A 107,568-nucleotide genomic window follows, 5' to 3' on the forward strand; every position below is an offset into this window, starting at 1 on the left:
GACTGGCAGGCAGCACAACGCAGTATTGCAGACCTTATCCTGCTCTGGGGCTGGACATGCCAGGCACTGTTTTGAGCCAGGCACTGCAGAAATGCAAGGAGCTGGTGCTGTGACTGCAGGTCAGGTCAACTGATTCTTGTAGCAGACAGTAAAGCTTGACATGTTTGCATACACAATGTTTTATTCTTTTTTTCATTATTTTCAGAGGCTATACATGGACTGGTTTATCTCCATAGTCTTTCTCCATGGTAAACAAGGATATCATATGTGCAACAGGAAAAAAATCATCTCCATTTATATTCTGAATAGATCCCACAGCGATGCAGGAATTTTAAATCTCTCAGCTGGAAGTTTGGCGCCCTCACTGAAAACTGCAGGCAATACAGATGAGTTAAATCACGTATGTTCTTTTATTAAGACGTGTAACAGAATAAATAAGACAAACATAGGAAAACTATACTCTGAGCACAACTTCACATATGAATCACATACATGTCTTCTTGCCTTACTGCGAATGTATACAAGGCTCAAATTTTGGAGTGCTGATTCAATCACTCTTACCACTCCTCCTCAGTCTTATGTTAAATCACATCAGTAAAATGAGAGCTGTGAGTATACTCAGGTCTTTCACATTTACCCTGTTGAGGTTTGGATTCACAGACTGCCCATGCACACACCTTGAGGACACCTGGACACCCTGCACCACCATTCAGCTTTGATGTTAACCCATTCCTGCAGTATGTAATAGTAGAGAATTACTTGAAGGTGAGGAAAATGTTGCTTTTTCTGATGACTAAAGCAAGAGAGAGCCCATGAAATAGAGGCCTTTAAACAACACATTGTACATCTTAGAGTACAACGAATAAGATAGCTTGGAATCAATTAAAAATATACAGTAAGCAAGTATGGAAAAAACAGATTTGAGTCAAGCCATCATTTACAGATGAACACCGCAAAAGCTCTTCAACTTAATTTGTTCCCATACAGAACCTTTGAATATTGGAAATAAAACAGAAAAACAAACAAATGTCTTAGCCACAAGGAACTTCTACGTTATGTGATTTTCCACTGCACTACAACTTAATACAAAACTATAAAAATAAGAAACATTATTTACAAACCATATTCATTTATTTACAAAACTACTGGTTAATTCAAGTTTTAAGTTACATGATAAATTATATAGCTCAGTCACACTTTACAAACAGTTAAAAGACAAACCTATTCTGAATACAAAGTAATATCCTCATGCTCTGGCTATGCCAATTCATAATACTTCCCAGTGTTTGGATCAAAGTAACAGTTCAGACATGGATCATACAAAAGAGTCAAGACTTCCTCATCTTCTTCAGCATTGAAGTCATCTTCACCTACGTGAAGTGTGAAAAGTAAGAATAAATCACTCTTTTATTCTCATAGACAATAACACAGAAGTACCTTTCTGTCAGATGTGACAGAATTTCTCTTTCAAGTGTATAATATTTCAACTTTTGAATTATTACCTTCAAAGATAACAGCAATTCACATTTTTATTATATTTCTGAAGACTTGTATTTAGTTGAAGTGAAATTATGGCATTCAGTGTTTGCTTAACAACTGGGTTTTACAGATTCCAGTGGAACAACAGTTCACTAGAAGCACTTTTACTGATAACAGATCAAAGTATTCCTAATGGATATTTTTCTCAATGAACTGCTTAAACGATAATGTTTTAACATGAACACAGAAAGACAATCAATCTGTTCTTAACGTCTGTAAAAATGAAACTGCATATTATCAAAACATTCTATGTAGAAAATCATAAAATTAAGCACAGCACAAAAATTTTTATTTGAAGACTTCTTGCTTATCATGTTAGTCTCACATCAATTGCATTCATGCTTGGTAGCTTACTGTGTAGTAACTACTGTGTAGTTTTTATAACATTTTCATTATTACAAGTCATATAGCAATATGACTATACTACAACTTCTTGATTCTTAGGTATTCCATTATTTTTGAACCATTGATGAAAATTTTACAATCTGCAGGTCTCTCATTAACTATTTTTTAACATAGGAGAATAGTTCAGAACTGGGTCTACCTCTATTTTACCTGCATACAAAAGTGACAAAACCAAGTGTCTGGTTCTTTTAATAAAACATTCCTGTTACTCTCAAACACTGCCATTTATCTATTTCTTGACAGTCAGTTTGTAAATTAACTCTAACATACACAATTTTAATGTCTGAAACCCAATATGTCACCTAAATGTCCAATATAGGTAAATCTGTACAAAAGAGCTTTAAATATCAACGAGGGAACAAGATTCTATCAGACAATAAATAATTCTAAATCTAGTTTGTCTAAAGTCATGTAAAATGCAAGAATGTTTTCAGGTTGCAGAAACCAATTCTTAGCCTAAAATACACCAATAAAGCCAGATGGGTTCGTATTGCTGATGCTTTATACACTGAAGCCCCTTTTTTAAACCTGTCTTTCATATAAGCTGAATGTAAGTTATATAATACATAACTTTTTGATAGGAAATAACTCACGATTGAACACGATTTGTATCTTGCATTTCATCATAAATGTTTATCCTGTTCTCAGACTGCTAATACAAACTGAACGCGTCCTATGCTCTACCACTTCATCATAAGTAATGGCCTATTATGCTAAAAGCAGCAGTTTCACAACTCTCCAAATCTATTTACAGTTAGGATGACACAACAATATATAGGTTACATTATCTAGAGACCAGAAAGTAGGTTGGTGTATTTAATACATACAGAAGAAGTGTGCACCTTATCAAATACATACAGAAGTGTGCACCTTATCGTTTCAGAAGAGAATTCATTTTTGTTTCATCAGTCGTATTAACAAATGCAGTCAGAAAGAAACCATCTCTTAATGTAATCAACAGTAAAATGATAAAGCCAAATTGCTGCCCTCCTTGCTGTTTGTATTTCATCAGGCCTGGTAAGCTAACTAAGGTTAACTCAAATATTTTAAGGGGATAGCTCCTAGGAAAATTAATGAAGTACAGAAAGAAGGGGTAGAACTGAATGTCTTTTTCTACACTTCAGCAAATCACAGCAGATAAGTAAATGGTATTCATGCCCCATTCCCTCACACAGCCTTACATTTTCATCTGAAACCATTCTGTTATTTCCATTGAATTCTTTCTTTTTCATTATTTTTGCTCTATTGTCTATGCTTCTCTTCTCAATCTTACTTTATTCCATTTTCTTCCCTAAGCTTAAATCTCCTTCCCTCTCTGCCTCAGCACTGGCCTCTCAATATATTCCTTGGCTTAATTTAAGAATAAGAAATTCTTCAAACTCATTAGGGGTCTATCTGTTTCCCTGTATATCTTGAATTCATACCAAATAGAACAGATCGCATCCAGGACTAGCTGGATTTACACCTTTACAGTAGTAACTCCCTGCATGTAGTTTCAGGTGAACAGGAAGAGAACTTAACCTTCTAGCCATATCTTTTTAAAGCTAGGCTTCTTCTTGTAGCATCTCAAAATACTCCAGAATGCCTTTCAAGGCATTTCCAGATGCTGCCACAGATTTCCAATGGTAGCACAGAGTATTTAGTTTTAAAGGGATTAAAAAAAACCTATTTTGTCAAATTCCCATGTGAAAACTCCACTTCTGTATTATTGCCTCCTAAAAGCAACCATTAATTAAATTATGAAACCTCTTTTATAAGATTCAATTAATGTATAATAGCTGTGTAAGAGAACATCCTTCTACTTTCAGATTGTATTCTGCATGCAACCTGGCCATATATAGGAGTTAGGTTTCCGTGGCAGAAGTAACTGATAAACAAGTCTCTTTCTAAGGAAATTTCTAGAGCTGTTTATGCTGCCTCCGTCCATTCTTTGGGATTGAAGCTGCTCAGGATTGCATCAAGAAATTATGGAAAAATAAAGAAAAAAAATGTGCCCTTTGGCAGTTTAATTTGAATATCATGGTGAAAGCAAAATCAAAACTTTTGTTCTTAAAATCACTGTAAAATTAAATAATATCTTTTTGTAATTGCTAAGGCTGGAACATAACTTGATTTTAAATAAAAGCTATGCCCAAGTCTGTGATACACATTATAGAGGGATAAGTATTTTTTCTTCTACTGATCTGAAAGGGACTGAAGGTAGTTAGTACCTCTGAATATCTGCCATATTAAAGGAAATGCTGTCCCACTGAAATTGGGGGAGCTACAGTTTTTATGGAGGAAGGATTTTGTTCTTCATGTCTTAAATTGGATATCAAAGAATGGAGTCGCATAGCAACTTTTTTGAACTCTTAAATAAATGTGTTATTTGGATCATGTTAACACTAAATGTTTGCACAGTTATCACAGTCTGTAGAACTGAAATAAATAGGCTCCCTTTTCACAGAAACATATTTTCACTGTATTCTAGGTTTTAATATTAGAAAATGGCTCGTGGTGAATCTCATCGTAAGATATATGGGTCATATTCTGACCCTGATAAAAGTGGATTCAGCTGCACTGGATCAGCTGTTGGCAGAAAGCACACTGAAAAGAACATTGCTAGTACTCTCTTCGATATGACCCTTGAACATGGAACTACGATGCTCAAATCTATACTGTAATGATGTGCTGCAGGGTTACCATATGAATATTGTCCATAGCTGTAGTCCAAGGAAGAGGACTATTCAGCTTTGCGATTCTTAGAACACTGCCTTAACTTAAAACAATGTTATACTATAAGGTAAGCTCCAGAGAATTTATGATTGTGCATTTGTCATTTACTGCGGAAACTTTTTTTGTATGAAAGCTGCCATGTAAAATGTAATTGTCTACAGATCAGAAATATTAATGCCCAATGGGGGAAAAAATCTGTTAAAAAAATTACCCTATTTATTGGCCCAAATTTTGGTTTTGATTACCTTTGTGAACCATGTTGAATATAAGACTACTTCTCATTACACCTCCTCATTTAATGATGTATTATGGAAGGTGCAAATGTTAAGAAAGGAACTAGAAAGTAAAATGGGCACTAGTTTTCTAAGAAAATAATCACATTTGTATTCTCAAAGTTATGACCCAAATTAAAGATTTTTTTCAAATATAAAAATTAAATGTATTTCCTAAGTATACTAATGTTATACTATCTATTTTTCTCTACGGATACTTCCAGATGAAATGGTTATTCTGAAAACATTTTAACTCACTGCAGAGTTTCACTAGGGGCAATATGCTTTTATTATCCTGTGATGCTTGGTATACTGCATAGGAAGAAGGACTTGTGACACTTAGTCTCTTCCCAGCATGAGAAATAACTCATTTTCTAATGTGATACTTAAAAATGGTAAATTGGGCAGCAGAATTTCCTGGTATGTATTTGACCATTCAATCAGTTGATCGCTCTGGAATTTAAGAGTAAGTGATAACACATTTCTTTTGTCACACAAACATAACTAACCTCAGTGAAGTGATTAAGAAAAAAAACATTCCATGGTTATTCTGAAGTGCGAGAGACATATCATAGAATAAGACCTTTTTTTAGCATCTCTTTCAAAAAATAATACTGTGAAACATTTAGTTACCATTCACACATAGTTCTCCAAGATTTTTTTTAATCCAGGAGCTCTAGAAAAATTAATATAGTTTAAGGTGGATGGGCACAATCTAATCTAGTATGCATATTACAGGGCACTGCCTTTTCCCAAACCTCTGTTTTAAGTCTAAAGATTTGTGTTTGAATAAAGTGTACCTTTTAAAATACGTGAGCAAACCATGCCAGTTTTGTGTGCCTAGCTCAAGGACATTATTTTTCAAGGACTGTAAATAATCAGAAAGGGAGGCTTGGAGTTGCTTGAGGATGCTGTAAATTGTACAGATAAGCCACTTTGCCAATCATGCCTCCCCTTCCCAGGGCTGCTAAGATTACTGTGATCTTCTCCCTGCTATTTTAATAGGAAAGGGTGTCTAGTAGTTTGGAAAAAACCCAAGCAGTGTGCTGTACGTGGAGGGAAGGCTGTGTGACTGCTCTGCTGTTCTCTCTCATTTTCTTCAACTTCTTGGGGTAATGAAGCTTGGTCATGTCAAGCAGCATGGCAGTTTTTGGAGATAAAACAAAAGAGGATCTTAAGAGTTTCTCTAGAAAGTTAACAAAATTACAAATATCATATATATACATGAGTCAGAATTTAGTGTGATTCAAGAAAAGTGCAAGAACAAAAAGCCAAAATAAAAAGCTATAGTAATTAGAGACTTTTTGTTCTCCACACGTGTTACAGATACATCATGTAAAATATTTCATCATAAAGGAAAATGAGTTTAAGAACTATTCACAAAACAGCTTGGAAATTCTAATATGACTAATTGGAGAAATCCAGCAAATTGCCAAGTACGCTTCTTGTTAGCTTTTTAGAGATAATCATCCAACTTTTAAATTTACAGAAATTCTAGCTTTCCTGCAGCAAGCCTTAGATTTCATAATACTAACACGAAAACATTCTCAGAGATCTATCACAAATTTATATCCAATATGCCTTTAACTCAAGGATTACTGTCCAATTTGCTTTGGCTCACTTAGGATGCTTAACACAACATATTGTTTGATTCTTTAAAGCAAGGTCCCTCCTGACAGCAGAATTCTATTTTGCTGTCATAAACAATTACAAATATACATCTATGAAAAGATTTCCAATTTGAGGGGCATAATCTATTTTAGACAGTAAATCACTGAGACATCTTCATCCCTTGGGCAGCCAACATACACAGGTCAGATTTATGAGGTTTCACATTGAATGCCCTGGACTTGAAGAAAAAAGTAGGTATCTACCTTATTTCCTAACATAGAAGATGAGAAAAAAGGGCCTTTGTAGAAAACAAGGTATTTGTTTTATTCTGCTGTTGCCGTTTCCAGTTTCAGCTACGTTCTTTGCCATTCTCTAAGCAATTACCTTAATAAACAAAAACTTAGAATGCTTTTGGTGGTGACTCAACAATCTAATCAGGAAATGATGAGATTTCATTAAAGGCTAAATCTGAAATTTTTCTTTATAAGAGGAGTTCCACTTAAATAAATGAAATTGTTCTGAACAGGAATCAGTTCATGAATACAGTCTTTCTTTCATAGGTTTGCCATCCCCACTACCCTCAATTCCTCATTTTAAACAAATAAGATGCATTTTTTAAGAATTTAATCCATATTGAACCAGAATGTCAGGAAACCACCACTGTGTAAGTTATCCTTCTATCAGGATGGAAAACTCTGCTAGCATGAACTGAGAATAATAAATAAGAGAACCTTGCCATCAAAATGTAAAAGTGCAGAAAACAACTACAAGGCAGCACCAGCACTACAGAAACAGCACTTAAAGACGTCTCAATACACTTTCTACATAGATTCTCATCTTCATAAATTCCTACCTGGAATACTCTGATTTGCTGAAGATTGTTCTTCTAGCTGTTGGCTTGCAGGAATGATGGGGGGACTGAACACATTCAACCAGTCTCTGAAAAACACAAATCAAAATATGGTGGTTTTAACTTGCCACATCGGGCCATGGCTGTCACAGCTGACACAAGAACTTCATGCAGGCGAACTTGTGCTACGGGTCAGAAAGATTAGTCAGAGCTGTGAAAGTAATTTCAGTATCCATGGATTCCTCTAGAAAGGATGAATTTTCCCAAAGCATGGAAGATTAATTAACTTGATTTCTTTACATTGCCAGACTGTATGAAGTACAGCTTGAAGTACAGCTTACTTTCAGCATGAAGCAGGTAACATACTTCTACTTTCTGAAAAGCCTTATGATCCCATAAAAGATTTTTTTCTGACTGAGAAACCTGGCAAGGCTAAGTCATGTGCTATAACTGCTAAAATATGCCTTTTACCTTTTCTGCTAGTTTTTCTGCTGTTGGCAGATTTGTTATTGATTCCACATAATCTGCTGCTGGTATGTACACAGAATCTGGGGTGAATCAGGGGACACCCACCTATCTGTTTTCAGTCAAAATGGAAAAAACTAATTTTCTGCCTCAGGAAACAGAGCTGCTGGTGTAGAAATTCAGCAAGTAGTATAGCAGATTTAAAGGGAGAAATATTGAATTTTCCATCATTTCAATATATAAAAAACATACTTCAAAATTTTTTTGAAGTACCATCATAGTATTTTCGCATATACGGCCAACATCAACCTTACTGCTCTTCAGCTAGCGCCAGTGAGAACTGGAACAACTGATCCACACAGCAGTATGCTTGCCCAGATATTTCATTATTAGCTCCTCCTGTCACTTGGTGCATTTGCGTTCCCTGAAGACAGCGAAAGACTCTGTTTACACCAAAGCTTCAAAAGTTTTAAAGAATAACAGCTAGGTATGTGCATTATGATACCAAGTGGCATGGTAGAATACATTTCCATTCCTGCCACTTGCACATGGTTTGTGCTGCCTCACGATCAGCCAACATGAAGCCAAACACTAGTGTCTGAATGGGCTCATAGCCTGTGACTGTTGTCCCTTACCCAATTCCCTACAATTGCATGGGAACACAGTGTCAACACAGGCAACCTCTTGGAGAAACTCTGGGGCAATTTTAAAGAAGGTAAGGCAGAACTTTGTTAGAGCATTGGTGTCAATCTGCAGCTCCCCTTCCCAAGCCACCCTTTGCTTCAAATCCACTACAACTTTTTTTAAAGAATAGTGATGCTTGAGAACCAGAGAAGAATGAGAATGTTTCTACTAGGAGAACTGCTACAGCTACAGTGATGCAAGTCCAAAGGAAAGACAGTGCTTGCTGGTAGAGAGAATTACCTTAATCAGACCAACAAACATAGTTAGAAAAAGTAAAGAGGCTTTAGAGTACATATGCCATTCTGCACATTTGACACAAAAAAGAAGAGTTTATAGATATGTGTTTTTCATATAAAATATATATCAGATCATTTCTAAAAGAAAAGGTGGTTGACACCTGGAGAGCAGAGAGAATGTTAATAAGATGGAAAGAAAGATAATAAGGTGATTATCTCCTATGGAAAAGAGAGAGACAAGTAATTTATAGAACATGGAGGGAGGGAGGTAATCATGTGCCATTAGACCAATATCTCTATTGAATTCATGGTTCTTATTACTCTCGAAATTTATGAATTTTAGTTTCCAGTCCTGTCTCTGGAAGGTATTCCTGAAAGATCAATTCTGAGAAATCAGAGATGGGATGATCTGTGAGTAGCTGGGTGATTTTGTCCTTTTATTTTGTCCTTCAACTCTTGGAGTCAACTCTAGTGTTGAGGAGTTGTTAGGTTTCATCCTTATAGTTATTTTGAGGCACCTGGTTCACAGGATGAATTATATTTTATTCTAGTAGACGCGAGTGTAAGATTCAGGGACTTCGATGGTTCTAATGGGAGGCAGAAGAGTGTGTATTTATGACAGAGGCAGTAGAAATGTGTTTGCACTTTTAATTTTTCATATTAAACACAGTCTAGATTCAGTTCATGCTCTTTGTCTCAATGTCCAAGAAAAACTAGTAGCTTTGCTCTTCAAAATCCTCCCACCAAAAAAGTAATAGAAACAATACTAGGTGTTCATTATTGACTAAATATTACTTCTTAAAGTTGAAAAATTTTACACAGTGTATATTAAAAACCAGTCTAGCACTTCCACATGTTAGTTAGCAATGTCTAAATCAACCTTTCTCAAAATCTCGAGAACAAACCTTATGTGTGCTGAAATCTTCCTAGCCAAATTGCATCAGAGAATAAATATTTGCAGTTGATTAACAACCCTTTGAAAAGTGACTTTACAACGATAATGCTGAGAGATGGTTTACTCTAGCAGTCAAGACACTTTTGGCATAACAAAATTTGCAGTCTGCTTTTAGGAAGCACCTAAGATGGCATGTGTGTGTGAGACAGGAGAGCGTAAGTTAATTAAAAAAATTTCTAAAAAATTTTTAGACCTTGCCTGAAAGTACAGAGCCCAGCATGGAGGCAACTAGCTATTAACCTGCTGAGAAACACAAACTGTGGTCTGTGTTCCAATTTAATGTGTTCTTATGTTGATTGAAGAAAGTATTTTCGGACTGAGCTTCTTAAAGAAGCTAGTTTATCTCCTCAAAACAGAAAAACTAATCAAGCATTTTGATTAATTAAAGACACTATTTATGCTATTGAGGCCTCAAGCTGTAATCAATATAATCAACCTGCAAGAAATTATCTAGAGCTTTCCTGATAACAACGCTGAATGCTAAGTATTCTCTTTGACATTGTGAGTTGCACTGTATGAAGGCTCAGAATGGACAGTTTCCACACACATTTGAAGCAGGCTTTATCTTTAATGCTTGCACTGAAATTCTTAATTATTCTGCAAGCTCTTCTCCATACCAAGATACAATAAAGCATATGTGATACAATCTTGTCATATCACTGTCTTTTTTTAAAAATTAGTTTCAGGAAATAATTGCTGTATGTTGAAAGACCACATGACAGCAGAACTGTGGTGGAAAATAAAAGCAGTGTTTCAGAGTCCTGAAAACAGGTAGTTTTTAGTTTTATGGCAGTATGTTAAATTTTGCAGAAAATGGCACCCATAATAAAAAGTGTGTGAGAAAACTAGTGATGCTTTATTAACTAGCACATTAACAAACAGTACTCTATCAAAACTATTACCACAAGGAATAATTAACACCATCAACAGAAATCTGAAGGATCAGAGGGTCCTGATTTAAATATTATGTTTGATACTCTTATTTTTTAACAGATATTTAAGCTTTTTAGGCTATCCTACTGGCTGGAATGTGAAAATAGCAAATGACATTGTACAAAGATTTTTAAACATTTCTGTGAATTGAGACAGCTTTTTTTTTTTTTGGTCAGGTTTAATTTGTATAGCTTAAATCAGTGGGATTATTTGATCCATATTGTTAAAAAAATAAAATGCTTAGAAGCTTTAGTAGAAAAATTTTGTCTGATGTTCTATACAGAACTTAACAGGAACTTTAAAATTATTAGGTCAGCCTGGTAATATGCTTAAAAAATGCTACATTACATTGAATCAGGGAATGAAAAAATAACATGAATTTTGTACTACTAAGCGCACGTCAGATTGACAGAATATTAAGTATTTGAAGAGTACAATCAATGAAGAACACATAACATCACATTTAACTGCTTAAAATACTTCGTAAGCTTCTGTAAATACTAGGGAGAACTAGCTCATGGCTGAGTGATAATAAAAGGAGTGCATTTGCTGAATTATTTTTTACAATGAATAATGTGACCCTGTGGTGGGTCAGAGAATGTCAATGTACAAATCAAGAGTATAAAAATATTTTAAAGAAAAAATGACCAATTCTTTATAACTTTTGTTATGACCAGCAAACATCTTGGCACATACCTCTGTTGTATTAATAATATCTAATACTATGTGAACCAAATTCTACTGCAAACCCTGAAAATGAGTAAGTAATACCTTATTATGATCCACTGATTGCAAAGTACTAACTCATATCAATAATATGGCCTAGTATAGCCTAAATATTCAATTCAGGTATGATGAAGATCTATTTTTTCCCCACTTTGTTTGAATTTTTAAATATATCTGTTCAAGAAAGGTTGTCAAAGACAACTCAGTACTTAATAGATCAATACAAAGTGACCTAGCTTTTTAACACCTCTCATCCATCCTCTGCTACACACACTTTGGAGGCTGCATTACTTGTTAGGCTCTATAGATTAGCAGATCTGATTTTTCAATTATTTATGTATCTGCTAAACTTTATACATACGTGTAATTTCATTGCCTTAAGTCTGATTACCTATAAAAATCTATTTGGGTTTTGCTTTGCAATATATTATGTCTATGTACATAATATATTAGTTTTAGTAGTCAAGAGAGGACTTCTGAAGTCTATTAACAATAATACGTCTGTGTTATGTACAGAATGCGATCACAGTCTTCAAAAAAAAGCTGAAATAAAATTTCAGGTCCTACCACTATATCTGTCTGTAATAACTGTGAAGTCATCTTAGACTTAAATTGTCCATTATTGCATCTAAAACATTTTAAACAATTTTTTTATACAAATGTCATAAACTAAGAAATATTTCATATTAATTTATAAATCAGTAACTATTCAGTACTATTCAGGTCTGAAAAAAAATATTTCTATAATGGAAAATTGAGTGAGTATACAGAAGAATAGTAAGACGTTACCAAAAGAATATAGGGTATATTTATACATACAAATGAAGGATTTCCAAGTGCATATTTTAATAAAAATCTTGAAAAATAACATAAATATACATCTCTGGATGACTTTGCATGAATTGAAAGCTGTATTTTAAAAAGAAATATCAGAAGTATTTAAGGTCAATCTGGCAATACATTAATGATTAAAAAAATGCAAGGCATCAGCTACATTGTATTATTCTCCTAGAGTGTTATTGTAGTTTCAAAATATCATTAAATCAGCACAAACCAACACTTATCATTTCCTCCACATTTTTCACAGTGAGCTGCATTCTGACTATGAGTAATCTGTTAATCTGTTCTTTGCCTCACAATCCGTCAAAGTGACAGATTCATTCCATCCCTAATACATAATATCTTCATTTACAGTATGCCTTACTGGAACTTTCTTTTTTTGCTAGCACTGAGATTTAGAAAGTCACAAATATATTTACAGAATACCTTCTTCCTTGCTCCATACCACTTCAGCAAGTCCAGCCTACAAAATATCATACTTCTAATGGAGGCAAAGAGACTTCTTTTAAAACTAAATAATTTAATTTTTAATGAATTAATAACTAAAAAAAGATCATTAAAAGTACAAGTAAAACTGTGCAAGAAAGACTTGAGTCTGCTCCTCTTAAAGTATTACATCTGTAAATGAACTGTCTTATATGAGTGCTGGATCAGGTCCAAAGACAATAAAGGAAATTTGAATTCTACTTATTAAACTAGATGTTTAGATACTACAAACTGCTGGATTACAATTATGTACAGGATAATCAAGCTGACCAGTATAAGCTGAAAGCCTGGCCTATAAATGCTATACCATTTTTCTTTCAATATCAGAGTTCAAATGATAGTTTTTTGCAGATTATTAAAAAAATACACAGTCATCTACATCAGTCTAAAAATAAGTATGTCCTCAATTTGGAGGGTTAACAGCTTAGTAATTAGCATACTGTGCTATTTGGTCAACATTTCTTAGTTAAATACATGAAGCTTCCATCATAGCTTCTGTTAAACAGCAGTTACATTGCAATTTACTTAAAGACAAACCTCTACTTAATTAGAATGTTGACTTGTTGGCTAGATTACAGTCCTGATGCTACAATGACACTAGTAGAGAAGAACAGTGTTTTACCATCTAATTTAAGTAAAATATTAGCCCTTTCTTCTTTGCTAGCTTTGATTAATCTGTGTATCAGAATACCAGCTATATAAATTGGAAGTAATGAGTTTGCAAAGGTGGTCTACTGCGTATTAAAATTCCTGCATATTAATCTATTCTTAATCAAGTAAATTCTAATAAAGTACAGCAGATATTCATTGATCAGTGAATCAATTGATCTGGATTCCCACATTTAATAAAGTGTCCATTAGGTAAGGTTTGCCTCACTTTTTTTATATATAACAATTAAGCAAACCATTCATTTTAAGAATTATATTTTAATGCTTCAGCAATTCAGAAAACACCTGAAGCTAGAACCTAATGAGTCTTAGTCTAATTAAAATAAATTCTTTTCTCTACAGTCAGCCCCCAACAGCATTTTACTGTTCTGGACATCCTGGATGTAGATTGCATCCCATTTAACTTTTAACGGATGACAAGAAGCCAGAGGGCTTTCAAAAATCAATGGAGAGAACGTGACTTAACAGAACACTAACTTTAATATTATCCACCTGTTAAAGGTGTTGCTGCTGAATGTTCTTACTCCCTGAAAATTACCTTTATTTTTTCTCAGGAAAGTTAAAAAAAAAAAAAAAAAAAGCCAGAAAGCTCTGACCTTTCTCTATATTAATGCAGTGAACACTACAGCATGAAGCTGGAAACTTAATCATGACCACAAAATAAGAACTATACTACCTCAGTTTAATTCTTTAAAAATACCAAGCTTTCTCAACAACACTAAAATAACATCAAGGAATCAAAAACAATACTCTGTATGATAGATTCAAAGCAATTGCACAAATTATACTGGAATAGCAAGGAAGGGAGGTGTGGACATCTGTGCCCTTAGAAGCCCAGGTAATTTTACTCTGCAAGAAAATGTTGTATGTGTACGTGGTATCAGTCAAGAGGCCTGATTTGTCTGTATTATTCTGATTCAGAAGGAGGATAGAGGACTAAACATAAATTTCTAAAGATGGGGGGATTTGTTAGTGGTAGTAAGCTGTTTCTCTTCAGAAAAGCGAGCAATACAAATGATACAAACCTACTTGGAAGCTTGCCTGTCTTGGGAACTACCCAAACCCCCCAAGGCTCTGAGACACGTAAGAACCAGCTGGACCTTACACGCTGGCTTGTGGCTAAAGTGTCTTGTCATCCCTAAACACTAGAGACCCCCTGGAAGAAGAAACGCTGGCAAGGACCATAGCAGCAGTTCAACTGAGTATTAATGGGAAGACTGCAAAACCCTGTGACCTGGGAATCCCGGACTTGTATCATGATACCATCTATCTCTTACTCTCAATCTAAAAGATGTCAGAACCATATAAAAGCTCTTGCCATTTCATTCACACCTTGGAAGATCTCTTTCAGATGTCCTGCCAGGAACAAGGGATGACCCGTCAATATGTGATCAGTCAACATGCCTTAAATTCTGGGAAAGGCTAAAACACTTGACTCTGAAGGTTGGTCAATAGACTATTCCTAGGAGGAGTGTTATACAAACACAGGATTCTGCAGATATGAACCAGTACTTTGCTTTCTATGGGCAGGAATAAATATAAAATCTTGTTTCTCACCTTAAACAGGCCTTTCTTCAGGGAAAAAAGGCTATGAAATTTGCCTAGCAGAAGAATGGTATGGGGTTTGTCATAGGTTCTCTTAATAGCCTCATGCAACAAAGCATCATGAAGATGCAATGGACATTGGCCTGAGCAAATGCTTTTGGTAATAAAGAATGTGGCACTGGCAGCACCCTACTATTCTGTACTGAAATTTATGTTGCAGACAGACGTTTCTGGACAAATCCCTGGGGCAGTGTTCTTACACAAATTAGAGCACTCCTCATCATTAAGTACTGAGTAGCCCCACCCGCTTATTTCAAGAACAAAAATACAGCTAGATCCCTTTTCTTTTGCCACGGACAGAGGACAGTGGAAGCTCTAAAACATACCTGCTTGATGCTAATTTTGTTGCTGCAACAGATCATGTCCATTAACATGGCTGAAGACCATGTGAGACATGAACCAAGACTTCCCTGATGCATACAGCACTGGAATTTCCTGTATTTTATTCCACGCTGGTCTTGAGGCAGACAGAAATGCACATTCCTTTTCTTGAGAAAAGAAGGGCCTGTCATAACTGAAGAGCATCTCTAACTCCACTTTTTGAAGGGGGATGGAAAAGTGGGATTGGGGGATGTAACGGCATATAGTAAAGAGATGCTGACCTTACTCATGAGACTATATGCGCTTACAGGGAATATGCTAAGGGCACTGACTCTCAGCTTTTGAAATGTAATGAGGTTTTGAGGCCACTAGGAAGACAGAGGGCTAGATGCATGTTTATCAGAGAGTCTCTAAAGAAGTTAAAGAGACTGTTACACTAGGAATGCTAACAGGCATTGCTATTTGATTCTTTTTTCTTGTTCTTTGGGTGATGTTTTCTTTCTCTTGTTCTTCTGGACACAGACTGATCAAGACATTTTTGCACCAAAATGGCTGCAACACATTATCCTGAGTGCAGGAGACAACATGGACACCTGGAGCCTGGAGTTCCTCCTATCACAGACAACCACAGAATCCCACTCATAAGCTAGAGACTTACATTAAAACAAGAGGCTTTCAACACTTATCATTCTAGAAATTGTCCTAGAGCTCACCTCCTCTTCATATTTTACCTGCTTTCCAACAGTAGAAGTGCCTGTTGCATGTTGTGAATTATAAAATTATTCCACATATAATCCTTTTTGAAGAGTCTGGATATTACAAAGGGAAGAAATGAGGATCCTAATCCCACTGCTTTTCCTATGCAGATGACTATCCCATTCCCCAGTATAGCTGTTGTGAAGTCAGAATGTGAGTTACTATTTTGCTTATACCAGAGAAGGTAGGAACAACAGCAGGACATAGTTGACTTTTGCTGGCTTATTCTCCATCTCTGCACATAAGCATGGACTGACAACTCAGTTCTCAGGGTGGAACCAACACAAAATATTCTCACTAACTTCTGAAACTACAAAAAAAAGATAAAATATATGCAACAGCATGTCCAGAAACATTTGACTTGTTTTATATTCAAACCCTTACTGTCTGTATATGCTGCCACTTTTTCATGTTCTCAGATTCTCATACAAAGGAAAGCCATTTTTGTGTGGATTATTTTAACAAGTTTTTTGTGTGTTAGCCACTCGGTTCTCAAAAATCTTCCTGCAGCTAAGCTTTTTACCATCATGATTAAAAAATTAAACCTTTTCAATTAAATGTTTCCTGTGCCATTTGCTTCTTTTGTCAAGTTCTTTTTCATGCATATTATAGTCTGACAAATGCAGCAGAATTTCACTAATTCAGATTAACGATTAGCACACCCATTGCAAATTACTGTATTTTGCAGATGAGTAAAGTAACTGAACACGTACAATGAAAAAGCAAAGTACATTTTGTGATACATTGTCCTTGTTCACTTATTTTGACAACTGTTGTGTAATTTTATAATACTTCATAATGTAATATTGTCTGTTTTGCAGAAGTGATGGAGTTATATGACTTTGATCTTGTAACAAATCATAAAAATAAATATGCTTCTTTGATTGCAGAACTCAATCTTTTAATTTCCATTTTCAGCTTTGAGCTATTCTGGTATTTAAGCCCTTTCCTGGATCCATTGGAGACAAAGATGTTTTGTGTCTGAATTTTACAGCATGCACATTAGGGAAATTCCGCTGTAGTGCAAATAAATGTTATAACTATAATCCTTCTTTCACTGCACTGCTTTATAGGTGACTTTAATCTTACTGAATCTCTCAACAGTACAATAACACATGCATCAGCTACTGGCATGTTTAGTTTTCACTTGGGATGAATGAGGGTGCTTAAATGGTAGCCCCAAGACTGAACATAACTTTAAGATTTATATTTGAGAGTATACAGGGGTTTGGGTTCTTGTGCTGGAACTACTGAAAATTTTATGCAAATTTCAGGTGCTGTGATAATGGCAGTATTGAATACTTATGGCAAAGATGGGTTCTGTAAAAAACTTCTGCACCAGAAACTTTAAAAAAAAGTGAAAGAATCCATTTGCTTACTAAAATCAATAAAGAGTGGTCAGAGTTATACATAGCAATAATTGTTAGCTATGTTCAACTAGTTAACCAGAATTTTACCAGCAATGAACTCTGAAAAGAAGTTAAAATGTATTTATCTACAGAAACATGCTTCTCCATTTCACAATTCGTTATCTGAATCACTGTGGACACATATCATTACAAAAATAAGAACATCATATTGTATGATAAAGTAGTAATTAAGGATATAGGTGGGGGTTTTTTGAGACAAAACCCACAACTTTTCCCTAAAATTTTGGAGTTATTGTCCTCTTCAAACATGTTAATCTGCAAATCAATGAAACACTTCTTTTGCGATGCTCAGTCTCAGATCTGTAATATTTATCTTAACATCAAACAATTGAATTTGATTACAAAAGGCAACCATTGCTCAGTAATTTTTTGTTATATGTACTGTTTCTATTGGAGAGATGACTTTATCAAAAAAGGTGAAAAAAAAATTTTTTAAGATTGTAAATGAAAGAAGAGTGATGACATCCCGATCAGTTTAATGTAGCACGTGTAGGTTACAATGACAAGACAGCATGTTTTAGTCAGCCTGTACCAAGCCAATGTGAAGTGAGGTCAGTGACTATTAATCATTTGTCAAAGACTGCAGGCCCTTATCAGCCAATTATAGATACAAGGAAGTTTATATCACATCCACAAGTGGCAAAGCTGCAGAAGATTTAAACCATAATACAGTGGTGACACTTTTTATAGATAAAATATAAATCTTGACAAAACGCTAGCTTGAACTGCATCACCTATTTCCATTTAGCTATTTCAGTAAACATTTTGTAATATCATTGGTTTTCCTTAAAATTAAGGATCTAGAACGTTCCTTAGTTTTCAGAGGTTTCTTTTTTTACTCATAACAAAACCATTGACGGAATCTAATTTAAACACAAAAAATGCCATTAAAGAAGTAACTGACTTGTGGGTACCGAGCAGATAAATTTTGCTTATTTAACAAGTCAGCTGCTGGGTGGGCTTGAGGATGGTATCAAATCCTATAATTTCAGAGCTATCATAACACTCACGTTTCATAATAAAGCTTCTTTGAGATAACCATCTGCATGAACACAGGTTTGAGGGCCATGGAGAAGGACAAGACACTGAGAAGGGGAGATGGGATCCTGGTAAATGACATCAGATTGCTTTTTCAGATTCTTGCTGGAATTTTGGGGGTGACAATCTACATCATCACCTACAGCTGCACCCTCAGTGTCAATAAGAAGGCTTAAGACTTCCCTCCTTCTTCCCCTCCCCATGCTAGGTCATGATCATCCATCAGGTCTTATGGTGGGGCCAATCCCAACACACAGGGCTGAATAGGTAGGGTATGCTATATCCTAACAGGCATGCACACTTCCACATGCCAGCAAGGCAAGCGTGAGCTTCCCACACCACAGAAGAAAAACAGAGATGGAGCTACCAAAGGACTACACTCTTCTTTACTCCTGGTAACCCTGACCATGCCCACAGCAGAGGCAGGGACAGTCCTTCAAAATATCATCTTCATTATATGAACTCCAGGCATCCTAGGAAAAGCTGTTGCTGGTGAGAAAGACTTCAGGTGGGCTATGAGCCTTCCTAACTCTCAGTTTTACTAGGATTATAAAAAGCAGATGTGAGCTTGTGTGTTTTGTCTGCATAGGGGAGTGGTGATTGCTATTTGAATAGCAGTTGTTTGAGAAATGTAACTCTAACTCCTAAATTCTTGGCTTTCTACCACACTTGCTTGTGAATTGTTGTTTCTTGCTTTCTTAAGAGAACAGACATCACACTTAAGAGTTGGTAAGATATGAAACCACCCAGCTACTAAGAGGGACAACATCAGTTTAATAAATATCTTCATTTGGGAATGGAACATAACTTAATCACTCATGCTTTGGCCTGAGACCACTGACTAACAGACTTTCCCATAAACTGAAGCTTTTATTTTGTATGCTGATCTTATATTCCTGGCCATAATCCAAATCAGGCAGACATTTACTGTCATCAAATATCTGTGCCCACAATTCGCTCAGGGAATACATATTTTTTAATGTGTAGAATCAAATATCTGGTTAACACCTAACTGAAAATTTGTCTGTGTATGTTTTGTATGAAATTACTGAAGGAAAATATACTTCTTGTGACAGGATATCCAATGAAGTGCTGAAATATTTATGTCCTACCTTAGCGCAGTTTCTGCGGAACAGCTGTTTGAACTTCAGAGAAACACATTTTATTTGGTAGGTTGGGAAGAGTCAAGAGTGATGCCAACTGAGGATCTGGCGAGGCAATGCTTATAAAGATAGATTTCATCTTTAAAAAAAACTCTCTAAGATGGAAAATGAGCTTTTATCAGAAATAAATTTTCTGAAGAGCATCTGTAGAAGTTCAGAAAATCTATACATATAACTAGGCTCAAAAGGTATTTTTCAGAGAGCAGCTCTACATTTTGCAGTCCAGTATGGCTAGAATTCCTCTAGAATCCTTCTTTGCTTTAGCATTTCCTTTAAAGAAACTTCCAAACCTTCTATGACACATAATATGTCAGAGGATAATCCTGCTAAAGTACTAAGTAGATGCAGGGTACATAGCAGTTTCCAACACCTGCACTGGAGGGAGCAGTACCACAGAAAAGTAAAACCGAACTATTTGTACAGAAGAGAGCAATTCTGAAATTCAGCTGGAACAGCAAGCCTGTCTGTGGAAACTGCAGAGCTTGAAATTTTGCACGTCTTGCTCATCTGGCTCTATAGACTCTACAGTCAGCCCATCTCCTTTCATTAACTGGTTCTACGCCTTGCAAAGCAGCACGTTGTAGTCGATTTGTATGGCAGTAGCAATATTCTGTGGCAGACTTATGACCATTACCCAGTGGAACTAAGGGAAAATGAGTCTTGCTAGGTCTTTTTATTGACTGCATTTCCATTATCTTCACAGGTGCTTTCTTTTCTGGCTTGTTCTTTTATCTTATTATGGACAGAAGTTACATTTTCTGGACAATAGCTGTCACACTGCTCTCTTCATTTCCCAGAAAATACCAGTACTACACTTTTTTTTTTCTAAGTTACTTGATACCTGCCAAATTCTCTATCACTCTTCACAACAAATAATCTGTTGTTTCAGTAACTGTATTATCTAATTGCCTGCACGCCATAGTATTTACATCCATTGATCTACAATACGATGTATAGATTTTTCAAATATTCCCCTCTGCTTTTCTCTACGTAGCTACTGTAGGCTTACAAAGATTTAGACATTTTCCAGTTGTCCATTTATTACTAGTTAAAATTGGCTTTAAAGAACAGTTCAGGAACTAAGTTACAGAATTACCATTAATTCCATCTCCCTCTCACCAGGTACATACCCTCTGTGAAAAACAATAAGCAGTTTTCCTTTTTAAATGAAATGTAATGATGTGAATCGCAGTATTCGAGTCACATCTTCTCCAGTTTAATATCATGATGCAAACTGACCTCATAATTTTGTCACCTTCTCTATTTACAGCCCAATAATGCTCTTCTGGCAGTTCACAAGGGCTACTGAATTTATGAGGTACTTGCAAGCCAGGTATTTTACGAATACTTTGATTGCCTGCATTTCTCGAAAATGATTTCTACAGAGGTTTAAGTCTACTGTGTGTACTGGATTGAAATAGCATAAGAACTAAGTAGTAATTTATAATATTTTGTTTTAAATTTTATTATATGGAAATATAAGTTTTTACCGTTGATCATATTAACTTAAGTTGATATGCTGAAATGTTTTATTTTTACAGATAACAGTGTTTATTCTGTTTTGCAGTACATAAAACGTACTGAGTACCAAATTGTTTTAGCACACGCACAAAAATAATGTAATAAAACCTGACTCAGCCAAACTACGGGCAAAAAGAAGACAAACAATGTAGCTTGCACTAAAATATTGGCAGCTCTAACACCATGAGAATAACAAAATCAATTATGAAATAGGGTCCTCACCAAAACATGTCGGTCACAAGATACTGGATGTCTTAATCTGTGGACTATAGTCAAGTGTCTCTGTCCACTTCATCCACTGTAACAATTCATAAGGTTAGAGATAGTTCCTTTGATAACCTGCACCAAGGTACAGAGGGTCCTTCTAGACCAACATTAGCACTTTGATATACGTGCGAAAGGGAACAGGAATCCAGGACTGCACTTTAACTCCAGTAATATACTGCCTGCACTAAGAAACACAGGGCTGAATGTTGCAATAACTGATGCATCTGGGTGAACTTCCACAGCAAGTTTCATAGTGTTCACTTCATAAAATCTAACAAGAAGATAATAAAAGTGTAGAAGGCAACACTGAAACAAGTGACTGAAAACATCTCTATAAGGAAAAATGAATATTATGCTGTACAATCAACTGGCACTACACTATCATAAAACATTTCAGATTGTTGATATCCTGAAAAGAAATCAAGCAAACTCTCTAAATAACTCAGTCATGTCTGAAGTATCCTCTCTTCCTAACCCTCCCAACACATACATTGTCTGTGGACAAGCAAAATCCATGTTAATTAGACCTACTGAAAGTGAAACAAAACATTTTTTTAAATAAGCACACCTCCTGTTCAGACTGTAAAAAAAATTGGCAAGGTGATGTTAGGGTTTTACAGGTACAAGTCAGTTCTGAAACTGAGCAATTAATTTTGATTGCCTCAACTTTGATTACTTCTCCCCAGCCACCTTCTCCACCTGCCCCCAAATCTCCAACTTACCTCACATTAAAGTCACAGGGATTTTGTTGCTGATTCCAAATAAAACAGATTCAGCTAAAAAAATAATAGTCAAAATATGTTGCAGACAGGATCCCTTTGACCTATCCCTCAGTGTTATAATACAATACTTTCTCCTGCTTGTGCTCTCTATTGAAAAGTCCTGTCTAACTAGGTAACATTAATATAATTTGTAAAGACTGGATCCCCTGACATCTGGAGTCACCTACAGAATTTTAGTTCCAAGCCTTCAAAGCAAAGAGAGAGAGAGACAGAGAGAGAGAGACAGAGAGAGAGAAAGAGGTGAGAGTGTGTGCACGTGTGGCAGATGAGGAAGACATACTGAATCGTACACCGAAGCAGGTGTAGGATCAAGGCCTATGTCAGTTACTTTAAATATATAACAGTAAATTCAAAACATGCAGAATTCTGCCCTGCATTCTGGGACAACACAGACATACTACAACGTGTAGACAATGAATAAAAAGAGCAATAGTAAAGCTCTCGGAGAGGAGGCTGCAATTGAAAAGAGATTTGAGATTAAATCAAAGAATGTCACATTTAATATTCAGAACATTTTAACTGAATTCTTATTGCCTGGGCTATAAATGGAATCTTACCGTGGGTTGGAATGAGAAAGTGGGCTCATTTCTTTCTGATAGTGATGCTCTTGACTGACAGGCTATGAGAAACAAAAAAATAATAGTGAGAATAACTCTGCAAATATTCTTTCAGAACGTTTAAAAGTCTGTAAGAGATCCTTTTGAGGATACACATTTGCAGCTTTTGATACTAGAATTTTATGGTCTGTCTTCTTATGTGTGAAATTTAAAAAGGATATTCAGATCCTAACTGTGCAAAAGTATAACGTAACGGAAGATTCTCTTCTAGGTGGAAGTACATATGAACTGAGGAGTTGACCATCTGGTTATTTTTCTATTGTCTGATATAAAAAAAAAATCCTGATTATATGTACCTAGCAAGCATGGTGCAGGGACACTTAGTTGGATCTGTGCAGAACAACCTCACTTAAGGCTAGTCAACACTGACCTACAGCTGATAGGGCTGGCAGGCATGGTTCTCCTTTTTAGAAGCACCGTTAAGAGAAATCTTAGTGGTCCCAAATGAAGTCAGCCGAAACATGCATGCTTCTCTATGACACTGCTAATTTGAAACTTGGATTAAGCTGTTCATGGGTAAGTGAGAGTGGACTGTATGAATATTCATACAAAATATAATCACTTTCCACAAAAATTCTTCAAATCCTACCTACCCATATAAGAATATGCCTCAAAGGTTTTAAATTATATTATTTGGCTTATTAAAAACAGTTATTTGCAAGAAACAGATACAAACTGCTATAAAAATTCAAGAATTCCAAAATTCAGAAATATTTTTAGTCTCAGTATATATTCACTTCTTCCAGAGAATAACTCCTACCCATTACCACAAACATCAAAACCAGTTCTAAGCATATCACTCAAGCAAATGGAGAAACAAGTGAAAATATAAGCATACACAAAACATTATCTATATGTGCACAATTTAGTACATGAAATGCTAAAAATAGATACTAAGAATTATGAAAAGGATTGGGACTTATACAGAAATCAATATAAAAAATGAGTATATTCACATGCTTTCAGGAAGTGGGGATGGATGTGGTAAAATGTCTGTTCAGGATGCATGACATCCTAATTACTGCCAAACATGAGTCACTGCCTAGGTGGTGGATGGTGCAATTCCCAAGTGATGGCTAGTCGAAGACAGAGGACAAGAGAGAAAGTGAGTTAGTCAGTCTATGAACCAGAATATCTGTCTCAAAAATTTTTAGTCTCATTTCATAGTAAAGAGTAGTGTGCCTCAGTTTTGCAGTTTGGCTTGATGTGAATAGATCCCTCCAGGGGTGGTCAAACTGAGCTCTCAGTCGGAATAATTGTGGGTTTAAATATCACTCTTCTTGTCTGTCAGGCTTCAAATCTGCCAGACCATTTTTGCATCATGTGGCTCTTTTTTGTGAATCATCACAATGGAGGCCAGACAACCTTCCACAAATTAGGTATGAACCTGGAAGCACTCTTTCAAGTACTTTTCAGATCAAAGGCCTATTTGATTGAATTTATATTTAGAAGGAAGATGCTTGTGGAACAAGTAACCTCACTCCTCTGCAAGTACTTCTGACTTGCAAGACAGGTGAGAATATTTTGGAGTCCAATGATGGAGCATTACACCACTGTGAGCTTCCAGGATTCCTCAATGAACAATCTAGGAGAATCTTCATTCTCCCCTCTATTTCTCACTGAGAATCAGGGAGCATATGCAAGAAAACATTCTGAATTTCTCTTATTTATCATCTTGCTCCAAAATGTTTGTGTTATATGCATGTCATATAACACAAACTGAATCATAACACATCACTGAAGTTGTCTGGAACCAGCTAGCTGAAAAGCTGAAAGGGCCAATTCTCTGACAGGGGCAGGAAGGTCTTTCCGGCTCTCTAGAACAGGCACGAGAACAGAAACATTTCGTAAGCTGTAAAAACATTCCTTGAGTAATGTGTGGGGTGTACAACTTCACATGATCCTCCACAGTATATAAAATTGTGTCTTTCATATTATAACTAGTTCTTGCAAAGCTAATGTGGAACTTCATCTAGATCTTGACATGTAAGAGAACATTGGGGTAAAACACAGGTAAATATTTTCTTTTTAAATATGCAGTTCTACATATACATATTACTGAATTGGAACTTTACCCTATGCTCCACACACATTTTATAAAGCTTTACAATTCACCTTCAAAATAAAATACTTGAATATAATTTTTTTTTTAATAGCTAATAGCTATGCTGGGTAATGTATAGTACTCAAAGCTATTTTATTCCTTTTTGGCTATGATCGTTTACAACAGCTGCTAAACAACTTACATTTCAACAATTTCTCCTGAGAGTATATATTTAGTTCTTGGTAAACTATCACTGGCTATAAAATAGTTTTGAGTATATCACTTTTATAGTTGTTTAAGGGCATCTGTTCATCTGTTCTAATGGCAACTTAGCAATAAGATCTATATGCCCTTCATTCAGAAGGATTTCTGAACCTCATTAGAGTCAGTAATAGGTAAGAATTTTCAATGAATCTAGAAATCAGACTAAAAAAGGTAAGTCATGGAAAATTTAAACTCACTAGAAATGTGTTTCATATATAAAATATTACTTTGATAAATAAGTTCATTATCTAACACAATTATATCCTGCACTGCCTTACAAAATATCGTATCTATTCCAAAGATGAAAGATGCTCAAAAATCTGCCTTCTGGTGGTGCTGTTGCCACAGATTCTACCAAGGGACAGAAAGGTTATATAAAATGAATGAATATTTAGAATAAAAATACTCCTTACTTATCTTTGAAGGACATAATAGAAAGGAATAGATATTATTGATTTAAATAATCAAAAAGTTATTACCTGGAAATACAAATAAACATGAAAAGTTAATTATGACAGGAATTTTCATCTGTCCTTAATTTTTCAAACTACAAACTACACATTATTTCTATTTCTTTTCATACACTGTACAGCTAAAATCATTTGCTAAATACAACTGAAAGATGGCTACAGATACATAAAAAAATTTCTGCAATTTGCAAGAGGGACTGCAGTGGGGGTTGATCATTTGCAAATTCGCTTGAATCAACTGGAATGGCAGTGATTGTCACTACCGAATATCAGTTGACATAAAATAAATTTCCTTTTATTATACATATATAAAATATGTATATGGAATTTATATAAGGAATAAGTATATATAAGGAATAATTCTGAGTAAAAACTGGAAGCTGAAGAAATTATGACTTTACTCATTTTAGGTCTTATAGCAGGACTGTGCACGGCAGAAGACTGAAATTCAGAAGGAGCAACTTTCGAACATGCTTTAATCACTCCAAATATGCTGAATTCTGAGCTCTGTTTTGTAGACTAGCTATGTGTACAGCAACACATTTATTGCACATGTGAGACTGCTAAATGTGGGGATTCACAGAAAATAGCTATATGCAATTATTTGAAAGATTTATAGATTTGAAAGCCAGAGAGAAAATTGAATCAACTAGAATGACCATATGTATATCACAGGCCATTAAACTTTAGATCACCGATAAAAACATTGAACATCAGATCTAGAACTGATCGAATGATGGAGCCCTGCTGAGTATACTCCAGTCACAGATAATTCCCTGCTGACTGCTTTTGATATGTCAGTTGGCCCGTTCTAAATTCATTTAAAGTGCGTTTTATTGATATTGTATGCTGCTCATTTTTCAAACAGAAAGTCACAAGGTAAACAAATACTTACAACGATCTCAGCATATTACATCTAAGCAGTTACCTTTATCAAAGTTGCAATTTTATCAATGAAACGGGATCTGTTAAACAAGACATATTTTATATAAAATTACCTTGGCTATTATTAAATGTTACTATCCTTTGAATCTCTGTTAACTGAATCCCATGTCAGTTTTTTCACTGTTTTGAAAATGATGTCAGACTAACCGGCCTACACTAACTCGGTCATTTCAGCTGTCTGTTTGAATATTGGCACAGCATCACTACTCTTAGAGTCTTCTGAAATGTTGTAAGAATATCAAAATATACTAAAATTTAATATCAGCACACCAGAAATGTCCTCTACCTACTCTTTTAAGACTCTTCTGTGTTAAATAACTTGGAGTCTTAATTAAATAATCACCCTTTCTAATAAATCTGTTTATAAACTTCTTAGAGATTAAAGGACTAGAAAATGAATCATCACCCTCATATGATTATTCTGCTTTTTCCCAAATATTTGAACAGAATTACAACAAGCAGTGGTAAACACAGCTCCATATTTCAAAAACTAGTATCAGCATTAGCAATAGCTGGTGCTGTGGTAGCTATCTCAGAAAGGAAAACATAGGTGAAAAATAGATATTGGTACAGAAAATCTCTCTGGGTCTAGGCAGAGGTATACTGGTGGAGAAAAGTGTGGCAGCTCAATTGCAGCACTCTTTGCTCTAGTGGGACTAAGTAGTTAGGCCTTATCTGAGAAAGACCACGCTGCTTTCTGAATTACCTCTTCCATCCTTCCCAAACCAAGGTTCTTGTCATTAAAACCACAATGCCACCTTGCAAAATGCACAGCAGAAACTTGCCCAAGGTTGCACAGGTGAGACATACCAATGTTGCAGTCCACAGACAGAAATCTGAAAAACTTGTCTCTCTCCAACCCAAACACATTTCTTTTTAAAATTGTTTTATGTGGAGAAAGATTGCCACAAAGGAGTATTACGAATAACTATACTTGTATTAAATGCATTTTAAGTGACTAACTTCTTATATCTAAACACTTTAAATTGAAAATTTTAGTCTGAAATGTACAGAAGCTGATCAAAGCATTGGGATCAAAGAGCCGTCTTTGCAATCACGTTGTGCTTCACTAAATACTGCAGTCGGTATTACAGTACAGAGCAGCACATTTTATTTCAAAAGTTCATTTTGTTTTAGTCACAAATCTGACATGTCTAAATATTCTTACCAATTTCCTGATAATTAAGGTACTCAAAAGTTAATGAGACTGCTATTCTCTTTATTTTAGAGTCTCATTTGTCCAGTCTTAGAGATTTACTCCATATCGGAGTCTATCAAGTGAGTGCTAAGAAAATGCATTGGAAATATGATGAAATCAACTAAATGCACAATATTGACATATCTTAAGTAGCTAAAACGAACTAATATTTCTCTTATATCCCTCAAAATACTACCCTGTAAACCAAGTTCTCATTAGAACAATTACTCATTTATCAATAAATCTCTGCTAATTCCAAACCTCCATTTACTAGTATATCACAAAGCTGTAATATTGCATTGATCATTGATTACAGAAGATTACTACCACAGGCCTCTATTTTGGGCCCTATAAATCCCCGGAGAAAATCTGCTGTTAACATGTTTTAGAGCACTGAACCTACAGTAATTTATATTGGGGCAACACAGCAGTGCGTTACTCTGCTAGGGCTGGACCTGCCTCTGACGGCTGTGTGGCGTTCTCTGCTTAGGCCACATTCATTCTTTAATATTGTTTCAGCTGTAATAAAATAAGAACTATGGTGCTTAGAGAAATGGACTATGAGGTTATCGAGTTTTACAGCAATGCCTGCAAGTACCTTTATATAGTTGCCAAAATGTTATTCTGTGATTTCATACATTCAATACTTTTCAGCAGAGTGCTAACAAATACGCCTCTGCTTCTAATAACAGCACTCTGTCACACAGCACAGCCGCGTGCGGTTATGTAACGCTTTGTAGCAGGACAGACACTGACACAAGGTGCAGAGCACAGAAGGATCACACAGGATCACACACTAAGCGCTCAGAAACACTGCAGTGTTTTCTCTGCTGTTCCCCTGGTTCACTCCTTTAAGCAGTTAGCTGTTCAGGAATGAAACTGTATCAATGTAAGAAGCAATTATTTTCCATTACTTGTACTGCAATGCAGTTCCCGACTGGTGTATCTGGCTTTCATTCATTTTGAAACTATTTTTAAGTACTGTAACACACACACACAGGTTGTCAGCCGCTCTTGTGACATGCTGTACAATCCATATGACTACGCAGGGTTTTATGCTGGAATACATACAATAGGTTTGCTGCTTTTCCATGGTGGTACTATGGAAGCTGCTGGAAGTGCATGTGTTTTGGTTGTGCGTTTTACTCTACGAGTTCTAAAAAAACATGTTTGTTAAGGCTACCTTAAATTTCAAAGGTATTCTCAGAAATTTTACCCAAGACCACTGAACCTCAGAGCTGGCAGGGACTATGTAATCTAGGTTTAGACTCACTGGTGGGAAAGAAGAGTTCCAGGTTGCTGTATCATCACTGCTCGTGCTTATGCTCACATTGCAGTCGTCTATCTGTGATGCGCTCAGCCCGTGTGAGATCCCAGTATCCCCCAATTCTTCATTTTGTTGTCTCGTCATGCTAGCCAACATCTGTAGTTCAGATGCACTTAGTCTATTCGACTGGTAGTTTTTCCAGTCATACTCCTATGAAATAGAATGGAAAAATTAACAATATGGTCAGGATCATGGAATAGAATATATGAATAAAACAGATCCCTTGGGGAATCCTTTGGGGAATCTTCAAGAAGCTATATTACTAAAAGAGAAACAAAATATTTACTAGAAAAGATTAGTTAACAGATTTCTGTTTAGCTATGAAGATCAAGCATATATATATAAAAAACTTCACAGGAAGGCAGCAAAATACAAACGCTGTTATGGACTGCAGAGCAGTTTGCATCCAGGGCGTTTGGTGAATTTGCCGTTCTACTGAAATTAAAAACAAAAGATAGAAACAAGCTTCCAAAAGTATGAAAATCTAGCAGCTAAAATTGCTTAAATATCAAATGCAAATCTTGAAATAAACACAATCACACAATTATCACAGTACCATAAACACTGCCAACATAAAATTTAGTAATTCCTCAAGCATAGCATAGAATTCCTCTGGAAAGCTACACGTGTCAGCCCAAAATTTTAAAAGTTATTTCGGTAACTTGCTAGTGTACAGATTTTAAAATAAATGCCTCTATATTTTCATTTTTCTTTGTACTTACTAGCTGAATTCTTAACATAACTCTAACTTATCTCAAATTTGATCCAGAGGCCAAAAGCTAAAAAAAGTTATTAACTATTCTGCAGTTTCTCCTTATGCCTCACACACAGCTTCATGACAGGAATGTTTAAGTGGACCCAATTTGCTGTGGCATCATCTCTGTTTAGATAGTTCCTTTCTTAGGAAAAAAATTATTTTTCATAAAGAGTCCACACAGGAGCAAATCTAATACTTGAGGCCTTTAGTTTCATCTGAAGACAAGTTGCTGTTGCAGGCCGTGAAAGGAAGTACAAAGTGTTTCTGCTTGACAAGCAAACCCAAAGTAGCGACGAGGATTTTAGACAATGTCTATTCCTAGACCATCACCAGCAGGCTCCTGGAGGCTCCGAGGGACAGCGCTGTCACTCCAGTGAACAGACCGGGGCTGTCCTCCCGGGACCAAATCCCCCAATCTGTTGTGCTACGGGGGCACAGCGGGCACCTGAAAACCCCAGCTATGTAAGCAAGTCAGCAGTGTTACTGAGGTGGACATTGCTAGCTTTTCCTGCTACAAAATCCAGTAATCTTTCAGTGGGTCTTCTGGGGGGACAAAAGTCACCTTCCTCTCTGTGAGCTATTACTAGAGGCTTCCCCACTTTGTCCCTATGCATATACATTTTAAGTCCTAATGTGGATTACAGTCATGAATTGGCCACATCTGAAACACAGGATAATTTGAATTGCAGCATTATTTTAGCAAGAGAAGTATTACAGCAACTTTCAGTATCTTCAGGCTATCACCTCACATAAACATGACGTTTGCCTTTAAAAACACTCAAGAATATATGAGTTATTCTACATAAGTTCACTTATTCTGCTCTGCAAAAGAAAGAAATATACATGCCACAAAAGACATTATATACTGGACACTATTTCCATATTTTAAGGAAATCATGCAAAAAGATAAGTAGATATCCTAGATTTGCATCTGTATCGCTTAGAATTTCACATACAAAGTACTCACTTTCATTAGACAGATTACATGACATCATGCTCAAACAAGAACTTATTTTGCAGTTACAAATAGTGCATTTTTCCGTTTTAGGCAGTTCCATACAGTACCTCAATGAAACTGTATTTTCTGGGAATCAGAAAAACATTATTGTCCCTCTGATCCCCTTTCTTACTAGATTTTTGTCCTTGGGATCAGAGCAAAGCCAGGTAATGAAGGATTATAAGGATAGTACATTACTTATTTCCCCTCCAGAAGAGAAACTGGGGATACGTTCCTGCATTCATTCACAGTACTGTATTGCAAGTACAGGATGTGCAATACCTTGCAGAGCGGAAGAGAATTTTGAATCAAGAACAGATGGAGAAACCCCTTTCAATAATACATGTAACAGCATCATGCAGCGAACAGGACCTTGACTACAGCTCAAGCTCTAGAATATTTAACTAAGTATTTGCAAAAATATTTTTAGAATGAAAACATGTAGTATATTTTTGTTTCTTCACAGTTGCCATAAAAGAAACCAACAGTTGTTATCTGAATAGTATATAAGACAACACTTTCTATTTTAATTCTAGGTAAGAAATTAAGTACCAGTCAGTAAAGATTGCTGACAAAAACTCAATTTTGGGGAGTTACCACTCCATCATTTATTTTTGACATTTTATGTATCTCATTCTGACTCCTATGGTAATAGATATTTCACCAAAAGTCAGCTACAGCAAATAACCAATCAAAAAGAAAATTAGCACTGAAATAACAAAGTAAACCATCTTTGATGGGAAGCGTGCCTGCAAATTGACAATCAGCAGGTAAATATATCATGTAAAACTAGATTTATGACTGAAGGGCTCTCACTTAGGTACATCTGCATGTGCAAGCAAGCAGATCTTTGTGAAAAAGACAATTCTAAAGCCCACTGCAAACATTTTCAAATTTTTATTATATATCTCAAATTCTTAGTCAAATGTCTTTGCAAAAGCCATTTACAGATTTTCCTACAGAATCACCTCAAGCACTGGGAGACTTTTTTTTAGCACAGATAAATATAGTCTGCCATTTTGTACATGGCATCAGAGCACACGAGTCTGCAACACGTGAGCACACACATGCGTGACTACTGCTCCCTTGCTGCACGCTTGGCTATGACGCCTGTCCTCGAAGTGCTTTCTTGAGCCCACCATGGAAATGAATTATGGTGGGTTTAAATCACATTCCCATTTTCAGAATACTGAAAGGCCTTGAAACACTATGGTCAGGAAATGATTTCTCCGAAATCTATGCAAAATTAGATATAGCTACTTTCAAGAAGGGTGATTACCTTGGTTTCATAGTACTGCAAAGAGTTTAAATAAATTTCCATTATATTTCAATGAAGAATTAGATAAATTGTACTAGTTGAGATAATGAAATCATCACCATGTAAAGCAGTATTACCTAGACATATTTTGATACAATAATTTTTACACAAAGTGTTAATCCCAGTGCATCTTTTAGGCATCTGCTACTATTATCAGCCCAGGTGCCACCCCTTTTTACCTCTAGCTTTTGAGGTCCAAGCTTTATTTCTGAAGTGTGTGATTGTTACTATCATATTTTATTCCTAAAACAGCACACATTTTCTCTAAACTCGTATGACTGAATTTAAGTTATTAGTTCAATTATTATTAGTTATTAGTTCACTTTGTATCAAGCCTGCTATGTTACATCCGGAAAGTCTGCTTTTTCCTTGATGTATCAGTGTCCATCAGATCTACCACTGTTCTAACCTTTATCGATCTTACTGAAGTTGTTGATTTCCTTTGGATTTTCCTACACAGGAGCCCCCTGCATTTCATTTATTTGATCAGTACAAGAGAAGCTTCTTTCTTATTCATATACAAACCAATTGGCATGAAGAAATTCAAAGGATGGCACAAACTACTGCCATGCAGAATAAAAGCATTAAGAATTGAAAGAACATTTTTCTCATTATCTTGAGGCAAAACATTTCCCAGTCCTGTTTGTATCTTCTTTTACCTCTATGAAGAAAGATGCATAGATGTTGGAATTCTTACAAATCAACTCAAGACATTCTTTTGTTTTATCCCTTTAGCTTATTTCAAACTGTCCTTCTGTTCTCCTCTCTTATAATCCTCCCATTCTTCAACAGAAATACCACGTTCAGAAAGGAGAAGAGGAGTCACGACAGTTTTCTGTCCTTAACTGCCTCTGCAATAAATTCCTTGTAATAAAGGAGAAATAGGACTAAATATTCTGTAGCTTCAGATGACTACTAAAGAAATAAATCTTCTTCACAAGTTTTATATTGTTTTAACTGATTTTCAAAGAGAGAATTTGAAAACTGAATTTGAGATTAAGTTCACTTTGTAATTTAAGAGAAACAATTGATATAAAAAGTAACTCTGCAATACTCGTAAATTTGTCTAAAATGAATATTTCATTTAGTAATTAAAAGCTTATCTTGTCTTTCTGCATATCCTCCCCTTATGATAAAAAGAGCTTTTTTATTAAACTCTTAAAACTTTTGCTAAATTGACAAAACCTGTTGTTTAAAGGATTTTTTTCATACATAATGACATCTGCATTCTTCTAGGTGCAAATGATTCATTCAGAACTGTCTGAATGTAGTTATGCGTGCAGAAAAGTTTAATTACCAGCTATCTGCATGGCCGCAGTATTACCCAGAGGGTTGTACTTCTTTCTTAATTAAAAATATTTGAACTTAATAATAGAGAACTCTATTAAAACATGAATAAAACATTGCAAGCAACCAGGTCCTTAAAGTGTATTAAGCAGTTAGCAAATCGATTGCAGTAAGAGCTGGTTAAGCATTTTTTTTTTTAACCAGTCCTCTGTATGAGCAGATTAGAGGAGACTACTTCTGTGTAAACTCTCACTCTAATAGCCTTTCATACAAAACTATCCTCTCATACCTAATTCTCAAAACAATGAAGAGTGTTTCAAAATGGAAATAAAATAATTACACGCCTACAGCAAACAAAAAAACTTCAGTGCTGTCTCACTGTCATTAACAACATTGTATGTCAGAACTTTTTTTCTTAAAACTTATGGCTGCAAAACTGCTCAGAAATATATCTACTGTATTCAGTAGATACAAAAAAGTAAAATATTCCTTATTTTAAATATGAATGCAGTCACGAAAAAGCCATATTCAAATCTGATCATATTCATTTTAAAATTATTGGAAATATTTTTAATAGAAAGTATATATTTGACTTTATTCTGTAAGAGCTAGTAGGGCATGCTTTCTAATGATGTAATAACCCGCTGCTTAAAAGTGGTCGGGGCACTCAAATTTGCCTTCAAATCTGCAGTGCAGTCTGATAAGAAAAGAAGTATCGAAGAACTCCAAGGGAAGGCTTATGGATAGGAAAATTTCATTAACTGATCAAATCAAATATGAGAGCTGAATCTGCCAGATACGTTTGTCTTATATTTTGAAGCAATAAAAACAAAGTCCGTCATTCACACAGTTTCTTTGATACATTCATAATAGGCCTTTTTTTTGTTAAAAACTTGCAATCAACAAATTACGTGTGCAATACATTTACCCCATCAAGTAACTGTAGTATGGTGATGGCCCTACTGTCTAACTTAGTAATCAAACATTTATGAGCAGAGGAAAAATGACAGCTCTTCTCATTCATGTTTGAAGAAAAAAAAAAGACAAAAATTAAAATATAGTTATCTTCATGGCACTAAAAAAGTCTGTCTGGCAGGAAAGAAAAAGATAAGTTAACTGAGGAAAGCTTTGGAATCCATTTGTCCCAAAGACATTACATTTGGTACCCGTGGTCCCACACCATCTTCTCTTATTTTTACGTTCTTACTTTTGGCATCAATAGGAAAAGGAGAAAGAAAGAAGAACTATTAAACCTCCTTACTAGTTTTCTGCTCCTATTACAACCACCCTATTTTTTTTGTCAGTATCTTTTTTTGGCCAGTATCTTGCACATCGGACTTCAAAATGTATGTATGTCGATTATGAAGATTTACAATTTTTGTTTCGCTACACCAGTTTTACACACGATAAGGATCATATAGTTATGAGCCAGGAACTGCTATGAGCCAAGAAAAAGAAGAACTATTTAGCTATTCTTTCTCTTTCTTTCCTTTTTTTTAGGGGATTCACATTCTTTGCTTTAACAGACAATTTATTGGTGCACTTGCACCATCCAGTGAGAGATGACTCATTGCCTTACAGTCAAAAAACTTGAGCCCAAAACACAGAGAGCTGCCAAATAACAGATATCAAAAAATGAAAGCTTGAGAAAAGACAAGAGAAGAACTGAAATGATACAATATGAATAAGGTATTTTGTGGGGAAAAAGATCTGCAGTTTTCAGAGAGACATTATAAAATGTCATCTCAAATGACACTCACTTCAGCAAACTTGAGCACAATACACAGCAAACCACACCAAACCATTGGTGTTACGGTGTCAAGGGGTAACTGCTCACGCAGAGCTGGAATATAACTAACCAGCCCGTTATTTCAGTGCAGCTTGTATTAGACCAGCCATTTTTCCTATAAGTATTAGCACAGATAGATGTCCTTGTAAGAGCTCTACCTGCTGCTGACAGACCCTGCACACTTCCCCAGCTCTAGAAGAAACCACAGAGCACTAGGGAGACCAGTTGGCATATGTGAGTCCTATGTGAGTGTGCCATACGTGCAGACTGCGTGGGCAATCAGTAGCTGTAAAGGAAACAGGGCAATAACAAGGATGGCTTGTTATCAGGCTTGACAGGACTGAAGCCAAAGTAATAAAGTATTTTGGTTCCTAAACAGGACAAAAGAGGACTTTCTAATGCAAAACTAATTGCAAGCCACGTGGCTAGTCCGCATTTAGTTACATTCTAAAGGATCACTGCTTCAAACACTCATAACATCTTTCATGAAAGCAATCAACATTTCATTTTGTTATGGACAAATAGATTATAGTTATGATTACTAATAAACATGCTTGAATTTTAAGTGGAACAATTTCCCAAAGCTGAAAATAATCAGGAAACAAGGGAGGAATATATTTAATCATAAAAATGTGAATAGTTACTGGAAACTAGAAAGTCTGTGTCTAATCCCACAACAATGAAAAAAAGTCCTATAGATAAAATTGAGAGAGGAAGTGAATGTAAAACTTAATATACACAGTTTTATTATACATACGTTGACAGATAAACGTATGTTAACATATCTTAGAGACTCAGGGTGTTAGTACTGACTGGGGAATATAAAGTATTCTCATACTACTAAAAAATATGGAAACAAGTATCTTACTTCTGTCTAAATCCAAAAAGCACATGCATTGCATAGTTCCACATTTTCTACATCACAAGCAGCAATTCTAATGTCTTTTCTCAAAAATAAATTTAAAGAACATATGCTATTTGTAGGACTTTCTCTGCTTTTGTTATGTTTGTTCTTTTTATTGTCTTTAAGGTTATCAGCCATTGATTGTTCTCACTGATGTCTTTGACTTCTATCGCTAATTTTCTCCACTTCCTAAATGATGATTAGTACTCTATCAACTCCAGCAATATCACACTGCAGGACAGCAAGTATACTTTGTGCTTGGATGGCCACTCTTAGCCTGAAGTTTACAAACTGTCTACAAAATATCTCAGCACCACTTCACATTTCCACTTATGTTACTTTATTTCATTCCCCTTGTTCTCTCCTATTCCCCTTCCTTCCCAAAGGAAACTTGTGCCCGCACTCCATGAAAAAGGGCAGTCTGTTTTTCTCAGGAGAAGAGCAGGCCCTTTACAAAATCCACTCACCTACTTGTAGAATATTGGGAGAGATTTCAAGGACAACCCTCAATCAAGAGACTGAGTCAGTCGGACTCACTGGATTATGAGATACTTTAAAACATAATCCCTTAAAACATAATCCCTTCACCAATACTAAAGAGACCTGTTTCACAAAAAGCACTGAAGTATCAGTGACACGGCAATAAGCAGGTTTCCCTACCATAGATATTGAGAAAAGTTGAACATGTGCTTTCCTAGCCACTATTCTTTAATTTGATGCCCAGTTTGAATTGCTCTTCCTAGAGTTCAAGGGCCAGTTTTCTATATTCTCAAGCAGCAGCAGTGTGGTCCACTCTTGGCAGCCACAGCAGCCTAAAGTAGGTGTTACCATGAGGGTCTTCATAAGATGATCCTGCCACAGCAGCAGCAGCCTTGTCCCACAGAAATAGTCGCTCCTGCTTCCCCTTTCATGGATGCAGTCAAATCAGATAAATAAAATTAACTTTATCAACAAGAACAGAATCACCATGGACTAAAATTCCAACAATTGAACAACAGTAAAATCCCCATACTAGAATGGTGACTGCGGTATCCTAAAGATCAGACAAGCTGCAAGGACAAAAAACACAATAATGATGGGAGACTTCAATTTCCCACATGTAAACTAGGAAAATGCCATGCTGCAGCCCATTACTGCAACTAAATTTTTTGAAAGCATAAACAACTACTTCATCGAGCCACAAAGAGAAGCACTTATTCTTTTGGTTCCCAGTAGTGCGTAGTACTTACAATCAGAAAAAAAGCACTCTTTCTTTAGTGACCACGATTCAACAGCCTTAGGAAAAAAGGCAAAAAAACAAACAAACCACAAACAAGCAAAACTGGGACTAAATACAATAGAACTCCCTGACTTGCAGAAGAGACACTGGAAGGGGAATATGATATACCGCTACTAAATGGTAAGTAGCGCACATAGGAAGAATAAAAAATTCATTGTTTCCTATAACAAACACGAGAATGAGATGGTGTGTTCAAAACATAAGAGGAGAGAAGTATTCTTTCCCACAAACAGCAGTTAAACTGTGAAATTCATTGCCACAAGATGAAGGCTATATGGATACAGCAAGCAACTATACAAATACGTAGGAAAAAAAAAATCCACCAACAGTTACTTAACACAAAAACACCACCTTTCATTCAAGAAGCTGCTAAGCTGTGCTGCTGCTAGGAAGCTGGCAGAGCAGGCTGGCAGGGTACCACTGGAGGCCTGCTCTGTCTGTGCACTTTTCTCTAGTCCTCTACGACTGACCACTGCTGGGCAGCTGCTGGCTCTCATATACTATTAGCTGAAGTCTGAAGAACCATCTCTGAAATCTTAGGAACAAATTTGGCTTGTTCCGCTCAGCTGCTCAGGATGAAACCTAATCTACTCGTAACACATTTAGTAAAGAGGTCAGATATTAAAAGATACAGATATGCAGTAATTCTAAGCACAAAAGAATTCCATAACTGAAATGTGGAACAGTAACGTACTTCATTTGCTATTTACAGAATACACTTGATTATTAAGATCTAATTCCTGATTCAAAGCACAGCATTTAACATAAGCTAAGAAACAAAAATTAACTATTAAGAAATCTGTAAGAACATAATTAGCATCAGACTAATTTGTTCTTAAAATTACTGTATGTTTCCATAAAGAGAGCAGAGGAAGAAAAAAACTGGGGATAAAACAACACTGGTGAATGTAACAGTTCCTAGAGCAGCCTGGCAATTCAGCCAATGTCACAGCCTTACTGCTAGCCTTCAGTCTCATAATTTACTATTTTTCAGGACTGCAGCAGACAGACTATGAAGTACATAGATTAATGACTTTTCTATGGTCCCTCTTTAATACAGCTATCAAAAGCCTGTCAATTTTCCTCTGTAGCCTTTCAGCCCAAAACTACATATGCACTTCTGACTCATGCATTTCTAAAATGTGAGTTGCTCAATAACACCTATTTTTACCTACGAACCTCTGTGATTTCTGTTTTATCTAAAGTACTATTTTATGTGCAACAAAAAGCTACAAAACCAAACTTTCGGGAAACAGAGCTTGGTAAATACTGTTATGATAAACCTGGAATGTACCTGGAAGAAAAATGTATTACTTCTCACTTCTTGCAAATGGGTTATTTAATACAGCTCCTCTGTTTATACAATCTAATCATTTAATTTCAAAGTAAAATCACTTACACAAGTCTCTGTTGTCATACCCGAATTTTCTGTTGAGATTTTCTTCATGGACTTTTTATTGACTGATATTTTTAATTGACCAAACACTCCTTCAGATCTTTCAGGTTTTTCAGATGCATTTGGAATTACTCTAAAGAATTCTGATTTACTTCCAGTTGGAGAAAGACAAGGGGTAGGCATTAAGCTTCTTGTTAGAGAGTTAGCAGAATCTGTTTTTTTCATAGTGGAACACTGTGGTTTTGACAATACGGTTTCCTTGAGGTTGTGTTTGCTGCATCCCTTATTCTTCCAGTATTCATTTCTCCATGACATTCTCTTTAATGGGATCTCTTTAAAAACTGCTGAATCAGATGCTCCTTGCCTGCTGTGGCTGGTCTCAAGGTACTCCGCACCCTGGATGAATTCACTGTTGTCACCCTAAATTTCAGAAACAAAGCAACAGTGATTTCCTCTCATCATCACACAATACTGTTTTATATAAAACACTTAACCTTAGGGTTTCAAAATGACTCTTTAATTTCTACAGCTCTATTCTAAATTTGCAAAGATTTTGAGAACCATTTGCTCTTCCTCGCAATAAACCCGAGTATACCATAAACATATTTCTATTACTTCAGTAGGGAACCAAAGGGAGGGAGAGGAGAAGCAATTGCACATTTCAAAACATAGGCCCAAATTCTTGTCCCAATTTAGAATGTAGGAAATCTCCCTAACCTGTGGTTACATGATAATCATCATTTTAAAAAAATTGTAAAAACCGCACAACAAAAAGTAAGGAAAAAGTCCATGACAGTGGTGTCTTTCTATTGTATTACTAGTATTCCATAGCTTCCCACAGCATCTTGAACTCAAACACGAAAAAAATCCCTGTTGAGACCACTTTATGCACCTCTGGATGTTACTGGAATATCATTTCAGAATTTTGGAAGTTATTTTATTAGCCTTATATTTATGCTCCTAACAATGTCTCTGCAAAACATCCCATGAATCAAGTTTCTTATGCTCACTTATACTTCATCTCAACATCAAACAGCAAGTCCAAACACACGGAAAGAAAAATAAAAGGGAAGCAAAAGCTACTGTTTGCCTCCGTGCCATTAGTCTCATGAAAGAAAGGATGAGAAGCCTCCTCTTCATCTAATCATAATTGCTCCTCTGTCGTATACTACCGCACCAGACTGTATATATTGAAAGCTTCACAAAGACACTGAAATATCATCTTCAATATGCCTCTCATAGGCAAGGTACAATCCTACTGCAAATGAAAACGAGGCGAGTTTGTTACTGACTTCAGTGAGTCCAGGGCTGGACTACTGACAGTGAAATGCACATTTAGGAAAATAATCCCTCTGTTATACTACAATCTTACCAAAAATCACAGTAGCATCATACCATGCATTTTCATACAGGATATTTTTTACAGTAATTTAATTTTGTTTTGTTTTTTTGATACATAACAATTTTAAAGATGAAAGAATAAGAACTGTATATACTTCTTAATTATATAATTAAGTCTGTTTCCTACTAATATATATAGTTTTTCTGTTAACATAAAAATATAACTAAAACACTTACTCCCTAAATTAATTTGTGGAAGCTTCTTTGTAAGATAAGCAGGTAAAATGTGTACAGTTACTTGAAAGAGAAAAGTACAGCTATCAGTTATTGCTCTTTAATGTTTTTATATTAGAGGGTCCTCAAGATACAAAGTTTTATTTTTTATTTTGTGTTATGCTATACACGTGACATTTTATAAACTGACTAGTAGGTGACCTGCAAACAGACCTCAAAAGTGCTGATGAGAATAACAGAAGCAGGGAACACATTCGGAGATATTTTGGTAGGAAGGTTACTTTTATCTTCTTAGTCTATAAATTTCAAAAAGGCTTAATTTCTCCATCTATACAGAAGACTATTTTCTTATTTTATCCTGTAGCATCTTTTTTGGAAGTATAAGAAGTGAAGGTTACATTGAGGTTGAGTTAAACAAGCTTAGCAACACAGGAAGATGAGTAAAATGAAAGGAAAAAAAAAACACCAAAAAACAGAAAAGACATGCTATGTAGCCTTCAGAAGTTCCAGTCCTCTTGATTCATCCTAAAAGATGTGAGAAAACCAAACAACAATAATGTAAATTATTTAAATAAAATTGAAATATACCTTCTTTTCCTACAGACCAGATTATAGTCTCAATTCAGCATGCACCTAAGCACATGCTTAAGTCTTAGGTATTTTCAAGGGAATTAAGAACGAATATAAAACTTAGTAAAGCATATTTTTGATTCCAACAGTAAACTGACTGAATGTAATTACTTGAATAAATTATCAAGTTTTAATTTATGAAATATTGCAGCACTATGTTTCATGGATCTAATGCATTTTCTAATAGTTTAAGTAAGACTATATATATAAAAATGAGCAAGCAAGGATGAATTTATTTATTAAGATATCACTGACTGCTACTGGTTTGCAAAAAACAAGGGAGCAATGAATTTACAGTATGTTTTCTATAAAGGTACACTGATACAGCCATTTCTACAATATTTATTTTTGTTGTACATTTTAGGCAGAACAAGAAATTTACAGATATGTGAAATGTCATCAAATTTATAAATACTTTGTGTAGTTTTAGTTCATTCAGTTTTTCCAGTTATCACTGAAATGATACACATTTTGGAAAGTTATAAATATTTTTTTATATCCCTACATAGTAATCTCCTTGAAACACAAACACATACTTCTTTCTTTTTCCAGTATTTTCACTTGCCATGGAGTTACCTTAAAATTGTTGCTGGAAACCCATACTAAATTAGGTTAATTTAAAGTGAAAGATTATTAAAAACACTGCATTATTTTCATGCATTGGGGGAAAAAACATAACCTTGATTTATCTGCAACTTAAATCTCGCCAATCTTTCCACGTCCCTTCAGCCAAAAATATTCAGGCTCTAGAATAATTTGTTTGTTAAATATTCAGTTAGGAAATGGTGCCAAAAACATCAGTAAAGTTTGCTTGATTAACTGTAGCACAGCACACGTATACTGAAGATGAGAATGATTTCCCTGAGGAATTAGCATTTCACTACATAGCCTCTGTCCTGCATTCCTTGTAAGAACATGCAGACGGACAGTTGGACAATAATTTCCGGATGCATAAAACTGATTAGTCTTGCTGGGGTGTAATTTTAAGATGATTCTGATGACTCTAAAGAGCCACCTACTTAGAGCAGCTGGGATATAGCCCCCTTGTAGGCAGAGCTCTAATACTGAGGTATCAGAGGGACATTGCCTATCAGTCTTTGTAATGATACATCATCTTCTTTAATTTTATTCCTTTACTCTTTGAATTATTTAAGGACAGAAAATTTCTCAGTTTCCTCACTGAAGTCTTCACAGATGAACATGCCTCTTAAAACAGCATTTTTTGATAGCACTGTGTGACACTGCAGTCACATCGGTCACAGTCACACAGCTCCTGCAAGCAGCAAGAGTTCTTGCTTTTGCTCTGGGTTTGGCTGAATCTGTAAATGCTGACATGACAAGTTTAATTAGATTAAGTCTCTTACAGAAGTTTTGGCTGCAAGCATGGACATTTATATAATTATAAAATAAGCCATTTGACGGTAAATGATTCCAAGAGAAGAAGCAATTTTATCCTTTACTGATCATTTGACGCCGATAATTGAATAACAGCATTTAACTATTTCAGTGACTAATTAGTTACCACTGAAGGGAATTTATAAACAATTGCTGCTTTCAGCAAGCTGAAATATTTCCTCCCTAAAAGAAAAAAGTTACATAAAAGATATAATTCTAGCATAATTATTGTGCATATCTTACGGCTTTCACTACATGCAACGTCCACTTATTTGAAATTTACTGTGAAGCGCAATGGCCCATTTCATATATTTTACAATTTAATAAGTATTTATTCATAGAAAATATTGCTTTTCCACGGTTTTAGTCAAAAAGTACATAATGTTGCTTTGCAGCTCCACTAACTTCAAAATTAGTCTGGGATGAAACTGAGATTTCATCCCCTAGACTGTAATTTTAGAATTCAAGGTGCAGTGACTTAAACAAACAAAAAAAACTTCTGGCACTTTTGACTTCTTTTCCAGTCTTAGATATCTAAACTGCAAAGATAGGCAAAATCTTTTTTTCATAAAGAACTGAAAGTTTCACTTATATTTTCCCAGAAGAAAGGCAATTTATGCTCATATGTAATTATTTTAGTTGTAGGTTGAGTTGTATCTTGTTAGATATAGTTTCAAGAGTGTTGTATCTCGACATAATGCATCAGAATTCCAAAGAATGCTGTAAGACAATCAAGGACCATGAGAAAGAACAACAGAGTGAAAACCTGTAACAATGTAATTTATTTCAGCAGGTAACATTAACACAATTTTAAACAGCACTGCAAAAGTTAGCATGATTTAGGCAAGTAAATATTTTGTCATGCAAGTTAAACCAGAGGAATGTGTTATGGTTGGGCTAAAGAATTTTGGTGATTTTGCAAAGATAGCTGTATCTCTTTTAGCACAATTTAAGGTAAGTCAGTAATCCTATGTTTAGCTCCCATGGCTTTCCCAGAATCATCTTTCCTATATTTTCAAAGCCTCATATAAAACTGTTTTCTAGTTTTTTTTAGTAATACAAAGTAGAGAATTTTTTGAATATTGAATGAATACCCAGACTATCAGTGCAAAGCTGACTTCGCAAAGCAACACAGAATTAATCTCTACAAGAAAGAGGATGAATATGGGCAAAATATGACTGCTAAACAATTTGTTGGTTCAGTGACTTCTTTCACATGAAAGAAAACCTTAACTATGAATTACTAATGTAGTAGTTAGACTGAGCTAAAAGCCCTGATAATTTGTTAGCATGCTGTAGATTTGTTTACTGTAATTATCTTTTAGTTTTATAAGTGTAATGCATTTCCAGCTGCAATACTGATAACGATTTAATGCAGTTTTTGTGAAAAGATAATCACAGAATCAAAGGCTGCTCTCTAGAGTACTGCTGGCACATGACCAAAGGAAAGTCTTTAGTTTACATAATAATTAAAATCAGTTCTGATAGGGCAGCCTTTGCTGGTTAACAATTGTGCCTTTTCTCTAATTTTGGTTTGCCATTGTTTACACTGTCTTGGAGACCCATCTTTACAATGGACTTAAATACAAAAAAAACCCCAACAACCCAACAAACTGGAAAGTATTATAACTGAGAAAGGGACAGTGCTGCAAAGCTTCCCTAGTTCTTATGTTAAAGAAATATTTTCCTTACCTAGCATCAAGAATAACATCTCTGACTATTCCTGAGCATAACTGACAAAAATTGCTTGAAATCTGAAGAGTTCTAAATCTTCAGATCCATATCACATATGGCACTGTTCATGACTTATTAGCCTGACTATAACTAATTTAACACAGAAATTCTGGAACCATGTTTGAAATGATGAAGCCCTATAGATTTAAGTGTCTCCCTCCTCCCCCTGCAAACAAGGAAAAAACCCACAACCATAAGAAAAGAGAATTTCTATTTAATATAATTAGCATCAGCAATATGGTTTCTCAGAACAGAACAGTATTCCTGTTAAGTTTAATCTGTCTTGTTATCACGTAACTCAGTTGTACTTCATTCCTCAGCTCCGAGGAACAGATCAGAATGATAAGGAACAGTTTTTTTAATTAAATATGAAAAACAGCAGAATGTTAATACAGGTGGAAAATCTTATCAGTTATTTCAACAACTCAATGCAACTATTCAGTGATTTGACAATTTGCTACATTTTTATATAGTATCAACTGATATTTTTATTAAAAAATCATTTCTTTTCCTTCATTTTCCACATTGCAAAAGAAAAAGTCTGTGATGACACACAGTTCAGACAAGATGTAAAGCAGAAATATCGATCAATCAAGTAACACTAAACAGTTGAATTTTCTTAATTCACTTTTGACAATGCTGGTGAGCAAAACAGTCCCTGCTTAGAGTTTTAAAAGGCAGAATGAAGCCTTTATTTAGTGCACTCTTGCTCAACTGTGTATATCGGACACACTTCTCACTCGCTCAAGTCTAGGATGCAGGCTTTTCTAAAATCTTTTCTGTTGTCAGGATGCACTGTAATCACTCACCCTTGTGGTGCAGGGGCTGATAGAGCAGTAGGTTTCTTTTGTCCACTTGTTACAGAGGGAATACCTGCATTTTCACCCCTGTATCCAGTTAGACACAGTAACTTGACAAAGACAAATCTGCCCGTAGGTATATGGGGAAAAGATGATTTATTCTCTGTCTGGCTTGAAGACAGAATCTCATCCTAGGAGTTTTAGGATGAAGACTACTTTATCAAGAATTAATGTACAAAGTGGCCTACCTCTTCACTGCTGTCAGTTCCTTGAAAGTTATCTTCAATTTGGGTGTCCCTTTGGGCCTGGTTACTGTCTTGCTTCAAATCCAAAGGGAAAATGCAACCTTCTGGTGACATATTTGGAGACTTTCCATGACGAGCTGACTGAGGTCTTGATGAAAATGTGAAAAACTCTTTATGATTCACTTGGTCATCACCTGTTTCATTGCCTTGATGTTCAGCAGTGGCATCCTGCGGTGAGATTAAATTATGGCAGGCTGAATCTTGAATAGCTGCAAACTGCCCACTCTTATCCAAAAGAAAAGTCTCACTGACAGTTTCAGGAAACACCCATTCATCTGAAATTAGCAAAAGGTAATAAAATTATTGCCATGCATAATAAAATGTTTATTTTAATGACAAATATGTAAATTATATTTTATAATGATCACTGTCTTGCTCTCTGAAAATTATACAGCAAAATAAGTTTTGTTATAAAGAAACATTCTTCTGTATCAGATTTACACATTTGGAAAACTGATGAGGATGTAACAAAAGAGACCTTGCTGCTTATGTCAAGCAAAATGCTTCCCTATTACAGCTCAAAGAATCTGCAGGCTGTGATATGTAACATGCAAGCATGCAATCTGCAAATCTGAAACTATTCAACTATTAAGATTTGATACTGTTCATCTGAATTCCATTCTAAGAAAACATAATTTTATTCAGTTTGGCTATTGATTGTTTTATGCAGGCATTTTTTGTGGCTGGTATTTTCTACAAAAAAGAAAAAAAACAAAAAAACACACACCCATACTAGGCAGAAAGTTCATAATACTGCAATCTACTGGTTCTTTATTGCTGAAATTCTACACTTTCTTTTATGTCCAGAATCTATGGTTTAAATCTCAATTTCAAACTACAGCTCTGCTGAAAAATAGCGTGACATGAAAAATGCATGAAGTTATTTGTTTCACCAGGTTTCCCTGCATACAATCTGTGCTAATCTGCCAATTTTAAAACAAACAATAAACTACAGAAATGGATTTAAAGATTGAGTGCACTAGATAAACATGAAAAGACCATTTTTATACTCTCACTGTTAAGTTCTATTTTACTGGTTGGAATGATGATATAGAAAAAAACAACAATTTGATTGATCAAAACCAATCTCAAATAGCATCTGAGAAAAGGAGAATTGCTCAAGTATGCAATACTCGCTTATCTTCATTAAAGGTAGTGTGGTGTGGATTACTCACTAGATTTTGAAATTTCTGTCTCCATAAAACAAAGTTACCATCAACTATATTAAAAAACCCTTCAATATAAAATAGTAAAAATGTAACAATAAAGTAGCAATGCAATAATTAAATGCCTGCCACAGAAGACAGTAAGTTTACAAGGGTATTCAACTCTTCCTTCCTAGTTTTGCGTATAGAAATAATTATCACTTCAGGCAGATTCAGCAGCTTTACTTGGGAAAAAAATGTTTCTGAACTACCATAGAGGAAGCAAAAAGGAAGAGAAAAATGAGAATGCCAGGAGAAAGAGCTGCCTTCTTATTGGGTTGCTGTGATATCTCCAGTTTACTGGAGCTGGCAGTGAAGCTACCACAGTGTAGCTAGCACTTAAAATGATAGTTTGCACAAAGCACCAGGCCAAAAGCAGGGACTTCACACATCTTTTACGTTCATGGTTTGCAACTACTTGTTGCAGGGCAGACTACTTTTTAGCCTCTAAATGAAGACCACCTATAATCACAAGCCCCATGGCTTTTCATGTAATCTCTTTTTATATCAGATAATCCTGCTAGTTTAAAATAATCTAACATACCATTGCCTAATACACATGAAAAAAGTCTGTTTTGTAATTATACAGACATCTCATCTTGCTTTTAATTAAAGACTGTAAGACTTTTAAGATGAACACTTAAGTAATGCCATTTATTTTAAAAATATTTTGGACTATTTTTTCAAAAGCCACGAAAAGTGAGTATTCAAAGCTTTTGAGTCACTCTTTTTCTGTGTAAACGCCATCTTTTTTCCTGATCAATAACTACTATTTTTTAAAAGGAGGACACCAGTGCAGAACTCTCCTGTCTTTGATCACTCATGATTGCTTCACACTCATCTGACATGGTACTTTTCTTACCCAGGTAATTAGAATTTCATGTAAAAAGTTGTATCTGAATAAAACAACACTAAAGCCATTAAGAGGAAAACACTGTTTTTCTGCCTGCATATCTCCAGCGTTAATCATGAATTTGTATTTCTCAGTTTTTGTTTTCACTATATTTTAATATACATTTTAAGATCTGCATTTTTAAAGTAATCATTTCCTCCATGAAAAATGAAATAGTAGGGAACTTTTTATCAGCTTTTCACATGAAGCTGAACGCAATATTAGGATGCTCAAGAACAAAGACTCGGGGACTTCTTTTTCCAATTGTGTGACCTAAGATAATTCAAAAACTATCTTGCCCTTTAAAGCTCGTCTACCCAACCAGCTATGAACTTTCAGTTATTCTGATAGGAATTTGACCCACAGTCCCTTAAATTGTTTTGAATGTCTTTGGCCCTGAAGATGCTGCCACATCTGTGACTCCAGAAAGTGCTGCAAGTGGCCTGCAAAAATGCCACAAAAATGCTATCCCTCCCCAAACTTCACTTGTATGTAGAGATCTCTTCCCCAAGTATTAGGGATGCTAAGCAGGCACAGGCTAGAACATTTCTAACTCTTTTCTAAGGTTCACCGAAATTTTCCATAATTTTCCAGATGCCTACAGATGCAAGTATCTTCTCACAGGAGTGTGATTATATAAAAGTTTTCAGGTTGGAAAGAACATCTGTGATGGCCCTTTTTTGTTCTCTTATCATTACACAGAGCAGCAGCATTTCATATTCAGCAGCATCTCCTGTTCAGCAGCAATGTATGATGTCCAGTACCTTTTTGAGAAAGCTACACAGTTGTGATTTAAAAACATCTAGCAACAGAGAACTTTCCTTAAGCACTAGCATTTGTTTCAGCACTCTACCCTGTTAAAAAACCCTTTACCTTATATTAAGTCTAGATTTGTTTGGCTTTGGTTCCAGTCATTCAATCTTAAATCTTTATCTGGTAGACTGAGGAGCCCTTTAATATCAAGTTTTTGTTCCTCCAGAAGATATTCATAGATTGTGTTCCAATCATCCCACAATCTTCTTTTTGTAAGATCCATTGTTTTTCAATATAAGTATTGTTTCCAAAACAAAACATGTTCAGAAATTTTGTATCTCCTCTCCCCCCCCCCCCCAATCTTTAAATATCCTTTCTGAATTTCTGAAACCAGAACAGGACACAGTATTGTAATGGTATTTGTGTCATATTCAATTCCTTAGTCATATTTAGCTTTCGTATTTGTATGTTGATGACTGGATTAACACCTTTGCTCACACTGTTTCCCTGGAAACTCACCTGGAATTGATTCCCCACTCTAACTCCTAAGGCTTTCAGAGTTGGTGTTTCTTAAAATGGAGTTTTCAAACCTGTAAATCCAGCCTGTACTTCAGTTAGAAAGATCTGGGGAGGGGGGGGGGGTGTTGAGCTTAATAAATATATGTTTGTAATCACCATCAGAAGTTAAACCTAATTTTGCAGTCTCAGTAAGTAAAGTTAGCCCAACCAAAGACATTAAAATTTTCAACTCACTGAATTTTCAAAACAAAAGAAGTATCTTCAGTACCTACCTGGCTAAGACAACATACGTATTCACATCATGAATGTGGTTTGAGGAACAGGCAGTGTAGAGAAAGAAAATTTCATCTCTTGAAAAGCAGAGTATTTATAGTGAAGTTGAAACATGTAATGTGAGAATGTGAGTTTTTACATGTTAACCGTCTGGGATCTACATTCTTTGATGTACATGCACTGACCAGGCTGAACTGTTTGCCAAATGGGAAAATAAAATGTGGTTGGAGACCACACTTCCAGGCAAAATATAGTTTTATGAATATAGTTTTATAATATGATTATGAAGCACAGGCATATGGAAATGAAGGAAGAAACGTTCAAAAGCATTGTCCTGGCTCTCATCTAAAAATAACAACAGAGGTTTAAATGAAAAATGCTAACCAGTTTGTTTTCAAATCATTATGTACAGACTCAATTCTTACCATCAATAATTTCTGAAATGCAGTTACATCAAGAAATATTGTTGGTTATGCCCACTGTGCTTAATGATTAAACATGTTTACTGAGAGCAGAAGGTGCCCTGTGTAAAAGATTTTAATTTCTTGAGTGATTGCAGCTATAAATTAAAATTTCAAATCAGACAAAGTTTTCTAGTGATAAACTACACCTCTAACAGTATTATAACTTTTAAAACTAACAAGAGCATTACAGTATTTGTACATGTACAAATATATAAAAAATAAATACACACAAAGAATAATCCAATGAAGTCAAACTTTCTTTGACATACTAAGACAGACGTGAAAAAGGATATTTAGTCAATTCCCTTATCTCAAAGCAAGATAACTACAGCTAAACTATTTAGGACATAATTTAGTTTACCCTATTCTGAAAATCTTCCAACAATGGTAATGCTACACACAATACTTATAATTAGCAAGTGTTCCCCAATTTCTCATTTAAATTTTCTTTGCAACAAAACAATCCTGTGACACTTTTTTGAAACTAAACACAGTACATATGCTAACAGTATAGAACATTACCTTGTAGGTCTTTAAAATGACTCTGTATAAACAAAAAATACCTAAGGTGACATTTGCTTTTTTTACTTTTTTTTGCCAAGATACGCAATAAATGATGTATGTTCATACTGTGATCCAGTCCTTCATACTTGCCCAAATCCTCAAAACAGCTGCTCAGTTTTGTTGTTTTGCAGCTTTTCCTATCTCAGCACTTTGTAGTCTTCTGACCAGTTTTGCACCCACCCTTCTGTAGTTTCATCTAGGCATGTTTTACCTAGTTTCCATGTCAGTGGCTTGTCTAAGATCAAGATGTATGACACATACTTCTCCCATATTCAGAAGGCCTTTTCCCCCATCACAGAATTAGATTTGACATGTATCACACTATCTTTGCAGGGTTTTCAAATGCTCATGGTTCAGACCATTGTAACTAGTCCCCTATGATATGTTTACATACTCAGTATACAACCTACTTCATCATAACCTGCTCATTTGTACATCCAAAGGAATGAGAATGAATGGACAGGAGAGGGTGCTGCTTAAATCAAAATTACCACCAAAGAAAGATCCACACTGCTAATGCCTAAGTGCATTTGGCTTAATTTTTATTATGTTCTACTGACTTAATAACAACCAACTCATCTAACCGCAGCCTCACCTGTTCTTTTCTCATTCTAGAATGGCTTCTAATCCCCTTGATGCTGTTTAATTTGCAGCAGTCATTACAGATAACATTTTGTAATGAATTCTGAAGCAAAAATGTGTTAAACCACTTGGCTTTTGTGATTTTAAGTCAATTTTGAATGAAGTATCAAAATATAAAAAAGAAATCTTAAATAACAGTTTTATTCAAGTGGTGAGAGAAGAGGAGATGATTAGAAGCCTAAACACTCCTGACTCCAACTCCTGGTTCTGCCACAGACATGTAAAAACTTCTATACATCACTTTAGGCACCACTGTAAGTGAAATAATAGTACCTTTAACCAAATCAAAAGCACTTTAGAAGCATAAAGAACTAGTTTAAAAGATTTAGTGTCTGTACAGTATTTAACCTTAATTTTTTTTTGCTTTTTTAGTCTAACCTTCTCTGTAAAGAACAAGATTATTTTCCAGAGATGCTGAAGAAATATACTTGGTATAGCAGTAAGTTAAATGCAAAAATAATTAGCTTGTGTATTACAGTACTTATTCCTAAGGTAACACACAGGGAGAAGATATGAAAGTCTGTAAGACCGAAAGACAACATTTTACACTGGTTATGGGATTCAGCAACTTCTGTAACCCGTAGTCAGTGTAGCATTTTGTTAATAATCTACAAGTGAAAGAGACGGGGTGTTTTGGATCAAACCAAATCCTATTATCTCTCAACCACAAACTATACCGGAATTTCTTTTTTACCTCAGCATTTCCATGTCAATTATAATGAACAATTTGGAGTATCTTCTTAGCAAAGTATGGAAATTACTATGTAATCACAACATTGCAGCAAACAAGATAAATGCAAGAATGATCCCCTAAACATCTAATTAGTTCTTCTAGACAAATTTATGCTAGAGCTTCTAATTGCAACCTAACATTTTAATGAAGGTTTCAACATATCATAATTAAGATTGGCATACTATAAACAATGCTCACTCATTTTATTTTTCCCCTTGCTAAAAACAATTTACCTTTGTAAAGGTACTGCACACCTGCTATAGAAGATATGTTGATGAGAGCTCTGTAACTAAAGACTATTATTATGAATAGCAGTAACCCTCCTCTAAAATAACAAGGAAAATCACCCATGAATCTCCTTCCCACCCAATGAAATTTAAAGTAATATTTATTCTGTCAACAAAAATGCATTCTCTGCTTTGCATATCAGAAAAATGTGAACTGATTTTCTTCAGATTGCCTTTTCATATCTGAGGTATTGAAGTTAGTAGCAAAATTCACAGCGACTACAACAAGAACAACACTTTATCTTTTGTTTACAATATATGCAAATATTTGTGACCTACAGCTGGAGATGTCTCTCTCTACAAAATATGCTTTCACTTAAGACTTGTTAAAACATTACAAAATATTTCATGAATTAAAAAATTGGAGATGAATGGGAAGTTAATTAATTAATTAACCAAACATTCAAATTAGGCCACTGTTGGAGCCAATCTGTTATTTGGGCATAGATCCTTAAAGCCTGGCTCTCATTTAGGCACCTAATTCTTACTAAAATCTGTATGAGGGCCATAGAGTTTTTCCAGTATCTACTCTTTGATCTGTAGATACTGGATCATGAGAATGCTTTACTATTTTTACTGAGGGGCTTACTGGAACAGTGATTGATTGGTATACTCATATACATACACTTTGCAAGAATACTGGTTAAAGCAGGTCTTGATGAACAGCTCACAAACCTCTTACATAAGCAAAAGCAGAAAGGGACAAATGTTAAGCTAATGGCATAATATGCACAATTCTGTTCCAAGATGAGCAAAGGAGATGGTTGTGCAGGGCTCAGGAATACTCAGTGCCTGGTGATAAGAAAGGAGTAGTGTATAGTAAAATCTTGATAAGACTTGTTTCGATCACAGTATAAACAGGGAGTCAGAAATCACATAAGCTTTGCACTCCCTTAAGGAATGTGCGTTTGTGATCATTACTTTTCATGGGTGTAAGTATGTTAATGCAACGTCAGGACATGCGTCAGGACTATGCTTTGCTGACAGGATCCTGGCTGAGTCATTACTACTGAACCAAGGTTCTGGTTGTTCTTTGTGGGACAAGATCAGCTGTTGGAGCTTCCTGACCAGAACACTGATCCTGAGGCTTCTGGGATTACAATCCCAACAGTATGCGTGACCAGCAGCTACAACACAAGTTACCACAGAAATCATTGTTTCTTTCACATTTTAAAAGCAAGAATATTTTTAATAAAAGTAATGTGAATGTTCAATAGTTTGGTAAGAAAGGGGTAAAAGCGTTTTCTTATCTCATCTGATAGTGTCAACATGTGCTTCGCTTTCTTTTGTAAACTGTACAGTATTTTAAACAGATGTGTATGTTGCATACTATAATTTTATTTAAAACTATTAGGTTCCTCACTTTTTGTTAGATGTTTCTGTTTTTGAATTTGCCCCCCTCTTCTGTAAACTTTTCTCAAAGAATGCTCATCCTTCTCTGAGGGCAAGTTTTTCCAACTATCATCTTTGCAGGAAGTTCAGAACAGAGCACAGCAGAAGACTTCTCTCCAATGAATAGGTTGCCTATGGCAAGCTCTTCAAAACAGATTAATTCAATACTACTGGATAAGGCAACCACCATGGAGGCAGCTATGTATAGTTAAACCTCTCACGTATTAAAAAGAAACTGAGATCTGCAAACTGAGCTACCAGTTCCAACCAACCAAAATAGGGGGGGAAAAAAGTTTGGAAAATAGTAACTTACAAACTGATTTGGTACCTTTATCTGCTCGTGTACACAATTAATACTAAACAGAATCCAAACACATCCCTTTACCAAAAAAGCAGCGTTTTCATTATCATGTACACAAACAGTAAAATAACAGTCTTTATATCAGGCTTTTTTCCTTAGTTCTCTGCTTCTGCAGACTGTCCTAAGTCTCTGTCTCTTCATACCACTTATATCTACATAAAATAGCATGTGTTAATTCATTTTTCTGGAATTCTAGCACTAGATATAGGCCCTACTTTTCTAGATGAAAGACAAACAAAACAGGGATTCCTGCCCCAGAATCCTCAAAATTCAGCTACATAGTCATTTTGCACTTGTTTCAACCAAACTATGATATCCATAATAGAAATTATGGATCACTAACACTGTCATAGTAGAGCAGTATAAAATTGCTTCTAAACATCGCAAAGATTAAACAAAATGGCAATAACTCATAATGTGAAGGAAAATTCTTTTGGACAATTTTGAGCATATTTGAGCTGTCTGCCTACTTTGCAAGTTGATATCTATGCATTTTCATAGAAAATAACACTACTTTTTCAGAGACTAGGGCTACTTCTGCCACAATGTTACAACAGTCAAAGCAAGTGGATTGACACTGTATAATAAAAAATATACAAAGCTTTTTGCTTGGTAGGTAAGAAAGGGAAAAAAAAAGATAAACCGATTTGCCTTTCTGTGAATAGAAAAAATAAAGAAAATTAACCACAGAACTTTAATGCCTCCCCCCCGCTTCCCCAAAAAACTAACTTTACATGAGTACCGTAATTGAAGTCCTAAACTCTTACCTGAGACAAGTTAAAGCTCTAGCACTTTCAATGTTTGGAGTCTTCAGTGTTAAATTTAATAGGGATTTAAAGAATAAATTATTTTTAGTTCCTTCCCTTTAATCATGAGAGCATGGAATTTTTCTTTTTTATTCATTCACTGCTCTGGTACTCTGCTTAATCCTGCAAATCTTTATCAATGCTCAAAAGCAATTCTGTTGCAGGGTGTTTGATTTCCATAAAATATGACTGTCTGTGCTGCAGGGATTATGTGAATTGCTTCAGAAGCCTTTGAAACTTAGAACAGACAGACTCTCTTCTCCTCATCCCCCCCCACCCCCCCCCCAACCGAGATGTGAAATAACAGAAAATTAGCACCATACCATCAGTTATCTCCCATGTGGTTTTGGCAGCATCTTTTAGACATAATCTTCTAGGACTGTTCTTGTCTGTTGATGGCGCTTGGGGCGGAGGGAGTTGAAGTTCTGCTGCTTCACTACCAGAGGTTTTCTGGGTCTGATTTGCAGGGTCTGAAATATAATGCAGAATCTGATTGAATGCTTGTCAATACTCATACTGTGCACTTTTCTCACTTGAGGCATCAAAGAGCAGCACGTGGAGCAGTCTCCTAGGATTCAAACATCTTCCAAACATCTTCCAAACAGTATGAGAAACTTCTGGGGCAGCAGGAACATGACAATCACAAGAAAGTCAAAGTTTAGCATTGGCTATGGAGGAAGGGCAAGCTACAGAAATTATAAGAACAGACTAAAAGAAGAACAGAAGAAAATGGTTTAAATGTGCTACATTGTCAAAGGCCAAACCAGTCAACCATGTTGGTTTCAGTGAGGAAGAGCAACAGTGGAAGAAGAAGAAAAAAAAAAAAAAGAGTAAAATAACAGGAATATAATAATAATGAGATTAAGACATTTTAAAACAAAATTAAAATGAAATACCACAACTCTCAGATGAAACTGAATGAAGTGAAAAGTCTGCAAAACAATCAAGAACAACTACAGATCTTTGTCAAGTGCACTACACTAACACAGTTATATACACAGGATAGGGAAAGGAGAAGTATGTGTATACCCTGTGGCTATTGCCAGGAGGTGGTGGTGGTCCCTGGCTCAAACACTTACAACACAAAATACCTGCAGAGAAAATGAGCATTTGTTCAAGCTCATACAGAAGAACAAGCCATTATTTAATACAAATATCTTCAGTAATTAGCAAGTTAGATAAAAAAATTAGAAAAACAGAGAACTGAGTCTTACTTTCTAAAGTCAGAAATTATGCAAGAATTTTGGCAGTTTATGAACTGTTTACATATTTTTTACTTTAGATTCTTACCATTTTGATGTACATTTTTTGTTGTTTGGTGAGTATTTCTTTTGCCTCCTTGATCTAGAGATTCATTGCATGGTGAGAATGATAGTTCTGACCTCTCAGCATCTTGTAGAACTTCAGTTCCCTTTTCTAAACTTTGAAGTCGGCAGGATCTGGTTTGGCTACCCATAGTCTTTGTTACCTTGAAAGATATTATTTTCTTAATGAAAAATAAAAATGTAACAGCTTTCAAAATACTCAAAGCTAAATGCAAATTCTGAATTGAGTTTATTTTCCAAATAAATGTTCCCAACCTTCCCCCCTTTTTTATATTAACTTTTCAGAAAACTTAATGGCAGATAGCTTTATTTAAGCCCCTATCTTGCTTTTCCTCTTAGCTTTCAGTTGACTTCCTACAGAATAGCTCACTTCCTCCTTCTTCCTTTGACCAGGTCCCTTCTTAAGTTTTTTAAACTGGGACTCATGCTCCTCAACAGATTCCCAACACCTGCGCATTGCTTGCTAGAAGAATGAGACCAACTGTTTTCCCTGGCATTGTGATTGACAGCATCACATGAGCTACTACATGGCTATCATCCACTGGCAGTGTTTCTAAATACTGTTTCTTTTTTGAATAATGGCTCTCATCCCCAGAAAAAATGATCCACACTATGGAAAAAAAAAATCCCACACCCCAATAAGATGTTAACAAAAATCTCAGAAAAAAAAAGAATTGTAAGAAGTCACAGAGTAATTTCAGTAGGAAGAGACCTCTGGGGACCTTTAGTCCAACTGCCCACTCAAAGCAGGGCTAATGCTGAAACTAGATCAGGTTGCTCAAAGCCTTATTCAGTCCATTTTCAATGTCTTAAGAATGGAAATTCCACAATCTCACCGTGGCCTTGTTCCAGTACTTAACCACTCTTGTTTTTCCTTATATCCAATCAGAGCTTCCCTTGTTGCAGTTTGCCTCTCATCCTTTCAATCCTTTTACTGTTCACCTCCCAAAAATTTGGCCTTGTCTTCTCTATAACCTGCCATTACATAGTTGAGAAGAGCAATTAGATTCTCTTTAGCCTTCTCTTCTGCAGGCTGAACAATGCAACTCCTTCAGCTTCTCTTCATATGTCATGTGCTCCAGCCCCCATGCATTTTAGCTGCCCTCCACACTGGACGTTCTCCGTTTTGTCAGTCTCTCTCTTGTATTAGGGGTCCAAGATTGGACACAGTACTCTCGATGCAGCCTCACATCAGTTCTGAGATAAAGTCCTCCTTTGCGCAAGCGCTACTAATTTTGTGACTGTTTAAGCCTTACCTCTCCAGATACCCTACTGCTGACTTTTCTGGTTGAAGACGGGGGAGGTCCAAGGATCTTTGATCCAAATGCAATGTGTGACACATCCTGAGTTTTATTGCTCCGTATATTGCCTTGTCTTCTATTAATCAAGGGACCTGAGAAAAATAAACAAGAGACATTTCCAAGCTTGTTTTACATAATTGTTTTAGCTTGATCACAGTTTTAAAAATGTATCACAGTACTTAAAAAGAATATTAATACTTTTTCAAATCAACAGAAATAAAAGAATTACACATACTATACGTACATAAAACACATCTTCCTTTATAGCATAATCCCTATAAATATGTGGTCAGAGTTCACTATCTTAATACTCAAAACAAAAGCACATTTTATAAAAGAATGTCAGTTTAGAAGCAAGAATTTTTTGGTCTATTATATAGCTATATTTCTAATCTATTTGTTTTAAAGAGTTATTTTAACAGGGGCTATATATAAACAAATGTGTAATTTTTCTTGTGCATAACTGGTATAGAACTTCAGTGAAAACCTAACTTGTAACAGGATAAAAACCCAACTCTAACTAGTAAATAACACAATAAAACTGAGGCAAGACTGTCAAGGTATGACTTCCAAGCTCATATAGGACCTGATGCAAGCATTACTTATGTGCAATTTGCTTTTTTGAAATTGTTAAAGCTACTCTGTTACCAGGGTTGGGCCCTAATACTGCAAACACACACTTTTCCCATTGAAATGTTCTACTTACTTCATGATTTTTTTTTTTTTTACTAATTAAAATATATATTCCTATAATGCTTTTCAAACACAAAAATGCAAACCAGTCTGCAAGGCAATTAAAAACAAAAAAGTAAACACAGAACGCAGGTGAACAGTTTGAGAAAAATTTAAAGTGGAAGGAGGGTGAAATGGTTATGTGAGGAGGTAATTTTATCACCAATGTGCCAGAACTGCATGTAATATCTTTTATCTTTTTTCTTGATTCTCCAAGATTGTCAGTAAAAATTTACAACACGTTTGAGGGTTTTTTCCTGCTGTAAGTGAAATGGTAAATTCCTAGCTCACTTTTGAAATCTGACACCTTCATAAAGCAATAAAGTAGAAACAAAACATTTCTTAGATTCTCTTAAACATTTTTCTTAGAATTGTTTAATCTTGAATTAGTAATCTTTCCTTCCAGTGTCATCAAGGAAATTAAAAAAAACATCAAGCATCAGCCACCAAATATCATAACTTACTAGTACTAATAAACACAAAAGAAGCCCTCTTCTGCCATGAGCTTCTTTCTCTCATCTTCCTGCTGTGACATTTGGCTGCTGCTAACAGCTGCCATTTCACAAGATTAGGCTACCCATCTTGGTTTAACATCAATTTCTTTAATTTGCTGACTACCTTGGGACATTGTTAGTTCCAATTATAAAAGATGATTTGCATGAAAATCACTCCTTATGAACATATTAATTGACTGCAATTAATTACCTGCATCAACACATAACAGTCATCTGGCATAATGAAGTAATAGATGTAATTAAAAGTAGACAAGACTAAAAATAATTTGGGCTTTGATTATCAAATAAACAAAGTTTAGTGGATAAAAAGAACACCTTCCAATTAAAATGTACTTAAACATGCCAGAGCTTCTATTCGCAAGAAGGCCTGACTTCTGAACTTTGAAACACACATCCAGAAGAACTCATGCTATGTTCATAGCACTAAAAATAAAGATTAAACATTAAACTGAAGGCATTTCATTTTCACGGAGATCAGGGATGTTACCACTATTATACTGTATAACTAAGAGCTACACATCTTTGTATCTTGGATAGTAAAATGTGAGGGTTCACTAAAAGGGTGAGGGTTCACTATTTTAAATAAACATTCATTTTTCTGTTTAGACATATTACTGACACTATAGTACTCACTGAAATTTTACAGTCCCTGTTACTTTGATAACCCAGCCAACAAGTACTGATTTTTGACTCCGGTTACCGAAAGGTTGAATTCCAAAGCTTCCCCTGCTATTTCAAAAGCAAACTTATATCAAACTTCACATCAGAATTTTGGCTTGACTACTTGCAGGGAAAGAATTTGTTCTTTAGTATTACAATAGTGGTACTTGCATATAAAATAGCTGAAGTCAGTTTAAATAAGTAAATGTTTCAAGGGCTTTACTCTAAGTAAAAATAAAAAAACCCTCCTATTATTTTCAGCTGCTGTAGGACAGAGATTGCCATCACCAACAAGGCGTACCAAGAGAGGGCAAAAATTAACAATCTGAGAGAACATCAGCATGGTAAGTGCAGATGATAAAATCTTTATGAGTTGTTTTTTTTCATATTCTGGTAAAAACAGAAGAAAAGATGTTTGAAAAGTATTTTGAGACATCTCATACTATCAAGACTGTTCTCAAACAGTTATTTCATTCAAAATATTTTTGTCTTTTTCTTTATAATATTAAACTTCACCAGTAATTATAATTCACTGTATTTTATTTATCTTACACCTTTAGTCAATACTTTGGATATATATTTCCAGAGCATTTTAATACAAATAGTGGAAACAACTATCCATAGAATTCAAACAGTGAAGATAAGAAACCTGTCACATGCCAAAGACTGAGGAAGTACTAAAACAGGGGAATAAAAATGTATGTTCTTTCTCTAGAGCACCACTTATAAAATTACTTTCATTGATGAAGATGTATTGGAAATGTATTCTTTATCTCATTTTGCCTGTTCAGACCTACTCCTAAGCACTTCCTTCTCAAAAAATGTCCTATACCCTGTTTTAATACGAATGAAATCATAAAAGGTGCTATAAAGGAATGGGAAAATGAAAAACTTTAGCAGGACAGCAGCCAATAATGATACAGAGAAAAATTACAGATTTTTAGATTTTATTCCTAGTCTTACATACAAAGAACGGAATCTAAATGAAACACGGCTGCCCTTTCTTTGTTATGAGTGAGAAAAAAATCATGTTGCTGACCTAGAAATTAAGGTACTTTTCCAAACAAAGCACTCATTTTAACTAAATTATTGGTTTTGATTTGTGCTTAGTGGACCACTACATCTTGTCATTAGTGAGCTGAATCGAACAACTTCCCTGACCAACTTGATTCAATTAAAATCAAGTCCCATTAATGAAACAAAAATGACTTCCTACAGCTACTACACTGACAATCCACTGTTACTTCATATGGGAGTTGGAAGAAATTAGCAGTGTAACATTTTAGACAAATTAGATGCAATAACTTACTGGACACATGCTGGCTTTTTTAACGTCAGTGAAAGCATTCAAAACACTATTCTTGAGCAGGCTGTAATTCAATGAAATGACTTCTAAATGTTCACTTAGAAGCCACAGCGTGCTATTAATTTTGGAAAAACTACTACAGCAATATTAGTAAATAATTAAAAAAAAAGAATCAATCCAATGTCCATGCATTTTTTTCTGCTTTGGAAGCAAATACTAAAATGCATTTGAATGTATTATTGTGGTAGAGAAAATATTTCAGATCATTAATAATGTTCCAGAGAATATTTTCCCCTACGCTTGTATCTAACCAGAACTTAACTGACGGGTTGTGAAAGTGCACACCACCCTGGATGTTCCTTTAAGCTTACTGCTGCTTTGCTACTGATTTTATCAGAGCTAACACGGGACACCAGACACAGATTCCTGAACAGAGCAAGGTCTACAGTTAGATGCTACCTAAATAGTTTCTGTATTTGTATTTATGAGATTAAATGGAAGATATTGGCCAGTAAGCTTCTGCCTTCACATGCCTGCTAGAATATATGTGACACTGCCAAACAATGGGCTGACGCAACTGTAAGTTTCAGGATGAATTTTTAATTCCAATATAAAAATAATTAAAGATTCACTTAACATTTCTTGAAATGATCTTTTACTGCAATACATCAAGTGTCCTTGAACTTTAAATTAAAAATATCAACAAAACTTTCAAAATTTTCAAGGATAGCTTGAATTTTTATCCAAAACTATAGCCATTGGCTTTTTAGATTCAACTAGAAAAGACCATCAATAGCTAAAATTCTTATTTCATTTGTTACTTAGTTATGTTAATTATATTTTAAAGACTTTTTGTTTTGCCACAATTACAGAACTCTTTTAATGAACAGAAATGATCTGTCTCTTACTCTATTTCTGTTATTTAATGAAGATTTCTCATTACAAAATTGTTTAAAATAAAAAAAAATATAATAAATATTTAATATTTTGAGTCAAAATATTAAAAAGTGTAATGACACTTGCTTTGGATAAATCTGACTATTGACTTTACTGCAAACAGAAAGTAATACACAGTTTTAAAGCAAAAGAGCAACTTTAGGAAAAAAGCAGTCCGTTGTCTGATCTAAATGTGTTTAAGCAATTTCACATTCAAATCTTAGTATCTGTTTCTTCAGTTCAGTCTCTACTGATTCTCAGCCTACAAATGCTGGGTACACATATATACCCATATATTCTACAAATCTAAACAGCTATAAAGTGCTGAACTAGAATAGCCCAATCTTTTGTTTCCAATAATGGCCAAACACAAATCATTCAGAAATGGCACAAGAAATTTTCATTAGGGATTTGTGAAATAATTTGTCTTGCACATAGTTCTTATACTAATGTTGGCAAAACCCCAAAATACAAGATCCTTTTTTACCTTTTTTTCTGGCAATAATTACCACGGATATTACTGTTACCCATATAAATATCCAAATGATTTTGGAATTGTACTAATATCCTTACTTCAGCAGCTTACTTTGGCAGTGCATTCCATATTTTAATTGTATTCTGTGTAACGAGGTATTTTCCTTTTCTCAGTTTTTAATTATTGACTGTATCATCATATCAAATGATGTCTTATTTTTGTGCCATGAGACAGGAAAAACAGCTCTTTATCAACTTTCTTCATATCACTAATTTTTTTGTAAACTCCCCTAAGCTAATTTCTTCTAAGCTTTTCAGTGTATCTTCACGGGAGAGTTACTCTTTCATGCTGCTCCTCTCTGAATCCCTCTTCTGTCTGCAAAATGTTTTGAGATGGGTTAACTGATAAAGTATAAAGTATTTCAGATGATAATGCACAACTGACCTATTTAAAGGTTTGATACCTTTTTAATTTCATACGTATTTGAATTTCCTGCTATCCTGTATTTTAGGTCTTTTAAACTATAGGTATATATTAATCTGAGAATTTCACTGAGCTGTATCTGTGGTCGCAATAACCTACTTTTGAGTCATTTGACACGTTAAAGCTTAACTGTAGTTAATATTTTTCCCCCATGTGCAGTTCTTTATCAAAGTGAAGCATTTTACATGCTATCATGTTATCTGTTTACCTAGTACAGTGGTCCCAAACTCAAAACTTTTCAGCACAGTGGCAAAAGAAATAAAAATAGAAAACTGAAACTCCGTCTTAAGCCAAGTATGACATTTCTTGCATGTTACCTGCTCTGTATTGTTGCCTAGGAAGAAGTAAGGGATCACCTAGTCTACATACTTAAACCTCTCTGAAGTCCCACTCCTGACTAATTTAATATCTCTGTATCATCTGAAAATTTTGCTCCCCACATTATTCACTTCTCAGAATATTCAAACTATACTAAACAATACAGAACCTAGTACAAAACTTCTGAGGCCTCCTGCTGTTAGCCTTCAGCTATAATAAAAATTTACAGTTCGACCCTACTGTTTGCTTTTGGTCTCTTAGTTTTTATCCAAGTCAATAGTTTGTCTCTTTGCACATGATTGCCTAGCCTTTTTAGTAAATCTCTTCTACACAACCCTGTCAAAGTGTAAATTATATGTTTTATTATCTTTTAGTTTACCGAGACACTCAAATAATTCTGAGACATCAGTAAGACAGGATTTTCCTTTTCAGAGCACAAGCTGAGTATACTGTGCTTGGTCATATTGTTATAAAAATTTTGTTATTGAAAACAAAAACATTCAAATATACTCTTAGAAATGTAAGAACTGAACAGCCACATTTGAATGCACATTCAGAAGACAAATCCGCAAAGCTATTGTTATTATAAATCCCATGCTTGAATCAGAATTGTTCAGGCAACGCACAGATCTCAAATTACAGAACAGTCGTATCTATGTAAGCATGATATTAGGGTTGCGCAAGGGTTGTGATGGCTTATTTTAAGTCTCTGGAACTCTTAACATACACTTTTGTAGAAAAATGTCTGTTACTTGTAATATTTGTTATATGTACATAACATATTCACAATACTTTAATACAACAGAATACCTGTTTCTTGCATTGTTATGGGATGGCTCCTGCATTTTATTTCTGGCTTGTGAATTTTAGTCAAGTTCAGCAACTGTGTAACTTGAGGCACATCTGTATTTAATTGGCAGTTTCGAGGAATAACATCTGTGGGCTTGTCAGGTGCAAACGGAACAACACACACATCTAGAATCAAAAACATGGGCTTTACTTTTTTGAAAGTTGACACGTACCAGAATTAAATTAGATCTATTATTTGTTGTTAGCTTATATATACTATAGTTCATATGATTATAAAAAAATTAATAGATTATAGTGAGTTGAAAAATTTGCTACAATTGTTCATTTTAAAACAATAAATATGTTAATTTTAGAATGACACTGTTGAGTTTTTTAGGCCAAAAACTTCATATACATTTAAAATTAAAAAAAAAAGAAAAGAATGGCTGTAACAGCCACAGTAAATAAACTTTGATTTGGCAAGTAAGTAAGCTAAGTTAAAATAACAAAATACATTTTAGTAATTTTTATTAAAATTCAGCTTTAATTCTAATACCAGTACATTGATTTTTAAACACACTGATAAGCTGAAAATGATACTGACGTCAGTGGGACTGAAGTAGCAAATACAGAAATCCCATCTATGCAAATAATGAATTTGCCAAGCTTTAGTTCTAAACTTTTGGATACCATTATACTTCTTTTGAAAACTGAAAAGCTGTCAGCCTCTCTCTTCCTGAGACAGCACGCACCAGTAGAATGTGATCCAATTATCTCTGCTTTCCCTTTGATAATCAATATGGAAAGCAAGGTTTCTAGCGTCAGAACCATTCAGGAAGTTCTGATGTGACTTCTTTCCAATTTCTACAATGCTAAAGTAAGGGGATGAATATTAGCCTCTTCTCCAGGGATAAGGATAGGAAAAAATAACCTCAAAACCAAACATGAATAATGGATGAAGTATTGAGAACTTAACAGCAAGCGCCCCACACTGTATTTCAATAGTGGACATATTTTTATTAACTAGTTTATTAAGATAAATACTAAATACCATTTTTCTTCACTATGCCTGTACAGCATTTAACACAGTGAGACAATGCTTAGTGATAAAACAAATATGTATACAACCTTTGGATTACTATGGAAAACAGAAACCACATATTTGTCAGTCTTCTATGTCTCAATACTATAGGGCAGAGAAGATGAATTCTTCTTTCCTATTCCAACTCAATGATCTCATACACAAAAAATTTCCCAGAGTATGTGGTTCCTCCCTTCCACTTGCTATCATTTATAAGAATAAAAATATGGTGGATACGAGCTATTATGGAAGAATAACAGCCACGATATGCCTTGGAATCACAGTTCCCACCACTGAGGAGATATGAGCAAAGAATCTGACCCCGATTATACGTTATAATGTCATTGCATTCAGTGGAGCTAAACTGATCTGGTCCCAGTCATGTGAAAGGAAATCAGTTTCAACAAGCTGTGACTGTTAACTGAAAATTAATTAATAAAAATAAAAAATATATTGTTTATCTGTAATTGGGAATGCACGATAGGGCTATTTTAATGCCTCCAAACCATAAGCTGTAACCTAATTGTAAGAGTTGCCTAGATAAGGAAATTCATAAGCTTACAGAAAACACTAATGCCCACCAGCCGTGTAATAATCATGGAATTGATAAACCAGTAATTAAAAGTACAATACTTTACCATACATGCAATTTATTAAACTGTCTACTCATTATGTTAACTACATTTCACTCTGAATTTTGGAATTCATTTGAACCATTTATGTACATTTCAAAACTATGCAGAACGGATGAGAGAAAACAATGCACTGATGGAATTAAATAAAATTAAAGTCAGCGAGACCTTTAACTGCAGTTTCTGCTGAGAATTTACCGAACTCTCTCTTTAGAGTTTTTGAATGAATATTTTCTTATAAGTTCATCAACAAAAAAAAGGAGGAGTAACCACAATGATCACATACTTTCCCTTATTAGCTTAGGTTTTTCAAATGGAAGATACATTTTATTACCACTTAAAATCTTTCTATATCCAAAATACAGTCATCACTGGCTACTTGATTATCTTGTAAGTATCTACATTTTATGTTAATAATTATCACAAATATTCATCCTGAAATAGTTTTGAGTTTTTGTTTAAGCAAGCCAGCATTTTCATAGCCGATACTGAACACTGCTAACTCTCTCTCCTTCAAAACTGGAATATTTTTTTCTGGAGTGACCTTCAAAAGTCACAAAATGAAAATCTGAATGAAATTTGAAGCTGAACTAAACCTAGGCTCTGTTTAAAATAAGAAAGTTCTGTGCTTTTCAATTCCTTCTCTGTTACTGCAAACATCAGCAAGGAATGAAGTTCTCTGCCTTGGAAAACGATGATTCAGGACCATGATGCTAGTTCGGAGATTGGTACCCTTTGATCAATATCCTGCTCTATTACAAATTTAAATCTCTCATTTTTCAGTTCACCACCAATATTACTTTCCCAATGAACAAGAATACATTAAGGATAAATGGACTAAGGATCACAGAAAGGTATTTATGCTGGTTTCGTAGGTCTGTTTCAAATAATACTGTTTTGCTATAGTTTTGTCTTGGAATATTTAAAAAAAAAATCCTTCATCAGCTGCTGAGCTCCAACACAGAGAAAATCAGGGAAACAGTCAAATGCTGCTAAGTTGAATATTTTTCCTTCTTTTCAGATGCCCTCTTTTTGGCCAACACCAGCCTTCTGTCAGCATAAGAAACCATCTTTAAAACAAGCTCTCTACTTGACAAACTTTGCCAGAATTCCTTCAATAAAATACTTTTAATGAAGTCAATGCTCAAAAGAGATGTGTACCTATATATTTAAATGATCGCCTAAGTCCAAGACTAGTAGATTTAATATGCTATACTGTCACTTTAATTTTCATTAAATCATATAATCTTTCAAATTGCAAAACCAGTGATGAAGCTCTTGATTTGATAATATGAACAGCCATGACTAAGACTACGCAGTAATTATAACATACCATCTTCCTCAGCTGTATCTTGAGGCTTGTTTTTTAAAGTGAAGATCTTTCTCAGTTTACAGTTAGCTGAAATAATAATTCCATCCAAAGACTGGAAGACAGCTCCTCTGAATATTTCACTGGTGAATGCTACCAAGTCAATACACATATTGCACCACTAGAAAAGAGAAATAAATAAATAATAAAATAATAAAACCCAAACACTAATCATTGCAGAAGAGTATTAGTACATAATTCCCTATAAAAGAACGTGTGGAGTATTGGACTCTCACAGGCTATGATTCATAATGCACGACATTTTTGCTATTAAAAAAAGTTATTGCTGTATTTGCACTTACAACAATTATTTATACAAACAAATCAATAGTTGTACATATGATCTAGAGACTGGCAGCCCAAGTGAGCTTTGTTACCTAGCATATCTACTAGACATTCTGCAGCTATTTCTAAGTAAGCAGCTTGTGAGAAAATATTCACTGAAGGTTTTCTGAGAAAAAAGATTTTATTATTCAGTATTATTTCATATTTATTTCATTATAATATTTAATAATACAATACAATAATATAATTTCAATAATATTATTGAAAGTTACTGCAGCTTAAGTGCTCCAAAGACTATACTGAGAGATTTTTTGGTAACTTTTTTTTGCATTTCATGAAAAATGACCCCTCCAGATTTTGTGCCCCTTCCACATTCCAAACTAGTCTGGTCTAGTATGTCTAGTATGGACAAGATCCCAGTATGTTATAACATTTTAAAACTACTTCTTATTTAATAATAAGGAAAAGTCATGTGCAGACTGGAAAGGTTGAGTATGATAAATGCTACCCATTCCTGCTAAGCCATTCCAGAAGGACAAATCAGACCATTACAACTGACTACAATTCCTACTTAAATATATGTTTTAATTTTCTTTAGATAATTCTTCTGTTTGTGTCAGGAAACACTGCTAGAAGACTGTAACATCACTGTACTACACTTCCCTGCACTATTCCAATAGCTCTAAATTCTCTCATTTTTAATTTTTTTCCACTCAATACCTCCATATTGCCATTTTATTATAATACGGAAATGTGTAATTACAGGTATCTATCTTGCATATGGACCATAATACAATTCAGTATCCTCCTAGAAAAAAGGAAGTTTCACATAAAACAAGTAGTTCCACAACCAGAACTAACAAAATACGATTTATTGTGGCTTTATGTCTTTCAGATGGATTCTCTGATGTTTAAAAACACATATGCTCACAGTTGAGGTGTTCCTAACAATTCTTCTCCTTGTAGATTCTTAAATCTAATAAGGAATGAGCTCATGCTAACACATCTTCTGTAAGAGGGAAATAAAGGGAGATTGACTTGGGGAGAAAGGCAAGCCTTTCCATGAAATTTGCAGAACCGAAGCACATTTGATATGACTACCCATGTGCAAAATTTAGTTCTAATTGACCAATGGGCTGAAGTTTTATTAAGGGAGAAGAATAGTCAGACATAATGATTATATATGCCTCATTTCCTTATGAAGTCAAAGTAAAGGTACTGTTTTCTAAATGCCAAGTGGTAAATAATTTTTAAGAAAATATTTAGGTGCATAAATCAAGACCTGTGTACTCATTACTATTCAGCTTCTAAGTCTGAAATTTTGGAAGGTAAGGAATACTCATTATGAAGACACTGTGCAATGGAATGGAAAACAGTTTTTAATTACTACTGATATTTCTAAGTCTACTGCTGAGGCTGAAAAATAGCATAATTTGTAAGAACACAATACAGGGGAAGCTAGCATATGAAAATGTAGGCTCTGTTCCACTGATGAAACACACGGCAAATTACTTCCTTATTCACAACCAGCCTTACTGATAATAATGATCAGCATATGTATAAAATAAGTTAAACTATCATAGCCATGTAAAAGAGCTATCTAATCACTAAAAGTAACATATTCCCTAAGTAAAAGCTACACTAAAAAGAGGGATAACTATTTAAAAGAAAACAGATGGCTATGTATTCCCATATGTTAAAAAATGTAGATGTATTCTTTAAAGAATAGGTCATAGGTTACAGTTAGTAAAATATTTTGTCATTAAAACTGATCAGAACATTTAGACAGATCTCTGATGAATGATTTATTATCTAAATTAAAATACATAGCTGAAGTTCATATTCTGATTGAATTTAATTTAGTGTACAGTAATGCATACTTTAAATTTGAAAAATTTGTGCTAGCCTGACACCAAGACCAACTAACTGAAATTATACTGAAGAAAAATAATTTTATTTCAGTGGATCTTGAATTAATGGCAACTTCAGGGGTATGGTCTGATGCATTTTAATTAAAAAAAAGAGAGTTCTTCCCAGAAAGCAGAAAACTCCTGAAATCTAAAGTCATCTCAACTGCCTTCACCTAAACTATCTTAAAATAAGTCCTTACAACTTCAGAGGTTTGTGTAAAATATTCTCTCTCATGCCTAACCTTAAATCCACAGTGACTTAGCATATTCTAAGTATTGTCTATTTTTCTAAGTGCACATTTATATTTTAGAATATTTGAAATCTAAGTACTCTTGCTTTCAAATGATACTCTAAAGCAGTATTTGAGACTCTTGAGTATTTACAAGGTATATAGTAACTATCAGGCTTTCTGCTAGGTATTATTATATGATGGGGCTGCGGACTGGGGTTTTGAGGGAAGAAGGTGAAGTCTGTCATTTTATTTTAATCAATTTGAAATATACACCATTTTATACATTCTAGAATCTGGAAAAACATGAAGCACATGAAAATAACCATTAGTCTACCTGCAGTTAGTCTACCTGCAGCTCCAGTGAATGTAATAAAAGTTCACTATAGGAGCGGGTACACACGAATAGGAGCACTATAATGAAGAAGAATCAGGGAGACTGAGAAATTGTAGGCAGGCTGAACAGATAGCAAAAGTGAGAAATAAACATGTCACAAATAGTACTAATCTTGGAAAGGAGAATGAACTCTCAATGTCAGAAGAAGGGTGGGAGTGTAGAAGTGCTAAGCGGTTCTGCTACCATGCAGTAGAGGGGATATGTACATATTTCTTGAATCAACAGGAACACAATTCTAAAACAAACACACTAACTTGAACAGGTCTGTAAATTTATATAAAATCCTTCTGATAAAAAAGTGTGCTCAACCACACACAGGTTAAGGAATATTTCCAAGGTACCTACTATTTTGCGCTTGATCATAAAAAGAGGAATTTTTGCATGCAGAGGGGTTACAGACAACTCCTTGTGGACTGTTGATAAATACAATCTTCTTTTAATATTTCCTAAATCAGTTATCCTGTAAAAGAAAAAGCAAGAAAGAAGGAAAGGATCTTTGTCAATTCACTAACCCAGTATCTTTGGGCGATCACAAAAAAATTATTACTCACATGCAGAACCTTTATGGCAGTGATAGCAAATATGGAATTTAAGAATTACTTCTTTTACAAGATGAGTAATGAGATTTCTTTCTTAAATTCAAACTTGGTGGCTATATTCCTGCATATATAAAATCACTTTACATGCTAATTTTATTTCAACAGTCTACACTCTTCACTAGATTTCCATAGCCCTTCAGACTATGAAAGAAAGCAATTTGTATGAACTGAGAACTCAGTAGCCTTTAATAATCGTGCTTGTTTCTGCCCCTTAAGCTTGCATTACCTTGGGACACACTGTCACCTGCTAACTAGAAAAACATTATTTGCTTTCTTTTCCTAAAAATGCATCTGTCATTTTATATAGACTCTTTGTTGCTTTAACGACAGACACAAAACACTGTCTGTCTGTTTCACTTCCTGAGCACATATCTTCAAATGTGAAATACAATACACAAGTTTATTGCTCACTACTCAGGTCATCTCTCAGTGACACCAAGGACACTGAATTTGAACACCTCTAATAGATTTAGACCACAATCACAAACATTAGGTTTGTTTTAAACTGATAAAGAGGCTCATTTTTATGTTCTACTCCCTTTAAGTCTTGGGGGCAGCACAATCTTGATATCCCCCACCAGTCTCATCTTGTTATACTGTAGAATAGACATTACTTTAAAGGCTGCAATTTGTATGGGGAAACCATGATTAATTTACCTATTATTTTTGAACAAGCTTATTTCTAACAGATGGGTACTTCTTTGTAATTAGCACCCGCTCTGAGAAGATGACAGATAATTACTATAAACAACTTCCTGTCACTATTCAGCTTTTAAAAAAATAATTTTTTAGTTATAAGATTTAAATGCTGGCTTTTGCTTTAGAATTGCAAGTCTGTCCTGTAAACTTTTTTTTTTAAATGAAAACACTTTCTTATTAATCAAGACTACCTGTAGCAACTGAACTAGTGTAATGCCATCAGCCCAAATTTGCTGATAAATATCCTGAAATGTTATTAGGAATCTCTAGGTCAACTTAGCAGGGCATTAACTGGAGCAAGTTCCATGCTTCATCTATTTTGGGCAATTCAAGATTTCAACCAAGGTCAGGATTCAGTACAAAATATACTGCAAATATGTGACTATCAGAGGGTTCTACTAGCTCCACCGACAAAGACACAGGAGAGCCTTCTTGTTCCCCAGTAGTTAAGAGCTTCATGCAAAGCAGACGGAAAGTTCATCAGCTTTCCAGAACTTACTGTCTCTCTGCTCTCCCTTCCAGACCATCTCATCTTTTATCTGTTCATTCTCATACCTTGGGTGGGCAAAGCAAAACAGAAGGAAAGAGTCTACTAGTGGGTTTTTTTTGAGACACGAGCAGTTCCTCACATAAATCCCATGCACTTCAAAGACAGAACTTTCATTTCCAGGCCAAGGGAGCATGTTACATCCTTACCACCACTATTGTTTCACTGAAGTAGGCTTCAGTATTGGCTGCAGATATGCTCATGTGGATAATACCATAACGCTCTTGTGGAGTGCTTTTGTAACAGGACCACAGACTGTCTTACAGTGGTATTATTCTGGGCTTGATTTTACTTTTGAAGAAATTTGGGCAATTCCATACATCATTTTGCTTCTTGTACACCCTTTGAAGAAATACATAGGGTTGTACTTTTCTGAAATGCCTCACTTTTTCTGTTCTAAATCTTGATGCTCAGAGGCACTAAGAATTTGAGGCACCAAAGAACTTCAAAGTGGAGTGCTGGGTGCTTCGAACTCCCCTAGACCTCCCTCGTTATGTGTACAGCCAAGCACCTATGCTGAGGAAGCAGGCAGCAGCAGTAACCTGAGTGCTGAAACTCAAACTGCACAATTCTCAATGGAGAATGTTGCTTTAAATGATGCCATGACAAAGCAGTAAGAGATTAAACTTAAGTCATGCATATCTCCAAACAACTAGCATTAAAAACTTAATTTTACTTCATAATATTAGTTCACGAAATATGTTTAAACCTCACAATTTATTTTTATTTGAATAGTTTTATCTTTCTCCCTTCTGGAAATATTAGGTATCTCAGCAATAAAAAGGCCATTAGTGTATGCGCAGCTCAGTTACATTCTGAAGTGCAATAGAAAACAGTCATTTAGATAAAAACGTACACATTTATATAAGACTCTGAAATGTAAGTCTAAAATATGATTTTTTTGTGATGGCATGTATGCTATATAGAAGAAGCAAACCTTAGACATATGGTTATAACCACACCTAAAGGAGTTTAAAATTCATTTCAGGAAATAAATTTAAAACAGTATTTATACTCTACAGCAGAAATTAGGTGAAACATTCGAACAAGGGGCGAACTTGGAGAAAAAAGATGGCCTGAAAGTTCTGTAAAATAATTTATTCCCTGTGAAAAGAAAGAGAATTATTCAGGAATTGGTGTAACAAAGCTCTTACCTGAAGTAACTCAGATGACAAGAGATGGAACTTTAGAACTCCCACTTGTGAAATGCCTGAGTACTTGTCGTGAAACTCAACTTTTTTTTATGTTATCAAAAAGCATGACCTATGCTAAACCTCCAAAGACAAGAAGCATCTGTACTACCTTCCTTGATTTTCAAAGATGTATTAAAAAAAAATCTATATAAGAGTTAATGTATTTTTATTATGTCTGTGTTTCAGTATTCATATCTAAGGGTCAGACATGTGATAGAAAAGTAATGAGACCATGTTGAGAAAAATGAGGTAGTCAACAGGAAAATCAACCTCATTTATAATAATACTCCTGTGATCAGCAGGTGCATAACTCTCCCAGCTATGGTCATTAACTGCATTCATTTCACGCTTAACATCTACATTTGCAAACCATTTGAAAGTAAAATTACTTTTCAATTCAATTTTCAGTTTTATTTTATATCTTCAACTTTGATTGACTATTCTCCTCACAATGGTAACTACAGTGAGATTGTGAGTAAATGGTAGCAACTACCCAAGAGTGTAGATAAACTCATCTCCTCAGATTACCTATTCACTTCGCTTGTGTATATATAATAATTTATAACCATTTGTTAATGTTCAATTCAAGGCTTAAAATGAACTTAGAAAAAATGATGTTGGGCTGTTGAAGAGATGCTTCATTTATCAGGCTCTCTTGTTCTTAAAATGGAAGTGTTTTTCTTCTTGTAAATGACTCAATCTGGAAGTTTACCAAACATGAAGGCAGGTATGTCATTAATGTTGCTATGCAAAGAGCAACTCCCATACAATGCATTATTCATGTAAATCTCTACATTTTCTGCTCTAAATCCAGGTAGAATCCTCTGGTAAAGCCTAACTATTAGTCTGTTAGTACGTAAGTACTTCACAACCACAGGACCTTTTTCTCCATAAAAGCTTCATAAATGTTACATAGTATTAAAATCATCCCCAATTTACAGCTAGGAAAATAAAGGAATAGTAATGGTTAGATGATTTGCCATGGTTACAGATTCTTAAGTTTCCTCATTCAGGAACAGTCTGTATTTCATTCATATTTTATTTTTTGCACTGCTTGTGCGTTAGTCTCCTAAGAGGTACTATGTTATTAAACTTAATGCCTAACCATCTGAAATCCAGAGCACTGTGTTCTGACTTCATAAAAACAGACTTAGTTACATTGATAATCAAATCTCTACAAAATACAAGATTAAGAGAGTTGATGGGTCACAAAGACATAGAGCACAAGCTGTGAAGAACTAGCTTTATTTTCATATATTGAAATTTTCTTTGTTAATCTCAATCTTTTTCTGGAGAGGATTAAAACCAAAAAGCCCCAAAGTTCCCTTAAACTGTAGCCATAAAAAGGCAGTAATATAGATGGCAGGTACCTAAAGAGAATCAGGAAACCCTGTCGTTAGAATTAAAAAAAACTTTTGAAACATGAGCAGTGATGAGGAATTGGCGAATCCTGAGTTCAACCTCCCGATATCGACATATTTGCAATCAATTCTCCAACTGGAATAATGACCTGATATTTTGACTGATCAGGAATAATTTGTTGCGAGAGTTTCATTACTCTCAGAACTTTTTAAAAATCATTCTGGAAATGTTCATTAATATCTTTATCATATGTTCTGGAAATGTCTATCAGTATTTTAACATCCTTGGTTTTCAAAATCAGCACATCTACGTAGCTTTTTGCCATCAAGTATTGAGCAAATCCTTTTTTATGGCATGTTGATCTGTTCCTCTGAAGCATGAATAACTGTGCCAAATCATTTAGGAAACTGTAATTCTGGAAAACTGTTTTTAATCAGTTCAGTATAGACAAAATACTTTAATGAGTATTAATGTGTGGAAAGTTTAGTGCATACATCTTTTCCAGAATTAAAACAAATTATGCTTATAATGCAATTATTTATGCCTCTAACTGATTTTGTTGGCTCTTTCTTTAGTTTATTGGCTGTTATCATTTCCACTTTATTTTCCTTTCCATGAATTTACCTATTAAAAAGATACAATTTGTCCTTTCAAGTTTAGAAAGACAAAGAAAGGCCACATTCACACCTGCTATATATAATAGTCCTCTTAAGTACAGACATATTTCTCCCATTTAAACTGTTTGTTCTAATTACTGAGGTCCATGAATTGCTAATAAGTCTGCTCTTTAAAAAGACAAAACTAACACTGGATCTTGAATTTTCCCATATTTGGCATCCTAACCAACAAATCCTACCAACCAAACAAACAAGATTCAGTCATTCCTCCCTATTACTTAAATTGATCCACTAATCAAAAGGCATGTAATTAATACTTTTCTTCTCCTAAAAGTCTTAGGAGACAGCAATTTATTTGGTTCTATCATCAGGACATCATCCAACACCATTAGGTTTACTCTGTTCATTTAATAGGATATCATACGATAGTTTACAATGGACTCATTACCCAGCAAGTTAAAACTTAGAAAAGCTAAGAATCTCTGTCAATTCTAATAATCTGAGATATATTTAATCAAATATAAAGTGATACAGGTTAAAATAATTACCTTCAGGGTATTTTTCAAACTTGAGAAGACACTTTGCAACACAAAGAGATAATGTTCTTGACATTAGATCAGGGTGAATTTATTTTTAAAACAAATAACTAGGGAAAAAAGGGGGAACTGTAAAGACTGGACATGGTATCTTCATCAGCCCTGTAAGCTAAATGTGCTATATCATGCTATACTAATTGAAGATCATTTATAACTACCCTGAGAAAATGCATTTATAGTAGCTGTTCATTTGCAGATGCTGCAACTGCAGTGCAATGTCACCAGCATTGCAGGATACAACAGGCCGGAGAAGAAAACGTTCCTTTTTGTGACAACTGTTGAACTCACTGTACACATTTTATCTAACTTGAGCTTGGGAGGCAGAAGAGAATGCTCTGATCTGAAGAGAAAGCAATATGCTATTTCTGAAACAAGTCTGAGAAATATATTTTTATGCATCATTCTATTTTTCTGGTCTTTAAATGAACAGTAATACCAGATAACCTGTCCCTCAGTAGGTCCAAAGTGATTAGTGAGAACATGTATTTTCCCCCAACACATTTATTGTTCAATTATTAAGAGTTTAAAATGTGGTTTTACTTTTTTAAAAAGTAATTTTACTCTTAAAGATATTTGTATAGTTTAGAGAAAGCATGCTTAAAATACCACTAACTTTGTAACTAAAGTTTGCTTATAATTTATCTTAAGGATCAGTTATAATGTTGATAAATGATGTTTACTTGTCTAGGATGAGGTTCTTAACTTTAATTTGCCTGGTGCCATTGGTTTGATAGTGACTGAAGGCACTGGCAGAGGCTGCACATACTGCCTCTGTTCCAGCTGATGCATAGAAAGAGAAAGAGGCCACCTTCCTCCATTCCCCCTCCCCTCGCCAAAATGATCTCCACTTCTCCCACCATTCTTAATCATCTATTCATTTGTCCTCCTCTACTTCCATGCTTCAGTTCTGTCTTCCTACACTGACTTCTCCTGCCTTGGCTTCTGCTTTGCAGATACAAGCTATTGCCGAATATTACCTGGAAGGAATTATTTAATCACCAGTACTATGCACACTATGATTTGAAAACTGAAGTTATTGGTGGATCATTGTAATCTGTGAATAAATATTTCTACTTATCAGATCTCAATTTACTTGCCACTAAACAAATATTCAGAAGAATGTGATAGTTTAGTCTAAAATTATAATTCTTATTTATCACCAAAAAAGCTGGATAAGTGTTTTCTAACTCCATCCTTCAATTTCCTGTATAATGTAACAAAATCATTCTCATCAAGGTTTATGCCATTAGATTCCCACTGCACTTTCACTTTAAGAAACAGACCGATTTAGTGTTTCAGTATATTTTATCTTCATTTTTGCTCTGATCCCTTTTAGAAAGTAATATGTGAATGAAAGTATCTCAGGGTCAGAACAGAATAGTGAAATGGTTTCGTCTACCAATTTAAAATGAAACTAAATACCTAAATGTTAGTGGCAAGATTTAAGAAAGGATCATCAGCTGTACTGAGCTCATGTTACAAGCCTACCAGTAAAGATCTGATTGAAAAATAAGGAACCATATTTTGTATTCTAATTTGGATCAAATATATGTGGGTTTTTTTGTTTTTTTTTTCCTCTCTCCTCAAAAGGATCATACACAGTTAAGGTAAGAATGAAGATACTGAAAAGAGTTACCATTTTTCAAGTTTAAACTAAGATATTTAGAGAATCTGCCTCACTGTACATTTGTATTATGGACTTTAACTGGTACTTGCATTCAACTGCCTGTTTAAATAGCTTCCTTTATTTCTCATTTGTAACAGCACCATGTCTTACTCTTTGATAGCCAAGAACTGTAGAACAGCTTGTAGGTATCTGGCCAGCCTCCCTCACTTCCTGAAATGTCTGCATGTCGTGGCATGTGTATGCAGTTTCTCCAAAAAAGCAAGCTGAAATTTAAGAAGTATCACCTTCTATCAGAAATAAATCTCAGAACAGATAAAACGTCATGAAACTTTACCCCTAAATCTTGGATAATTCTTAGATAAACTGAAATCTTAATGTTCTAAAATGGTGACTGCAGATACAAGAAAACATCTGTATGGACACAGCTGCTGCATAAACCTGGGAACCCTTGTGGCATCATGGAGCTCACTAACTATCTGTTCTTACATATGATCACTATTGCTGTGTGTATTACAGATCACAACAATACTAGCAATATCCTTTATGGGTAAGCAATCTTCACCACCCACTTTTTGAGCTGCAAGAAAGAATAGATAGGCTCCACCATTCCTCCACTTCCTTTCCTTAAATGGAAAACTATTAACACCTCTAGACTGAGACAGCTATGCAAAAGAACAGTCTACAATTGCAGCAAGCAAATTAAAAAAATGAGATTTATGTAGACACAATCACATTCAAGCAAGCAATAACACTACCGGCTTCTAATCAACTGCAATGATATTCTGAAGGGTTGATTCAAGTAGATTTTCATATTACATTGACAGAATCCTTAAATCCTCAATGAAATTTCCATTAGAGGATATTCTGATTAACTTTTCATATTTTTTACTGTCTTGCTGAAACATTAACAGGGCAGAAAGCTCATGGTTTGCTTTGCCATTCAAGTCTGAAAAGACCGGCCTCATAATTTTTCATAATTATGCTTCTCTGAATATTATTTCTTCTCTACCTACATTTGTTATTGACAAATTAAAACTTCTCTTGTTCTCCCTTGAGCAGTTCACCACCTTTGTAGGCTCGTCAGAATCTAAGAATTTATGTATCAGTCAGAATTAGTTATGTCAGTATTCCACCATTCCCTGTTTTATTTTTGGTAGGATATGCTGGATTTTATTTTTTTTATTATAAACTTTCTCACAACATACCATAAAAGAGATTATCATCAAAATAACTGAAGATGACAACACTCAACTTTTTAGCCACCTGAATCTCCAGGTGTGAGCAATTTCCCCAGTGTTTCTAAATGATGCTGATTTAGCCCCAGCATCCTCATTTCTTTCCTTCTCACGTTGGTAAATGTGTCTGTCCATTGACAAAGTAATTTCAAAGCTACAGTTTTTAAACAGAATTTTTTTCATATAAAATTATGAGAAACTTTTCCAATATCTCCCCTACAGCAACTGTGGCAGAAACAAGAAATTACCCACTTGATAATATTCTTGTTCTACAGCTGCAAGATCCCTGAAAGGGAAACAAACAAACAAACAAACCAAAAAAAACAAAAGAACCTTCTGCAAAAATATTCCATTAAACACACAGTCTTTAACTATCAAAAGAAGAGAGAATTTCAACATCTGCAAAAGTTAGTTCTGGGTGGATCACATATGCCATTCCTCAAATAAAATAGAATTTTGTTCACTTCTGTATCTGTTCAACCAACACTAAAAGTCACAAATGCCCTATTTGATACCTTTCAGAAACATGACAGTGATTGTGCATGGAGAGGGTATACATTCAAATACTGAAAGCGACTGCTGGAAAAGGAAGATACAGTACTATCTCTCAAAAGGTACTAACAAATAGGTACTCAAAAAGGGCAGAGGAAAAAAAATTCATGAAAATCCAGATGGTCTAAAGAGATACTGGAGGAGGATGAACTGAGAATTAAACTATTGTTAACGGATGCTCAGTTTTAGCAGAGAACAAAAATCTTTAGGCAATACTTAGAGATCTTCAGAAGTGTGGAGAAAAAAAGAACAGGAACTATTTACTTCTGAAGAAATACAGGAGGCCAGGGAAAACAGATTTCTTTAATAAGCAGAATGTAAATCTGGATGCTGTAAGCTCTAGAAGAAAAGCTCAGACACTCTTCCAAGGAGACATTCTCTATGGATTCTACCAAGGAGAAAGCGTCACATAAACCTCTAGAGAGAAAGATTCAATACAGTTTTAACTCTCTTCCATTCTGTGAAAGAAAAGAAGGAAGAAAGCTACCATTGAGAAGAAACAGAAAAAAATAACTTGGCTATGGGCCTTGTGCTGTCAAGATGCTAAGAGTCTAAGAGAAGTGTTTTTTATTACTGACATTGAGTAACAGTTCCTGTCTTGCTTCCTTGTGGATAGAACTACAATGCTGTCTGCTACACCCTTTTTTTGTATGGTTGTAGTAAAGCAAGCTCTACTGCTCTGCTGCAGTTATATCCAATGTCTCTGATATTTTATTTGGAAAATATATACCTTGCACGCCATTCCAATTCAACTATATTACCTCATTCTTTCTCAGTATGATGACAAGCAAGTCATTTCCTTTTAGTCACTACTTTCCTCTTGCTGATAGTACTTCCAAATAAAATATTAAAAGGTTCAGATGCACAAAGTAGACCTCTATCTCTCAAAAAATGTCCTCTCCACAATAGCTATATCTTGTAATCAGGAAACAAGATTTTCTTCTGCAACTCTAAACCTTCAAAAAAGAAAAAGTGTTTCTTCATGCTTGAAATTTTATACTGAATAAATGAATGAACGATATAATCCTTAATATAAGATGACTTCATAAAAATACCTTATTAACAGCTGCAGAAACAGTGAATGTCATCACATGCTAGAAATCAGAAATATTTCTGGAATGAAACTAACATTTATCCAAAAAAAGGGCACAAAGGTGATTAAGAGACTGGAGCACCTGTCACATGGGGAGAGGCTTAGAGAGCTGGGACTGTTCAGCCTGGAGAAGAGAAGGCTCAGGGGGATCTTATTGATGTGTATAAATACCTGATGGGAAGATGTAAAGAAAACATAGCCAGATTCTTAGTGGTATCCAGTGAGAGGATAAGGGGCAATGGGCGCAAATTGAAATCCAAGAAATTTTGTTTAAAACTAAGAAAACTTTTTTACTCTAAGGGCAATTGAACACTGGAACAGTGAACCTAGAGAGGTTGTTGCAGAGTCCTCATCCTTGGAGATGTTCAAAACCTGACTAGACAGGGTCCTGGGCAGCCTGCTCTGTCTAACTCTGCTCTAAGCAGGGGGTTTGGACTAGACAATCTCCAGCGGTCCCTTCTAACCTCAACCATTCTGTGATTCTGTGAATGGCTGTAGTCCTTCCACATATTTCTTCTGCCAGCACATGGCTGTGAGAAAAACAGAAGGAAAACATCTTAATATATTCATGAAACTATGAATAGTGGGATAAAATAGTTCTGGGAGTTATTCCATTAACTAATGGAATGACACCAGAGATGAAGCCAAATAACTGTAATTTGATTAAAACAAACAAACAAAAAACCCCTTCATCATAAATTCCAACAGTCCTGGAGAGGAATAAATATCAAAAAGCCTTGAGTTGAGTTAACTTTTCTTGCCAAAGTGGGATACAATCTGTGCACCCCTGCACCAACTGATAGTTGTTATTTTTTGGTACTGATGGCAAATTTCATTGCTACCTTCTTTCAAGTTGCTACCCAGAATGAAGCAGTCCTATAATGGGGACTGATCTCCACTCGGTATATTTCCCTTAGCATCTCGACAAGACCTCTTTTTTTCCATCATAGAGTGCTTTTGTATCCAAACTGTTCCAACAGAAGCTCATGTTTGTGACAAGCACCTGATACATTAAATTTGGGTTTTTAGAAGTTTTTTCTTGGATTCTAAAATACAGTAATTCTTTACTTCCATCCATCAGTCAAGCTGGAAAGTTAAAGATAAAGCTTAATAGCTTAATTGAACAAATGACAGACTTTCTATTATAGCAAAGGATGTGAACAGAAAACCTCTTTATGAGAGAAAAGAAGATCTGAGAGTTTCTGATGCTGTATGTAACAACTCCTAATTCCATTTCTCCTAAAATAACAGAATCATAAATAGCTGACAAAATCCTGCAAAGTGACAATGAAATAGAGAAGAACATTTGGACATCTACCTTACTATTTGCACAGTGATTACCTAATTGCTCTCCTGAGTCATATTCAGATAATCTGAACTAAAGACCTCCATTCGCGTTTCAAACGGAATGGCTATCAAGTACAAGGGAAGAGTTAAAAATACTGAAATAGCATGACTCAGATGGACCATCTGCCACAAGATCTGACAGATAACTTACTGAAAAAAGCAGAAGTACTTATAGTTCACACTTTAGGTCATAACTTAACATATAATTTTATATTTTAAAATGAAAGCCTTAGTATTACATGTATTTTTACAGGGCAGATAACAGTCTTTTACTCTCACTTCCCTGCTATAATTATTAACTTAAACATAAATAAGACTATATTGACAAAGTAAAAAAAAAAAACAAAAAAAAAACTGACTACACTGCATAATATAAGATTAGTCTCTTTATCACAGAAATCATTCCTCATTAATATAAGCATCTCTGAAATAGTGCATGTTCTTCTCAGAATGTACCTTCTAGAGGATGCTGATCAGGTTTATAACAAACTGATGCCTTTTGGAGCTGGTGAAGGCCAGTGGCAAGCTAAGCCCTAGTCTAAGGATAATCCTACTATGTACAGTGGACTACTAGCTGAGCAAACCTCTCAACTATTTTGCTATTGGAAGACATAGCCTTAAAAAGAGCCTTGAAAGAAAGGTGGAAACATTATGAAGAACAAAGAAACACAGTTAATATTAGAGTGAACAAGTAACCATGCTGTGATCGTCAGCACATTCAAGTTAGCAAGGCAGTCCATAAAGTGGTGAGTAACTAAAGCAAGGGGGGCAACAAAGCAGAACACCGCAGTGCGTTAATACTGGGCACTGAGTTTTGGGACACCGGAGCAGGATTCTTTGTGACTGAGAAGCACCCTGCACTGACCATGCATGTTTTTGCAGTGCAGATTTTCATGTCACAGAGGTGAAAGGATCTCACAGGAGATCTCAAACCTGCTCAGCTTTACAAAGTATGCCATGCATGATTCGTAGCTGTTGACCATCTGGAGATATAAATTTGTAGTCTGAAGCACCATAAAGCTGGCCACCATTGTGACAGACAGTATCATTTAACATCTCCAGCAATGCATCAGGACTTAAGTACTATATCTGGTTCTGACACTGACTTTGTTAGGTCACCTTACCACTTCTGTGACTTAGTTTCTTTATGTTAAGAAGAAACAAAGACGCCCATGCATCACAGACATTATGATACTGACTTCCTTGTAAATTCTTTTGAGATGCATGAGTTAGAAGTGATATACATAAAAAAGGGACTGAACATATCAGTATGAACACATTTTGTTATTATTATTTTCTGTCCTGTCCAGGTGCCCAAATACAAAACCGGGAAACTTCTCTTTTTGGTCACACATGCTGTCTCCCTAAATTGGCCTCTATTCAGTGATGGGATATGTCAAATATTAAATTTGTACTATGAGCAGACAGTAGCCTGCGCATTAATGAAAACGGACTTAATAAACCACCAGATTTTAAAATTTACTATGATTCCTATTTTTAGTACTTCGTATGTTTAAAAGTATCAAACTGCTATGAATTAGTTAAGTCTTTGTACTTATCCTTTCAAAATAAGTTGATAAATATTACTCCCATAACTTGGATAAAGAGAGTGGAAAAAAAAGTTGGAGAGACTTACAGGGACTTACACAAGGCCAAATAGCACTTCAGTAGTTCAACCAGAAACAGAGCTTCTGACTCTTCTCAGACCACTGTACCTTTTTTTTTTGGAGGCTATAGTACAATTTTAAATGTCTATTTTCTCACCTCAACAACTCTGTTCATTTGCTGTAAAACTTACAGTAACATGACTTACTAATTTCACATGATACCTAACACCTAAAATAAACATATCAGAAATAAAGTATAACAAATGACTGGCTATATGGTATTTTAACCAGACTGAATGTTTGTGTTCTTGATAAAATGCCAAGCAGAAGTGCTAGCACCTGCACATGCCCATACTTTGGGAGATAAACCAAGAATGCCAACACAAGCCAGATGGTGTTTTCTTTTATGAACAAATATTTTCCAAACATTGACTTACTTTTGCTTTTTCAGAAAGGTAGCAAAATCCATAATACTGACGATTTAACAGTTGACTACTATATTTACAACAGATGGCTATATCCAGTATTACTAACAGCTTTACTACTATTTGCTTCAAAAAAGCTGCACATATTGCATACACTCCACCTTAGTTCTAATTTTATTATGCTTCACTGAATTTTTCCATCCGCAGTCTATTTTATGTACTTGTTAGGCAGATCAATAATTGTTAATGTGGTGATACTTAATATTATCTAATCATGCCACCTAACAAAGTATCAGGGTACATTTTCACTTAAATGTCTTCCAAAAAAAGGCAAGACAGCTAATTTAAACAGTTGTGTGCACTTTCAGTATTTATGACAGGAATCTCGCATGAGTGGTTGATAGCAGCAAGTAAGAAGGTTTAGCTCAGCTGATGCCAGCATTGATGGATGGCCTTGAAGAAATTCTAGTTTGCTAATCAGATCAATCACTGAACAGACTGCAAAAGAGAGGATGAACCTCAAACTAAATTCATAACATTTCCATCTATATACAGAGTAGGAGAGGAAGAAACATACCGTTAAGCATTATGTGCAGCTATTATAAAAATTGCCGAAGTGGTTTTTTTTGTTTGTTTGTTTTACATAAAGTAAACATTTGCAGGTATGGTGGCTTAGTATGCTCTTAATTTTCACTTGAAGCTACTGAAAGATCCAGCTAGTAAAACATTACACAAGAAACCATCTTGGAACATCAAACTCCAGGAAGCATCAGGATAATCAATATTCTGTTCACAACCAAGTATGAAATTCCTTTAAAAAATCTGAAATATAAAGAACTGAATAGCAATCACTTATTACTAACATAGCTAAGCAATGTGAAGCAGCAAGAACAACTTGCCTTCATTATTTACTAGGTCATCAGGAGCCTGAAAGGACAGAATATACATGTCTATTCTGCAAGTCTTGAAGGAAATTAATATAAAAAATATTGATGTAGCTATAATGTTTTTAATATTTTTATATTTTTATTTCTAATACAAAATTTATTACTGAGAAGCAGTGATGGAAAGGAAAGAGAACTAAAGAGGAAAATGTGGGGAGGAGGTTCTTGATAAGAGGTATAGCTGGATGGCAAGAAGTACTCAAAATAACCAATGCCAATACAAAACCGCAGACAATCTGAAGATAAGTTTCTGAACCTGGCACTAAGCCTCTGCCATCTGCCTACAGAATGCCTATGAGAAGCAAATCTGTGTACTTGGTTTCTGTTTACTATGTCATATGTCTTGTTCATTGAGTCCCTTTTGATACACGCTTCTGGAAATAACACAGCAATTAAAACTATAGGAGCAGAAAGTGTAACCAGAATTACACTCAGAAAATTCATCAAAGACCAGAAGAGTCAGTGTGATTTGACACATAAGAGCTTCTTTGTTTTGCAGAAAAAATAGGTAGATTGAAAATCACTTATGTCAGAGGTTCTTTAATACCCAGGGGGGGAAAAAAAAAAAAAAAAAATCAAAAAGAGATAAGAAATAAGAACTACCTTGAAAGAAGCCGTAACAGAAAACAGATAATGGCTGTGGTAAGAAAAGAAATTAAAGACAAAAGGAAAATATAACTGCCAGAAGTTGCTTGAAAACCTGCATTTTTATGGTCTACTCAACAGTTACCAACTTTTCTGTCTACAGTTTAAATTAATCAAATGTTAATATTTTCTGCACTAAGACCTTAATGCATACAGTCAAAGCTGTTTTTAGAACAAGTATTTTGAACCCTATCTTCTCTTTCAAGTTTCTCTCAAGCCAGAAAAAATATTCTCTAGTGAAGTTCTGTGCTAAATAAGTTAATTTATCCTTTCAAGATTTTCTCAATTTTCAGCTTTTAAAATCCTGCTGGAACTGAAGCACACTGCAGGAGGAAGGTAGAATGTTACCATGTGATACAGCTTAAAAAGACCCGCTACCTCACAATCACTGAGGCTAGAAATACCTGCATGGACTATTATAAATCCACTGAAGAACAGTAAGCCTTGGCAAGTGCCAATTCTACAACCATTAAAAATGTTTCCAGAAAAGTTTAAAGAGATATCTTCAAACTTTTAGCAGCTTTCGCAAGTTTTTTAAAAAGGAAAATGTGTTCCTAACTCTTTGGACTCATTTGAAAATACTAATCCCTATCATAATCACTTCCATGGTAAAGCATTTCGTATTAGCTGCACAATGATTTAATTATCTAAGAAAATCATTTTGCAGCTGAGGTACTGACATCCTAAAAACCGATAAATAAGCCCTAAATAAGACTCTTCTATTAAAAAAAAAGCTTGGCAACAATCAAAAATATCAGATTAAATGTTAGAAATTATTAGAAGGGAACAGGCAACAAGAAAGAATACAAACTGTGCTATTCTGTAAAGCCATATGGCTTTCCCATGTCTTGAATATAGTGCGCAGTTCAGGTCTCCTCATCTCAAGGACATCAAGGACAATCAAAGGACTGGAATGGCTTCTATACAAGGAATTGAGTAGGCAAGAAGTCTTCAGCCTAGACAGAGATGACTTTGGCAGCAAAAGGAGATATGACGGATGTCTACAAACTTAATTTCTAAAAAATGGCATGGTGGATAGGCATGCCTGGTAACCATATCATCCAATACAAGAACTAGAAGCTATGAAACGAAGCTAGTAGAAGTCCCAGCCAAAACAGACAAAACAACGTGTTTTTTCATACAATAGGTAGGAGCACAGCAGACCTGCTTCTTAAAGCACGTTGCAGAAGAAAGTTTACAAGGCTCCAAGGGAAGACTGAACAAATCCTCGAAATCAGGAAAAAAAAAAACAACCCACAAAAGGTTTGAGAAATCCTCTGAGCTAAAAAGAGCCAGAATGTAGGAGACTACTAAGGATAGGTATCATATATGTTTGTTCTTCTCCTACTATTCTTTAGGCACCTGCTGATGGCCACTGTTCCTACTAGATTTTCCTCCTCAGGCCTACTGCTAGCCTAATCCTAACCTTAAAGTTCTCCTGCAGAGAGAAAGGCTAAAGCGAATGAAAAATAAGAATAAAACCAACTGATTCTGGAGGACAACAAATGAAAAAAGGGAAAGGGCATTAGGTCACATAATCAAAAATGTACAGACAGAGAACAGAAGGAAGATACTGAGCAGAGCACCTGTAACAACATCCATTGCAACCTGGAGCTATCCAAGGAACCAGTGGTTGCTTCCCAGTGACGCTCTGCCTGAAGATCTGAAAAGACTGGGAAACAGTTACAGACCCCACAGTTATTGGGATCTCCCCAATGGCCACCGTTGGAGACAATATACTGGGGTAGATGGATCTCTAGTCTGAATCAGTATGGCTGTTCTTAGTTTTTGTGTGTATGTGTATATATATACATACACACACACACTTATATATATATAATGTGTATATATGTATATATAAAAACATTTTTGTGTATATATGTGTGTGTATACATTATATATGTGTGTGTATCTATAACATTTTTGTGTATATATGTGTGTGTATACATTATATATGTGTGTATATATATAACATTTTTGTATATATGTGTGTGTAAAATATATACACACACACATACACAAAAATGTTATATATATACACACATATATAATGTACACACACATATATACACAAAAATGTTATAGATACACACATATATAATGTATACACACACATATATACACAAAAATGTTTATATATACATATATACACATTATATATATATATATATAAAGAGTGTGTGTGTATATATATATATATATATATAAAAAAAGACTCTTCGTGTTAATCGAATGGAAACATAAATCTTATTTTTAGAACATTTCAGCACCACAAAGTGTGTAACTGCTGAATGACAATAGCTGTACATCACTGCCCTGAAGTGCAGAAGAAAGAAGAAAAGGCAAACAAAGCTATCAAGAAAGAGAGCATGAAGTTTAATAAATATGACTCAATTCATATTAGAAGTATTCTTTGTCAAACTAACAAAACATTCCAAGATGACTCCACATATTTGAAGGCAAAGGAGGTAACTGAGTTACTCCTCAACATAAAATAGTACACCATCCTAACATCCTGAAATAGATCATTCACATTATAATGAACACTTTCTCTACTATGGCATAGCTGGAACAATACATGATCACATCTCATTTTGCCCTTTTTGACTTAAACCTACAAGAGTTGTTTCCCTTTATGGCGGACGCAAGAGACCTAAGACAATCAAGAAAAGCTGGCACCTATATAGGTACTGATGAATGCAAAGTTATATAAAAGAAACAAAAATACAATTTAGTGCTTGCTCTTACTGAGTTTAATTGCGTATCACTCAACCCATCTTTTCTTGCAGGGCTTCCAATGGGATAATACTTCTTGTGTTAGTCCAAATCTTAGGTGTTCTATTGGCTACAAAGCAGACTGGGTTTCGCTGGTTATAAACAGGTAGTGCCAGTAGGGGGGAATACTGTCCAACAAAGACAGACAAATTGCCCAAGCTTAAAAGCGTACTAAATCATTCCACACCCAACTAATGAAAAAAGTCGGGTTTTACTGTTTCTCTCTTCCCTTACAGCATGGAAAGAATTATACCAATTAAATGCTCCAAAATATTCTAGCTTTTTAGCTTTAACCTTTTTTTTTTTTCTTTTTTTTAAAGTAATTAAAACATATATTTCTTTATTCCCCTGAACCAAAGGACCCCGAAATATTTATTTATAAATTTCTTATTAATTTTCAGGGGACCCTCATAAGCCAATACTTTCATATACCTCTGTTTGATAAATTCATATCCCATTTCTTCTAGATTTCTCACCATCTTCATTCATGACTTTTAGAATTTGTTTTGTCTTCAGAGGAATGTCAGTATTTAAAACATCCAAGAAATAATGATCTCATTAGCTTAATTACCTCATATTGACTTGATAAGTCACTATGCTTTAATGCAAAATCTGCCACTATAATTAATGGCTGCAATCAGGCATCCACTTTACATTAAACATGCAAGGAAATTTTATGCATCTTACAGTAACTCAGTGGAGAAGTCTTGTCCCAATGGCACAAAAATCTGAAGTGTCAGAAACTGCTGGATCAGTCCAACTAAAAACAGAGAAAAAAAATTAACATGTGCTGCATGTGTGCAGATGCACACTTCACCCTCAAGCATATTAATGATGCACAGCTATAATGCTGCAATACTATTTCTCAAGGTTCACACAACATACGAACATGAGAAGAAAAACTTAGAAGAAAACCAATTCAAACTGTAATAAGAATGGTGTTAATAGTCCCATCTGTGGCTGAGGTGGAAATCTCATGAAAATAAATGGAATCTACCTATTTTTTTACTTGCAATTCTTCAGTGCGTTCCAAGAGCATGTAAGCAGCAATTATCCCACGAAGAATTACAAAATAAACTAATACATTCATATTGAGGTTATCTTAAAGGCATATGAAACTTGCTTTCACTTTCGTGACAATGTACACCTCATTAAACAAACTTAAACCCGTCAATATAAATGCAATCCAGATCATAACAACAGTGGTCAATGAAGGCTTCTGATATTTAGAACAGGAATGTAGCTTAACTGAGGGAATAACATGGGAAACCTTTTAGGATTCAGGTAGCTCCCTGTTAAGGAAAAACAGTACAAGACTGGCTGAACTGAACCTTATGTTTTTTCCTAGCGACTGGTTCAGGGAGGAAATGAGTTGCTCTTTAGTGACTGAACAGGACTCAACAGCAATGTTATCTCCTCTTCTAAAGGATGCCAATTCAGATCTTCCTTCTTTTATGGGTAAAATGACACTTTAACAAGATTTTGAATTATATTTATATACATGCTGACTTTCATTTTGGAAGAGTATTCAAAGACTACAGTACAGCTGGCAGATTGTATATGTGACATAATTAAAACATTTGAGGCATATACACCTGTGGAGAGAAGGAGACAAAAGGACAGAGACAGAGAGAATGGTAATGGATGGAAGTATGACTATAGTATTGCAACACTAGCTGGAGTTAATTTAAAACCAATCTATTCCTAGCAGTGATAATCCGCAACACTAATTCTCAATTCTCATTTTAGGCTGTAATAGTTTATTTTAATATTGACAATAAACAAATTAAAGTTGGATTTCTCAGAAAGATACGTTAGTCTAATATTTATAATACAGAAGAGAATACTAAACTTCTTTTACAAAAATCAGATAAATCTTTAAGACTTTAGTGCACGACCAGACTTCACAATCTCTCATTTATTACTTTTTTTGTATGTTTGAGAAAAGTTAAATTAATTTGTAATTACAAGACCCTATATGGGAAGCATATAAGAAGATTCCTCTGTTTCATTCAATTAAAATCACCATCTCAGTTTTGTTTTTTGTTTTGTTTTTTCCAAAAGCAAGCCGTTAAATCTAAACCAGCCTGGTTCATTAATATAAGCCTTATGCAAGTACAATCTCCTGCAGTGGAATTTAAGGAATAAATTATGATGATAGTTGTATGCCCTGTAGACGGTTCAAACACCATCTCTCCTTAAAAATGTATTTTAAAGAAGAGTCAACAGCAATGGGAACCCTCCCCCTCCTTCCCTAAGAGAATAATGAAAGGCTTCCCATCTCCAGACTTATCTATAGCAAATGTATGTACTGGAGTTTGTTTACAAATGCTGCTTCTCTTCTTATGATCACAATAATACATTAATTTTTAAAATAAGTAAAAATGAACTCATATGATATCCAGTCTATCCACATCCAACTAAGACTTTGAACTCTGAAAAACCATTGAAGATTGAACACCTCCATGCTAGGACCCAGGGCAGAGAGCTGCAACACTGTTCAGGGAGACTGAGAAATGGTCTCTGGCCATTAAGAACAATTTTCATGGGATATCGAGACCATTGATCTCCAGTTTTGAGATCTACCTCTGGGAGCAACTTTTCAATGACTATGCAGGATTTGAATGATGACTTCTTTGATGTGATGGGTATGTCTTTTCCTGTATGGTCAAAGGACCTTGCCAAGAACTTATGTAACAGGAATTCCTAAGGATTGATAAATACAGAGAATGTGATACCTGTACCATAAACCTGACAAGTAGTAGTTATTAGTACTAATTATTAGCTTTTCAAATTAAAGATCAGTGATATTTTATAACTCATAGAAGAAATGCATTGGAGAGATTACTGGCTGCATAAACAAATCACAAATACTATTTTTATGAAGTACTATTTTTTAGTATTTAGATCCTCAATTACGTTAGCACACAGAGTACAAGGTTAAGAAGTTCACACACATCGTGTCTATATTGCAAAGTGATCAATTTGACACAAAAGGAGTTGAAAGGCAAATATAGTGGAAAAAAGAAAAGACAAGTTCTTCAACACAATCTTCCACGTCCCTAAAGTTTATCTGCTTTTTCCAACTACAAGTTATTCTGCCTACAAACTTTGTCTTTTCTTTATCCTTAGACCATCATGGCTACAACACCACTAATACCAGAAAAGTGGCTCTAAACAGCCATATTGTTAAATATGTATATAAATATATATATAACCTCCACAATACTATCAGCTTAGCTTATAAGGCTTTTTGGGCCAAACATAATACTTTACAAATTATTCATGCTCAAAATCTCTCCATAATGTATGCAAATCTCACTATTTTAAAAAGTAAAATGACAAAGGGAACACAAATCTATTCAACATTCTTTGATGCCAACAAAATTATTGACTTTTAATGAGTGCTGAATGGGGTTGGAAGTTATTTGCCAGAGTCTGTAGCAGGATCAGGTACAGAAGTGAACTGAATACTGCAAAATTAGGACAATATATATCAGACAAGGATCTTCCCTAAAGCACTTACTTTACTACGGCATTTCTATACCTTTACTTATTTGTAGTAGCTGATCTACAAAAAGTTAATGAAAAAATACTTTGCTAACTGTGAATTAAGCCCAAAGTAAGGAAGAATAAGATCGTTTTTACATTCGGATGTAAGAATTATAACAATCAGAACATCACAGACATTTATTTCTTTGATACTTACGAGTTTGTCTAGCTTCCTTTGGTAGCTGCATTTTGTTAATTTGACTGCTTCCTTCAAGTACAAAAACAAAACCTTTTACCTCCTTATCATACTCCTACAAAAGAAACAACAAACAAACGTCATGACAGAATTCCTCTCCCCACAAACAGCTATGCCACTAACATCCAAAGCTACTTCTTTTTTAAACAAAGCAGTAAAATATGGCATATGGTACCCTGCATTGAAAATGTGAAAGTAGCTCAGAGGTGATGGTAATAATACAATCTGGAAAAACTTGTCCTTTACTTGTATGTTTTATGAGCAAACAATGCTGACGAACATAATTCATGATCCAATTGACCTGACTCAATTCTGTAGTTATTGGGACAGCAAAACTATTTTAAGCTTTGATCCTCTCTAAATATTTAAGTTAAAAAATTACACTATGACCACACTAATTTGCAAGCAGGTATAAAGTACTAATTTAAGTGGTCATTTAGTCTGTCATAATGACAGAACTGCAAATGACAACTCCAGAGTCAGGTCAAAAACCTCATTACCTCTAATTTTAAGCTTCATTCACATTTTTCTGTGTTTCATATCCTGAGTTTTAGAAGTTTCCTTTAAGACTTACTTTCCATATAGCTGATGGATTGCCAGAAATCTTCCACTTTGCACCAGGGTTCTTGCCTTGAGCACTGAATATTTCAACAAACGCGCCACCCTGTGATAAAATGGTTTAAGGATACATCACCCAGCCAAGTGTTCAGCACAGAATCACCACTGATCAAGCCAAAAACATTAGAACAATCCCTCCCCACATCAGCCTGTGCTAATCAGTCAGTATTATTGATCAGCGGCATATTAATAGCAGCTTCTAGACTACTGTAATATAGCAATTCATATAGTCAATACTTGACTTTATTATAGGATCAGAGCATAAAGCTGAAGGGATATACACAGAATATTTTTAATTATTCTATTTATAATGTCTTTAAAAAGCAAAATTATTGTAAAAATACTAAAAACATCCAGCAGATCAGTAATTTATATTTAGGAATGTTTTATTTCTACATCTCACCAGATAAAGTGAGTTTTTAAAACATACTAAATAATCAAACTAAAATTTGTGGCAGATTTGATGTTTTGGTCTGATTTCCTAAGGAAATTAAGTTTAGACAATCAAATTGTCTGTCTACACGTGTGAGTGTGTCAAAGACATTTCCCCATAACTTTTTAACTGGTTATCAAATTCCAACCAGCTTTGGCAGGAAGCTTCACGAAACTTGTAAAAACTACTGTCTTTTAGGTGCTGACTTAAGTGGTCAGGTAGAAGAGAGATCCTGTCAGTACCCCCACAACAAGATAAGGGGTGTACTTGTGCTGCAGCCTTTATTAGACACCAGACAATTAACAGTGGAAAGAGACATTATGAATGCCCCAGCCAAGCGAAAACGCCTTACACAGAATGCGCACCCTATTAGACATCAAAGAATCTAACCATGGCCTGTCTTAAGTTAGGAAGGTAGGCTTTATCAGCTCTGCTGCTTAGGGAATTATTTGTTTCAATATTTTTCACATTTGATATCACACAAAATGTTTTCTGATGTACTTAGGCTATAGTTTGATAAGTATTTTTTCAGCAGTACAGTTGACCCAATCAGATAGTACAACTCTCCCTTCTCATTCACTGTTGCATGCACTCCCCAGTCCAGTTTATGCTCAGCTGCCCAAACAATTGCACAGAAGTTGGAGTGAGCAAGAAGGGCTAGCACTCTTGCCAACAAAATAAATGCTCTTCAAATCATGCTTCCAGAGAACATCAGCTTCGCACCTTTTCCGAATTAAATACTTTCCCCTGCCCACCCATGCCTGGCAGCTTTCCGTCACATGGCTAACCCAAATGGATCCACTTATTATGTTCCAAGGAGAGTCAAAATGGCATTCCATAAAAAGCATTGGTAAAATATTTTTTATTTCATAATGAATGAAAAAGAAGAATTAAAAAAGACAATGTACTGTTAATTTAAAAATTATCTGACATATTTAAGGACTACTGTATCAAGCTCTTAGAAAGTTACAAAATATTCCTAACTACCAAACCTGTAGGTCTGTGTAGCAATACCTGACAAACAAATGGAAAGTTATCTCCTGTACTTGCAAATGCATTTTGTTAAGGCTGCAGCCCTTGATTAGGCCCTGGCTTGAGGTTAAGCTAAATGAACAGGACATGGAAACCTACTGGATGCGGCATGAGAAACTACTGAACATAAACACCAATATGAGAAGCTGACGAAAGTTACCGATAGTGCCCTGAAGGATGGCTGCATCTCATGAGTGGCTGAGGGGAACTTACGCACAGAATGGCCAAAATCCACAGATCACTGCAGGGGAGTATCAGGGACCTTTGGGGGAATATAATCCTGCAAGGCCAACAGCACCTCAGTAATCATATCAGTAATACCATATAAGGCTGAGAATGCCTAGGTAACAGTATTAAAAATACCAATTTTGGTTACAGATGTAGCACACCTGGGACCAGTGGGGAAAAAGAAATTAGGGGCAGGCTGTTTTTTGGGGGAGGAGACCAGTGTGGAGAAAGGGAAGTAAAGGATGGCAAAAAAACCCAACCAAACGAAAAGCAACCAAACAAAAAAAACAGGAAAAGGGATAATAAGGTATGCAAATGAAGTGACTGGTGCTATCTGAGGGTACTTGCTGGGCAATCCTCTGCTACATCAGGAGAATAAGCCAAACCTGCTGTTCAGAATATATGTTGAGTCAGGACTGCTTCTACGCCTGGGCTGGGAGTGGGTGGGGTGCCTTCCCTGGCCCACAAGGGAACAGATAGACAAAAAAATTATTGGTATCACCATGTCAGTGTCCATTCCATGCCTGACAGTGTCAGCAGTTACCCATTGTTTCATATAAAAATACTGAATAATTAAATATTCCAAAACTTTTCTGTACTGGGATTATTTGTTCCCCAGAACAAGCCACTTCGAGTTCTCTCAAAGGTGAAATGAAAGAGGTTTAGCAAAAAGCCATTTCTGTTTTACCTGATATTGATTTTTGAACATTTTTCCAGCTTTCACAGGGAAAAAATAATTTCAGCTTCTCAGTCAGCAATGACACCTATAGACTATGCTGTAAATAAACAAAAAAACCACTTTATATAGGACTTGACAGGAAAATAATCCTACAATGAAACACTAGCCCTATTTTAAAAGATAGGAATACTATTATGGAACACACTTCATGAGAACAGAATGTATATCCACTGTATCAGAGGGCTACCACAAAGGAATTAAGTTTAAAAATGGATAAATATTGATGCTTTCTCAGAAAATGTTTTCTTTATGCATCAAGTACTCGGGGCTGCCCTTCCTTACGTTCCAAGTAAAAACTTTATCATCAGCCCTTATTTTTAACAATGAAAGCTTCCTCATGTTTTAAAATTGCTTGAAATTCATCTTTAATACATTTTTTTTTATTATTCTTTGCTATCAAGTGCCCACTGGAAAACATTAGAACTCCATTAAAGAGGAGCCTAACATTTAATATATAAAAATAGAAACATATGAAAGAGCTGCAATAGAAACCACTCCATCTAGAGATATCTGGCAGAGACTTCTTAGACAAATTATCTTCTTTCAAATTCAGCAGTCTCCTTTGAGAATGATTAGTCTAAGACTCAAACCAAACACTTAAGTTATTCTGAGGATTGCTGAAGTCAAGATGAATTAAGGAATGTCTGTGGTTAGAGAATCAGAACAGTAGGGGGGATTGATACTGCAACTTCCCCGCTTCTCTCTTTGATCACACTGAATATCTGCTATTTCACCTGAAGTCAGCAGAAATCGAAGGGACCCTGTCCATGAAAGGTGGCTGCCAATCTCCAAAGACAGGTACAACCCAGACACAAGAGACAACACGCACCTTCCCTGGAGGAACTGAGAGTGCCTGTCAGCTCACTCAGAACATCCTTTCACAAGACTGGGCCTCTAATTTACTTGATAAACCTCAATTATGTTTACTGTTTCAGGTACAGAACACTTAAAGAATCAAGCTGTTTTAAATTACTGGAATTTTTTGGAGCCTGAAACCATTCTCCTATTGGATCAAAACAATATGCCTACCATCAGAACATAAGCATAGCTTCTCTTGAAGAACAGTTTAACTGCAAAGCTGATCTCTCAGGAGAAAGTCACAGAAAATTTTAAATACTACAAAATGATACATGACTGCGAACAAACTAGTAACAATATACATGACTTGACAAACAATTTACATATTTGAAGGATTAGAGCATCATTGTTTTAAAAAGCATACCACCATAATTTAAGAAAATACGGTAATTCTGTTGATGCTTAACTATATTCTATTTTAATCAAGAACAATTACTGTAAGTCTTAAATTTGTCTGTAAATGAAATATAAATGGGAAAAAGCATTCAGAAATTAGACATTTATTACATGCCCTTGACAGAAATATTAGTGTATTTTAAACCTTTTGATTACGAAGAAAATTAAATTTAGAAACCATATTTGTAACAAGCCTATCATAAACTGTGATTACTACTTTGATCATATTGTTTTAATGCTGCTACCACAATTCTAACATATAAATTGCATTATTCTGTATTTTATACCATTTTCTATACAAAACTTCTCACATAAAACACAAACTTGTTCGGTTGTCATAACTGTTTTTTAAAAATGACTATATTAATCTAACAGCCATGTTGAACTACTTAATACTAGGAATTAGGCATGTTAGAAGTCTGAAAGCACTGTATTATTTCTGCCTTCTGTATATATTCATTTTACATATATAACAATCTTTTTGAAAAACACTATTCTCTCACACTTTTTTTGTCTGCAGCCTCATCTTTGCTATTATTTAGGCCTTTAGACAAGCCAGAACTACCTCAAATTTCTTGATTCATTACTTAGTGAGAAGTAATGGTACTGTGGAACTGATCTTAGAGTGACCTACTGTTTTGATTCACTTTGCCAAAGCTTAATGTGATCCAATGGTACACATTTATAATGACTATATTACTGCCTCTCACATGGTCAGGTGCCTGTCCTTCTAGGACGAAGGATTTCATCAACCCCCAGTGTTTATTTGTTATTACTTTTAAATGAAGAAGGTGAGAAGGAAGAAGCTGTCTTTTGCTTGGAGCAAAGCCCTTCTCCACAGACTTTTGCTTTAGAGACCGGGTCCAGATCTGCTAAGCTTCAGGCTTCCAGCACAACCCTCCTATATTGTGCAGTTCTGTCATGCCTTATTACATCTCAAGTGAAAAGATCAGGCCTATATAAATATGAAGGATTCTGGTATAAGAGTCACTGTGCTGAAAGTATGAAGTCCTGAGACTGAAAACAGTAGTTCATCTCTTTGAGAGACTACTACTATTTTTCTGGTCAGCATTGTTCTCCTGACTATAAGCATAATATATATTTTGGAACAAACATTTAATGTGAATTATGTAGAGGCCAAGTTTCATCTTCATTACTGTACTGTCTTTCAGGATGAAAAGGCTAAAGCAACTTAGCAACATGGATAGCTACAGTACTTGCAAACAGTGCCGTAGTCAGAATTACACTGCTGAGAAGACACAGAAAGTAATATTTCACTATCTTCACTGTTTTCTCGTAAGGTATATCTGGCTTTCATAGGAGCCAATCCACTAACAGCATGTCACATAAGTTTTGAATGAAAATGAAAACAGCTCTTCATATAGTTCAAGGTGAGTGGAAACCACATTGATATATTAACTTGGGTTCAATACTGTGCTAATATACCTTGCCTCTTAGCAGTGCTTTGGCTTGACATCATGTTAATTTATCTCTACATTGTATTGTGTGGAGATGGTTTTCAGTTGGTTGGCTCAAAGTACAGGAAGAACACAAGTGCATTGGTAAAATACCATACAGACACACAAAATAACTTGTCTATATCATACAAGAGCCTTTTGTTACTAATTAATCTTTTAATTGAAATGGAGGGGCATGTGTCTGAACTGAAAAGGTCTCATTCAAATGATGAACTTAACAAAAGGTATCCTGTGATCAAGTACTTAAAGACTGTGTCATAACGGCTATTCAGAAAGGGTAGAAGAGATAACATTTAAAAAGTGTGCAATAGTAACAACAACAACAACCACCTGTGGGGTGATGAACACTTATTGAAGGACTAGATATCTCATACCATTGCTAGAAATCTTTTACTTTCAAATCATCAGTTAAAGTTCACTCTACGATCAGGCTTAAAATTTGTCTGCAACACAATTATTTTTTAAACTGACAAACACGAGCAACTTAGGTTGTTTAGTAATTCGCAGAACATATACACATTCAGAAAACTCAGGATTCTCAAAACTATCAAATTAATAATGAGATTATTCCTTCCAACTTTAGTGAAAGCTGAAAAAGATCCAAAGCTTGTAAGCATTTGTGTTAGGATGACTCATTCATATTATAAAGCTTATTACTGTAAACACATCAGTGAAATGACAGCTTGTCTTTCATAAAGGCAAAAAATATTGCAAGTTATACTGTAATACATCTTGCTCATATATTGCTTACTTGTAATTTCCCAATTTGTGTTAAGTTACTACAAATAAAGACTAGAGATTGCCTTTGATATTAGGACTGGTAGCTACTAAAAATATCGAATGACATATTTGTAGTGTAACTACTGTGACAATATTAAGAGATAGTTTCATTATGCATTATCATAGTCTTTGGATATAGTAACATACTCTTAAAAAACAAAAGATGGAATGGTCTGGAAAACTGGTATTTGCAATCACTCCCTTTTCATTTTCCTCCTCCTGTCCTCTCTGAAAATTCTAAAAATCAAGAGTCCTTAAAATCTAGAGGAAATACTTTAGAAAAATCAACAGCACCTTGAAATATAAATCCTCTACTTTTTAGAATATTTTTCAAATAAACAGGGACTTTATGACAACTTTATAGAATGTTGTAAAGTAGCAGTTCTCTCCTTTTTCATTCAGAGATCAAACTTATTATTGCCCTAAACCATGTTGTACTTTAGAGTAGTATGTCTGCCTAACTGGAAATACAGGTTTAAAGCGTCAGTCAATGACAAACCATCAAGAACGTAGTTTATAAAGTTAAGTGACAATGAAAGATATTTATCTGTGGAAGCACAGATTCCTATCAGGATTTACCTTGTGAAGTTCTTGATTTGTGTCCTGACTTTTCATCATTAGTTTCACAATGTTTCCCACACCGAAAATGAAGTAGTAGCAGTAGTCCAAAGGGCCCTACCATTCTCACAAACCACTTAGGACCCTGAAAAAAAATCTCCACCCTACATCTTCTCATACATACCTTTTTTTTCCCCCCAACTAGAATATTTCACATTGAGATATGGCATATTTCAATGATATCTTGTGTGCACGTATCCCCAAAATTCTAACAATTGGACCCTAATAAGGTACAAGCAAAAGAGTATTGCACATACAGTGAACATAAGCAGAACCTCAGGCTTCTTTAAATTACTTAATTAACTTATTTAATACTGAGCCCCAAGGAAGGGAGGGATGGACAGACTTGTGCAGTCCTAAGAGCTTGAGTAGTCAAGTCTGCTCAGGCAAGCAGTCCCCTTGACTTAAAAGGGACTATTTACACAACTGAAAACCAGTATATTAGTACATTTTCCTGATCAGCTTCCCAGTGTTGAAGTGTTTTATTTGTTTAAGATATCCTATTCCAGAGATGGCAGCGTGAAGCAAAATAAAATGAATCTGCACCAACTACTAATTTGTGTTGAAAAATGGCACAGATACACTATTTTTGGCAGGGAACGTAGGCTTAGACCCAAGACTGTTAATACATATAACTCACCATCATGGGCCCAAAGCCAGTGTTGATTTATGGTAGGCTGGAACACACCAGAGAAAGCAGTTCATCACCAATGAAGGGTTTTAGTATCTTCTAGACAAATGAATTCACATATTGAATATTTAAAGCTGGGTTTGTAACACTGCTATATATTTTCTCAAAATACAAGTTAACATAATAAATGGGCAGAAAGACCATTAATAAACTATACCAAGACGACCAGCGTTCCTATGCCAAAAGCGGCAACGGCAGCCTTTACACACAGCTCGCTACACTGAGGAGAAAATAAATGATTAAAACCAAGCGCTTCACTTCGACGCAGATTCAACCCCGCAGCACTTCAAGAGAGGCTCCGCGATTCACGCAGCAGCGGCCGAGCCGCTGCCCTCAGGCGCACCTCCGCAGCCGCGTTTCCCTGCGCCACGCCGGCCAAGCCCCCCCCCCGCCGCCCGCTCCCGACACCGGCGCTAGCCTGGTCGCCGCCGCCTACCGCGGGGCTCCCCTCCGGCACGTCCCCGCCGCTCGCCGCGGCGGGCCGGGAGCGCTCAGTCCGGGAAGCCGCCGCCGGGTCTCCCCCGGGCGAGAGCGGCCGAGGACGCGGCCTCACCTGCGGAGGGGGCGGGCCCGGGGCTCGCCGCGAGGCGAGGTGTGTGTGTGTGTATGCGGGGGGGGGGAGCCGTTTAAAATGGCGGCGCGCGGCGCGGTCGATAATGGCGGGTGACCGTTACCCGCGCGTAGGTGCACTGTTGTCCCCCACCCCGGGCTCTGCTGTCGCTGGCTGCCGCCCCGCCGTGCTGAGGCAAGGCTTGGCCTCCCCGGCCGGCTGGAGGCGCACACGCAGTCCGGCGGGGTTTGGACGCCCCCGCAAAAGACTTCCACTCGTAAAGTCCTTCCTGAGAAGGATGTAGGATGCTTCCAGTCAGAGAGGCCGCGTCAAAGTCACTGGTTTTTAAAGGACGAGAATTGCCTTGCAGATCTGGCATTTTTCTCTAAGAAAAGAAAATAAGAAGGACGGCCCCTTAGTTTAACATTGCTGTCGTGAGTAAGTGAGCATCTCTTGATGGCTACAAAAACTTCTGAAGCGATAGGAAGGTCATGGGTAACAAATTTGTTCCAAGTTTTTAGAATGAGATTCTAGTCAGAGATCTTTTTCTTTCTTCTTCTTTTTTTTTTTTTTAAATGACTGACTGCTCTTTTGATCATGGCATTTTTTTCATGAAACTCTGTAGTCTTTTCACAGCAAAATAATTGAATACCTTTTTTTTTTCATTCTTGAAATATGTTTTAACACTTCTACAAAGAACAGTTATTAAGAGCTCTGTAACCCATCACAGCGTGATGAAATGCGAGTTGAAAGTGCTGCGGCATCAATGGGGCTTGCAGTGTCCTGGCCCACTTTCACCCTGTTCATCTTTTCTTTGCTCCTGAAAGGTACTGTTGGATTTTGTTAAGGAAGGGAATGAGTTAAATCATTTGTAAGATTTATTTAGCTTTCTCATTGTACCTTGGAATTTCTGAAGAAATCACATCCAGTGTATTTTCATCATACACTGGATTACACTGATTAGAGTTCTTGGGTACTGAAGATAAGGAAAACAATAATACTAAAACTGAGCTACAGGTTATTAAATAAAAACAGCTAATGGAAAAGGACATAAGAGAGATGATGATAGCAAGGGAAAGGTTAAAAAACTATTGGGCAGTTCTGTAGATGACAGAAACTATGTGGTTTAACCTGAAATGATCTTGAAATTCGTTTCACATAACTCTGTATCTAAAAAGCCTGAATCCTTTGCAACAGGAATTATGCTAAGGCCTGAGGAGCTAAGAAGTTCCAGTTAGAAACTGAGATTCAGGCTGAAAAGCCTGAGGTTATAAAGGTATATGAAGCAGCCAGCTGCGAGCATTACATGTGGAAGCAGCTACCTGCCTGCTCAGGGCAAAATTGGGCTGCACAAGTCCCTTTTGGCAGCTGCTACAGAAAACAGTAATTTTTAAGAAGTACTGTCAGGGAAAAATATTTACCTGGTTTCTTACAGTTTGTACAGAAAAAGCACATATCATTTGTTTTAGCGAGTGGGACTTGAAAATGCCAGGTAATGTAAAATAAGCAAGGAACCCTGTGTAATTAAATTTGGCCACCTCTATGGCATGGGCCTATTGTACTTCCAAGGCCTGATTTTACCGAAATTTTTTGTTATGCTAAATTTTTTCGGGCTGTATCTTTAGCTTAGTTGTTGTTAATACCTGAGCTGGGTTTTATATTTTTCTTTGTGTAAAGATTTTAAACTGCTTTGCAGTGTACATTTACTAAAGCCCAGGGAAGGTATGATGGGTGTTCAGCAAGTGCTTGACTATTGGGGGAAAACTGAGAATTCATACATATTTACCTTCTAGTACAGCCCTACTATACTCTAAACCTAAACCTGTACAGTTTACAATGTATTTCAGTGAAAAAATTTTTACTGTATCTTGCAATAGGAAATTAGAACATATGGAGCTGCCTTCCTTTGCATGTATACCCTAAGCACAAGGTGTGGTTAGGTCTCCTGTCTTTTGAATTAAAATACAGACATGTTAGTAGCATCATGCTGGGAACTGAATTGATTTAATTTAGAAGAGTATTCAATGTGCACTAGATATTTGATGTGTGATATTAAAAGCAACCATTTTTAAAGGACCCCCCACTGACATAGCCTGGCTTTATATCCGTAAGAATATTACTGTAATTTCCCTCATCCATTCCCGACTTTGCCTTATTGCATACCATCACTCACACGTGGAGCAGCCTGCCAGTTAATATATGCCAGGTGGCCTCCTTTCCCTCCTGTGTAAAGCTCCATTTCAGCTCTAATGACCATTTGCCAGTCTGTTCTGTATTCTATTGTTCTGAATTGTTTTGGCTTACGTCTTTTTAGACTGTCAGTTCATCTAGTTTGGAAATCCCTCATCTCTGTAGCTCATATTGTATTCCATAAAATGCTGTGCATCTTTTGGGAGTGATATAAATAATAAATAGCAATTAAACTAAGTAAGAAGACACCCTGTCATCTTATGATGTTTTCTGTAGCTCCTCTTGCCATTCCTGACTTACAGGAAGGGGAGACGCGGTGTGCCACTACTGCCTACTTAGCCTTCTCCTGGTAACAGCTGCCATGGAGCTGAGGCATATTTGCCCCAATGCCAGGCCTATCTTCATTTCCCTTGAGCATTCTTCCTCAACTGTGACCTTCTGATGAATGTGTTTGCCAAGATTACCTCATGCAGGGTAATTTAACTGTGTGGTCACCATTGTATCCACCACTGTTTGTGGATCTCTGGAAATTTTCATGCAGAGTGCTTCCTCCTTCAGCTGTGTACACTTAATTTTATCTCATTTTTATTTGTATGTTGGTCTTCTAATACAAATACTGTTCAAATAAAATAGTGCAGTCATCAGTTACTTTGGCTGTCTCTCTCTGAACTTTTAGGACAGTAACATTTCTCAGAGAGATATGCATATGTATATATATATATGCATAAAATCTCTCCATCAGATTAAGGTTTTCCTTTCAAAAGGGTGGAATAACACCTTCAGTTCTGAAAACACAGGAATTGGAGAAGATTGTTTGTTTGGGTAGGTATGTTAAAATTGAGAATCAGTTCACGGCCTATTTTCCTAAGCCCCCACCAGTACTCAACAGAGGTTCTGTAGGTTCCCCACATGAGGATTGGGAATAGCTATGAAAAGATCCTACTTGGGCCAATTTCCATGGTATGTGCTTCCAAGATTAAATTTTTATCAAGTTTCCCCTCACCGCTATGCAGTCTTGGTGGTGGTGAAGTGCAGAATGGGATTCCAGAGAGCACTACAGTCATGGGAACAGTTAAGGGCTGGATGCAGCTGCAGTAGAGGTGGGAAAGCTGTGGAGGCATTTATTCTTCATATATCTTTCTGTATACCACAGTGGACAGTGCTAAGATAAAGGCAAAGACACTAGTATCCTGCTATCACTGAGTAATTCTGTTCCTGAAGGGTTTCTGTGAAATAAATGCTCTGCAGCATTCAGAAAGCACTGAGTGTTCAGACAGTAATACTTGACTGTACTATTTACTACTTATGTCTTTCAGGTTTTATAGAAATCCACCCATGTGATCAGCTGGCCAAATTTCTGTTTAGAGCAAACATTTAAATCCTTAAAAGCATGAAAATGTGTTTAATGAGAATGCTTAACTAGTTAGCCAGTATTCCTGGATGTAGAAAGATATCCAGCACAGAGCTGAAAAGAATACTAATTTGTTCGTCTTTTATGTTTTGTTTGGTTTAATATGGGGCAAGTGGTATCTGTTTACAGATGAAATAAATGTGAGAACATTTGAAAATGGGCAATAAACTTCTTTAACTGAAAGAACACTTATCAGCTTCATAGCTCTATGCAATATCTGTGCTAATGACCTCCATTCCTTCATGCTTCTCTGATTCAGAGAGTTTTGAAACTGATTAAAAAAAACAACTCTGGATGACCGATGGGAACTTTAAAGAGCATAGCCACTTTTCTCTGTCCAGTAAAACCATTAAATGATAAACTATTGATTTTTATAATACAATTAAGTTGCCAATGATTTCTTAAGAAAACATTTTACTTTTTTTTTTAATATTATATCCTCAGCACATTATCTATTGTAAATTGTATGATAGTGTTCTCAGTCTGGAATGAAATATCTCCACACTAGCCTCAGTATTGCAGAGGATTTCACCTCTGAAATGAACTGATGACCTCTATCAATTTGATGATGATGTGTATTTTTACAATAAATTTTTAACCATTGAAATTTGCTATTGTTGGGATAATTTTAAAACAGTTTATCATGCCTACAAAGTTCTAGTGACTTGTATAAATGATAACATTTATAATCTCTCAAGAAGCCTCATGCTTTGGGGTAAAAATGGACGGATATCTGGAGTCAGAGAGGAGTTTCTTCAATTTTTCAGTCACACAGATTGAACAATTGAGGAGAATGCTATAGAGTATTTCTTTTGGAGTAGCATCTGGTATTAGAAGGCAAGATACTGGTTGTGATGGGTCAAAATGGCCTATTCTATTCTGACATTTCCTGTGTTCTTTTGTGCTGAGGCAGGATAAACAAAGCCTTTATTTATTCTAATTACTGGGGTTTTTTGCATTGTTTCTAATTATTTTATTTTATTTTTACTGACAAGGTAGAAAAAGGAGTCAATATACCATTTCATGTAGCTTATCCAAATTGTCAGATTTTTGCGTAGTGTTTTGATTCTGTTTTTTTCATTTATTTAATTTTCACATTGTTAGGGTTTAAAGTTTCTCACAGCGTTGCGATATCTCTTAATTTAATCTTTTTAAATTAATGTTGGATTTTGCAGAAATACAAGTACTTTCACATAAAACTCACTCCACATTTGGAATACCGATAAATGCACAAACTCAAGTGCAAATTTTGAGAACAGATGGGCGTCTGCAATTTCCGCTGACTTCCTTTTGTGGCTGAGGGACTGGATGCTATGCAGCATTCTCCATATTGGCCATATCAAATTGTTCAGTGAACAAAAGACTTAACAAAGACAGGTTTCCTACAGATTTGTGTCCTAAGTTCCTTACACTTCTCTAGTCTAATAATATCAACTCTTTCTGTCTCTGTCCCTTAAAAGAACAACAACCCTTTTCTCTCCTCTTCTATAATACTCCCACATTCCCAAGTCTCTTGCCATTTACTCTGTGCTCTCAGCTATTTTCTATTTTCCTAAAACTCTCCTTTTCCCACTGCAAAGCTCCCAGACGTCCCAAGTTTTCTATGTGCTTTTTCTGCTTGGCAGGCAGACAGACAAGAGGGTATGTGCTGTGGTCTGTCCAAAGCAGTAGATGTGCTGAGCGAACAGCCAGTAAGTGCATATCAGCCTGGCTACTGCCAAGAAAATCGACAGTGGCTTAATTCTTCACACCTTTTGTTAATGGCAGCGTCAGCAACATCTGTTGTCCACTCTGGTGTTGATTTTCATGAAATGTATAGGAACTTAATATCTTAAAGATATTTCTTAGGAAATACGGCTTAAAAAAAGCGTCACAGATTTTGAGAGAAAGATTTTAAGTGGTTGGTAGGGAATACTTGACCTAAAGTCTTACACTGATATGTAATACAATATATTCTGGAAGTTGGCTGAATATGGCCTTTTGTTTGTATCTTTGACCTGAAATATTAATTAATATTTACTGTGTTGTGACTGCATAGTTGGTTATCCCAAACCCCAGCATGTGTAGAATTAAATTTTCTGTTCCTCTTTCAGATATGGTCAGCTCTATGTTCTATTGTAGGCAGAGGGGTAGGGACAGAGCATGTCCATGTTTTAGGTAATTTCTTACTATCTGTTTTAAATATGTTAAAACAAATGTTTCTATATGTTTCTAAGAGGAAGCTGACAAATCCTTTTGTTATGAGGAAAGCATGAACAAAACCAAACCTACTGAAATAAATGTGACATACCTTTTAAAAATCTATGCTCTGCCTTACAGAGACTTATTTGTAGTAGGCAGTGTGACATAAATACGTTGCAGACTTGTAAAGCATGAATTCACTATGTCTTTAATTGCTTCCTGTTATAGGAAAAAACACCATACCATGAATTACTGTAAGATTCACTATAAATTAATGAGCTAAGTGCTGTAGGTTACCTATGGAAGAACAGCTATCCTCTTAGAAAATAGTGCGCGGAGAGGTGCATTTATGTACTTCTTCCTCAACCGAACTTCTTGTTCTTTCTGGAGCTTACTACAAAACATCTCATTTTCTAACTACCACAGAAAATGCCACGTGTTGATACAATATGAATCTGAAGATAGGGAGATTCTCTCCCCCAGATGGCTACTGAGATAAATAAGGTTTCTAAGCTCTTACTGATGACAGAATTTGGTTTACCTCAGCAGTGGTAAACATTGGCACAGATGTCAAATTTGACACTAGCAGAAATTTGGATTGCCAGTCATGAAGGTGAACTAACTGGATAAAAAATATGGCTCATGGCATTTTTGTGAACAATCTTTCAGACCAACTTGTCTTTTTGGCTACTGCTGAGCATTGATTTGATGGAATACATTTGGGATAAATCCACAGGGACATTTTTGATAAGATAACTCATTTTCTGTATAACAAAATGCAATTGCACTCCTCTAGCTGGACTGTAGTAATGTATGTGATTTGGCACCTCTTTGGAAAATTAGAGATAATGCTGATCAAAAAGATCAGGCCTGAGAACTACAGGAGATACGGGAAAGTTTTAGTTGAAGGGGGAAGTTAGAGCACAATTTTTAAGGACCAGTCTTGGGACCAACTAGATTTTCTTTAAACATCATTCTCCCTGAAAGGAAATGTGTGCTGGTAAAATGACAAAACCCTGAGTAGGAGTAGCCTGTCAGAAAGGAAGAGCTGTATGAACTAGGGGTCTGGAGTAATCAAAATGGGATGAGATTCACTGGTACATGGTGCAAGGTCATACATTTGCAGAGTAATAAGGTGCAAGCTCATGTATCGGAAATGATTGAGGAAGAAAAGAAGTACTGAAGCTAAAGAGCAATGTTGGCAAGAGAACAAATCAGTATAAAGCAATCATGAATACGATTAAATTTGGAAACTAGAAGGACATTTTTAATTGTCAGTGAAGTGAAATTCTGGAACAGCTTTCCAGTGAGAGACGTGGGGGCAAAAAGAATTTTAACTACTTTTAAGATGAGACTAAGTAAAGGGATTATTATGACATAGCGGCCTGAACCAGCAGCAGACTGAACTCTAAGAGGTCCTGTCTTCTTTTTTCTTAAGAGCTCAGCCATATATTGGTTCAATTTCTTGCATATTCGTCTCTTCCTTTCTTGGGCTTAAAAGACCTGAGCCTGGATAACTAAAAAACTGGGAATATATTAAACCATATATAAGTCCTTTTATTAAAGATTTTAAAGATGCCTGATAATGAACAATTTTTACCTAAAGGAACCAACTCCTGCTTATCCCTCAATCTTGTGTATAGCTTCCACTGCTAATTCTTTGTATAATTTAAGTGAAAGTAACTAAACTGAACTTTCTTTGCAAAGATCCTGCCCCATCCAGTGATGAGTTTGTGGGACCTCTGTTTGCTCAGAGGTGGAATTGAGATATTTGAGAATAATTGATTAATACATGTACCGTGTTTGTTGTCATATGTGCCACCACTGCAGAATGAGAGTGAATGAACAAAAAATGCTTTGCATCTGTCGAGGCCAGCGTGCCAATGTGCAGAGATCACAGTGGGGAGAAAAGGACAAGCCAGTACAAACTGCTTCTTTGCTCCTGTATCCTTTTAAAACACTCATTTTATGTTTCAGTCCCCTGCAAAGAGCCAGATCCTCATTTGTGGCTGCATGTGGAGGTGGCATAAAGGCTGTCTTTCATGACACAACTGTCCTGAAGCCATCTAACTTCTGCTGCAATTCCCAGTGAAAGCTAACCCACTGTAATTTGCCTGCCAGTGGCCACAAAGGCTGCTCTGAGAGCTCAGGACTACAGTGGTTACAGGGTGCGCTGGAAATGTCCCTTTTCCTGGGATAATGTAAAATCTGCAAGGAAGGCTGTTTGCCAGTGACTGACTAACAGGCTTAAGGGCTGCTTGAAGCCATTAGAATAGTGGATAGCAGCTGGCATGCAAAGCAGGGTCTGGTTCACTGGGCATGAGAAGGATTTTTCTGGATATAGCCCTAGGTGATTGAGAGGAGAATGAGGTCTCTACCTCTCCTGTGGCTTTTGTGCAAGACACTGTTAATTGTGTCTGCATTTTCCTCTAAGGATGAGTAGGAACGTTTTGTGGAAATACTCTGAGGGTCAGTCAACAAAGTCAATTGCCTTTCAGACCATATTTTGAATGGATATGCAGGGCTGTTGGCACTGAACTGGAACATGAAAGAGATCTCTGTATAGAGCTACAAAAACTAAAGGCATTTTGCATTGGCTTTTTCTGCTTCTCCTGCTGTGATCTCTATACACTGGCACTACAGCCATGACAGATGCGAGGCATTTTTATTCCTTCATTTTCAGTCTGTGTCTGTGATATCCATTACATCTAGCACTCAGCACCTATTACACGGTCTCTCTCAAATCCACTCCAGTTTCTTTTCCAAGTAAATATGTTGCACTGATACTGACTTGTTGGGATTTTTTTTATTTTTTATTT

General features: G+C 35.5%; 1 protein-coding gene across 3 annotated transcripts; it reads right to left on the reverse strand.

The window, feature by feature from the left end:
• Window positions 1–391: 391 nt before the first annotated feature.
• CFAP20DC (CFAP20 domain containing) lies at window positions 392–93,617 on the reverse strand. Of its 3 annotated transcripts, none has more exons than XM_067303420.1 (16): window positions 93,546–93,617; window positions 91,121–91,210; window positions 90,508–90,601; window positions 87,486–87,558; window positions 69,281–69,395; window positions 66,078–66,234; window positions 63,053–63,217; window positions 56,773–56,909; window positions 55,482–55,659; window positions 54,515–54,661; window positions 45,244–45,575; window positions 38,865–39,281; window positions 29,081–29,284; window positions 22,827–22,888; window positions 7,396–7,481; window positions 392–1,370 (listed from the first exon to the last, which is right to left on the reverse strand). In XM_067303420.1, the coding sequence occupies exons 1-16, from the start codon at window positions 93,564–93,566 to the stop codon at window positions 1,258–1,260; spliced, it is 2,391 nt and encodes a 796-aa protein (XP_067159521.1). In that variant the 5' UTR covers window positions 93,567–93,617; the 3' UTR covers window positions 392–1,257. The 3 variants fall into 3 exon arrangements, 1 of the variants encoding a protein (XP_067159521.1); XR_010885396.1 differs by lacking the exon at window positions 392–1,370 and adding an exon at window positions 23,847–23,962 and having other exon boundaries at window positions 7,462–7,481; XR_010885395.1 differs by lacking the exon at window positions 392–1,370 and adding an exon at window positions 23,843–23,962 and having other exon boundaries at window positions 7,466–7,481.
• Between the last annotated feature and the right edge of the window lie 13,951 nt (window positions 93,618–107,568).

The sequence above is a fragment of the Apteryx mantelli genome, chromosome 12, assembly GCF_036417845.1.
Source record: "Apteryx mantelli isolate bAptMan1 chromosome 12, bAptMan1.hap1, whole genome shotgun sequence".
In the NCBI taxonomy this organism is placed as follows: Eukaryota; Metazoa; Chordata; class Aves; order Apterygiformes; family Apterygidae; genus Apteryx; species Apteryx mantelli.

Coding starts and splice junctions, on each gene's coding strand:
- CFAP20DC (XM_067303420.1), bottom strand. CDS start 93,566: ATGTTCAAAAATCAATATCAG. Junction 66,235..69,280: donor TTATGATCAAGCGCAAAATA/GTAGGTACCTTG, acceptor TCTCTTTTCTAG/TGGTGCAATATGTGTATTGA. Junction 55,660..56,772: donor GCAGTAGGGTATCTGGAGAG/GTAAGGCTTAAA, acceptor ATATCTTTCAAG/GTAACAAAGACTATGGGTAG.